The sequence below is a fragment of the Trichomonas vaginalis genome, chromosome IV (assembly GCF_026262505.1).
Source record: "Trichomonas vaginalis G3 chromosome IV, whole genome shotgun sequence".
Taxonomy (NCBI): domain Eukaryota; phylum Parabasalia; order Trichomonadida; family Trichomonadidae; genus Trichomonas; species Trichomonas vaginalis.
The window spans coordinates 30,637,364-30,777,732 of NC_067206.1; the positions used below are offsets into that span (position 1 = coordinate 30,637,364).

Here is a 140,369-nt window from a genome sequence, read left to right on the forward strand (position 1 = left end):
ATCCAAATTTAATTTTTATTCCTCTTCCCAAACCCTTCTAGGTTCTTCTTTCCATCATTACTGCATAACCGCATCTTCTCGGTTTTCGTGGTTTGTTGTTTTTAATTCGTTCTTGCATCATTTTTATCATTTCCTCCCTTGTTATGATTCGTGGTAAATTTTGAGCTTGTGGGGTATCCATCTATATAAAAATAAAATTTTGTTATCAGTTATTTTATCGTTAATGGTTTTTAGGTTATTCAATAATTAATTATTTTTGAAGAACTGAAGGTGTCACTACGTCACCATGTCACCAGGTTAATTAACTTCTCCTAAAAAATGAGACAACATGACATTTTGACAACATAGGTACGAAAGGAGGAAGGCATTTATGAATTATTTTTGAAGAACTGAAGGTGTCACTACGTCACCATGTCACCAGGTTAATTAACTTCTCCTAAAAAATGAGACAACATGACATTTTGACAACATAGGTACGAAAGGAGGAAGGCATTTATGAATTATTTTTGAAGAACTGAAGGTGTCACTACGTCACCATGTCACCAGGTTAATTAACTTCTCTTAAAAAATGAGACAACATGACATTTTGACAACATAGGTACGAAAGGAGGAAGGCATTTATGAATTATTTTTGAAGAACTGAAGGTGTCACTACGTCACCATGTCACCAGGTTAATTAACTTCTCTTAAAAAATGAGACAACATGACATTTTGACAACACAGCTGGATTAATGCAAAAATAAATTCAAATCATACTTTATAAAGCTTCATTTACAGGTATTTCATCGTCAGTAAATGAATCCTCATTATCGTTTGGTTCAACCTGTTTATATAATCCTTTCATTTCTTCTTTCAAAACATAACACCATGTTTGTTTACCATCTATTCTTCTCTGTTTCCTATCACATTTATCCTTAATGCTCATTTGGAAATTCTTGTCTTTCATGTCTGATGGTTTGCAGAATAGAGCATTTTTACACGTCATACCTGCACACAATTCATCATAATGTGTATTTATTCATACATCTAAAAGATTTGTTGATAATTCAATTAAATCTTGTTTGGCTTCAGTCATCGGTATGATTCGTACATTAAATGATGAAAGGTCATATTGCATAAAATACGTCAGTAAATTATCATAAAATTCCTTTGTGCATGAATCCATTAAATTCTTGAAGTAATCAAATTGCCCCTTGAATTTACCATTAACTCTTAAAACTACGTATCTTCTGTCTCCAACTTCAATTTTGACAGGGTAGACGTTATTAGTTACCAAAATGAAATTGGCAACATTCTGAGCAGTTCTTCTGGGTTGATTCTTTTCATTAATTCTAATCTCATTATCCGTAATAATTGATTTCAAAGCGTTGAAGTTTGCGAGTCTATCTTCACCTACATTCTTGAGTTCATTAAGTACAAGAAACATTTTATTCTCAACTACTGAATTGAAATTACCCGTTAGCTCACTTATTTCAGTAATGTTTTTACATGAATAACCAGCGAGGAGTTCAGAAATAATGTCTGTAAATCTGTTTTTACCTGTTCCCTGAAGTCCTTTCAAAATAATTGCTGTTTCATTCTTGATTCCAGGATGTTGAATCATTGATGCAATCCAACCGAGAAGGTATTTATACACTTCATCATTATTATCACAAATGGCTTCTTTAATGAAATTCATAAACATCTCAATTTTTGAGTAATCTGGTTTTTCGAGAACGTTGTATTTATAACCTTGAAACGTTGAGAAAACATCTGGGGAATCAGATTTAAAGCAAACACCCTTAACAGTTAATGAAGATAATTGATTTAGTAGTACATCCCATGCTGTTATGGTTTTACCTTCTTCTTTAAATAATTTAATCATTTTGAGTGACTCTTTCATGTTTGATTGAAGAACGAATGATATTTGATTCATTTTGTCGTGGATATTATAGTCCTTTTGAATGAAATATTTATTTCCACAATCTACAAAACGGATTACACGTGATAAATCCTCAATTACTTCAGAACTGTTTTTATACTGATGATTTTCAGCCTTGCGTCTAATATCTGTTATCAAAAACGAGTCATCAAGTTTGATATCAAATGTTATTTTTGGCTTACGTAATAAAGGTAAAACATATTCATCATAATATTCCTTTTGATAAAGTTTTAGAATCTTCACTAAAACAAATGGAGAAGTCATTAAATGTGCATATCTACTACGTGCTTTTTCAAAATTACTTTTTGCATTTTCAGTTAAATTGCAGAAGTTATAAACGTTATCGTATGCTTCATTAATTAAATGATCCGGTAACGAATTAATAGCTTGAAACAGTGTGAATAATGTTATTTCTTTTTCTAAATTCATGTTTCCACCGTCATTATGTACTTCAAAATCACAGATGCCATCAACTATGCTCTGGCAAGTTTATCGTCAATGTTTACATCTTTGTTTTCATTCATGATAGTCTTTATTTCTTCGTTCTTCTGTTCAACTCTTACCTTAATATTCAAATCATTTAATATATCATTCACTGTTCTAGTTAATGTTGAATCATAACTTCCACGAATGAATGAGTATGTTTTGATTGGTTCTGTTGCATTCTTGCGAACTCTTGAATCAGCCATAACTACTAATGAACGTTTTGAATCATCAATAGAAGTCATTATGTCGATATCATAATCATTGCAAGAATAACATTTAATCATTCTGTTCGAGATTGAATAGAAGAAATTAGTGTTGCAATAAATGTGAAGACCTCCTGAAGCGGTTTTAACGATAACATCTTTATCCGAAAGTTTTGATAAAATATCTTTTCTAACTGTTTCTTTAAGTTCATCATTGTACGATTTATTGATATCAACATCTATAATCGTTAAATTTGAAATTTTATTTGCTAATAAAGCTGTACCTGTTTTCCTTCCTCTTCCTCCATCGTGTTTGAGGTAGTTATGTAAATCAATCTTGTTTTCACCAATTCTTTCGTTGAGGGTTTTAGTTTCTGCCACAACTAATTCCTCAGCTAATGAATCAATAACTTTTTCATCAGAAACGATAAAGTTGCTGTTGTTGTTTGTTGCTGTCATTTATATAGGAATAAATAAATAAAAATAATTTTAAAACTAACTTTATTTTTGGACTGCATCATATTTCCCCGACTGTTGTCAAAATGTCATGTTGTCTCATTTTTTAAGAGAAGTTAATTAACCTGGTGACATGGTGACATAGTGACACCTTCAGTTCTTCAAAAATAATTAATTATTGAATAACCTGAAAACATTAACGTAAACATTAACGTAAACATTTATTTCCCCGACTGTTGTCAAAATGTCATGTTGTCACACTTTTTAAGAGAAGTTAATTAACCTGGTGACATGGTGACATAGTGACACCTTCAGTTCTTCAAAAATAATTAATTATTGAATAACCTGAAAACATTTACTCACAATATTTTTGTACAAAACGACCCCAAGCTTTTAACTTCTTTTCTGCAGCTTCTAATGCTATCTTAGCGAGTTCATATTCTCTAAATTCTCTCTTTAAATTTTCTTGTTCCCATTGGTCTAGTTCGAATGGAGAATCTCTATAACCATAACATATCTCACGTTCATGTTCTAATTGTTTTTCGCACATTTTTCTAACTTCTTGTTCGAACAAAGGTTTAGCATTCTCTACTGTATCTTCGAGTTCTTCTTCATCTAACTTCTCATGAACTTTCTTGTCTATGGAATCCATAATATCTTTGACATAAAATGCATACTTTACAGAGCACCATTCAGCAACAAAATGAACGAGGTCAGGATGTATGTAAATACCTTTGAATTCATTTATAACACCCTTTGTAAGCTCATAAAATGCTTGTTTTGAGGTCGAGCCACTTTTGGCTCCACCGTATTCTTTCAACCAAAACTCAAGAATTTCCTGCATTTTAGCACTATTGAGAAATCTGTTTAAATGGTTTAACTTTCCTACTTCTCTTGCCATCTTTGTTGCATTAATGTAACTATCCTTGTCTCTACGTAAGACTTCAATACCGTTATAAGTGCCTTTTGTGAATGTTTCACCATTAGATTTGTTAGTGAATGTTTTTGCTTCGACCGACATTACTGTTCTTACATACAAAATAAAAAATAAATAAAAATAATTCATAAATGCCTTCCTCCTGAACTGTTGTCAAAATGTCATGTTGTCTCATTTTTTCAGAGAAGTTAATTAACCTGGTGACATGGTGACATAGTGACACCTTCAGTTATTCAAAAATAATTAATTATTGAATAACCTGAAAACATTAACGTAAACATTAACGTAAACATTTATTTCCCCGACTGTTGTCAAAATGTCATGTTGTCACACTTTTTAAGAGAAGTTAATTAACCTGGTGACATGGTGACATAGTGACACCTTCAGTTCTTCAAAAATAATTAATTATTGAATAACCTGAAAACATTAACGTAAACATTAATGTAAACATTTATTTCTGCAGTTCATCCATTACTTCATTACCTAATTAATTACAAACATAAAATATATTTAGTTCATTCGGTAAGCCTGCAAAGTAGGCTCAAGTATGTTTATTGAACGCGGTATCATGCAAATACAGTCACAAATGGTGGCATATAATCTTTACCCGAACCTGTTGGATTTGTTGTGAAAGTATGGACATGATTTCCTCCTGGTTCAGTTGGTCGAAAAGTCTTTTTTGCTGAATGGTTATAATCTGGAGATAAAACATCATAGCCAGCTTCATATTCTGAGTTGTATAATGGGTGGTCTCTTAATGAGTGGCTATGGTCGCCAGAAAAGTTTGTAGTTCCTGTATGAGTGTGCGGGGGTAAGTTTGCTTCTTTAATTTTCTTCGAACCTCCTGTTTGCTTTGAATATCTAGCACAGTATAAGAATTTATCTACAATCTGCTTCAGTTAGTATGGTTATCTTGGATACGGCGGCACTGCGTCCCACCTTACCCAAGATAACGGTTTGACACTTTACAAAACCACTAACGTATATTTTACAACACAAAACAACACTAATTTAACCTTAAATATTTACAAAACCACCAACCACTTCACCTCACTAACGTTTTCACTAACGACTTTACTACTGTAAAAAAATAAACGTTCTCATTTACAAAAGTATTGCAACTCTTCCCATTGCTTTGCTTCACACAACAGTTCATATTCTTCACTATCGCTGCTGTCACTCCAATCGTCAGAGTCAAAGTCACTGTCAAAATAAATGTTAGTAAGTTTTGACAAAGCTAATGAAACACGCTTACCGTTTGTATCTATTGCTTTTATATATCTCCCATTATGTTTGTTGTCGTAAACGCTCAAACTAACTTTACCCTTTCTCCCTCGTATCTGATAGAATGTATTTTCATGAGGAACGAAGAACAAGTTCTTGAACTCATGACCGTTGTAGTTTGTTATCTCAATAGTTTTCGTCATTACATCCAAATAAAAATTTTCAGTAAAAATAAAACTAACGTTAAAAATTTCTCATAACATAAACGTTCTCATTGTTTTATAACTCTCTTCCTTGGTTTCTTTTTAGTTGCTTTCTTCACGTCTGTCTCCAGCTTGACTGTCTTTCTTCTTCGGCCGTAATGATACCAATTACTTCCACCAGTCAATGGGTCAAATGGTCTTTCGTAAGGGTTTCCATACATTCCATAAGGTCCGTATGGATAAACTACTAGTGGAGAAGAAACATTTTCTTTAGTTCCATCGACTCTATTTAAATGCATTATTTCACCTTTCATCTGGTCATTAAAGTCTTTTGCGTGTTTTGCAAACTCATCGTCCTTTCCTAAAGCATTTTCTGACTCAGTCGCAACCAAATTGAATGCTTTATTTATGAGCCCTATTTTATTTAATCTTAACTTCTTTGCAACCCAGCCTCCAATCTTCCCTTTATTTGCATCTAATGTCTTTGAAACCCTTCCTCCACTCATTTTATTTACTGCGTCATAAGCTCCAAGTGCTTTCGTTCCAAATGCTAATGCTTTTGTTCCCATTGCGCCTAAAGCTGCCCAAGCTACCATTTACACCATATTAAAATCATCTCTCTTCAATATTATCTCATAAAAGTTCTCGTTACTGGAGAAAGTCAATGAAACATAAACATTCTCACGGGCTTCGCCCTCACCGCTTTGCGGTCTATCTAACTTCTTTCTTATCTCATCTATTCGCTTCAAAATGTCTGAACAATTGCTAACATCTTCTACAACAGTTATTTCATCATGAATGACTTTCAAGAACAAGCTCATTTAATATGCAATTAAAATCATCTCAATAATGAGTCCATCCTTTCCATCTTTAGGTAGCACAACATCTTTCATTGAAGAAGGTTCGACAAGTCTTATGTTAAACTTACTGACAAAGTTTGTTATACTATAATGCTTCGGTGGCGAATACATGTAGTTTGAAAGACATAATATAGATTCTTCAGCAAATTCACTTATACTGGATTTTATAACAATGTTCTCACGAGACCAAACGCCACCAATTGACAATCTTGTAAGCAATCCTGCTGAACCTTCAACTGTAAACGTCGATGGTAACATTCCACGAAGGTCATCTATTGACATCGTTGAGTCACTGTATTTAAATATTTTCTTAAAACAATCGTCATTATCTAACCATGCAATAGCTTTGAAGTTTTCATTCGAATATACATCTGCTTCATTAAATGTAAATCCTGACTTCTTTGCAGAGATGACTTTAAAATCTATTGTGTTTGTTTCAAAATTATATGCTATGCTAACTTCTGAAGGTAATGGATGTCCTTCCGCAGTCAGTTGTTCTCTCACTACCGTTTGAAGCTTTGTATTAAAATTTCATGTCATCTCCTGTATCTAAGTTCACATACACAGCAACAGGGAAACTATCTTGCTTCTTTGTTTCATCATTATACCTCAAAACATTAAAGTTCTTCAATAATATTGTTCTTCCTGCTGGAATACTTCTAACTTGTCTTATTTCAATAGCTTTCTCACCTCCTACATACTCTACCCAGTGTCTTGGATATTCATAAGTATACTGACTTTCTTGAATTTTGGTAGGTTTCATCATAACGTGTTCATAGTATATCTTTATACTCTTGTCAGTTAGACTCGGTGCTATGTTCTGAATATTTCTGACTTGCATTTTTAATGGAGATAAAATGAAGCATTTAATACATGACGTAGATGAAGACATGAATGAAACTACAGACAAACTTAACTCTTCTCTTATTCTTCCTTTCAGTAAGGATTATGAGTTCTGTTCAAATGGTGTTTATTTCTATTGTGGAAAGATGGGTTCAGGTAAGACATTTAACCTCATTCGTCATATTCTTATAACAGAACGTTTAGGAAATGACTCTTACTATGACCAAATCATTATATCAGCAACTTCAGACTCTATGGACTCAACAGCGAAAACATTTATGTCAAAAGTTCAAGCCTCTGTCATTAAAGTTCCAGACAGTGAACTCATTGAATTTCTTCAACGTTACATTCGACGTAAGAGGAAATATTATGCCATCGTTGAATTTATACAGTCAGGAATGCAAAAGACTTCTGAGGAGATGGAAAGAATTATTGACAAACACCACTTACGTCAGTACTCAGGAGTTTACGATATGAAACGACTTACAAACTACATTCTGTCAAAACTTTCAAAATACCCCTTCAAAAAATATCCTTCAAACACTCTGCTCGTTTGCGACGACTTCGCCGGAAAAGGTTTAGTGTCAAAACCAGACTCACCATTAGCTAACATCATTACTAAAGTCAGACATTACCACTTAACTGTAGCAATACTTATGCAAACATGGAGGTTTTTAGCTTTAAACATAAAACGTCTCATAACTGACTTCGTTATCTTTCAAGGTTTCTCACGCTATGATATTGAACTCATTTGGAAACAGTCAGGTATAACATTACCTTTTGAAGAAATTTGGGAAGCATATAAGTCTCTCATCTCTCCTCGTTCATACCTTGAGATTCATATCATGACTAATACCATTAAAGTCAAAAATATTCCATGGGAACGACCAACATTGTTTTAAAGTTTAACCTTCAATTGACTGATGGTAAACAAATTCCATGCATCTCTGTCGCCATTTCTGTTAATATTTTTGCTGTCATTCATATCATCCACTTCCCCATCCGTTAGCTTTTGAGGATATGCGTTAGAATAGCTGTTCTTAAATGAAGGCTTTTCACCTTTGAGAGCATAAACTCTATAACTTTCTGCATACTTTATGTTTGAACCTCCTGAGCCATCATTGACATAAATTTTTATAGGCTTCCACCCTTTGTTCATGTTCCTGCTTCTTCCCTTAGCTCTTTTGTTCAGTAGTTCTACATCTTTATACACAGCTCCTGTCTCAGTGAATTCAACAATATTTTCATTCGTTAGCTTACATTCAAACCCTTGTCGAGTATATTGTTCATTTCATACATATAAAAGGTTTTTATTCTATATGAAATGAGAAGCAAATCCATCTTAGCTGTGCCGTTAATGTTCCAATTGAACCAACATCAAATGTTGACTCACGAACGACAAACAATATTGTCATAAAGAACTATAGTTCAGAGTGTTTGAAAGAAAAAGAACCAGAACTTAAGTCGGTGAATTTAAACACAGCTTCAAACGCTAACGCTACATCAGATGTTAAGTTAGAGTATCCACCACTGGACCAAATTCTTTCAAGAGAAGCCAACGACAATCCTTACACAAATGTTCAAACAAATCCTTCAGATAACGTAGACCATTACCTTCTTCAGTTATACCAAACAATTTTACTCAAAGACGATAAGAAGCTTTTGACAAATCTTATAAGTAAGAACCAAATAATTCTAACAAAGGAGGACCTTGAAAATGTTATCTCACGAATAACAGGGAAACAATGTGTCATTGACTATCTCGACCCTGAAATCGAATGCTGTGGTCAAACTCCACTATTCATGAAAATAGGTAACATCCGCATCATTGAAACACCAGGAACTGCAGGAGTTGAGTTTAAGTATAAATATTCGAATGAATATACAAAACTTTCAACAGAATATAAACTTTGTTTGAAATATGTTTTAGTAAATTAAAGCAATTTGTAATATCTATCCAAAATTCTTCAACAGTATCGAACTCATCTTCATAATGCAAACCTAATCTTATTGACTTGGTGCGGTTTTCACTAACACAATATTTTTCTGTTCTCTTGACTGACAACTAATAACTCATTTGTTTCATCAAACAGCAACAACCAAAGTTCATGACCTAATACATAACATTCATACTTTATATTTTTAGCTCTGAGTTCTCTTGTAAGCGTTGCATTTAATATTTTCTAAAAAGTCAACTTCAACAGTCATTCGCACTGGTGCCTTCAGTTCTACAGGCTCTCCTTGAAAGTCAACAAGTCTGAATTGCATGTCTTTCAAATTATGAGGACTAATGCGAACCCATTTACCTAAATGAGTTGCTATGACAGGAACGTTTGGAATGAACATTGAATTGACTGCATAAGAAGGATTTATATTCTACTGAACCTTTACTATTAACTCCTGAAATGCCTGTGACATTAGCTATTTTTTTGACTCAATGTATAAACAATTACCATAACATACGTATGGAACAGATTTCATCTCAATCGTTTTGTCAAACACTTTTCAAAGGAAATGTCATATGGTATGCTCCCAGAAGCAATTGAACTCTATGACTCATTCGTGTTATCTTAAACTCCTTCACATAACTGAACTTCAAAACTCCTGCAATAAGTTTAACATTCATTAAGTTTTCTTCGTTATCCTTGTTTATTGTAGTATTTATGAGAGCATTTAACACTCCAGCTAATGTTTCCATCTTATATTCTACATTATTGTGAAATCTTATTTCGTGCTTCTTTCCATCTATTTCAATCTCCATGAAATCTGTTTCATCTGTTATAACGAATGAAGCGATAGTATTGAAGTCAACCATTCTGAATGCAAGCGCCTCATTCTGTAGACCTAAGTTTGTTTGTAGTTTTACTGTTCCGTATTCGTTCGGGTCTGTACTTTGTAAATAGAACAACATTTTATTCTCATTAAAATATGAGTATAGCTGCATATGCGTATGAAGCTGACAGAGCTAAACGTTTATATTTTGGTCAATACTCTCTCACACTTACTGACAAATATATTGTTATTTCTGATGGAAATACTGAGAAATACATAACATGGAAGGACTATGAAAAGTTTGACCCTATTTTAACTCCATGTACTATGCCGTTTATAAAGGATGGTGAAGTTATTGAAAAAGATAATACAACCGTATATGGGTCTGTTTATGAAGCATTAGAATATATATTGAATCATAATCCCGAAAGATTTGACCCAAGCACTACACCATGTGCAATGCCTTTTATTAAGGACGGTGAAATCGTAAGAGTTCCGGATTCAACGGTTTACACAGCTGTTCAAAACAGTTTACAAAACATTTTAGCGAATATCTTTAATTCAGAAACTACAGAAATAAAATTACCGTATAAAACAGATGCTAAAGAAATTAAATCAAAAACGACAACATTATTTGCATCACTTAATGATTTAATGACTTATATCATTAATACTCCCCAGCCGACTACAGCATTTGATCCAAACTCAACGGTTTGCAGTGTACCTTTCATTAACGACAGTTCATTAATTGAATTAAGGGATTCGACAGTAAATGAATCATTAAAGGCGTCATTAATGAAAATCATTGATTTTAATTCATTCATGAATACATATAATTCATTCATTAATGTTTCATACACTTCTAAAGAAGGTAAGCCAAAAACTATAGATAAAGCGGTGTATGAAATAAAAGCACCAATGACGAAATTGAATTCGTTAACTTTTGACGGTGATAGTTTCGTTAATGACATAACATCGGGGAAAACAATTTTAACGAAAGAATACTTAAAATCTCATGTTAGTGAGTTCGTTGAAATTGAAAAAGAAGGTGGAATTAAGTTCGATCCACTGAATTTCATTTTCAGCTTAGCGAATGCGGGTATTAATTTCGCTGAATGGACAACAATACAGAGTGAAATAAACGCAATATGGACGTTTTTGGGGTCAAAAGCTGGAATGGGTGAGCTTGTAAATGCTGCAAGAACATTAGGTGAAACGGGAAATTTTGTAGATGGTTTTAAAAGACTTGTTTCAAATGTTTTGACAAACACAAAGAAATTATTTAGATATACCGTACATAACGGACGGATTTTCGAACAGATAGCAACAAACCCACCGGTTATGACTGCGTTGATGATGGTTAGAGACATAAAACCACGTAACGACGGGAACGAAGAACATGAACAACAGGATACGGGTCGGGTTATTCGAGACATTAAAAACGTGTATCCTGAAGTTATTGATTTATTTAGAGGTGTTAATGATTCGATTTCAAATCATTCTATAACCCTCAATGAAGAGAATAAATTAACAGATTATATATTCGTCATTATTGCAGAATTAATGAAGAGAATAAATGAAAAAGGAATTGGTGATATCATTAATGTCAGCGATGTAATGATGAAAAGAAATTTTGACTCATTATTTACAAAACCGAAAACAGAATATAGTCTTTATGACGTAATTACCGAATTAATGAAAAAGATTAATGATAATAAGAGTTCTGGCGGAAGAGTTGAATTAGAAGTGAATGATGTTAATGAGAAATTAGCCGAAAAAGCAGATAAAAACCATGTTCATTATATAACTTCAGACGAACAGATTATAACGGATTACCATGGATATTTAACACAGGATGAAGAAGTGAAGACGAAAGATGTTAATGAAAGAAGATATAAATTCATTCGTACTAAAGGTTATGACATACACTGTACTGTACAGTATGACACAGGTATAGCACCACAAACATTTGGTTATAACGCTGAAATTTATGCTTCATACTTCTTTGTTAACGGTGTATTAGTTGAACCAAGATTTATGTTAAGAGTTAAGGCAAAAATAACTTTTGAAGATGCTATTAAAAGTAAAGCAGACAAAAATGAACTTGACGCAATGAACAAAGTTTTGAAATCTCATAAACACAATATCTCCGATATAAATGAACTTCAAACTTCTTTAGACAACAAAGCAGACAAAAACCATACACACGAATTCTTCACAACTGTTAGAGCTGATGACATAATACTGAACTTTGACCTTGGTTCAAGTGCGCCTTTAGAGAATCCAAGCACTAGCGTAAAAGACTCGCTTAACAGTTTAGATAACAGTTGCAGGAACATTGAAGGTCATGCCAGAAACTTTGAAGCACATGAACTACCAGCAATGTTAGATAAGAAAGCTGACAAAAATCATACACATGAATTCTTCACAACTGTTGGTATAGAAAGTATTGAAGGAACGGTTGAAGGAACTGATGGGGATGCTTTATATTATAAACCTCCTAACTTTCCACAAGGTTTAACATCGAATGAAAACATAACAACGAAGAAAGACATTAGATGTAAAAATGTTTATGTCATGAATGATGAAAATAACGTTAAATTCACTGCTCAAGATTTATATGACAACAAAGCAGATAAAAACCATACGCATGAAGAATTTCAAACAATCAGGATTAAAGAAATTAATGCATACATTGAAAAAGTAACAAAAACAGGAAGAGACGGTACACCTTTAGTTGAACAAAATATTTATCCTCCTACTTTTCCTAATGGTTTAATAACAAACAATATAAATATTGTAGATGGCGATGGATTTATAAATGTTAAACATGAGCTTCAAACATTAAAGACTGAAATACTTCAAACATTATATCCTGTTGGCTCGATTTATACGTCAATGAACTCAACAAATCCAGCAAGTGTTTTAGGTTTTGGTACGTGGAAGCAGATTGTAGATAAATTCTTATACTGTGCTAGATATTCAAAGCAAACAGGTGGTTCGAAGAAAATTAAAGAAGCAAACCTTCCACCGCACACTCATACAGGAACTACAAACTTTTCTGGCGACCATAGCCACTCATTAAGAGACCACCCATTATACAACTCAGAATATGAAGCTGGCAATGACGTTTTATCTCCATCTTATAACAATGCAGCAAAAAAGATTTTTCGACCAACTGAACCAGGAGGAAATCATTCACACACTTTCACAACAAATCCAACAGGCTCGGGTGCAGATTACATGCCACCATTTGTGACTGTATTCGCATGGTACCGCGTTCAATGAACGCGCTTGAGCCTAGAATAAAATCTTTAACTTTACATAAATGAGCTTGAAAGAAGTATTCGAACAACATCCATGGAGGTCATTTAAGAAGTTCAATGAAGCTGCAAAGAGTTGGGGATTTACTAACAGAGCTGAAGTGAAAAGGTTCTTTGACAAAAATGTTGTACATCAAACAAAAATAAACCCTTACGACTACTTTTTACCAATTTACTCCAACACTCCTGACGCATACCAATTTGACACTCTCATTCAAAGCAGAAAAGGAGGACATAAACCATTCCTCATCTTCATTAATGTTAACACTCGCAAAGCATATGCATATCCAATGAAAAATAAAGGAACTCATGAAGTTTTAAGAGTTTTACAAAAGTTTGTAGCAGAACATAGCCCAAGTACTTTAACATCAGACCAAGACAGTGCATACCTCAGTAATGAAATCACAGAATTTCTCATTAAGCATAACATAACTCACTACACTACTGAAGACCATAACCATAACATACTCGGCATCATAAACCGCTTCATAAGGACTCTCAGAGATTTAAACCAAGAGCGAGACTTTACCGAAGAAACAATGAAACATTTTCTCGAAGTATATAATTCCTTAACACATTCTACAACAGGACATACACCAAATTCAATGACACAACAACAAGAAGAAAAGTATATACAAAAGAAACGAAGTCAAACACAAAATATCAGAAATTCAACACAATTTACTCTCATTCCTGGTACAAAAGTTCGTGTAGTTCTTGACGACAAACCGTTGACAAAGAAACGTTTAAGGTTAAGTAGAAACTATTATATCGTAGACTCTACGCAAGGTAATGGATATCTTATAAAAGCTGCTGACGACTCTATTGCGTTTTATCCTCATCATAAATTAGTTGAAAGTAGTAATGGCAAACTTGCTGAAACCATTGACGAAGCAAAGCGAGGAGTGGTTATTGAAATACTTGGCTACAACATAAACGATGACACTTATAAAGTAAGATATGAAGGAGGTGTTGAAGATGTTATACCATCTAAGAACTTGAGAGAATCTAAACCAACACATCTGGGACCATTAGAGCGGGAGTACTGGAAAGACAAAAATAAGCCAGAAAGAATAAGAAAATTCTTCTAAACTTTTTCATTAGATGTAAATCAGACAAAGCATTTACCAGAAAGAATAAGAAAATTCTTCTAAACTTTTTCATTGGATGTAAATCAGACAAAAATATATTTTAGGTGAAGAGGTGAGATTTCACCTGTTTTCTCACCTGTTTTTTCACCTGTTTTCTCACCCTCACCGCTTAGCGGCTCAGACCCTTTGGGTCTCGTGAATTTTCATGAATTTCCTTAAGATAGAAAAAATAAAGTTAGTTTTATTTTTATTTATTTTTTTATCTTGTATGTAAAGATATGATTTCAACAATAGGTTCTACAACAATTCAAACAACTACAGCACCAAACTCTTTAGTCATGAATCCTACATCTATGTTAGTAGAGATGAAAAGCTTCATTCCTTCTTCATATACTTTTGAGACAGAAATACAAAGAATTAAGCAAGAACTTTTAACAAGTAATTTAGACTGTAGTGCGAAAGATGAAACAAATGAACAGTATCTTTATGACATGCAGGACATTATTGACCATTTACCCAAATTGCCTGAAATCCAACAACCAAAGCTCACTATTCATGAATTCGATGAAATAGAAGTGAAACCAACTGACTCAGTAGAAATAAAGAAGTTCATACGTAAAGTAAACTATGAGTTTCTAGGATATCATTGCAACCATAAAGTTATGGACAAAGATTGCGACATGGTATATAAGAACATCTCTGACATATATAAATCTGGGGAGTTTAAGACATACGACAACTTTGTTTCATTAGTTGCTGAATGTGTATGGCAGATAAGAGATAAAGATAAAAGATGTAAAATATGGAATGGACAAATAAAACCAACAACTTTTGAGTTAAAGAAAACCATTGACGCCTTAGTTGTTCTAGCAGGTCAAATTTCAATGTATAACGCAAAAATGAATCCGCAATGTTCAAAATGTAAAGCAGCAATGAGGAAATATAACTACTCCGTCAAAGAGATAGAACGTATGAGAAACGACTATGCTGACTTAAAGAAAGAAGTAGAGAAACCAGCAGAAGATAAAATGGACATGTTAGCATTTCTGAACAAAAACTATCCAACAGCTGACGATTTCCTATTATCTGATGTCAAGAAGAAGTATAAAGAAACTTTCGGCATTGTTAAAACTTTTGACATACTGACAGAAGAAATAGAAGCTACGAAATTGTTTAGAATTTCAAATATACATCGTACAATTCATGTAAAACGCTTATAAAATAACTGGGGTGAAAAATTAGGTGAGAAAACTGGTGAAATCTCACCTCTTCACCTAAAATATATTTTTATTGAATTCAGCAACAAAAATCATGAATTTTCCTTAAGATAAAAAAATAACGCTAATTTTTTTCTAAGAAAAATTTTTATCTTGTATGTAAGAACAGTAATGTTAAAGGTTGAGTTTGAAACAGTTAGAAAGATTGACAATGACACCAAAGTGGTTAGAATAGGTGATTTAAACGTAAGATACTCAAAGAAATACAACAAATATTCTTTGTCAGACATTATATCTCCATCTGAAAAGAAAACAAACCATTGGGTTAGAAATGCTTCAGCTCAGAAAATTTTGACAAGAAATCCTGAGCTTATGATATCAGTAAGATTCTATGGAACTACAGCATATCTCATTGACAAAAGTCTTATACCAATAGTTTTGTTATGGATTGACCCAGTTGTTGGATATAACTTCATAACTTATGGTTCATTCGATACGGAACGTTGCAGTGAAGGCTTACTTTACATCGTTCAGAAACCGAAGGACTTCAATACAAAGAGATATAAGATAGGAATAACATATAATATAACTCAAAGATATGACAGTACAGTCAATAGAGTCAAGGTTGTGTTCGTTAATGATATGAGAGCTGCAGAAACAGAACTACTTGAAAAGTTTGAGAAAATGTATGGTGCTCCCATGAAAGGTAAAGAAACTTTCGAAGTAGATGAGATAGATAAAGCTATAAAATTATTTGACGAAGTTGCTGAAAAATACATGTAAAGCGTTTATTTTTGGTCTTTTGTGAAAGATAGAAAATAACGTTAGTTTTTTATAAAATATTTTTTTATCCGGAATATAAAGACAGATATGTCAACATCAGAGAACACAACAACTGCTATCGTTCATGAAGCCATTAATGAAGAATATGAATACATACAGTATAACAAACAATTGAGACTCATTCGTTCAGTCAAAGATGACATGTACCAAATGCAGAGTATAATGAACGCTCTTCGTTCTACAAAGCAAGCATATCATTGGTTTGAAAACCAACAGACAAAAGAACTTTTAGAAGAATTTCCTCATATGATTGCTTCCCTCGGAAAACCGAGAGAAGAGATTCCGTACGAAAATCGCAAGAATTTGGCTCCTGGTTTGAAAGGTTATTATGTTCATAGACTTTTAGTAAATGCTGTAGCAATGTGGGCTTCACCTCGTTATGCTTGTTATATTTTCATGATGTTAGATGAACTATATAAAGCAGAACGTGAAGATATGCAAAAGAAACTTCATGCAAAAGATGAAGTCATTGAATCCAAAGACAAAAGCATACAGAAAAGAATACCACGTTCAGTACCAAAAGGAAAGGAAAAGAGTTATAAGTATATGATATATACTGAAGAGTTGGAGAAAGAAGAAGATAAAGATATGGTTATGTTGCATTTAGTCAGAAGAAACAACAAGAGCTTTTATGACCTTGCTAAGATTTACAAATCTGACAGAAATTGGTTCTATCGTGAAAACTTACCGATTTCAATGACACCGAATGAGCAAACAAAGGAAATTGTCAAAAGTACTCTTCCTCAAACACACTATGACATCAAAGGTTGCACAATACTTACATTCAAAGAAGACTTACCATTACTGAAGGAAAAAATAACAGAATATTTCGACAACTTCAAAGAGGAAGAATGAAGTCACGACAACATTAACGAAGAGAGAATGAGGTGAAAAAAGAGGTGAAAAAACGGGTGAGATCTCACCTCTTCACCTAAAATATATTTTTGTGCTATATTTACACTCATTTATGAAGAAGTCATGAATCCTACGTCAATTATGTTCGACACTGTAAGCATTAACGATAACATTAACGATAACATTCATTTTTGCATTAATCCTGCTGTGTTGTCAAAATGTCATGTTGTCATCATTTTTAAGAGAAGTTAATTAACCTGGTGACACATGGTGACGTAGTGACACCATCAGTTCTTCAAAAATAAATTTGCTTAAATAGCTTCAGGGTCTATTTCTTCAACCATTTCACTTCCTTCGTCAATGTCAATAGAAGCTTCTTCAACCTTTGGTAAGAATTTCTGTATAACATCTTTGTTCGTTATTGTCTTCAGAGATGAAGGATAATATTTCACATTTGTTTCACCCTTCTTATATTCTTTCTGTTCGGAAAGATTTAAAGCAATACTGAAGAAGTCAATGTTAGAGTTCTTTATGACAGTATAATGAGTATCTTTGACATTCACGAAGAAACTCTTTTGTTTCAAAACTACTGCTAACTCTTGTGAAGTATAACGTTTGCGGTCAATGACGATAGCTAATGGTCTGACATACTGACCAAACTTAGATTCTTTCACAAACTTCTTGTTAAAGATAACATTAACATTTGAAGCATTATTGAACTCATTCTTGATGGCAGTAGCGAGAACATTGTATGAAAAGAACTTGCAATCTTGCATGTGTTTCATTATAATAAAAAGTTCGAAATATTTTAAAACTAGCCTTAAAAAATCTAAGCTAATTTTTTTCTAAGAAATTTTTTTATTTCCTACTAAAGATGTATCGGAAGTTGTCTAAGTTAGAACACTCGGAAATAAAACAACTTCTTACAGAAGCTAACATAGATGTTGCAAAACATTACGCGACAAACAAAAAAGCACTCGCTGACATCCTCAATGACTACAATGGTGAAATAACTTATGATAGAATTCATGAGTTCATAAATGCAAGAGCATTTCCTTTAAATGACGTTGCTATTGACTTATATCATAGACGTTCAGTACCTCATGAAGTAAGAAGAGAAATGTTTGACATAACAAATGCGAACGTTGGTCATACTCGTAAAGCTCTTTCGCATGATGTTCGTCAAGAAATGTTTGAACTTACGAACTCAAACATTGGTGAAACAAGAAGAAGAGACGACACACTGAAACAACAGAGAAGAGAGATGTTTAAAAGTGCTATAGAACAAGTTCGCAAAGCTAACGATGTCATTCGTTCCATTGACGACAAACCAAAAGAAGGTGAGAGATGGTTAAAGAAAGATGAAGAGAATAGGAAGAGGAATGTGAAGACAGGCAATAGACTCATTGACTTTAACATCGAAGCTTTAGATGAACCAAACAGAGACTACTTACACAAACATTTCGGTAAGGTTTTCATGAGACTCTTAGAGAAGATTAAAATAAACTCCCAACAAAGATGGATGGTATGTTATAAACTTGTTGGAAAGTATGAATGTTCTACGTTAAACCTCAATAATATTGGAACATTACTACATCAGCTCTTGAAGGAGAACTTTATATCAGAGATAGAAGCAAATGCTGCAGGTATTGTTGAAATGCACTATGACTTCTTCTTGACAAACATAAAGAATCTTACTGAAATAAAGATGTATGATTTAACTGAATATGAAGGCTTAACGATGTCAGATGTAAAGAAAGGCAAACCAAAAAAGAGACCATATAGAGATGAAAGCACACTGACAAATGACCAGAAAGCCATTTTGGAAGCTCTTAAGCAAACAGGAAACCCAGCACTTATAGAAAGCTTTTGGAAAGATAATGGTGAAAAGAAGTTTTATAAGAAGAGAAGCGGTCAGTTCTGGAAGTATCTTTGCACATTACCTATAAATCTTGAACGCTACCAAATCTTCAATGAACTGAACAAAAGAACTGCAACACTTATGACAGAAGACAATTGTTTCGTTTATGCTTGCATTCAGGCTGGAGTAAATGAAGAAACTATTGACCACATGAGAGAAGTCATTCGTGTTAGAGACTTTCCTCAAAGTAAAGTACAAGAAATTTCTGACGCAACAGGTATAGCATTTAATGTTACCATTGGTTACTTCAATGACTCAAGACATAATGAAATAAAGAGATACATACCAAAAGAATGTGAAACTGTTCGAACTATTGACTTACTTCTTGTTGAAGACCACTACATGCTAAAAGAAAGACTTCCAATGACAACATATTTCGTCAGAAATTACAAAGAAATCTTGAAGGAGTGTGGTGGAATGAACATTGAGAAACAGATGAAAATATATACAAAGAGAGAGAACAAATATGTAGTTCGTTATGATAGAACTACACCGCTATGGGATGTTATGAAAACATTGTGGGAGTGCAAATATTTCGAACCTATTTCTTATGGAGAACTTTTCACATATACGACTGACTTATATAAACAGAACCTTGCACCATTTAAAGATTTGACATATGCTCCAAAGTATTGTGTACAACTGAAGAAGAAAGCCGAGTCAAAAGAAGTAAATAAAAATAAGTGCAAGTTCATTCCTGAGCATGTTTTCTTTGCTGACTTTGAGTGCAGTACGATGGCTTTCATAAAGCTTTTAACATCTGTTATGACAGTGAAGATGGTTCAGTGAGTGAAAGCATATGGGGTCAAACTGTGCAACAGAATTTTTGGAGCGACTTCCTGACAAGAGTTTAATATATTTCCATAACCTCAGCTATGATATAAACTTCATCTTAAGACACATGACAGAAGTGAAAGGAACTCCCATCATTAAAGGTTCACGAACAATGCAAATAACTGGCTTATATAAAGGACGGGCAATTATTATAAAAGACTCTTACAGTGTTATAAATAAGAAGCTTAAACTATTTCCTGCTATGTTTAACTTACAAACAGGACCGAAAGAAGTATTTCCATACAACTACTACAGTAGTACTTTGTTAGCAAATGACAACAGAACTGGTGTCATTTCTGAAGCATGTAAGTTTGTCAAGGATGCAAATACATTCATGAAGAACATAGATTCCATCAAAGGTTGCAGAATAGATGAAAACCACTTCGACTTAGAAAAATATAGCACGTTTTACTGCAAACAAGATGTAAGAATTTTAAGAGAAGGTTTTGTAAAGTTCCGCAATGACTTATTGAAAGAGTTTGATTTAAACGTTTATGACTACGTTAGTATTTGTTCAATTGCTAACAAATTGTTTGAGAACAGAGTATATTTCCCGAATGGAAATCTTTATGACCTCTCAAATAAACCAAGAGAATTTATTTCGAGATGCATTCAAGGTGGAAGATGTATGTTGTCAGATAACATTAAACAAAAGAGCGAAAAGAAACTCATTGCTGACTTCGACGCTGTTTCATTATATCCATCCGCTATAGCAAGACTTTATACTTTAGAAGGTATTCCAAAGGTTATGAAAGAAATGTTAAGCACAGAGTATCTCATGAGACATTTATTCGATGACGACCAAAAGGAACCCATTGGTGAAAAGTTTATGTCTGGCTTCTTTGTTCTCATTAAGATAACAGAGATTGGAATACATAGACACTTTCCTTTAATAGTTTGTGACCCTGAACTAAATCCAGAACTTAACGTTCCCAGAAGTTCAAACACTTGCTGTTTAATGTATGTTGACCATATAACATTACAAGACCTCATAAAATATCAAGGTGTCAAATGTGAAGTGTTGCAAGGATACTATTACGATGGAAACAGAGATATTAGAATAAGAGATGAAGTAAAGAAGTTGTTTGAGTTAAGGTTAAAGTATAAGAAAGAAGGAAATCCTTTACAAGAAATATAAAAGCTCATTCTGAACAGTATTTATGGCAAAACTATTCTATCTCCTATTGAGTCAAAAATAACCATAGTAATGACAAAGATGCTATAAGATATGCATCAGAAACTACAACCATATAGTGAAGTTCGAAGGTTTGGATGGTTCAGATAAAACTATTTTCAAGCTAACGAAAAGCATTTGCAGACACTTTAACTTCTGTCCACTTGGTGTTAATATTCTGTCAATGTCGAAGAGAATAATGTGTGAAGTATTCTGTACTGCTGAAGATATGGGACTTCAAATCTTCTACCAGGACTGTGATAGCATACATATTTTCAATGAAGACATACCAAAGCTTGCAGCAGAGTTTAAGAAGAGATACGGTAGAGAACTTATTGGTAAAACATTAGGTCAGTTCCATTCTGACTTCGCAGAAATAACACCTGGAAAACAAAGTTAAGCATACAAGTCAATATTTTGTGGAAAGAAGACCTACATAGACTTACTCACTAACGATTTAAATGAGTTGCATTCCATGCACGTTGCTAAAGGTGTAAAACAAGACGTTCTTGCTTTAACAGTAATGAAATGTTTCCTGAAGCTATACAATGTTACAATGAAGATAAGAACATTCACATACCTGTTGGAACATATGACAAAGACTCTGAGTTCAGTTTAATGAAACTTTACAAAGCACTTTATGATGGTCAAGAGATTGGATTTGACTTATGTAAGTCTTCTAGTCCTTGCTTTGCTGAAAAGTTTAACTTCTCAATAACGACTAAAACAAGCTTTATTGTAAGTTGAAGTTTCTGAGGTCATTTATTTTGTCAGCAATGAGGTCATTCGTGATAAAAAATAAAGCTAGCGTAGATTTTACAATACTGCGATGGTAGAGTTTAAGAGTTGTGCTTCAATGTAGAGACAGTCCTTTATCTGGAGGCAAGAACACTGGGCAGTTATGGTCATGAGTGGAGAACATGTCTATCCAAAACTCACGATTGAAGCCAGTTAATTTATAGTATTTAGGGTTAGGAAGTGGTGAAGTTCTTGTATGACCAATGAACTCATTTTCAACCCTTACTAAGTTTGAATATAATATAGCTTGCTTTCTATCCCAAATGCCAGGTGTTACAATCTTTGAAAATTCATTTTTCCTCGGAAGCATTGCATCATAATTGAAAACATTCTTGAAATCATCACTTGGTTCAGAGATTTGAAATCTTATACGTAATGGATTTTCTTTCTTTTTAGCGACTTCATTGAATGGTGAAATACAACAAACTGACAGTCATGAGTTCCATCTTCATTTTCATTAAATTCATAATGAAAGTCTATAAGTTGTGGCTGACTACCTTCTTCTTTCAGTTGTGCAAGAAACTCACGTAAAGGCTGTAAAGTTTGTACTTCAATGTTAAACTTTTTCTCGAACATTCATTAAATGAAATCATACATTGTACAATGTTGTATCGTCTTTAAAGTATTTGTATATGTGAATGTTTTGGGCGCTTAAAGACTGTTCGTCATTTTCTATCTCGACTTGAAGTATAAAGTCAACCTTTCTGAAAGCACGTGTTATATACATAGATGTTATGCCAATGTACTTCTCTTCATTTATGTTCACAATCCAGTCTGTTGGAAACTTAAACGTTACTCTGTTCCCCTTTATTTTGACGTCAGGGTTTTCACTACTGAACGCAACAGATAAAGGTATTTGTCTATACATTTAATTCGGATAAAAATAAACCATTTACTCTTTCTTTGCTTCAGCTTCTTTAGCTTCTTCTCTAGCTTTTTCGCCAGTCTTGGGTTCTTTTGTCTTCCAGCAGCTAATGCAGCAAGTTGTTTTTCACTAAGTTTTCTCTTTGGTCTCTCTGGCTTTTGTTCTTGTTTTTGTTCCTTCAGTTCGGATAAAATTTGCTCACGAATTTCTTTCTTCAATGCTTCAACATCTATGACCCCTTGGGTCTTGTCCGTAGGGCTTGTCTGAGTCATTTGACTGCAGATAAAAAACAAAATTAAAACTTTAACCGATGTAAAATGAGCTTGTCAAAATCAGAGCGAGAGTCTATTATATTAAATGACGCAAGAGGAATACAACATCCTTTCTATTACGTAAGTCAGAGTAAAGATGGTAAAATATACGTAAGAAAAAGAAAGGTTCCATTAGCGAATGCAGAAAGCGACAACATTAAGGTGCATGGCAAGGGTGAAGTCCCAGTATAAAACCTTCTATTCAAACTGAAAAGTCAATAGAACCAGAAGAAAAGAAGCCAGATGTACTTTCAATAACGAACCAAGAGCTTATTGCAAAGTTCGTGAATTTCATTGAAAAACAAACCGAGTCAAAGAATCCTGACCCGCCAGTGAAAGAAGTTGAGACAAAAGAGAATGTACAGTTCATTGAAAATGTCAAGAAACAACTTCCACCACGAATGCCAAGAAGAAGAGTGAGAATAATGAAGTAAATAGATATTTTTATCTGAAGTAAATACATGCAGAACGAACAGTTAAACGAATTTACTCCAGCAGAGCATATTCATCAGATTCGCTCATATTTCGATATCATAGACAATGCAGTTCAAATTGGTGACACTAATAGAAAATATTCTGACGCAAAGATTCCATCACAACCTGGAACTGCTAAAGATAACACATGGGTAACATTCAATCTCTCACCTCCTGGTGAAAATATGTTGGACCTTTACAATACATTCATTACGTATAAAATGGAAGGTCAATTTATTGTAGATAAAGAAATTGGTTCAGGTTCCAATAAAACAAACCCACCAGGATTTTGGATTGGTTTCGATGACGCTTTCTATGCAGTTGCTGGATATCAAATCCTTGCAAATGGTCGTATCGTATATTCTCAAGACAACGCAAGAGAAGAAGCATATATAACTTCAAACTCACAAACTACCGAACAAATAAAGAAAGTAGATGTTTTCTCAAAGACTCGACATGAAGATGTATGGAGTCATTCGGGAACATGCAGAACAGGACAAATTGTTAGTGGTCCAATTACAGCAGGAAAATCATTTGATTTTAAGCTTCGTTTAAGAATTCCTGTTAGAAGATTCCTTCCATTAGAAGCTATTCGATTTATTCCAGCTTTTGCAGGAAACATTCAGCTTAAAGTAAAGTTCAGTAGCGACGCCTTACAATGCACATCTATATCTGTAAATGATATCATTGCTTTCAATCCAACTCTTAAAGTTGCATTTGCTTCAGATTCAAATCCACCGACAAATAAATTTGTTCCATGGAATGAACCATTCACTATGATAACGAAGGCAGTAGAAGCTAGTGGAACAGTTACTATTACAACTGTAACCCAGCAACTATTTCGAACAAAGATGGATTTTAATGAATGTTTCATTCATCCAAAGTCATTCTCTTTAGACCCTAACATTTATACAGAACTTGTAGAACATTATACAAACGAGGCTTTATGTTTTCCTGTTAAAGTTATGGATTGGATTCCTATGGACGGTTCATTCTCAAAGAATACAGATAGTTCAAGTGCAACATTTACAGCAGCTTATACGCCTATTAATGTTAAAAGTATTTGGGCACTATTTAGAAAGAAAGACAACTATTATGTTAATTTTGAGAACCCTAAGTTTAAATATCTTCAGCTTTCCATGGGAGCTTATGGAAATATGCCTGCAGAACCTGAAAAATCATATGGACCTGTATTTTATGAAATGGTTGCGAACGCTTGCAATACAAACAATGATATGATAGGATTTAATGAAGATGTTATGAGGTCATTGGTGGATGATGGTAGTGTGGAACATAAATGGGATAGCTATGACAACACACATTTCTTATGTGGTTTTCCAACAGAAGTGGACTTTTGCTTCCAGCAAGGTCAAACATCTACTGCTCCAATAACATACAAATTGTCTGTTAAAGGACCTATTGAACTAGCAACTGAAAATGTACCAAAGCCACTTATTGGATTTATGAGGGATTGTTGCTTTGCCATTCAGGTGCGTGCTAATGGCATCCCAATAATAAGATTAGATGACTATAACTTAGCTACGGACGACAGTGAGGAATAAAGGATGAACGTTTATTTTTAAAGCTTATAAATGAGTTCTTCATCAAGCTCTCGTGAACCTTCACCATCTATGAAACAAACTTTACCAAACGATTATGGAGCACCTATTGAATATTTCTTACGAGCTGCACAATGGCAAAGAGCAGTCTCACCAAGGTTAGGTGTTCCACCAGCTCCTGTCAAAAATAGCATTTGGTCAAGTCCTTATATAAGATATGGTCTCCCACTAGGTTTGCTAGCTACAGCAGGAGCAGTATATGATGTTGAAAAGAAATAAAGCAAATGTTGTAAATAATACTGAAGTAGCTGAAGTTAAACAAACTCCAACACCTTCGCCAAAACCAACGCCTTCACAAGCAAAACCTTCAATGACTCCTGAACCTATGGAAGTACAAACTCCTGTTCAAAAGTCAACTCCTAAACCGACTCCAACATTTAAACCAGAACCTACTCCTCAAATAAATCGTAAAACTCCTGCGTTTCCTTACTGAAAAAATAACGTTATTTTTATTTAATATTAAAATTTTTATTTGATTGAAATGACAAATAAAGTCACTGAAGCAATGAAACAAAAGTTTTTGGTAGAATACATTAAATCAGGAACTATTCCAGAAGGTTTTTACATTCATACTATGAAGGATGGTAGAGTTCAGTTTAGAAAGATAAAGCAACCATTAGATAGAGAAGGAATTTTGGAAGATTAAACTTCATGAGGACAACATTGCTGAACTTAAGAAGAAGTTAGAAGAGTTGGAGAAAGGAAGAGAGTTATAAAGCAATGAGAACGTTTATGTTATGAGAAATTTTTAACGTTAGTTTTATTTTTACTGAAAATTTTTATTTGGATGTAATGACGAAAACTATTGAGATAACAAACTACAACGGTCATGAGTTCAAGAACTTGTTCTTCGTTCCTCATGAAAATATATTCTATCAGATACGAGGGAGAAAGGGTAAAGTTAGTTTGAGCGTTTACGACAACAAACATAATGGGAGATATATAAAAGCAATAGATACAAACGGTAAGCGTGTTTCATTAGCTTTGTCAAAAACTTACTAACATTTATTTTGACAGTGACTTTGACTCTGACGATTGGAGTGACAGCAGCGATAGTGAAGAATATGAACTGTTGTGTGAAGCAAAGCAATGGGAAGAGTTGCAATACTTTTGTAAATGAGAACGTTTATTTTTTTACAGTAGTAAAGTCGTTAGTGAAAACGTTAGTGAGGTGAAGTGGTTGGTGGTTTTGTAAATATTTAAGGTTAAATTAGTGTTGTTTTGTGTTGTAAAATATACGTTAGCGGTTTTGTAAAGTGTCAAACCGTTATCTTGGGTAAGGTGGAACGCAGTGCCGCCGTACCCAAGATAACCATACTAACTGCTTCCACATACCAAAACCTAAAACTTCTGAAGGATTTGTTGAGTTCATTGACGTATAAATAGAACCAACAGGATATAATGTTTGAAGTATTTCTGTCTTTAATGTTTGAAGCTCTGTTTTGTCAGCTTTCTTCTCTAACTCATCGTTAACATATGTTTTATCTGCTTTAAGGCCTAAACATCCTGAAACCCATCCTGTATCAGCTTTAACTTTAAAAGTCTCAAATGTCCATTCATGATACCATTCAACCTTTTCTTTAATTTCATTATCTTTTTCATCAACATAAACCAAATTTGCCTTCTTCATTATGTTGTTTAGGAAACCTTCTATGAATTCCTCATTTAAATTAAATCTTCCAATCTTCAAAACTTTAGGAAATGCATTTAATGCGTAATATCTCTGTTCTTCTGGTGGAATTGATGTTATATCATCCGTTATTCCTTTAATTTTAGAATTCATAAATAAAATTTCTTTTATATTTGATATCACTGCACCGCCTTTGCAAACGAATTCGAAATGGTTATTTTTCAATACTATCTCCAAATCTCCATATTTCAACCTTTGCGTTTGTTCTGCCGTCTTTGAATTATATGCATATATGGCGTATGTAATGGTCTGAAGGACCTGGGCGCTTTGTGCCTTAAGTTGTTGTGGTTGCTGTTGTTTAATCATTTATTATGATTTAAAAATAAATATTTAATCCGTTATCTCATCAGCTATTTTTTCTATTTGAAATTGCCATAATATTTCATTCATGAATTCTAAATCACAATCAAATAGGTCAGTTATTCTAAATTTAATATTTGATAAATCTTTTGAATGAAGAATAAATGAATTCCCGGATAAATGAAACCGATTTTAAAAATAAATGAAACAGAGGAGGAAGAAATAAATGAAAGTGAAAATGTTCAACAAAAAATAAACGTTGTTAAACCAATTACTGAAATAAAAATTTTTTCATCTGTTGAAGAATTTAATGACTATTATGCTAATAATAAAAAATTATTTGAAGAATTGACAACGTGTAAATTGAATAAAATGTTTAAAGTTGATGGATTCAAAATTTCAAAAATAAAAGGAGTGGTTAGTTTGAAATCTATTCCTCAATCAAGAATCACCTCATTAATGAAAATAGATGATTTAACAAAAAGAATAGAAGAGATTGAAGAAAGAATGAATCAAATAATTGATTTCATAAATTCAAATAATCATTAGTTTCTTAAATAATATATCCTTTATTTCCTCGTTTGTGAATCCTAATGTTTTCACGTCGTTAGTTTTGACGCTCATTTCTTACAAAATAAAAAATAAATTTTCATAAATGTAAGAGATGAATTTTTAAAGTTTTATTTTTATTCATGAAAATAATTATAATCTGATTTCTTTTACTCTCTCATACATACTAGATTTGAAGAATTCGGAACTTTTACCATTAATCTCCTAAAATGTTTTCTTATCCCTAACGTGTGCCAGTTATTATATGAAACTGAATAAACTTTATCTTATCTTTACACCTTTCATCACTTCAATATATTTATATTTCAATTTTGATTTAGCATTTTCATATTCATTAACGTTAATAATTACAGTCTTCCTTTTTAAATTGATGTTTAAGATATTCAGGATTTAATACTCTACGTTTATATGCTCCTAACTTAGTTCTAAAGGTTTTCTACAAAATTTAGGAATTCCATCCTCTTTAATGTCATCAATGATTTCCATTTCATTATTTTCAATTTCTTTCTTCTCGTTTATGAGGTCTTTGATTATGACTCCATTGATTCCATGAAATTAAATATTCTTTATCATTATATTTAATACCTCATTAGCTTATTTTGGCTTTCATATTCATTTAATAATTCACAATCTTCATTTTTTTAAATTGAAGTTTAACCCATTCAGGATTTAAACAATGTTTATTAATCGTGGAATATCTGACATCATCTATATATAGCTTCTTTATAAAAGATAAAAAATAAATTATTTTAAAATTAATGTTAATTTTTTTAATGTGTTTAGTATATAAATATTTTAATGTATCGTCTATATATAGATGCAACAAAAAAAGTCACACAACCCGTCCGCATATACTACTGAAAAAACTCAAAAACGTTGACCGACCTCTTTTTATCAAAACACCGCTACACATCATAGATCATTTTGCAACAGCGCTCCTCCGCGGATTCGACATATTTAATAAATTAGCAAAAAAAGTATAAATTGTACTATTCGAATAGCACATTAGAAAAGAATGATTAACAATTGTGTTTTGATGATTAAGGTTTGAAAAAGATAGTTTGAAAATAAATTTTTTTGTTTTGATTTTTTTTAGGGTTGTACAAACTGGCACGCTGCTGGCACACCTTTTTGGCCAGCTGGCACGATTTTTTAAAAACACATTAAAAAAGTCACTTTTTGCCCATCTAATGAGATTTTTTTTTAACAATTTTTTTCCCCTTATTTTTCAATTTAGATATGATTTTAAGCTCTCCAAATTGAAGTTTACCTGATGTTTCTTAGTTTTTATGATAATAAAATGTTGCAAAGTTGAGTTTGGATTCAATAAATTTAAGAAATTTTATTTTACATGAAATTATAAGAAAGGATGTTTTTATATTATGTCAAAGAGAATACATTTGTAGATCCCGACTTTTGACATGGTTGAAAATTCCAAAAAAAATTCAAAATTTTAAAAAAAAAATTAAAAATATAAATTTTCATGTTAAAAAAATGATTTTTGAAATTTTTTGGAAAAATAGAAGTCATATTTTATGTTTTATTGCTATTTTTTACGAAATCAATAAAATATTTGTTAATTTGGCTGAGATTATAAATAAAATCTTTCTAAATCTTGCAATTGATTGCTAAAATCTGTTTTATGTATTAATTGGCATTGAAATTCGTTATAAAAGAATGCGAATTATTTTGTATGAGTAAACGTATTTTGTAAAATTTCCAAATTCTCTCTTCTCTCATTACTTACCTTAGATTCTCGCTTTTAGCTCTCAGATTTCGCACATAGAACTCAGGTTTTAGTTATGTACTCATAGATGTATCATTATGCCCGCAGATCTCTCATTACTACCTTACTAACCAGATCTTAACTCTCATTACTATCTTACTAACCAGATCTTATCTCTCATTACTACCTTACTAACCAGATCTTAACTCTCATTACTACCTTACTAACCAGATCTTAACTCTCATTACTACCTTACTAACCAGATCTTAACTCTCATTACTACCTTACTAACCAGATCTTAACTCTCATTACTACCTTACTAACCAGATCTTAACTCTCATTACTACCTTACTAACCAGATCTTAACTCTCATTACTACCTTACTAACCAGATCTTAACTCTCATTACTACCTTACTAACCAGATCTTAACTCTCATTACTACCTTACTAACCAGATCTTAACTCTCATTACTACCTTACTAACCAGATCTTAACTCTCATTACTACCTTACTAACCAGATCTTAACTCTCATTACTACCTTACTAACCAGATCTTAACTCTCATTACTACCTTACTAACCAGATCTTAACTCTCATTACTACCTTACTAACCAGATCTTAACTCTCATTACTACCTTACTAACCAGATCTTAACTCTCATTACTACCTTACTAACCAGATCTTAACTCTCATTACTACCTTACTAACCAGATCTTAACTCTCATTACTACCTTACTAACCAGATCTTAACTCTCATTACTACCTTACTAACCAGATCTTAACTCTCATTACTACCTTACTAACCAGATCTTAACTCTCATTACTACCTTACTAACCAGATCTTAACTCTCATTACTACCTTACTAACCAGATCTTAACTCTCATTACTACCTTACTAACCAGATCTTAACTCTCATTACTACCTTACTAACCAGATCTTAACTCTCATTACTACCTTACTAACCAGATCTTAACTCTCATTACTACCTTACTAACCAGATTTAACTCTCATTACTACCTTACTAACCAGATCTTAACTCTCATTACTACCTTACTAACCAGATCTTAACTCTCATTACTACCTTACTAACCAGATCTTAACTCTCATTACTACCTTACTAACCAGATCTTAACTCTCATTACTACCTTACTAACCAGATCTTAACTCTCATTACTACCTTACTAACCAGATCTTAACTCTCATTACTACCTTACTAACCAGATCTTAACTCTCATTACTACCTTACTAACCAGATCTTAACTCTCATTACTACCTTACTAACCAGATCTTAACTCTCATTACTACCTTACTAACCAGATCTTAACTCTCATTACTACCTTACTAACCAGATCTTAACTCTCATTACTACCTTACTAACCAGATCTTAACTCTCATTACTACCTTACTAACCAGATCTTAACTCTCATTACTACCTTACTAACCAGATCTTAACTCTCATTACTACCTTACTAACCAGATCTTAACTCTCATTACTACCTTACTAACCAGATCTTAACTCTCATTACTACCTTACTAACCAGATCTTAACTCTCATTACTACCTTACTAACCAGATCTTAACTCTCATTACTACCTTACTAACCAGATCTTAACTCTCATTACTACCTTACTAACCAGATCTTAACTCTCATTACTACCTTACTAACCAGATCTTAACTCTCATTACTACCTTACTAACCAGATCTTAACTCTCATTACTACCTTACTAACCAGATCTTAACTCTCATTACTACCTTACTAACCAGATCTTAACTCTCATTACTACCTTACTAACCAGATCTTAACTCTCATTACTACCTTACTAACCAGATCTTAACTCTCATTACTACCTTACTAACCAGATCTTAACTCTCATTACTACCTTACTAACCAGATCTTAACTCTCATTACTACCTTACTAACCAGATCTTAACTCTCATTACTACCTTACTAACCAGATCTTAACTCTCATTACTACCTTACTAACCAGATCTTAACTCTCATTACTACCTTACTAACCAGATCTTAACTCTCATTACTACCTTACTAACCAGATCTTAACTCTCATTACTACCTTACTAACCAGATCTTAACTCTCATTACTACCTTACTAACCAGATCTTAACTCTCATTACTACCTTACTAACCAGATCTTAACTCTCATTACTACCTTACTAACCAGATCTTAACTCTCATTACTACCTTACTAACCAGATCTTAACTCTCATTACTACCTTACTAACCAGATCTTAACTCTCATTACTACCTTACTAACCAGATCTTAACTCTCATTACTACCTTACTAACCAGATCTTAACTCTCATTACTACCTTACTAACCAGATCTTAACTCTCATTACTACCTTACTAACCAGATCTTAACTCTCATTACTACCTTACTAACCAGATCTTAACTCTCATTACTACCTTACTAACCAGATCTTAACTCTCATTACTACCTTACTAACCAGATCTTAACTCTCATTACTACCTTACTAACCAGATCTTAACTCTCATTACTACCTTACTAACCAGATCTTAACTCTCATTACTACCTTACTAACCAGATCTTAACTCTCATTACTACCTTACTAACCAGATCTTAACTCTCATTACTACCTTACTAACCAGATCTTAACTCTCATTACTACCTTACTAACCAGATCTTAACTCTCATTACTACCTTACTAACCAGATCTTAACTCTCATTACTACCTTACTAACCAGATCTTAACTCTCATTACTACCTTACTAACCAGATCTTAACTCTCATTACTACCTTACTAACCAGATCTTAACTCTCATTACTACCTTACTAACCAGATCTTAACTCTCATTACTACCTTACTAACCAGATCTTAACTCTCATTACTACCTTACTAACCAGATCTTAACTCTCATTACTACCTTACTAACCAGATCTTAACTCTCATTACTACCTTACTAACCAGATCTTAACTCTCATTACTACCTTACTAACCAGATCTTAACTCTCATTACTACCTTACTAACCAGATCTTAACTCTCATTACTACCTTACTAACCAGATCTTAACTCTCATTACTACCTTACTAACCAGATCTTAACTCTCATTACTACCTTACTAACCAGATCTTAACTCTCATTACTACCTTACTAACCAGATCTTAACTCTCATTACTACCTTACTAACCAGATCTTAACTCTCATTACTACCTTACTAACCAGATCTTAACTCTCATTACTACCTTACTAACCAGATCTTAACTCTCATTACTACCTTACTAACCAGATCTTAACTCTCATTACTACCTTACTAACCAGATCTTAACTCTCATTACTACCTTACTAACCAGATCTTAACTCTCATTACTACCTTACTAACCAGATCTTAACTCTCATTACTACCTTACTAACCAGATCTTAACTCTCATTACTACCTTACTAACCAGATCTTAACTCTCATTACTACCTTACTAACCAGATCTTAACTCTCATTACTACCTTACTAACCAGATCTTAACTCTCATTACTACCTTACTAACCAGATCTTAACTCTCATTACTACCTTACTAACCAGATCTTAACTCTCATTACTACCTTACTAACCAGATCTTAACTCTCATTACTACCTTACTAACCAGATCTTAACTCTCATTACTACCTTACTAACCAGATCTTAACTCTCATTACTACCTTACTAACCAGATCTTAACTCTCATTACTACCTTACTAACCAGATCTTAACTCTCATTACTACCTTACTAACCAGATCTTAACTCTCATTACTACCTTACTAACCAGATCTTAACTCTCATTACTACCTTACTAACCAGATCTTAACTCTCATTACTACCTTACTAACCAGATCTTAACTCTCATTACTACCTTACTAACCAGATCTTAACTCTCATTACTACCTTACTAACCAGATCTTAACTCTCATTACTACCTTACTAACCAGATCTTAACTCTCATTACTACCTTACTAACCAGATCTTAACTCTCATTACTACCTTACTAACCAGATCTTAACTCTCATTACTACCTTACTAACCAGATCTTAACTCTCATTACTACCTTACTAACCAGATCTTAACTCTCATTACTACCTTACTAACCAGATCTTAACTCTCATTACTACCTTACTAACCAGATCTTAACTCTCATTACTACCTTACTAACCAGATCTTAACTCTCATTACTACCTTACTAACCAGATATCTAATTATTTAAATATGATTTCTCACATCTCACTCAAGTCTCATTACTTATCCTATCTTTTTAACCTTTTCTGATAATTACTGAAATAACTAAATCCTTTTTTAGTTTAATTCTGATATTAAATTTTTAAAATCTCTTTAATTTTTTGAACTACGCCTTTAATTTGTAATTGCCGATTTCACAGATTTGAACCATTTAATAAAATAACATTATTCAACTTAATCATATCAAACATGGTAGTTTGATTTTCAGATCTACATTTTAAAAACCTCTTTATTATCTTGAGTTATACTTTTATTATATAATACCTGAGTTCATAACTGAAAACTCTTAATTAGAGTACAATATTCAACTTAATCATAACAAGATTTGTTGAATTTCAAATTTGATTTATATCTTCCATCACTTAAAACTCTCACAGCTTACAATATAAGCTAAAAAGTATATTTTCATAGTAATAAAATTAATTATTAAATTTTTTACTTTTTCCTTTCCAAAACTAGGAAAAAAGGAAGGGAAAAGGGAAAAAGAAAAAAAAGAAGAGAAAAGAAGAAAAAATAATAATGAGCATATTATATAATTGTGGTCATAGGCCGAGTGGCGTGGAAAGGATGTCGCCCTTCGGGCTCCACCCTTTCCACGCCACAAGGCCCGATTTTTGGCCACTTTTTTGATTTTGGCCGCGTGCCAGCTCCTGGCAGACGGCCCGCAAAATTGTGCCAGTTTGTACAACCCTAATTTTTTTCTATAAAAATTTTCTTTATTTTTAAAAAACTCCTCCATTTTGGAATGTTGCTAGAATTACAAACGGCAAAAAGAATTAATTATTGCTGAATATATATTTATTCCGTTCCAAATTGAAGTGTTTTGCAAAATGAGAATAATATCCCAAAGTTTTTTTGTATTAATCTTATAATCAAAATATTGATTCCTAACACCATATATCCATGTGTAACAGATTTTATAGAATAGTAATTCAAGCTGAATTATTCAGATATTGAAATCTGATCAATATCTAATAATACAGATGGTATATTCAAATAGTTGTTTAAAAATGAATAGCTTCTTTGTATAAAAATGAATATTTTGTCACAAACTTTATATCATTCCCATTATATTTATTTCAGTAAAATTTATTGGCACTATATACAATTTTGGAAAATTGAATATCATTTTATTACATATGTACTAATTTAATAAATGATCAAATTGCCAAAATCTTGAAATCGATTTCTAAAGTTGCTCAAAAATCGGAATACGTACAATTAATAATATCTTCATATGATGTTATTTGATTTGGTATACGAATTTTTTTCGCCGACATACCTTCCTGAAAAGATACGAAGGATTTCGTTAATTTTTAAAAATTTGACATTGTTTATCTTAGCAAATGAAGGTTAATTCTATTTTTGTAGAAATTATCATCAAAAAACTGTTTTGTAAAATTCGATTTCAATTGGAAAAAAGTAAAAAAAGAAATATGCATCAGAAATGAACCAAGTTTAGTTGGTGTCTAAATATTTGCTAGCATTGATTTTAACAACTGAGTTATAATATCGAAGCTGATGCGCGAGAATTTCAGATATTTAATGATTCACCATCCAGTTTCCATTCTTTGTATAAAAATAGGAGATTAAAATTTTCATTAATACTCCTAGTAATTTAAAAATAATAAAAATTCTTTTGATTTTTCAACATAATGGAAAAAAATATTAAAAATAATCGAACAAATTAGTAAACAAGACATTTATTTCACAATATTTCTCAATATTTATAACGCTTACTGCGAGAATTCTAGTCAATATATTTCATTCTTGGGAATAAAATAAATAAATTTGGTATTTTAATAGTTTGAAGCAACTACATTTAAAGAGGGTGCACAGGTGTTTTGCAGACAAGAAATAATAATCGCATGGGATTTGTAAATTTTAATTATATGAAATTGATTTAGACAATCGCGGTTAACAATAGAACAGTCTGCAAACAAATAGTATGGAAATCATTAACAATATGCAAACAAATAGTATGGAAATCATTAACAATATGCAAAATCTAGAATGGATTGATGTTTATTGTAAATTTTATTCAATTACGGTAAATTTTGGAATTTTACGTGCTAAAATATATTGCAATCTAGGATTTGTAGTATTTGATACTAAAATAACGAATATTTTTGCTTGTTTTCTCGCATAATTTTAATATGATTGTAAAAAATTATGAGTTACGATCCTGAAAATCAATAATTTAACACCTCTCGACGAACCCTTTTAAATGGACACAAGTCAATTTTTTTGAGTTTTCGAGGGTATTTTACCAAGGCTGAAAATGAAAAATTCGGGAGGATTACGTCCTCTCAATTTAGGTCGGTCAACCCTTAAAAAGACTTATTGTAAAAAGATCAAAGAAGTAAAATCTTTTCAACAGGATTTAGTCTATGAATTGAAACTTTTTGTTTTTTTTAGCCTCATCATTGGTCAGGATATTGAAGAAATAATTGAATACACTATTGAATTTATCAGCCAAATAATTCGTATATAAAGAAGTTTTTGAAACAATATAAAGAAGGTTTATGGTGGAAAAATTGAATTGAATTCAAAATTTCCGAAATTTCTTTTCGGATTATCGTTTACGATGATTTTAAGGGTTAGACTTATCATTCATTTAGGGAATGAAGATTTGTCTTAGAAGGATATGAATTAATGTAATTGATTCTCAAAATTAAAAAAAAAATCTGATAGTATTAGCTATCTCGGGCATTGTCTTATATTTCATGAACAATCTATTTAAATATTTAAAAAGAAAAAATGACTATTTAATTTTTCTAAAAAAATCATTTGAAATATTTCGGCTTTTATCTTAATGAAAGAAAATTCCATAAGAAATTGATTGACAGGCATTATGGAACTATTTTAAAATCAATATTTATGCAAATAAAAAGAAATAAATAAAATAAAAATTATAAAATAGAAAATGGAAATTCATTAATTGCCATTCCTCGAAACATGTCCGATGATACTAACTTCGTCGTCCTCATCTGCTTCTTGGTTGTTAAAGTCTTCAGCATGAGAATCTGAATTTTCAGGTGATCCTATTAATTCAATCTTGTTAATTGCCATGCATGGTGGATCGCCTGGGCAAGCTTGATCTTGGATTACTCTAACATATCTAGCATTATATGTTTGGCTGAATGTATATGTTTTTTCTTTGCAGCGTCTCATTTCGTAGTCTTTTTCAACCTTGTGAATTGTTGTCCATGTTACATTGTCAAATGATATTTGGAATGACCATGAAAATAGACAGCAATCACAGCAGTATGTTCCTTCTTCATAGCAACAGCATCCATCTGTGCAGCATCCTGCTCTGAGGAAGTATCCATCAAGTTTCAAAATACGATTGCGAACTCCAAGAATTATCCATGGGTGATCTTCCATATTGACACCACAATTTGAACACCAATCGTATTTCTTTTCAATCTGATTGAAAGCATATTCTGGTTTTGTCTTTTGTACTGAATTATTGATATATTGAGAAGAGCTTCCGCTGACAAAATATATAATCCTGCTCGGATAGTTATTTTTGATTATCGAATTTGAATCAGAAAGAATATTTTCGCATATAAGAAAGGAAATCATTTGTAATTATTTTGAAAAGGTCTGTTTGATTTCAGTTCCTAATAAAGTATTTTCCAAGAGAATTGTAATCTGTCACTTTTTCAACCTTACTTTTCCCAAATTGTATATAATGACTAGAATCAAAGCATATATTGATGATTTATTTTAGCATATTTACTATATATGCGATCACGATACTATTACTATAGAAATTAATCATAAAGATCTTTTTTTAGAGAAATTTTGAAATTGGAACGAACATTAGCAAAACAGTGAATAGTACGGGCAGATCAAAGTGTCTTTCTTAGTTAATGTATTTCATGCTTAAAAAAATGTGATTTTAGAATAATTTTGCAATACTAGAATATTTAACAAACAAACAATATATTATAAGCGCATTAGAAAATATTTGATTCTAATGGAGTTATAAGAGTACTTCAGTCGAGTCTTCATAAGCTTGACGATCTTTTCTGTTATGAACTTTCCAAACTAATACTACGACAAGAGAAAGTTGTATTGATCCTACTATAGACATTATGTATGCAATTCTTGGTGTGAATACATGTGTAAAGATTGATAAAGCTATTAATACCACTCCGTTTATTACTAAAGAGCAGGTTAGATAGTTAGCTATTGCCTTCATTGATATTTTGCATTTCCTTTCATCCATGTCGTTTTGAAAGCTATCATCATATGTTTGTGCAATCATGGCTGAAAGGATAATGAAATTATTCAAATGACGATAATCTCTCACAATTTGCGATCGAATTTGATTACAATCCAGATTCCCACAATTTGTTCGATCACGACTATGCTTATCTATGCCTTGCATTTATAATTATAAAATTTTATAAGCCGATCATATGACGTATAAATTTTCGATTTTCAATGCAAGTCAATAAGAATTTCAATAATCCAAAAATCGGCATTTGATACGATTATACTATCAGGAGTATACCTGATGTTAGATGCGATAATATAAAATGGACATTTGATCTTAAATTTTTCTTCACATGGAGTAGGGGTAATTTTAGCTAAAAGTGACACACTTGTAAAAAGTGACACACCCGTGAAGGGTGTGATTACCGATCGGTAATTTCGACAGTTTAGAATTTAAAATTTTTTATGGAACTGTTGCGAGTTTCATAAAGAATTTAAGGAATATAAGCAAAGATTTGAATCAAAATCTTAGACCTAAGCCGCTCGATTCGCTCGCGGCTTCCGCGAATTACAGATCAGCAAAGATTTGAAGCAAAATCTTCGAACTAAGCCGATCGCTTCGCTCGCGGCTTTCTTTATTATTTTAAATTTGCATATTTCCATCAAAAGTTCATAAGGTAAAAAATTTCGTTTATATTATTGCAAAATAAAATCTTCATTATCAAAATAATATTAAATGATAATATAATATAATTTATAAACAACTATTATTTAATAAAGTTTAATTGCCAAGGTTCATCTAATTTTTTGATTTTAATGTTTTATGAATTTTATTTATCATGTATATATCTAATGAAGATTATATATGTAGAAGATAAGTACCTTAATATGTACGTAAATTTTAATGAAATTTATACAACATTATAAAAATTTATGAATAAAACTTGATATAAAATAACATTTTTATTTTTACTAAGAAAAAAAAAGGTTTTTGATAATAAATTTATTTTATTTCGAAAAAGTAGCAATAATCGTAAAAGGGTATTGATAGGCTTGCTAAAGTAACTAATTTTAGCTGTCAAATACTTTTGTATTTTGAAGTAAATTAGTATAAATTTGTTTTTACTTTTATTTCGAAAAAGTAGCAATAATCGTAAAAGGGTATTGATAGGCTTGCTAAAGTAACTAATTTTAGCTGTCAAATACTTTTGTATTTTGAAGTAAATTAGTATAAATTTGTTTTTACTTTTATTTCGAAAAAGTAGCAATAATCGTAAAAGGGTATTGATAGGCTTGCTAAAGTAACTAATTTTAGCTGTCAAATACTTTTGTATTTTGAAGTAAATTAGTATAAATTTGTTTTTACTTTTATTTCGAAAAAGTAGCAATAATCGTAAAAGGGTATTGATAGGCTTGCTAAAGTAACTAATTTTAGCTGTCAAATACTTTTGTATTTTGAAGTAAATTAGTATAAATTTGTTTTTACTTTTATTTCGAAAAAGTAGCAATAATCGTAAAAGGGTATTGATAGGCTTGCTAAAGTAACTAATTTTAGCTGTCAAATACTTTTGTATTTTGAAGTAAATTAGTATAAATTTGATATTATTTTAACTCCCTTTGAAAACCTCAATTTTCCATACAGAGGGAACGGGAATAGCATCCAATATTCCCTGAGAATGGTTGCGCATTCTCAGTTCCCTCTATATTTCGAACGAAGCTCTCATCGGTCTTTTTTTTTAATACTAAACGTTTTTTTCCCCTGTCACTTTTAGCTAAAATTTGGGTTTGCCGTTGAAAGATTACAAAATTTCCCGCCTATACTCAGTTCAATTCAAAGATAAGTATATCTATTTACATTTCGCGCACAATAAAAGATTGATAAGATCTAAGGGTACTTGTGAATAGCATGTTGCGACTTCATATGTAAATGCGTTTAATAACTGAATGTCTCTTGCTTTGAATTGGTCAAAATATAGGTGATTCTGAAAATCGTATGAATTATTCACATTATATTATGATCCAAAAGTCATCTGTAAATTTTTCCAATCGCATCATTTTTCTGTTTACACACGAATTTAGATACAAATAAGAGTTATTCTAAAGCACATATTGAATGAATTTACATCTAAATTCGCTGTGGGATTCTTCATATTCTAGAGTAATGCTACCTTTGTCATCATTTTTCCAATCACGTCATATATCTAAATTAGCTTCTAATTTGTATTGCTCTATGTACTCTTTCCTAATAAGTCAGATTATTCCTTCCACGCACTCTATATGTTTGAAGTGAAAAAAGATTTCATATTAATAATTAGAGAAATTGGCATTATAAGTTAAAAATTGAAAAAAAGTCTTATTAGATAAATTCTTAAAGTGCTATATAGATATCTCCGTTCTATCAGAGAATTTCTTGCATTTTAATGCGCAACAGAGAGTGTGGTTTTTCCATAATTATTTTTGCTTCGTTATTAGCTCTATCAGAGATAAGATATTGAACTTCAATACAACCTTCACATGATGCTTCAATGAGTGGAGTATTACCATCAATATCTATTGCTTCTCTATTACCTCCAACACAGATATGAAATTGAACAACTTATGGATTATTTCATTATGATGCCTCAATGAGGGGAGTATCTCCTCAATTATTCTGTAATTCTTGAATGGCTTCGACAGAGATAATATTTTTAGTATCCTTAAATCTATGCCATTTTGATGGATAAATGAATAGTGTATTTCCCTCATCATCCTACGCATCTTTAATTGCTCCAACAAAAATAAGATATAACAATATCAAGAGGCTCATTTCTTGATGCAAAAATTAGCGAAGTCTTCACCTTTATCATTCTTGTTTCTTAATGGAAACTGTATTCAATCATAGATTCACATAATACTTTTTCACGAAAAGTCGTTGATTTCGATATCATTTTTCAATCAATTGATTTCTTGATTGAAGAGTCCTTATAGAATTTGCTGAATATTATGAAACACATGATAGCTTTCAAAGTGGTATGATTGATGTGGATTACGTCTTGTTTCGTTAGCACAATTATCAGAAGGAGATTTCACAATCCAAATTTAATTTTAAAATGTTTTTAATTACCTGTTTGATGGTGAGCTTATACAATTTAGACAAAGTTGTTATATTTGGGATTGTAAAGTCCCTGTTGTCTTCAATAATTTCTTTGAAACAAAAAAAAGTGTGAATTCAATCTAATAACAAGATTATACAACCAAGCTCAATTGTAAATATTTCTTAAATTACCATACTCTTGATATCAAAATAAATTCATCAATACAATAAACATTCAAAATGTATTACATACAACCTATATTTAAAGCACATATGTTGATTAAGTACTGCATGAAGAAAAATCTTTTAAAAATATATGAACAAAAAAATGTATAACGAATTTTCCTAATTTTCATGTATTTTTGGAAGTTCATGGTGGGCATTGATTCGTGCTGCAAGATTTCCTTCACTGCATACTCGAGATCTAATTATAACAGGAGTATTTGCGTGTAATTTAACTTTTTGGATTTGTGCTGATGTATTTGCGCGCTTTACAACGGTTAATCTTGCAACTGGAATTGGGGCAACGGCCGCCGTCTGTTGAGATTTAATAAACTCGAGTAATTGAACAGCTGTTAATCTTTCATCGGGATTAGTTTGTAAGCAAGCCTGGACAAGCCACCCAATGACGCCACCGCAGCGGATGTTAATTGCTAAATTGTTGGATTTGCAATCATGAACAAACTGAGACTCACTCTTAATGACAAAAGGTATATGACGTGTTGCCATGATATGAAGGGTAACACCATACGACCAAATATCGGCTTTAATGCCATCATATGAATGGTTTAAAAGGACCTCTGGAGCCATTAAAAGTTGAGTGCCGCAAATTGTTTTCATAATGTTTGTGTTTTCACGACATAATCCGAAATCGATGAGCTTTGCATGCATCTCTTTGTCAAACATAATATTTGCGGGTTTAATATCACGATGGCTAATGCCTCGTTGGTGAAGATATGCCAATGCTTCCAAAATTTCAAGGGCAATGCGAACTTGATCTTCTATATTGAAGCAATAGTTGTCATCTATAAATCTTTGTAGATCTCCATTAGCCATATATTCCATAACAATGAGAATTGAGTCATCTGTATAAATAATGTCATATACTTTAACAATATTTGGATGGTTTAAGCGGGAGATTATCCTGAGTTCATTTTCAACATAAGACATAGTATCGAGCTCTTTAGCTTGTTCGCGCTTAATAACTTTGATAGCAAATTTCTCGTTACTTTTGGCGCTGGATCCCATAAATACCTTTGCAAAACCACCGGTTCCGATTTCTTTTTCGAGAATGTATTTTCCGGCAGATTTGACTTGTTTAAGGGGAGCGAGTTGTATCTGAGGTTTCATTATTTAATTTTTGAAAAGAGAATTTTTCAAAAGGAAATTGAGAAAAAAATTATAAATGTAAAACGGTTCTATTCAAATAATTGGGTTGAATAAAGTCTAAATTTTTAGTTGGAAACCATCACACATGAAGTTGTTGAATAATTTGTTCGGTTTGTTATTTTGAATTATCATATAATCATATTAGAAATTAAGTGATATATGATAGAGTATGGGATATTTTTCTATTTTCGCAATTGAAAATATACTGATTTTCACAATATCACACAAATTTAATAGATTTAAATGAAAATTAATTGACATTATGTTATGGTTGAACCATTATTTGTAATAATTTTGTGATTTGCGATTTAAATGAAAACTTATTTATGAAACCAATTTTAATATATATTTAAATTAGATAATATTGCATAACATTTTATATATCCTCATACAAAATTTGGATTCAATTTTAAACTTTTGAGGCAAACAGATATGCATTCAAATATTATTCTTCAAATTCAAAATCATTAAATTTAATTATTGATTATCCGTTGAGTAATTCTTTAACTATTATTTTTACAGGCGAGAAAATTAGGGAGATCTGAAACTCAAAAATTATTTTTGAGTTTTAATATAATAAATGTAATTGTGATGATATATACATAACAAATAAAATATTAATTCGGAACAACGATGAGATATGATAAATTTGATTCTTTCAAAAATCGATTTTAGGGTTTTAATATTAATTTATATCTTATATGCATATAGGATATATAATAATTTTAAAACATCAAAAAGTGACAAATTGCGGTTAGAAAAAGTCATCAAAACACTTTATAATAATTTGTTTTAACATAAGCATAGACTGGTTCTTTGATATTTAACTTCAATTTCCCGAAATGAAAAGGATTTGAACAAAAACGATTATTTTACGATTATTTTTTGTAAATTTTTTTAAATTGAGACTGACATCTCTGAAATCTTCTAAAAAATCCAAATATCAAATAAAAAAGTATCATTAAAATTCCTCTTAATTTAAAAAATTTTTATAAATTGAGACTTCAATCTCTAAAATCTTCTAAAAATCCATATATCACAAAAAATCACGATATTATTTTTATTCTCAATTTCAAAAATTTTTTTGTACTGACTTTCTTTTTGCATAACAGCAAAGCAGAAATTTGAAACTTCGTTTCAAATTTCTCAATCTTGCATTCTGGGCACTTACGTGCCCAGAATGCTAAAAGGCGCGTAGCGCCGTCTCTGAATATCAAATTTAATATAATAAATATTTTATTAAATTTCACTATAAATCGATCTGTTATAACACACTGAAGCATGACATCGAGGTTTACATGGATGGGTTCTATATATATACAGCTTGACCGGTAGAAAAGCGGATCGATTTTTATCAATAATTGGACATTCTATTTTTAATAAAATAAACATATATTTATATGGGAAATTAGGGAGATCTGAAACTCAAAAATTATTTTTGAATTTTAATATGATAAATAGAATTCTGATAATATATACATTGCGAATAAAATATTAATTCGGAACAACGATGAGATGTGATAAATTTGATTCTTTCAAAAATCGATTTTGATGTTTTAATATTAATTGATATCTTATATGCATATAGAATATACATTAATTTTGAAACATCAAAAAGTGACAAATTGCGGTTAGAAAAAGTCATCAAAACACTTTATAATAATTTGTTTTAACATAAGCATAAACTGGTTCTTTGATATTTAACTTCAATTTCCCGAAATGAAAAGGATTTGAACAAAAACGATTATTTTACGATTATTTTTTGTAAATTTTTTTAAATTGAGACTGACATCTCTGAAATCTTCTAAAAAATCCAAATATCAAATAAAAAAGTATCATTAAAATTCCTCTTAATTTAAAAAAAATTTTATAAATTGAGACTTCAATCTCTAAAATCTTCTAAAAAATCCATATTTTGTATAAAATTTTTATATAAAATCGTTAGGCAAAAATTTTATTTTAATTTTTTTTTAATTAACATACCCTTTCTCAATAATCAGATGTTGTATCATAAATTTCAATCAGTAAAATTCTTGATTCTTACTTTTTCAAAAGTTTTATTTATTAAAGTCAGTCTCTTTACAATTTTTCAGATACATTTATCTCTGTTAATTCATTTTCAATGAACAAACTTCCGAAATTTTGTGTCTAACCGTTAATTTCCTTCAATTTCCATTCAATTTATTTATTGATTAATTTTTGATCATTTGAAGATTCTTTTTCATTAATTCATGAATTCAAGGCCATCTCCTGTTGGATCTTCAATCATTGATCATATATTGATTACAGAAAATCTAAGAGCTGATGTTATTTATTTTTTTAATAAATATTCTTCCGAATTATCGACTGTCAACTCTTTACTCTTAATAGATGATGAGTATTGGGAATTATTCCGTAGTTTCAAATTTTTAACCAATTCAAATATTGCTGAATTTTATGATCAAATTACAAACAAAAACATATGGAAATATGCAGTTACAGCTTCTGTTTATATTGAAATTACATCGGAACTGGGTTCAAATATTTTTGACAATTTTTTATTATTTTGTGTTGGATCTTTCTCAACCGGATTATCTCAAGATATTCAATTTAAACATAGAATTATAGCTTTAACTGAAACTAAGAAAACCGAACTTCTTAATGATCAATCATTATCAATTGAAATAAAAAATAAATTGGAGTTTAAACCAATGAAGATATTTGATTTTAATTATAATAGAAACTTTCAATTCATTCTCCATTCATCTAAAAACGCATTCAATCTCCCTTTTCCCGATTGTTATCAGTGCACATTAAATACTACTCATAAAGATTATTTTCATTTTGATTTCAATCTTTTTTTAAAATGGCTATGTCCCGGTATTTTAGATCCACATGAAAGATGTCCAATATGCGGTGCTGCATTATTTAATTCACAATTTCCAGAAACATGTTGTTCAAAGCAGGAATTTGTTAAAAAGCATTTAATAACTATGCCAGTGCCTGAAGGAATTGTTAAGAATATACAAGATAATATAGGGTGTCCAAAGGTGTGTTTAGCACAAACCTGAATACTGCGAATAGAAATAAACAAGTTACATATATATAAAGTTTATTTAAATATAATCACCATTGGATTCAATCACGCGTTCGCAGCGATCGATCCAGGCTTGAAAGACACGCTTTAAATCATCATGAGAAAATTGCTCAAATTGCTCTCTTACAAAATTTTCAAGATCATCTGGACTCGCGAATTCGCGTCCTTCAGCTCTCTTTTTTAGCGTGCCGAATAAATAAAAGTCAGAGGGTGCAATATCAGGTGAATAAATTGGGTTTGGAACAACTTTGACATTGTTTTCCACCAAGTAATTCATTACCTTATGACTTTTGTGAACTCTTGAATTATCAAAATGAATTGCAAACTTTTGTTTTTGTTGTTTGGATTTCTCAAACTCATCAGAATTGATAATTTGAGTAAGAACATTGTCAATTAGATACTGAGCATTCATCGTATTAGGTTTTTGAAGAATATCAATTGCGATGATGCCATTCACGCCCCAAAAAACCGACAACATCATCATTGGTGTGTCAATTTTTTTCTTCGGGAATGTTTGCGGATTTTCATGCTTCGGGATCCACATGATTTTGGCTTCTGTTGCATATTGAAACCAAGACTTGTCCCCTGTTACTAAAAAGCGAAACTTCTTGGATTGATACGCACCCAATATAGAGAGGAGCTCTTTCGAAGATTGGACTCTAGATTTTTTTTGAACTGAATTAAGGTTGTGCGGAACCCAACGTGTATACGCTAGTTTGTAGTTCAAATAATTGTGCAGATAATAACTGACTGTTGTACGTGGTATCTTTGTCATCTCCTCTATCCTTCTGAGTGATGCTCTTGGGTCTTCATCTAGCGCTTGAAGAATTGCTTTGATTTTTCTTTGATCCGGCGATTTTTTGTCAATTTTTATGATGGGCGCCTTTTTGTTCATGAAGTGATACATCCTAACATGATACGTTACAGTGGAATAGCTAGGAGCATCCATACCGAAGCATTTTACCAATGTCTCGTAGATTTTTTTACAGTCTTTGCATTTTTTTGCAAGAGCGAGGATGTTTTCTTTATGATTCATTAAAAAAATGAAAAAAATCCCGCCAAAATTTTCCGCGAAACCGCCTCTTGTCTCAAAATTCATTTTATATCCCGGCATGGCGCCAAAATACAACATACTCATCATATACATATATTCATATTTTTTATTATATATTTATAATCAGCATATATCTCCTTTAATAGTCTCATATAGAGCGCTGTGCTAAACGCACCTTTGGACACCCTATATAACCAAACAACCTAATTATGATAGAATTGCAAATCTATTGGCACGACCAGTTACGCAGAATGCTCAAATTTTCTCTCCCAATGGCCCTGCCAGCACAATACATCTTAACGGAGTTCCTTATGCCATTGATTCTCAAAAGCAATTTTTAAGTCCAGCTTACTTAATTTTTAATAACAACATTGATATATCAAAATATGGATTAGCATCTTTAACAAAATATTACAGAGTTGAAATTGATTATTTAATACACTTATTAACTAGTGCAGAGATAAACCCAACACTAAATCAATATATTTTAAATAATTTAACTAAAATTGGAGGGGAACAAACATACGTTGCGTATATGAATAATTCAACTAATGCTACTACAATAGCAGTTGTTGGTCAGGAAAATCCTCCTTTAACAAATACAAATCAGAATTTGACAATTTTTAAAAGAACAAACAATCAAACTAGAAAATACCATAATGAAGAAATTAATCCTATTGAATCAAAATTCGATCATACATGTTATCCTGTTATATTTTGGGACGGCAAAGGAGGGGTTGGAAAACTCCCAGAAGAGCGAAAATATACCATAAATCATATGAAAACTGTCTTAAAATGTTTAATGTTCCAACCTATTACTCACTTTATACATTTAATTCCTCTATTAAGAGAAGAATTTATATGTTCAGTTTTCGGAAGAATTCTCCTTATAATTATATCTCGTGAAACATACTTACAACGTTGGATGTTTATTCAAAAAGAAGTCAAAAAAGGAACTCCACGAGATTCAATAAACTTTCAAATTCGAAATGGAATTACAATGTTTGTTCCTTCATCTTTAATTGGTTCTTCAGCGTATTGGCACAAAGTAAGTGAACAAGCATTCACACTAGCTTCAGTATATGGTGCTCCTCAATTTTTTATAACAATCACTACAAACCCTTACTGGCCCGAGATTGTCTCTATTGACAAAAAAGTTAGTATACAAGTCTTGGGTATGGTGGCACTGCGTTCCACCTTACCCAATACTTGTGAATTTGACACTTTACAAAACCGTTAACGTATATTTTACAACATGAACGTAAAAACTAACTTAACCTTAAATATTTACAAAGCCGCCAACAATTTCACCTCACTATCGTTCTCACTAACAACTTCACTAATGTTCTCATAAATTTTCCTCAATATCTTCATCATCAGTGTTAACCCTATTGTAGTCATACTTGAAGCCATAAACTTTCTCTAACTTCTTAACGTACAATTTACATAACTTACCTTCGTCATCGTATGGTTTAATGATATAACTATTTCTATCTTTATAAACAGTCAATGAAAAGTCAACTGGTCTCGGATGTATTTGAAAGAACATGTTATGCTCAGGAAGGAAGAATAAATGTTTAAATGTATGTTTGTTATATGTTTTGATTTGTATGAGTTGCTTTTGTTCTGTCATTACATCCAAATAAAATAAAAATAATTTTAAAAAATAAAATAAAAAATAAATGATATCACCACCCTCACACGTATGAAAACATAGCACAAAAATAAATTTAGGTGAAGTGGTGAGATCTAACCCGATTTCTAACCCGATTTCTAACCTCATTTCTACCCTGTTGAATTCATTGCTTTATAACTCACTGTCGTCTGCTTTCTCCAACTCTTCTAACTTCTTCTTAAGTTCAGCAATGTTGTCCTCATGAAGTTTAATCTTTCTCAAAATTCCTTCTTTATCTAATGGTTGCTTTATCTTTCTAAACTGAACTCTACCATCCTTCATAGTATGAATGTAAAAACCTTCTGGAATAGTTCCTGATTTAATGTATTCTACCAAAAACTTTTGTTTCATTGCTTCAGTGACTTTAGTCGTCATTTTACTCTAAGGTGAAGCTAGCACAGCGATAATGGATTTCATGACTTTTTAGTATTTCATGCAATCTTAACAGATAGCCTTACAAGTACTTCCAGTGTCCCTAGCTGTCCCTCCTTTTTATATAACTCCATGACATTTATAATCTCGCGAAACTTAACAGGTAGCATAACAGATTAAAATCAGATGAGGTTTTGAACCAAAATTTCTAAGCAACGTTGTCAAGGATTTTGAGGAACTAGGGACAGAGTGTGGCAAAGTCCAAGATTTAATTTATCTTCATCTGTTTCATCAGCTATCTCATCTAATATGCCAATATTTTATTCATAACTCGTGGCAAACTCACTAACTTTCATTATGTTCATCTGCATGCTTCATCTGATAGAAAGTATGACTTTCATTAACTCTGTGAGATAATGAAAACTACTAGGGACAGAGACCATGGCAAAGTTTATGACTTTCATTATTTCCAGAACTTAATGAAAACTACTAGGGACAGAGACCATGGCAAAGTTCATGATTTAATTTATTCTCTCACTAACGACAAAAATAAATGTCCTCACTTCTTAACAAAGTAATATGTGCTTCTTACACCACCATAGCTCAAACGTTTCTTTTCAAACATCGATTGAAACTTATTTTGAGCCATTGGCTTTAGTCTCTTTTTCTTCAAATACGCCAAGAAATCTTCTTCACATCTTTTCACTTCATAGCCTTCTTTAAACTCCTCCTTGTTAAGTTCTATGAAATCCTTTATCTCATTCTTTGTTGCAATGGCTTCTTCACGAACGACATCGTGAACTATTTCATCACTGTTCTCATGTATGACCTCCTCACTGTTCTCATGAACTATTTCATCACTGTTCTCATGTATGACCTCCTCACTGTTCTCATGAACTATTTCATCACTGTTCTCATGTATGACCTCCTCACTGTTCTCATGAACTATTTCATCACTGTTCTCATGAACGACCTCCTTACTGTTCTCATGAACTATTTCATCATTGTTCTCATGTATGACCTCCTCACTGTTCTCATGAACTATTTCATCACTGTTCTCATGTATGACCTCCTCACTGTTCTCATGAACTATTTCAACACTGTTCTCATGTATGACCTCCTCACTGTCTTTCATAAGCGTTTCAAAGTCTCCTTTACTCATTACTTCAATCTCATACTGTTCACAGTAGTACTTAAACTCACTGTATATGTCTTTGTTGTATGTTATATTGCTTCCCATGTACTCCATGAATTTTTCAAGCACTTCCTCATAATTCACTGTTTCTTTCTTTCCACGACCTTCTAATATCATACTTGCTTCGTAAATATAACTTCTTGCAGAACCGTCTCGCTTTCTACTTCTCTTCACAAATTCTCTCATCTTGCCACCAAATACATTTGAACTACATGCAAAGAATTCATTCTCCTTCGCAAATTCTTTATATCTTCTGTAGCACTCTGTACAATTCCATCCGGATACAAACTTTTCATAGAACTCCTCGTAAAACATTTGGTAAGGTGTTTTGTTCATTTCGATGAGTTCTTGTTTAGCCCTGGTGAATGGTATCTTCCTTACATCAAATTCACTTAAATCTTTCCTCATGAAGTACGTCAGTAAGTTTGAATAAAACTCTTCATTAAAGCTTTCAATGAGATTTGAGAAATATTCGTAATTTCCTTTGTATCTGCTGCTTACGTCAATGACAACAAATCTTCTGTCGTCTTTGTCAATCTTTACTGAGTTGAAGTTGTTAGATATCATGATGATATTACAAACATTCTCTATCTTTCTTACTGGCTGACACTTCTGATTTAAGTCCAACTGAGTCTCTGTTACTATTGACTTTAGTGCGTCGTGGTTCATGACCTTAGACGTATCGCATGAGCTTAGTTCATTGCATACGATGAGCTTCATGTTCTCAATAGCAGCATTGAATCTACCAACCACATTCTCTATTGCCGTTATATTATTGTTGGCGTACTTGCTAATGAGCTCGCATAGAACATTACTAAGTACATTCTTACCAGTTCCTTGCTTTCCTATTAACAAAAGTACTGTTCCAGTCTTTCCACAAGGATTTTGAACGATGTAGGCGAACCAGTTCAAAACATACTCATAAAGCTCTTCATCCTCATTACATATGACATCGTGAACATGTTTCAAATATCCTTCAATAACGCTTTCATCTACTTCATTCAGTACCTCATACTCATATCCTCTGAAATAGCTGTAAATGTCATCTCTTTCGTCAAAGAATCTCATGCCTGACTTCATAAGATAGTTCTTGTTCTGACCCGCTTCATAAATCATCAGTGCGTTCACATCCTTCTCCTCAATACGTCCTACATAAACACTCTTCATGAGCTTATTGAATTCCTTGCTATCTACTGACACAAGTGTTGTTGTGTCTCGTATTCCATCATAATCTTTCACTAGATATGTCATACGTGCTCCGTCAATAACGACAACACATCTTCTTAAGTCATTTATAACACTAGCTATGTCAATACCGTCCTCACTCATGTACTTATTTTTCCTCAAGTCCTTTAGTGTGAAAGTGTCTCTAAGTTCTATTTCAAACAATTCATTTACACATCCTTTGCAATACTTCTCTATAAAATATTTCTGTCGTTCTTTACTAAGTTTCTTAACAGCTCTGAAGAACCATGTGTTTTGACTCAAACATCCTTCACAACTTCTCTCATTCATTCCTAGTTCTTTCATGTCATTATCTTCAACCTCTATGGTCTCATTGACTAAGGTCAAAGGGTTCTTAGTCATTGCTGGTCTTATCTGAAACAATGTTTGTGCAACAGGTTTAACTAGTTCAGCAACGTCCTTCCTTAATATGAATAGCTGTTTCCACTCATCTTTGCTAACAGTTCTTTCATAACCACTGACAGTAATGATTTCATTTGCTGACCTTAGACACTTATGTTCTATCATTTGTATTGCTTTTGTGTAAGGCTTTCGTGAGCATAGGTTGTATATGTCATTCCTGCAATGTTCATTCATACCAATAGTACTAAATCCTTTCTTTGCTGTTGAGTGCATAATATCCATTAGTTCCTGTGTTCGTATTGCTGTCTCATAAAATACAACAAGACCTTTGTCATCTATGACGTACTTACCGAAAACATTGCTTATATTCTTTAACCATGAAATAACATCCTCATTCATGCTGTCAAACATGAAGTAAGGTCTTACATACTCTTCACTTATAAGATACTCCACAAAGTACTTGTTAAGCTCTATGTCCTCGTGAGCGATTTCATTAGGTTTGATATTAGTTCCTTTTGTCATTGCTGTCATGTACTTCACTCTCATAGTTCCTTTCAATAGCGTAAAAGTACTTCATTGTTTCATAACTGCTCTAAATTCTGTTCAAAATTCGTACAACATAACTTTTTAACATTAGTGAAAGAACATGAGCGAAACAACAACATCTAACATTACAGAAGAAGTCAATGACAATGCCGATGAAAACATTACAGAAGGAGCTAGTGAAAATATTGACGAGTTCAGTGAGGAAGAAGATATTGAGGACGTCAATGAGAACGTTAGTGGGGAACAAACTCAATGGGAAACATTGAGAAATCATGAAGATTATGAGATTTGTACGACATATCCTTTTACTATTCGTCGAAAGAAAAACAAACATATTAAGAGTGAATGCTTAAATAATCATGGTTATATTGAGCTTAGTTTAAACAACAAAATGTACTTAAAGCATAGAATTATTGCAGAACAGTGGATTGAAAATCCAAACAATTTGAAAGAAATAGACCATATAAATCATGATAGAACGGACAACAGAATCTCAAACCTTCGTTGGTGTTCTAGATCTGAAAACAATAGAAATAAAAGCAAGTATGGCGATATAGTTTATGAGTTCGTTGATGAAATATCTGACGAAGCTGTTGAAATAACAGATTATGGTAAGCATTCGTTTGAGTTCTACTACTATGTTGAGAATGAGGACGCATTCTATTATTATACAGGTCTTAACTATCGAAAACTTCATATAAACTTTACAAAAACAGGTGCTGCTTATGTTTGTATGATAGATACAGAAAACAAGAGTGTAATTTTATTCATAAACAAATTCAAACGCTTGTACGGCTTCATGTAGGACAAACATTATTTTTCAACACTAACGCCAACACTTAGGACAAACATTCATGACTAACATTACTGTATAACATAAATGTTTTGTCATGATTTAATCGTATATGCTTTGTCATGATTTCTTCGTATATGTTTTGTCATGATTTAATCGTATATGTTTTGTCAAGACTTCTTCGTATATGTTTTGTCATGACTTCTTCGTATATGCTTTGTCATGATTTAATCGTATATGCTTTGTCAGGGTTTCTTCGTATATGTTTTGTCAAGACTTCTTCGTATATGCTTTGTCATGACTTCATCGTATATGTTTTGTCAAACATGAACGTATATGTTTTGTCATGACTTCTTCGTATATGTTTTGTCAAACATGAACGTAAATGTTTTGTCATGACTTCATCGTATATGTTTTGTCAAACATGAACGTATATGTTTTGTCATGACTTCTTCGTATATGTTTTGTCATGACTTCTTCGTATATGTTTTGTCAAACATGAACGTAAATGTTTTGTCATGACTTCATCGTAATGAGTGTAAATGATTTCATATAATTGCTTACCTCGGAAAACCGAGAGAAGAGATTCCATATGAAAATCGCAAGAATTTGGCTCCTGGTTTGAAATATTATTATGTTCATAGACTTCTTCGTATATGTTTTGTCAAACATGAACGTATATGTTTTGTCATGATTTCATCGTAAATGTTTTGTCAAGGTTTCTTCGTATATGTTTTGTCAAGACTTCTTCGTATATGTTTTGTCATGATTTCATCGTATATGTTTTGTCATGATTTTATCGTAAATGATTTGTCAAGATTTCATCGTAATGAGTGTAAATGAACCAAAAATAATGTTTACGTTCATGTTTGACAACAACACAGGAGGAAGGCAGTTATGAATTATTTTTGAAGAACTGAAGGTGCTACCATGTTACCATGTGCTACCAGGTTAATGAACTTCTCTGAAAAAATGAGACAACATGACATTTTGACAACACAGCAGGGGAAGGCAGTTATGAATTATTTTTGAAGAACTGAAGGTGTCACTACGTCACCATGTGTCACTCGGTTAATTAACTTCTCTTAAAAAGTGTGACAACATGACATTTTGACAACAACACAGGAAATAAATGTTTACGTAAATGTTTTGTCAAGACTTCTTCGTTTATGTTTTGTCAAACATGAGCGTAAATGTTTTGTCATGACTTCATCGTAATGAGCGTATATGCTTTGTCATGATTTCATCGTAAATGTTTTGTCATGACTTCATCGTATATGTTTTGTCATGACTTCATCGTAATGAGCGTAAATCAGACAAAAATATATTTTAGGTGAAGAGGTGAGATCTCACCTCTTTTCTCACCTCTTTTCTCACCTCATGAATTTTCATGACTTCTTCATCGTATATGCTTTGTCAAACATGAACGTATATGCTTTGTCATGACTTCTTCATCGGAATGAGTGTAAATGTTTTGTCATGATTTCATCGTAATGAGTGTAAATGTTTTGTCATGATTTCATCGTAATGAGTGTAAATGTTTTGTCATGATTTCATCGTAAATGTTTTGTCATGACTTCATCGTAATGAGCATATATGTTTTGTCATGATTTCATCGTACATGTTTTGTCGAAACTTCTTCGTATATGCTTTGTCAAGACTTCTTCATCGGAATGAGCGTAAATCAGACAAAAATATATTTTAGGTGAAGAGGTGAGATCTCACCTCTTTTCTCACCTCTTTTCTCACCTCATGAATTTTCATGACTTCTTCATCGTATATGCTTTGTCAAACATGAGCGTGAATGTTTTGTCATGACTTCTTCATCGTATATGCTTTGTCAAACATGAACGTATATGCTTTGTCAAACATGAGCGTGAATGTTTTGTCATGACTTCTTCATCGTATATGCTTTGTCAAACATGAACGTATATGCTTTGTCATGACTTCTTCATCGGAATGAGCGTAAATGTTTTGTCAAGACTTCTTCATCGTAATGAGTGTAAATGTTTTGTCATGATTTCATCGTATATGCTTTGTCATGACTTCTTCATCGGAATGAGCGTAAATGTTTTGTCAAGACTTCTTCATCGTAATGAGTGTAAATGTTTTGTCATGATTTCATCGTACATGTTTTGTCATGATTTCATCGTACATGTTTTGTCGAAACTTCTTCGTATATGCTTTGTCAAGACTTCTTCATCGGAATGAGCGTAAATCAGACAAAAATATATTTTAGGTGAAGAGGTGAGATCTCACCTCTTTTCTCACCTCTTTTCTCACCTCATGAATTTTCATGACTTCTTCATCGTATATGCTTTGTCAAACATGAACGTATATGCTTTGTCATGACTTCATCGTAATGAGCGTATATGCTTTGTCATGACTTCATCGTAATGAGCGTAAATCAGACAAAAATAATGTTTATGTTAGAATGTTAGATCTAACACCTTTTCTAACATGTTTTCTAACATGGAGGATTTCATTAGATATACACATTCTTCCTTCATTTCATTCTATACACAATTTATATCATAGACGATTTAATAGATATAATACTTTACTGTTTCATTAGATATACACATTCTTCCTTCATTTCATTCTATACACAATTTACATCATAGACGATTTAATAGATATAATACTTTACTGTTTCATCTGATATAAACATTCTTCCCTAAACATTATTTTAGTTAAAGTCCATCAAATATTTTTAGGATACTTTCACCAAATAATATTTATATCTAATGAAATCCTCCATGTTAGAAAACATGTTAGAAAAGGTGTTAGATCTAACATTCTAACATAAACATTATTTTTGTCTGATTTACGCTCATTACGATGAAGTCATGACAAAGCATATACGATGAAGAAGTCATGAAAATTCATGAGGTGAGAAAAGAGGTGAGAAAAGAGGTGAGATCTCACCTCTTCACCTAAAATATATTTTTGTCTGATTTACGCTCATTCCGATGAAGAAGTCTTGACAAAGCATATACGAAGAAGTTTCGACAAAACATGTACGATGAAATCATGACAAAACATGTACGATGAAATCATGACAAAACATTTACACTCATTACGATGAAGAAGTCTTGACAAAACATTTACGCTCATTCCGATGAAGAAGTCATGACAAAGCATATACGATGAAATCATGACAAAACATTTACACTCATTACGATGAAGAAGTCTTGACAAAACATTTACGCTCATTCCGATGAAGAAGTCATGACAAAGCATATACGTTCATGTTTGACAAAGCATATACGATGAAGAAGTCATGAAAATTCATGAGGTGAGAAAAGAGGTGAGAAAAGAGGTGAGATCTCACCTCTTCACCTAAAATATATTTTTGTCTGATTTACGCTCATTCCGATGAAGAAGTCTTGACAAAGCATATACGAAGAAGTTTCGACAAAACATGTACGATGAAATCATGACAAAACATATACGCTCATTACGATGAAGTCATGACAAAACATTTACGATGAAATCATGACAAAACATTTACACTCATTACGATGAAGAAGTCTTGACAAAACATTTACACTCATTCCGATGAAGAAGTCATGACAAAGCATATACGTTCATGTTTGACAAAGCATATACGATGAAGAAGTCATGAAAATTCATGAGGTGAGAAAAGAGGTGAGAAAAGAGGTGAGATCTCACCTCTTCACCTAAAATATATTTTTGTCTGATTTACGCTCATTCCGATGAAGAAGTCTTGACAAAGCATATACGAAGAAGTTTCGACAAAACATGTACGATGAAATCATGACAAAACATGTACGATGAAATCATGACAAAACATTTACACTCATTCCGATGAAGAAGTCATGACAAAGCATTTACGATGAAATCATGACAAAACATTTACGATGAAATCATGACAAAACATGTACGATGAAATCATGACAAAACATTTACGCTCATTCCGATGAAGAAGTCATGACAAAGCATATACGTTCATGTTTGACAAAGCATATACGATGAAGAAGTCATGAAAATTCATGAGGTGAGAAAAGAGGTGAGAAAAGAGGTGAGATCTCACCTCTTCACCTAAAATATATTTTTGTCTGATTTACGCTCATTACGATGAAGTCATGACAAAACATATACGATGAAGTCATGACAAAACATTTACGATGAAATCATGACAAAGCATATACGCTCATTACGATGAAGTCATGACAAAACATTTACGCTCATGTTTGACAAAACATAAACGAAGAAGTCTTGACAAAACATTTACGTAAACATTTATTTCCTGTGTTGTTGTCAAAATGTCATGTTGTCACACTTTTTAAGAGAAGTTAATTAACCGAGTGACACATGGTGACGTAGTGACACCTTCAGTTCTTCAAAAATAATTCATAACTGCCTTCCCCTGCTGTGTTGTCAAAATGTCATGTTGTCTCATTTTTTCAGAGAAGTTCATTAACCTGGTAGCACATGGTAACATGGTAGCACCTTCAGTTCTTCAAAAATAATTCATAACTGCCTTCCTCCTGTGTTGTTGTCAAACATGAACGTAAACATTATTTTTGGTTCATTTACACTCATTACGATGAAATCTTGACAAATCATTTACGATAAAATCATGACAAAACATATACGATGAAATCATGACAAAACATATACGAAGAAACCTTGACAAAACATTTACGATGAAATCATGACAAAACATATACGTTCATGTTTGACAAAACATATACGAAGAAGTCTATGAACATAATAATATTTCAAACCAGGAGCCAAATTCTTGCGATTTTCATATGGAATCTCTTCTCTCGGTTTTCCGAGGTAAGCAATTATATGAAATCATTTACACTCATTACGATGAAGTCATGACAAAACATTTACGTTCATGTTTGACAAAACATTTACGTTCATGTTTGACAAAACATATACGAAGAAGTCATGACAAAACATATACGAAGAAGTCATGATAAAACATATACGAAGAAGTCATGATAAAACATTTACGTTCATGTTTGACAAAACATATACGAAGAAGTCATGACAAAACATATACGAAGAAGTCATGATAAAACATATACGTTCATGTTTGACAAAACATATACGAAGAAGTCTATGAACATAATAATATTTCAAACCAGGAGCCAAATTCTTGCGATTTTCATATGGAATCTCTTCTCTCGGTTTTCCGAGGTAAGCAATTATATGAAATCATTTACACTCATTACGATGAAGTCATGACAAAACATTTACGTTCATGTTTGACAAAACATTTACGTTCATGTTTGACAAAACATATACGAAGAAGTCATGACAAAACATATACGAAGAAGTCATGATAAAACATATACGTTCATGTTTGACAAAACATATACGATGAAGTCATGACAAAGCATATACGAAGAAGTCTTGACAAAACATATACGAAGAAACCTTGACAAAGCATATACGATTAAATCATGACAAAGCATATACGAAGAAGTCATGACAAAACATATACGAAGAAGTCTTGACAAAACATATACGATTAAATCATGACAAAACATATACGAAGAAATCATGACAAAGCATATACGATTAAATCATGACAAAACATTTATGTTATACAGTAATGTTAGTCATGAATGTTTGTCCTAAGTGTTGGCGTTAGTGTTGAAAAATAATGTTTGTCCTACATGAAGCCGTACAAGCGTTTGAATTTGTTTATGAATAAAATTACACTCTTGTTTTCTGTATCTATCATACAAACATAAGCAGCACCTGTTTTTGTAAAGTTTATATGAAGTTTTCGATAGTTAAGACCTGTATAATAATAGAATGCGTCCTCATTCTCAACATAGTAGTAGAACTCAAACGAATGCTTACCATAATCTGTTATTTCAACAGCTTCGTCAGATATTTCATCAACGAACTCATAAACTATATCGCCATACTTGCTTTTATTTCTATTGTTTTCAGATCTAGAACACCAACGAAGGTTTGAGATTCTGTTGTCCGTTCTATCATGATTTATATGGTCTATTTCTTTCAAATTGTTTGGATTTTCAATCCACTGTTCTGCAATAATTCTATGCTTTAAGTACATTTTGTTGTTTAAACTAAGCTCAATATAACCATGATTATTTAAGCATTCACTCTTAATATGTTTGTTTTTCTTTCGACGAATAGTAAAAGGATATGTCGTACAAATCTCATAATCTTCATGATTTCTCAATGTTTCCCATTGAGTTTGTTCCCCACTAACGTTCTCATTGACGTCCTCAATATCTTCTTCCTCACTGAACTCGTCAATATTTTCACTAGCTCCTTCTGTAATGTTTTCATCGGCATTGTCATTGACTTCTTCTGTAATGTTAGATGTTGTTGTTTCGCTCATGTTCTTTCACTAATGTTAAAAAGTTATGTTGTACGAATTTTGAACAGAATTTAGAGCAGTTATGAAACAATGAAGTACTTTTACGCTATTGAAAGGAACTATGAGAGTGAAGTACATGACAGCAATGACAAAAGGAACTAATATCAAACCTAATGAAATCGCTCACGAGGACATAGAGCTTAACAAGTACTTTGTGGAGTATCTTATAAGTGAAGAGTATGTAAGACCTTACTTCATGTTTGACAGCATGAATGAGGATGTTATTTCATGGTTAAAGAATATAAGCAATGTTTTCGGTAAGTACGTCATAGATGACAAAGGTCTTGTTGTATTTTATGAGACAGCAATACGAACACAGGAACTAATGGATATTATGCACTCAACAGCAAAGAAAGGATTTAGTACTATTGGTATGAATGAACATTGCAGGAATGACATATACAACCTATGCTCACGAAAGCCTTACACAAAAGCAATACAAATGATAGAACATAAGTGTCTAAGGTCAGCAAATGAAATCATTACTGTCAGTGGTTATGAAAGAACTGTTAGCAAAGATGAGTGGAAACAGCTATTCATATTAAGGAAGGACGTTGCTGAACTAGTTAAACCTGTTGCACAAACATTGTTTCAGATAAGACCAGCAATGACTAAGAACCCTTTGACCTTAGTCAATGAGACCATAGAGGTTGAAGATAATGACATGAAAGAACTAGGAATGAATGAGAGAAGTTGTGAAGGATGTTTGAGTCAAAACACATGGTTCTTCAGAGCTGTTAAGAAACTTAGTAAAGAACGACAGAAATATTTTTATAGAGAAGTATTGCAAAGGATGTGTAAATGAATTGTTTGAAATAGAACTTAGAGACACTTTCACACTAAAGGACTTGAGGAAAAATAAGTACATGAGTGAGGACGGTATTGACATAGCTAGTGTTATAAATGACTTAAGAAGATGTGTTGTCGTTATTGACGGAGCACGTATGACATATCTAGTGAAAGATTATGATGGAATACGAGACACAACAACACTTGTGTCAGTAGATAGCAAGGAATTCAATAAGCTCATGAAGAGTGTTTATGTAGGACGTATTGAGGAGAAGGATGTGAACGCACTGATGATTTATGAAGCGGGTCAGAACAAGAACTATCTTATGAAGTCAGGCATGAGATTCTTTGACGAAAGAGATGACATTTACAGCTATTTCAGAGGATATGAGTATGAGGTACTGAATGAAGTAGATGAAAGCGTTATTGAAGGATATTTGAAACATGTTCACGATGTCATATGTAATGAGGATGAAGAGCTTTATGAGTATGTTTTGAACTGGTTCGCCTACATCGTTCAAAATCCTTGTGGAAAGACTGGAACAGTACTTTTGTTAATAGGAAAGCAAGGAACTGGTAAGAATGTACTTAGTAATGTTCTATGCGAGCTCATTAGCAAGTACGCCAACAATAATATAACGGCAATAGAGAATGTGGTTGGTAGATTCAATGCTGCTATTGAGAACATGAAGCTCATCGTATGCAATGAACTAAGCTCATGCGATACGTCTAAGGTCATGAACCACGACGCACTAAAGTCAATAGTAACAGAGACTCAGTTGGACTTAAATCAGAAGTGTCAGCCAGTAAGAAAGATAGAGAATGTTTGTAATATCATCATGATATCTAACAACTTCAACTCAGTAAAGATTGACAAAGACGACAGAAGATTTGTTGTCATTGACGTAAGCAGCAGATACAAAGGAAATTACGAATATTTCTCAAATCTCATTGAAAGCTTTAATGAAGAGTTTTATTCAAACTTACTGACGTACTTCATGAGAAAGATTTAAGTGAATTTGATGTAAGGAAGATACCATTCACCAGGGCTAAACAAGAACTCATCGAAATGAACAAAACACCTTACCAAATGTTTTACGAGGAGTTCTATGAAAAGTTTGTATCCGGATGGAATTGTACAGAGTGCTACAGAAGATATAAAGAATTTGCGAAGGAGAATGAATTCTTTGCATGTAGTTCAAATGTATTTGGTGGCAAGATGAGAGAATTTGTGAAGAGAAGTAGAAAGCGAGACGGTTCTGCAAGAAGTTATATTTACGAAGCAAGTATGATATTAGAAGGTCGTGGAAAGAAAGAAACAGTGAATTATGAGGAAGTGCTTGAAAAATTCATGGAGTACATGGGAAGCAATATAACATACAACAAAGACATATACAGTGAGTTTAAGTACTACTGTGAACAGCATGAGATTGAAGTAATGAGTAAAGGAGACTTTGAAACGCTTATGAAAGACAGTGAGGAGGTCGTACATGAGAACAGTGTTGAAATAGTTCATGAGAACAGTGAGGAGGTCATACATGAGAACAGTGATGAAATAGTTCATGAGAACAGTGAGGAGGTCATACATGAGAACAATGATGAAATAGTTCATGAGAACAGTAAGGAGGTCGTTCATGAGAACAGTGATGAAATAGTTCATGAGAACAGTGAGGAGGTCATACATGAGAACAGTGATGAAATAGTTCATGAGAACAGTGAGGAGGTCATACATGAGAACAGTGATGAAATAGTTCATGAGAACAGTGAGGAGGTCATACATGAGAACAGTGATGAAATAGTTCACGATGTCGTTCGTGAAGAAGCCATTGCAACAAAGAATGAGATAAAGGATTTCATAGAACTTAACAAGGAGGAGTTTAAAGAAGGCTATGAAGTGAAAAGATGTGAAGAAGATTTCTTGGCGTATTTGAAGAAAAAGAGACTAAAGCCAATGGCTCAAAATAAGTTTCAATCGATGTTTGAAAAGAAACGTTTGAGCTATGGTGGTGTAAGAAGCACATATTACTTTGTTAAGAAGTGAGGACATTTATTTTTGTCGTTAGTGAGAGAATAAATTAAATCATGAACTTTGCCATGGTCTCTGTCCCTAGTAGTTTTCATTAAGTTCTGGAAATAATGAAAGTCATAAACTTTGCCATGGTCTCTGTCCCTAGTAGTTTTCATTATCTCACAGAGTTAATGAAAGTCATACTTTCTATCAGATGAAGCATGCAGATGAACATAATGAAAGTTAGTGAGTTTGCCACGAGTTATGAATAAAATATTGGCATATTAGATGAGATAGCTGATGAAACAGATGAAGATAAATTAAATCTTGGACTTTGCCACACTCTGTCCCTAGTTCCTCAAAATCCTTGACAACGTTGCTTAGAAATTTTGGTTCAAAACCTCATCTGATTTTAATCTGTTATGCTACCTGTTAAGTTTCGCGAGATTATAAATGTCATGGAGTTATATAAAAAGGAGGGACAGCTAGGGACACTGGAAGTACTTGTAAGGCTATCTGTTAAGATTGCATGAAATACTAAAAAGTCATGAAATCCATTATCGCTGTGCTAGCTTCACCTTAGAGTAAAATGACGACTAAAGTCACTGAAGCAATGAAACAAAAGTTTTTGGTAGAATACATTAAATCAGGAACTATTCCAGAAGGTTTTTACATTCATACTATGAAGGATGGTAGAGTTCAGTTTAGAAAGATAAAGCAACCATTAGATAAAGAAGGAATTTTGAGAAAGATTAAACTTCATGAGGACAACATTGCTGAACTTAAGAAGAAGTTAGAAGAGTTGGAGAAAGCAGACGACAGTGAGTTATAAAGCAATGAATTCAACAGGGTAGAAATGAGGTTAGAAATCGGGTTAGAAATCGGGTTAGATCTCACCACTTCACCTAAATTTATTTTTGTGCTATGTTTTCATACGTGTGAGGGTGGTGATATCATTTATTTTTTATTTTATTTTTTAAAATTATTTTTATTTTATTTGGATGTAATGACAGAACAAAAGCAACTCATACAAATCAAAACATATAACAAACATACATTTAAACATTTATTCTTCCTTCCTGAGCATAACATGTTCTTTCAAATACATCCGAGACCAGTTGACTTTTCATTGACTGTTTATAAAGATAGAAATAGTTATATCATTAAACCATACGATGACGAAGGTAAGTTATGTAAATTGTACGTTAAGAAGTTAGAGAAAGTTTATGGCTTCAAGTATGACTACAATAGGGTTAACACTGATGATGAAGATATTGAGGAAAATTTATGAGAACATTAGTGAAGTTGTTAGTGAGAACGATAGTGAGGTGAAATTGTTGGCGGCTTTGTAAATATTTAAGGTTAAGTTAGTTTTTACGTTCATGTTGTAAAATATACGTTAACGGTTTTGTAAAGTGTCAAATTCACAAGTATTGGGTAAGGTGGAACGCAGTGCCACCATACTCAAGACTTGTATACTAACTAAAAAAAGTTATTTATCAAATTCTTCGCTTATCAGTCGTGTTTTTCATCAACGCAAGACAAAATTTCTCGATTATTTAAGGAAATCTAAAATCTTAGGAAAGATAAAAGCCCTCTTTGTTCGTGATGAATATCAACAAAGAGGGCTGCCGCACGCCAATATACTTATCTGGAGTGATTTTGATACAGATGACATAGAGAAGGTTGATAGCGTTGTTACATGCTGCATTCCTGATGATGACTTTAATTTACAAAATAAAGAGAGGAATGAAGATTTAATTCAATTAATTAAGAAATATGAAACGCATACTTGCACACATCGATGTCGAGATAAGAATGGAAAATGCATATACGGTTATCCAAAACCACCAAGAGAGCAAACTCAATTAATTAAAAAAAGATATGAATTAAAAAGAAATCAATCTGCAGCTAACATTGTTCCTTATAATCCACAATTACTAATGTTCTATCGTGCTCATTTAGAAATTGAAATTGTTAATTCTACAGAACCAATCGGGTATATGGTAAAATACGTTTCTAAAAATAATGAATCATCTGATATAACATTGCAAGAAAAAAAAATATTTTAAAGGAAAAGAAATAAAACCAAATAATTATTTATACCAGTACGCTGCATCATTGTGCGTTCCGGCATGCTATTGTTTTGCAGTAATGGCATCTTATAAACAAAAAATCTTAAATCCTGCAGTTTGTATTCTTAGTTTTCATCTTCCTGGACAAAGAAAAATATTCACAAAGCCGAATGTGGATGATTCATATGTCCAGAAGATTCTGGAATCAACAATGAGCCAGTTAGAGCGATATTTTGCCAGACCTCCGGGACCTAATATGGATGCTTTAACCTTTTGTCAATATAAATCAAATTTTATGTTAGTAGATGAATCACAATCAAATATTTTAGATTCTGGAATACCTGTTAAAGGTGTTAAAGAAAGGAAGAAGAAAAAATTTGTACATTAAAAACAGTGAAAATTGCCAATATTCAAATGTTTGCATTACGTTTAATAATATTAGCTATTGCAGCTAGGTCTTTTGATGATTATCAGACTTATGAAAATATTAGATACAACAATTTTGATGAATGTGCACGTGCAATGGGATTAATTAAAGATGATAATAGATTTGAAATTGCTCTCAGAGATGCAATTGCACATCATCGTCCGCCATCTGATCTTAGATTTTTGTTTGTTCTATTTTGCAAACAAGGTGCTCCTTTTAATATGCTTCTAAATATGTTTAAAGATAATCTAAAGGATGAAGATCATACTGAATTATTGTTTATGGAAATATTAACATCAACATTCATTCACTTAAGGGTTCCTCTGCCAGAAGAGTTACACCAATATATCCATAATATAAACCCATTTAATCATAATACAAAATTTATTTCGCCAGATTTAGAAGAACATCAGGTCGAAATTGCTGATTCTATTGTAGACTTTGTATGAAATGAACCTCAAAATACTAACAAACCAAAACTTTTATTTTTACAAGGCAGGGCTGGCACAGGCAAAACCTTTGTCATGAAGCATGTTATAACGGTGTTTATATTAACAGACCAGTCAATAGGTAGTTTAAAGGTAATTCTATTTCCATTTATTTTAACATTTTCGTCTTCAGAACTGAAAGCAACTGTTAAAGGTACTTGTCTATACATTTATTACAAACAAAAATATATCATTTATTCTTTCTTCTCAACGGATTCAGCCTTTTCCTTCTCCGCCTTTTCTTTAGCCTCACGTTCTCTTTTTGCTTTCATTCGCGGGTTCTTCTCTCTTCCTGCAGCTAATGCGGCTAACTGCTTTTCACTTAATTTCCTTTTTGGTTTTTCTGGTTTTTCTTCTGTTTTTGATGTCTTTAGTTCTGTTAATATCTGCTCACGAATTTCTTTTTTGATGGCTTCAATATCTAATCCCTGACTCATTTGATTACCGATAAAAAATTCAAAATTTAAAAATTTTATTTGAATTAAATATGAGCCTATCAAAATCTGAGAGACGATCGATTATATTAAATGATGCAAGAGGAATTCAGCATCCATTATATTATGTATCAACAAGTAAAGATGGAAAAATTTATGTAAGAAAAAGAAGAGTTCCATTAACGAATTCGGAAACTGATAAAATAGATATTAAACCTCCTCCATCTGAAACGAAATCAGAACCTAAACCAGGACCTTCGGTCTTGGCGCAGAGCGCCGAAATAAAATCAGAACCTAAACCAGAACCTAAACCCGATGTACTTTCGATAACGAATCAAGAATTAATAGCTAAATTTGTAAATTTCATTGAAAAGCAAACGGAATCAAAAAATCCAGACCCACCAGTAAAAGAACAGGAAACCAAAATTAATGAAGAGTTTGTTAAAAACGTAAAACATGAAATTATTGAACAAAAGAAACAAATTCCTCAACTAAGAAGAAGAGTTAGAATATTAAACAAAATAAATATTAGTTAGTATACAAGTCTCGTGTACTGTGGCACTGCGTTCCTCCGTACGCAATACTTGTGAATTTGACACTTTACAAAACCGTTAACATATATTTTACAACACAAACGCAAAAACTAACTTAACATTAAATATTTACAAAACCGCCAACCACTTCACTTCACTAACGAACTCACTAATGTAAAAATAAACGTTCTCACTATCGTTCTCACTAACAACTTCACTAATGTTCTCATAAATTTTCCTCAATATCTTCATCATCAGTGTTAACCCTATTGTAGTCATACTTGAAGCCATAAACTTTCTCTAACTTCTTAACGTACAATTTACATAACTTACCTTCGTCATCATATGGTTTAATGATATAACTATTTCTATCTTTATACACAGTCAATGAAAAGTCAACTGGTCTCGGATGTATTTGAAAGAACATGTTATGCTCAGGAAGGAAGAATAAATGTTTAAATGTATGTTTGTTATACTGTGGAATTCGAATGAGTTGCTTTTGTTCTGTCATTTACATCCAAATAAAAATTTTCAGTAAAAATAAAAAATAAACTTAAAAATTAATGATATCACCACCCTCACATGTATGAAAACATAGCACAAAAATAAATTTAGGTGAAGTGGTGACATCTCACCCGTTTTCTCACCTGTTTTCTCACCCGTTGAATTCATTACTTTATAACTCTCTTCCTTGGTTTCTTTTTAGTTGCTTTCTTCACGTCTGTCTCCAGCTTGACTGTCTTTCTTCTTCGTCCGTAATGATACCAGTTACTTCCACCAGTCAATGGGTCAAATGGTCTTTCGTAAGGATTTCCATACATTCCATAGGGACCATACGGAAGAACTACTGGTGGAGAAGAAACATTTTCTTTAGTTCCATCGAATCTATTTAAATGCATTGTTTCACCTTTCATCTGGTCATTAAAGTCTTTTGCGTGTTTTGCAAACTCATCGTCCTTTCCTAAAGCATTTTCTGACTCAGTCGCAACCAAATTGGATGCTTTATTTATGAGTCCTATTTTATTTAATCTTAACTTCTTTGCAACCCAGCCTCCAATCTTTCCTTTATTTGCATCTAATGTCTTCGAAACTCTTCCTCCACTCATTTTATTTACTGCGTCATAAGCCCCAAGTGCTTTTGCTCCAAATGCTAATGCTTTTGTTCCCATTGCGCCTAAAGCTGCCCAAGCTACCATTTACACCATATTAAAATCATCTCTCTTCAATATTATCTCATAAAAGTTCTCGTTACTGGAGAAAGTCAATGAAACATAAACATTCTCATGGACTTCGTCCTCGCCGCGTTGCGGCTTCATAAACTTCTTTCTTATCTCATCTATACGCTTCAAAATGTCTGAACAATTGCTAACATCTTCTACAACAGTTATTTCATCATGAATGACCTTTAAAAACAAGCTCATTTAATATGCTATTAAAATCATCTCAATAATGAGTCCATCCTTTCCATCTTTAGGTAGCACAACATCTTTCATTGAAGAAGGTTCAACAAGTCTTATGTTAAACTTACTGACAAAGTTTGTTATACTATAATGCTTCGGTGGCGAATACATATAGTTTGAAAGACATAATATAGATTTCAGCAAATTCACTTATACTGGATTTTTAACAATGTTCTCACGAGACCAAAATACCACCAATTGACAATCTTGTAAGCAATCCTGCTGAACCTTCTACTGTAAACGTCGATGGTAACATTCCACGAAGGTCATCTATTGACATCGTTGAGTCACTGAATTTAAATATTTTCTTAAAGCAATCGTCATTAATCCTAACATGGCATAGCTTTGAAGTTTTCATTCGAATATACATCTGCTTCATTAAATGTAAAACCTGACTTCTTTGCAGAGACGACTTTAAAAATCTATTGCATTTGTTTCAAAATTATACGCTATGGTAACTTCTGAAGGTAATGGATGTCCTTCCGCAGTCAGTTGTTCTCTCACTACCGTTTGAAGCTTTGTGTTAAAAAACTTTCATGTCATCTCCTGTGTCTAGGTTCACATACACAGCAACAGGAAAACTATCTTGCTTCTTTGTTTCATCATTATACCTCAAACATTAAAGTTCTTCAATAATATTGTTCTTCCTGCTGGAATACTTCGAACCTGTCTTATTTCAATAGCTTTCTCACCTCCTACATACTCTACCCAGTGTCTTGGATATTCATAAGTATACTGACTTTCTTGAATTTTGGTAGGTTTCATCATAACGTGTTCATAGTATATCTTTATACTCTTGTCAGTTAGACTCGGTGCTATGTTCTGAATATTTCTGACTTGCATTTTTAATGAAGATAAAATGAAGCATTTAATACATGACGTAGATGAAGACATGAATGAAACTACAGACAAACTTAACTCTTCTCTCATTCTTCCTTTCAGTAAGGACTATGAGTTCTGTTCAAATGGTGTGTATTTCTATTGTGGAAAGATGGGTTCAGGTAAGACATTTAACCTCATTCGTCATATACTCATAACAGAACGTTTAGGTCAAGATTCATATTATGACCAAATCATTATATCAGCAACTTCAGACTCTATGGACTCAACAGCGAAAACATTTATGTCAAAAGTTCAAGCCTCTGTCGTTAAAGTTCCAGACAGTGAACTCATTGAATTTCTTCAACGTTACATTCGACGTAAGAGGAAATATTATGCCATCGTTGAATTTATACAGTCAGGAATGCAAAAGACTTCAGAAGAGATGGAAAGAATTATTGACAAACACCACTTACGTCAATACTCAGGAGTTTACGATATGAAACGACTTACAAACTACATTCTGTCAAAACTTTCAAAATACCCCTTCAAAAAATATCCTTCAAACACTCTGCTCGTTTGCGACGACTTCGCTGGTAAAGGTTTAGTGTCAAAGCCTGACTCACCATTAGCTAACATCATTACTAAAGTCAGACATTACCACTTAACTGTAGCAATACTTATGCAAACATGGAGGTTTTTAGCTTTAAACATAAAACGTCTCATAACTGACTTCGTTATCTTTCAAGGTTTCTCACGCTATGATATTGAACTCATTTGGAAACAGTCAGGTATAACATTACCTTTTGAAGAAATTTGGGAAGCATATAAGTCTCTCATCTCTCCTCGTTCATACCTTGAGATTCATATCATGACTAATACCATTAAAGTCAAAAATATTCCATGGGAACGACCAACATTGTTTTAAAGTTTAACCTTCAATTGACTGATGGTAAACAAATTCCATGCATCTCTGTCGCCATTTCTGTTAATATTTTTGCTGTCATTCATATCATCCACTTCCCCATCCGTTAGCTTTTGAGGATATGCGTTAGAATAGCTGTTCTTAAATGAAGGCTTTTCACCTTTGAGAGCATAAACTCTATAACTTTCTGCATACTTTATGTTTGAACCTCCTGAGCCATCATTGACATAAATTTTTATAGGCTTCCACCCTTTGTTCATGTTCCTGCTTCTTCCCTTAGCTCTTTTGTTCAGTAGTTCTACATCTTTATACACAGCACCTGTCTCAGTGAATTCAACAATATTTTCATTCGTTAGCTTTACATTCAAACCCTTGTCGAGTATATTGTTCATTTCATACATATAAAAGGTTTTTATTCTATATGAAATGAGAAGCAAATCCATCTTAGCTGGTGCCGTTAATGTTCCAATTGAACCAACATCAAATGTTGACTCACGAACGACAAACAATATTGTCATAAAGAACTATAGTTCAGAGTGTTTGAAAGAGCCAGAACCAGAACTGAAATCCGTGAATTTAAACTCAGCTTCAAACGCTAACGCTACATCAGATGTTAAGTTAGAGTATCCACCACTGGACCAAATTCTTTCAAGAGAAGCCAACGACAACCCTTACACAAATGTTCAAACAAATCCTTCAGATAACGTAGACCATTACCTTCTTCAGTTATATCAAACTATCTTACTCAAAGACGATAAGAAGCTTTTGGTAAATCTTATAAGCAAGAACCAAATAATTCTAACAAAGGAGGACCTTGAAAATGTTATATCACGAATAACAGGGAAACAATGTGTCATTGACTATCTCGACCCTGAAATCGAATGCTGTGGTCAAACGCCACCATTCATGAAAATAGGTAACATCCGCATCATTGAAACACCAGGAACTACAGGAGTTGAGTTTAAGTATAAATATTCGAATGAATATACAAAACTTTCAACAGAATATAAACTTTGTTTGAAATATGTTTTAGTAAATTAAAGCAATTTGTAATATCTATCCAAAACTTCTTCACACAGTATCGAACTCATCTTCATAATGCAAACCTAATCTTATTGACTTGGTGCAGTTTTCACTAACACAATATAGCGCTTTGCGCTCGGCGCCTTTGACGCCTTTTTCTGTTCTCTTGACTGACATAACTAACTCATTTGTTTCATCAAACAGCAACAACCAAAGTTCATGACCTAATACATAACATTCATACTTTATATTTTTAGCTCTGAGTTCTCTTGTAAGCTGTTGCATTTAATATTTTCTAAAAAGTCAACTTCAACAGTCATTCGCACTGGTGCCTTCAGTTCTACAGGCTCGCCTTGAAAGTCAACAAGTCTGAATTGCATGTCTTTCAAATTATGAGGACTAATGCGAATCCATTTACCTAAATGAGTTGCTATGACAGGAACGTTTGGAATGAACATTGAATTGACTGCATAACAGAAAGACTTATATTCTACTGAACCTTTACTATTAACTCCTGAAATGCCTGTGACATTAGCTATTTTAGACTCAATGTACAAACATTACCATAACATACGTATGGAACAGATTTCATCTCAATCGTTTTGTCAACACTTTTCAAAGGAAATGTCATATGGTATGCTCCCAGAAGCAATTGAACTCTATGACTCATTCGTGTTATCTTAAACTCCTTTGCATAACTGAACTTCAAAACTCCTGCAATAAGTTTAACATTCATTAAGTTTTCTTCGTTATCCTTGTTTATTGTAGTATTTATGAGAGCATTTAACACTCCAGCTAATGTTTCCATCTTATATTCTACATTATTGTGAAATCTTATTTCGTGCTTCTTTCCATCTATTTCAAGCTCCATGAAATCTGTTTCATCTGTTATAACGAATGAAGCGATAGTATTGAAGTCAACCATTCTGAATGCAAGTGGCTCATTCTGTAGACCTAAGTTTGTTTGTAGCTTTACTGTCCCGTATTCGTTTGGGTCTGTACTTTGCAAATAGAACAACATTTTATTCTCATTAAAATATGAGTATAGCTGCATATGCGTATGAAGCTGACAGAGCTAAACGTTTATATTTTGGTCAATACTCTCTCACACTTACTGACAAATATATTGTTATCAGTGATGGAAATACCGAGAAATACATAACATGGAAGGACTATGAAAAGTTTGACCCTATTTTAACTCCATGCACTATGCCATTCATTGTAAATGGTGAAGTTGTCATGAAGAACGACACAACAGTATATAAGTCTGTTCATGAAGCATTAGAATATATGTTGAATCATAACCCAAAAAGATTCGATCCAAGCACTACACCATGTGCAATGCCTTTTATTAAGGACGGTGAAATCGTAAGAGTTCGGATTCAACGGTTTACACAGCTGTTCAAAACAGTTTACAAAACATTTTAGCGAATATCTTTAATTCAGAAACTACAGAAATGAAATTACCATATATAACAGATGCTAAAGAAATTAAATCAAAAACGACAACATTATTTACGTCACTTAATGATTTAATGACTTATATCATTAATATTCCTGCACCAACTACAGGATTTGATCCAAACTCGACGGTTTGCAGTGTACCTTTCATTAACGACAGTTCATTAATTACTTTAAGGGATTCGACAGTAAATGAATCATTAAAGGCGTCATTAATGAAAATCATTGATTTTAACTCATTCATGAATACATATAATTCATTCATTAATGTTTCATATGCTTCTAAAGAAGGTGAGCCAAAAACTATCAATAAAGCGGTGTATGAAATAAAAGCATCAACGACGAAATTGAATTCGTTAACTTTTGACGGTGATAGTTTCGTTAATGACATAACATCAGGGAAAACAATTTTAACGAAAGAATATTTAAAATCTCATGTTAGTGAGTTCGTTGAAATTGAAAAAGAAGGTGGAATTAAGTTCGATCCACTGAATTTCATTTTCAGCTTAGCGAATGCGGGTGTTAGTTTCGCTGAATGGACAACTATACAGAGTGAAATAAATGCAATATGGACGTTTTTGGGGTCAAAAGCGGGAATGGGTGAGCTTGTAAATGCTGCAAGAACATTAGGTGAAACAGGAAATTTTGTAGATGGTTTTAAAAGACTTGTTTCAAATGTTTTAACAAACACAAAGAAATTATTTAGATATACCATACATAACGGACGGATTTTCGAACAGGTAGCAACAAACCCTCCGGTTATGGCTGCGTTGATGATGGTTAGAGATATAAAACCACGTAACGACGGGAACGAAGAACATGAACAACAGAGCCCAACGGGCTCAGAGCCACATAGTGGCGAGGATACTGGTCAGGTTATTCGAGACATTAAAAACGTGTATCCTGAAGTTATTGATTTATTTAGAGGAGTTAATGATTCAATTTCAAAACATTCTATAACCCTCGATGAAGAGAATAAATTAACAGATTATATATTCGTCATTATTGCAGAATTAATGAAGAGAATAAATGAAAAAGGAATTGGTGATATCATTAATGTCAGCGATGTAATGATGAAAAGAAATTTTGACTCATTATTTACAAAACCGAAAACAGAATATAGTCTTTATGACGTAATTACCGAATTAATGAAAAAGATTAATGATAATAAGAGTTCTGGCGGAAGAGTTGAATTAGAAGTGAATGATGTTAATGAGAAATTAGCCGAAAAAGCAGATAAAAACCACGTTCATTATATAACTTCAGACGAACAGATTATAACGGACTACCATGGATATTTAACACGAAGTGATGAAGCGAAGACAAAAAATGTTAATGAAAGAAGATATAAATACATTCGTGCTAAAGGTTATGACATAAGCTGTACTGTACAGTATGATGTAGCTAAAGCACCAGAAGCATTTGGTTATACCGGTGAAATTTATGCCTCTACTTTCAATGTTAACGGTGTATTAGTTGAACCAAGATTTACTTTGAGAGTTAAGTCAAAAATAACGTTTGAAGATGCTATTAAAAGTAAAGCTGACAAAGTGAACTCGACGCAATGAACAAAGTTTTGAAATCTCATAAACACAACATCTCCGATATAAATGAACTTCAAGCTACATTAGACAGTAAAGCCGACAAGAACCATACACATAAATCCTTCACTACTGTTAGAGCAGACGACATAATATTGAACTTTGACCTTGGTTCAAGTGCACCATTAGAAATCCAAGTACAAGCGTAAAAGATACACTAAACTCCTTAAATAAAATGTATGAATATCGAAGGTCATGTCAGAAACTTTGAAACACATGAACTACCAGCAATGTTAGATAAGAAAGCAGATAAGAACCATACACATGATTTCTTCACAACTGTTGGTATAGAAAGTATTGAAGGAACGGTTGAAGAAACTGGTGGGGATGCATTATATTGTAAACCTCCTAACTTTCCACAAGGTTTAACATCGGATGACGACATAACGACGATGAGAAACATTAGATGTAAAGATGTTTATGTCATGAAGGATGAACATAATATTAAATTCACTGCTCAAGATTTATATGATAAGAAAGCTGACAAGAACCATACACATAAATCCTTCACTACTGTTAGAGCAGACGACATAATATTGAACTTTGACCTTGGTTCAAGTGCACCATTAGAAAATCCAAGTACAAGCGTAAAAGATACTCTTAACAATTTAGATAAGAGTTGCAGGAATACCGAAGATCATGCCAGAAACTTTGAAGCATATGAACTACCAGCAATGTTAGATAAGAAAGCAGACAAAACTTATGTGGATGCAGAACTAACAAAGAAATTTTCGAAACCAGATACAATGACATTTACAACAGAAATTATAAATGGTGAACCAGCAACTCCATTTGAATTTGTTAGAGGTCTTCAACCAGATACTTTTGAATTTTTCTTGGATAATTCTATTGAACTAACATTACATTATAAAAGTGGAACAAATGCAACATTTCATCCGGGAGATACATTCCAAATGGTATTTAATGACATAAGTTCTTTAGAATATGTTTATAGAGTTATGAGCATATATGATTTAATATATCCTATAGGAGCTGTTTATACGTCTATGAATCCAATAAATCCAAACACTTTATTTGGTGGTAGATGGTATGAAATAGTTGACAGTTTTCCATTCTACACTAATACGCAGTCAATGAAGATGGGAGGTTCAAAGAAAATAGGTATTGAAAACCTTCCTTCACATATGCATAGGTTCAGTGGAAGAACATCTGTGGAAGGAAACCATTCACATTCAATAACAAAAAGAGGTTATATAAATCTTGCAGCGGGTTCGAATAGACAGGGAATGAACAGATATGATATCACAACTGACCCCAAAGATGTTAGCACAGGTATTTTCTGTGGAACTGCAGGAAATCATACACATGTTGTAGCTGGTATTACAGACCCAGCAGGTAATGGAAAAGATTATATGCCTCCTTATATAACAATGCACGCTTGGATACGAGTTGGTTAAAATCTTTAACTTTACATAAATGAGTTTGAAAGAAGTATTCGAACAACATCCATGGAGGTCTTTTAAGAAGTTCAATGAAGCTGCAAAGAGTTGGGGATTTACTAACAGAGCTGAAGTGAAAAGGTTCTTTGACAAAAATGTTGTACATCAAACAAAAATAAACCCTTACGACTACTTTTTACCAATTTACTCCAACACTCCTGACGCATACCAATTTGACACTCTCATTCAAAGCAGAAAATGTGGTCATAACCCATTCCTCATCTTCATTAATGTTAACACTCGTAAAGCATATGCATATCCAATGAGGAATAAAGGAACTCGTGAAGTGTTAAGAGTTTTACAAAAGTTTGTAGCAGAACATAGCCCAAGTACTTTAACATCAGACCAAGACAGTGCATACCTCAGCAATGAAATCACAGATTTTCTCATTAAGCATAACATAACTCACTACACTACTGAAGACCATAACCATAACATACTCGGTATCATTAATCGCTTCATAAGAACGCTCAGAGATTTAAATCAAGAGCGAGACTTTACCGAAGAAACAATGAAACATTTTCTCGAAGTATATAATTCCTCAACACATTCTACAACAGGACATACACCAAATTCAATGACACAACAACAAGAAGAAAAGTATATACAAAAGAAACGAAGCCAAACACAAAATATCAGAAATTCAACACAATTTACCCTCATTCCTGGTACAAAAGTTCGTGTAGTTCTTGACGACAAACCATTGACAAAGAAACGTTTAAGGTTAAGTAGAAACTATTATATCGTAGACTCTACGCAAGGTAATGGATATCTTATAAAAGCTGCTGACGACTCTATTGCGTTTTACCCTCGACATAAATTAGTTGAAAGTAGTAATGGCGAACTTGCTGAAACCATTGACGAAGCAAAGCGAGGAGTGGTTATTGAAATACTTGACTACAACATAAACGATGACACTTATAAAGTAAGATATGAAGGAGGCGTTGAAGATGTTATACCATCTAAGAACTTGAGAGAATCTAAACCAACTCATCTGGGACCATTAGAGCGGGAGTACTGGAAAGATAAAAACATGCCAGAAAGAATAAGAAAATTCTTCTAAACTTTTTCATTAGATGTAAATCAGACAAAAATAATGTTTAGGGTAGATGGTTAGATCTAACCTCTTTTTTCACCTGTTTTCTCACCCTCGTGAATTTTCATGAATTTCCTTAAGACAGAAAAAATAAAGTTAGTTTTATTTTATTTATTTTTTTATTTTGTATGTAAGAACAGATATGTCAAACATTGAGTTTGAAACAGTTAGAAAGATAGACAATGACACTAAAGTGGTTAGAATAGGTGATTTAAACGTAAGATACTCAAAGAAATACAACAAATATTCTTTGTCAGACATTATATCTCCATCTGAAAAGAAAACAAACCACTGGGTTAGAAATGCTTCAACTCAGAAAATTTTGACAAGAAATCCTGAGCTTATGATATCAGTAAGATTCTATGGAACTACAGCATATCTTATAGACAAAAGTCTTATACCAATAGTTTTGTTATGGATTGACCCGGTTGTTGGATATAACTTCATAACTTATGGTTCATTCGATACGGAACGTTGCAGTGAAGGCTTACTTTACATCGTTCAGAAACCGAAGGACTTCAATACAAAAAGATATAAGATAGGAAGAACATATAATATAACTCAAAGATATGACAGTACAGTCAATAGAGTCAAGGTTGTGTTTGTTAATGATATGAGAGCTGCTGAAACAGAACTACTTGAAAAGTTTGAGAAAATGTATGGTGCTCCCATGAAAGGTAAAGAAACGTTTGAAGTAGATGAGATAGATAAAGCTATAAAATTATTTGACGAAGTTGCTGAAAAATACATGTAAAGCGTTTATTTTTGGTCTTTTGTGAAAGTCAGAAAATAACGCTAATTTTTTTCTAACAAATTTTTTTATCCTGTATGTAAAGACAGATATGTCAACATTAGAGAACACAACAACTGCTATCGTTCATGAAGTCATAAATGAAGAATACGAATACATACAGTATAACAAACAATTGAGACTCATTCGTTCTGTCAAAGACGACATGTACCAAATGCAAAGTATTTTGACGGCTTGTTTTGCTCCAGATACTAAGCTTCCTAAAGACTGGTTTAGGAACCAAAGCACCATAGAACTATTAAGTGAAGCACAGCGAGACGTACTTTTTTCTGAAAACAGCGAAGCACAGCGAGTGGGTAAAAAACCCCAGTCGCCAAAACTCTATGAAAACCGTGAAAAATTGCCAAACGGTTTGAGAGGATATTATGTTCATAGACTTTTAGTAAATGCAGTTGCAATGTGGGCTTCACCACGTTATGCTTGGAATATTTACAAACTTCTTGACGAACTTCACAGACAAGAACGTGGAGAGATGGAAAAGAAACTTCAAGCAAAAGATGAAGTCATTGAATCCAAAGACAAAAGCATACAGAAAAGAATACCACGTTCAGTACCAAAAGGAAAGGAAAAGAGTTATAAGTATATGATTTACGCTGAAGAGTTGGAGAATGAAGAAGATAAAGATATGGTTATGTTGCATTTAGTCAGAAGAAACAACAAAAGCTTTTACGACCTTGCTAAAATATATAAATCTGACAGAAACTGGTTCTATCGTGAAAACTTACCGATTTCAATGACACCGAATGAGCAAATAAAAGAAATTGTCAAAAATACTCTTCCTCAAACACACTATGACATCAAAGGTTGCACAATACTTACCTTCAAAGAAGACTTACCATTACTGAAGGAAAAAATAACAGAATATTTCGATAACTTCAAAGAGGAAGAATGAACAAAAATATATTTTTGGTTAAATAGCTTCAGGGTCAATTTCTTCAACCATTTCACTTCCTTCGTCAATGTCAATTGAAGCTTCTTCAACCTTTGGTAAGAACTTTTGTATAACATCTTTGTTCGTTATTGTCTTCAGAGATGAAGGATAATATTTCACATTTATTTCACCCTTCTTATATTCTTTCTGTTCGGAAAGATTTAAAGCAATACTGAAGAAGTCAATGTTGGAGTTCTTTATAACAGTATAATGAGTATCTTTGACATTCACGAAGAAACCCTTTTGTTTCAAAACTACTGCTAACTCTTGTGAAGTATAACGTTTGCGGTCAATGACAATAGCTAATGGTCTGACATACTGACCGAACTTAGATTCTTTCACAAACTTCTTGTTAAAGATAACATTGACGTTTGAAGCACCATTGAACTCATTCTTGATGGCAGTAGCGAGAGCATTGTATGAAAAGAACTTGCAATCTTGCATGTGTTTCATTAAAATAAAAATATTAAATTATTTTGAAAAATAACTTAAAAAATGTAATCTAATTTTTCAAAAAATATTTTTTATCCGATAGAAAAGATGACAGAAAAATTAACTTTTTACATAGCGCCAGACCCTTCTTGCCCACATCCTTTTAAGCCACAATATATAGACATAGAACTAAATAGAGAAAGCGAAATTCCACAAATAGAAGAAAGCGAAATTCTACAAACAGAAGAAACATATAGAGACCTAGATAACGAAACTGGATATGCACTATTCTGGTTAGATTGTCCTTATGAAATGTATGAAAAAAAGGCTTTATATGAAGAATATAGAAAATATTGTCATGAAAACAATATAAGACCAAGCTCTAGAGAAAAATTCTATGCTGGTATAAAACATCTTTTCGAAGTTCGGAATGGCAAATATAGAAAGAAATAATTTTTCTAAGTTTATTTTTTCAAAAAATATTTTTTTTATTTCCTACTAAAGATGTATCGGAAGTTGTCTAAGTTAGAACACTCGGAAATAAAACAACTTCTTACAGAAGCTAATATAGATGTTGCAAAACATTACACAACAAACAAAAAGGCACTCGCTGACTTCATTAAAGACTACAATGGTGCAATAAGTTATGATAGAATTCATGAGTTCATAAAGCCGCAACGCGGCGAGGACGAAGTCCATGCAAGAGCATTTCCTTTAAATGACATTGCTATTGACTTATATCATAGACGTTCAGTACCTCATGAAGTAAGAAGAGAAATGTTTGACATAACAAATGCAAACGTTGGTGAAACAAGAAGAAGAGACGACACACTGAAACAACAGAGAAGAGAGATGTTTAAAAGTGCTATAGAACAAGTTCGCAAAGCTAACGATGTCATTCGTTCCATTGACGACAAACCAAAAGAAGGTGAGAGATGGTTAAAGAAAGATGAAGAAAATAGGAAGAGGAATGTGAAGTCAGGCAATAGACTCATTGACTTTAACATCGAAGCTTTAGATGAACCAAACAGAGAATATTTACACAAACATTTCGGTAAGGTTTTCATGAGACTCTTAGAGAAGATTAAAATAAACTCGCAACAAAGATGGATGGTATGTTATAAACTTGGTGGAAAGTATGAATGTTCTACGTTAAACCTCAATAATATTGGAACATTACTACATCAGCTCTTGAAGGAGAACTTTATATCAGAGATAGAAGCAAATGCTGCAGGTATTGTTGAAATGCACTATGACTTCTTCTTGACAAACATAAAGAATCTTACTGAAATAAAGATGTATGATTTAACAGAATATGAAGGCTTAACGATGTCAGATGTAAAGAAAGGCAAACCAAAAAAGAGACCATATAGAGATGAAAGCACACTGACAAATGACCAGAAAGCCATTTTGGAAGCTCTTAAGCAAACAGGAAACCCAGCACTTATAGAAAGCTTTTGGAAAGATAATGGTGAAAAGAAGTTTTATAAGAAGAGAAGCGGTCAGTTATGGAAGTATCTTTGCACATTACCTATAAATCTTGAACGCTACCAAATCTTCAATGAACTGAACAAAAGAACTGCAATACTTATGACAGAGGACAATTGTTTCGTTTATGCTTGCATTCAGGCTGGAGTAAATGAAGAAACTATTGACCACATGAGAGAAGTCATTCGTGTTAGAGACTTTCCTCAAAGTAAAGTACAAGAAATTTCTGACGCAACAGGTATAGCATTTAATGTTACCATTGGTTATTTCAATGACTCAAGACATAATGAAATAAAGAGATATATACCAAAAGAATGCGAAACTGTTAGAACTATTGACTTACTTCTTGTTGAAGACCACTACATGCTAAATGAAAGACTTCCAATGACAACATACTTCATTCGAAACTATAAAGAAATTCTCAAAGCTTGTGGTGGAATGAACATTGAGAAACAGATGAAGATTTATACAAAGAGAGAAGATAAATATGTAGTTCGTTATGATAGAACAACACCGTTATGGGATGTTATGAAAACATTGTGGGAGTGCAAATATTTCGAACCTATTTCTTATGGAGAACTTTTCACATATACTACTGACTTATATAAACAGAACCTTGCACCATTTAAAGATTTGACATATGCTCCAAAGTATTGTGTACAACTGAAGAAGAAAGCAGAGTCAAAAGAAGTAAATAAAGCTAAATGTAAATTCATTCCTGAGCACGTTTTCTTTGCTGACTTTGAGTGTAGTACGGATGGCTTTCATAAAGCTTTTAACATCTGTTATGACAGTGAAGATGGTTCAGTGAGTGAAAGCATTTGGGGTCAAAACTGTGCAACAGAATTTTTGGAAAGACTCCCTGACAAGAGTTTAATATATTTTCACAACCTCAGTTATGACATAAACTTCATCTTAAGACACATGACAGAAGTGAAAGGAACTCCCATCATTAAAGGTTCACGAACAATGCAAATAACTGGTTTATATAAAGGACGGGCAATTATTATAAAAGACTCTTACAGTGTTATAAATAAGAAGCTTAAACTATTTCCTGCTATGTTTAACTTACAAACAGGACCGAAAGAAGTATTTCCATATAACTACTACAGCAGTGTTTTGTTAGCAAATGACAACAGAACTGGTGTCATTTCTGAAGCATGTAAGTTTATCCGGGATGCAGATACATTTATGAAAAACATAGATTCCATCAAAGGTTGCAGAATAGATGAGAACCACTTCGACTTAGAAAAATATAGCACGTTTTACTGCAAACAAGATGTAAGAATTTTAAGAGAAGGTTTTGTAAAGTTCCGCAATGACTTATTGAAAGAGTTTGATTTAAACGTTTATGACTACGTTAGTATTTGTTCAATTGCTAACAAATTGTTTGAGAACAGAGTATACTTCCCGAATGGAAATCTTTATGACCTCTCAAATAAACCAAGAGAATTTATTTCGAGATGCATTCAAGGTGGAAGATGTATGTTGTCAGATAACATGAAACAAAAGAGCAAAAAGAAACTCATTGCTGACTTCGACACTGTTTCATTATATCCTTCAGCTATAGCAAGACTTTATACTTTAGAAGGTATTCCAAAAGTATTGAAGGAAGAAATGTTAAGCACAGAGTATCTCATGAGACATTTATTCGATGATGACCAAAAGGAACCCATTGGTGAAAAGTTTATGTCTGGCTTCTTTGTTCTCATTAAGATAACAGAGATTGGTATACCCAGACACTTTCATTTAATAGTTTGCGACCCTGAACTAAATCCAGAACTTAACGTTCCAAGAAGTTCAAACACTTGCTGTCTCATGTATGTTGACCATATAACATTACAAGACCTCATAAAATATCAAGGTGTCAAATGTGAAGTGTTGCAAGGATACTATTACGATGGAAACAGAGATATGAGAATAAGAGATGAAGTAAAGAAGTTGTTTGAGTTAAGGTTAAAGTATAAGAAAGAAGAAAACCCCTTACAAGAAATTATAAAACTCATTCTGAACAGCATTTATGGCAAAACTATTCTATCTCCTATTGAGTCAAAAATAACCATAGTAGATGACAAAGATGCTATAAGATATGCTATAAGAAATTACAACCATATAGTGAAGTTCGAAGGTTTGGATGGTTCAGATAAAACTATTTTCAAGCTAACGAAAAGCATTTGCAGACACTTTAACTTCTGTCCACTTGGTGTTAATATTCTGTCTATGTCAAAACGTATTATGAATGAAGTATTCTGTACTGCAGAGGACATGGGTCTTCAAATATTTTACCAGGATACCGACAGTATGCACTTATATAATGAAGACATCCCAAAGCTTGCAGCAGAGTTTAAGAAGAGATACGGTAGAGAACTTATAGGAAAGAACCTTGGTCAATTTCATAGCGACTTTGCAGAAATAACACCTGGAAAACAAAGTTTAGCTTATAAAAGTATTTTCTGTGGAAAGAAGACCTACATAGACTTACTCACGAATGATTTAAATGAAGTTGCATTTCACTGCAGAATGAAAGGCGTGAAGCAAGATGTTATTGCTTTAACCGCTAATGAAATGTTTCCTGAAGCTATACAATGCTATTACAATGAAGATAAGAACATTCACATACCTGTTGGAACATATGACAAAGACTCTGAGTTCAGTTTAATGAAACTTTACAAAGCACTTTATGATGGTCAAGAGATTGCATTCGACTTATGTAAGTCATGTCAACCTTGCTTTGCTGAAAAGTTCAACTTTTCAATAACGACTAAAACAAGCTTTATTCGTAAGTTGAAGTTCTGAGGTCATTTATTTTTGTCAGCAATGAGGTCAATGAGGTCATTTGTGATAAAAATAAGCCGCTAGCGGCATGGGCGAAGCCTATGTGGTCATTTACAATACAGCTATTGTAGAGTTTAACAATTGTGCTTCAATGTATAAACAATCTTTCCCATCTGGAGGTAAGAACACTGGGCACTTATGGTCATGAGTGGAGAACATGTCTATCCAAAACTCACGATTGAAGCCAGTAATTGTAATACTTAGGATTTGACAGTGGTGAAGTTCTTGTATGACCAATGAACTCATTTTCAACTCCCTTACTTAAGTTTGAATATAATATAGCTTGCTTTCTATCCCAAATGCCAGGTGTTACAATCTTTGAAAATTCATTTTTCCTCGGAAGTATTGCATCATAATTGAAAACATTCTTGAAGTCTTCATTGGGTTCAGAGATTTGAAACCTTATACGTAATGGATTTTCTTTCTTTTTAGCGACTTCATTGAATGGTGAATATATAACAAACTGACAGTCATGAGTTCCATCTTCATTTTCATTAAATTCATAATGAAAGTCTATAAGTTGTGGCTGACTACCTTCTTCTTTCAGTTGTGCAAGAAACTCACGTAAAGGCTGTAAAGTTTGTACTTCAATATTGAACTTTTTCTCGAACATCTCATTAAATGAAATCATACATTGCAACAATGTTGTATCGTCTTTAAAGTATTTGTATATGTGAATGTTTTGGGCGCTTAAAGACTGTTCGTCATTTTCTATCTCGACTTGAAGTATAAAGTCAACCTTTCTGAAAGCACGTGTTATATACATAGATGTTATGCCAATGTACTTCTCTTCATTTATGTTCACAATCCAGTCTGTTGGAAACTTAAACGTTACTCTGTTCCCCTTTATTTTGACGTCAGGGTTTTCACTACTGAACGCAACAGATAAAGGTATTTGTCTATACATTTAGTTTGGATAAAAATAAACCATTTACTCTTTCTTTGCTTCAGCTTCCTTTGCTTTTGCTTTTGCTTCTTCTCTAGCTTTTTTCGCCAGCAAACGTGGGTTCTTCTGTCTTCCAGCAGCTAATGCAGCTAGTTGTTTTTCACTAAGTTTTCTCTTTGGTCTCTCTGGCTTTTGTTCTGGTTTTTGTTCCTTCAGTTCGGATAAAATTTGTTCACGAATTTCTTTCTTCAATGCTTCAACATCTATGACCCCTTGGGTCTTGTCCGTAGGATTTGACTGAGTCATTTGACTGTAGATAAAAAACTAAATTAAAACTTTAACCGATGTAAAATGAGCTTGTCAAAATCAGAACGAGAGTCTATTATATTAAATGACGCCAGAGGAATACAACATCCTTTCTATTATGTAAGTCAGAGTAAAGATGGTAAAATATATGTAAGAAAAAGAAAGGTTCCATTAGCGAATACAGAGAGCGACAACATTAAGGTGCATGGCAAGGGTGAAGTCCACGAAGCCCATATAAAACCTTCTGTACAAACTGAACCAAAGAACAAGAAGAAAAGAAGCCAGATGTACTTTCAATAACGAACCAAGAGCTTATTGCAAAGTTCGTGAATTTCATTGAAAAGCAAACCGAGTCAAAGAACCCTGACCCACCAGTGAAAGAAGTTGAGACAAAAGAGAATGTACAGTTCATTGAAAATGTCAAGAAACAACTTCCACCACGAATACCAAGAAGAAGAGTGAGAATAATGAAGTAAATAGATATTTTTATCTGAAGTAAATACATGCAGAACGAACAGTTAAACGAATTTACTCCAGCAGAGCATATTCATCAGATTCGCTCATATTTCGATATCATAGACAATGCAGTTCAAATTGGTGACACTAATAGAAAATATTCTGACGCAAAGATTCCATCACAACCTGGAACTGCTAAAGATAACACATGGGTAACATTCAATCTCTCACCTCCTGGTGAAAATATGTTGGACCTTTACAATACATTCATTACGTATAAAATGGAAGGTCAATTTATTGTAGATAAAGAAATTGGTTCAGGTTCCAATAAAACAAACCCACCAGGATTTTGGATTGGTTTCGATGACGCTTTCTATGCAGTTGCTGGATATCAAATCCTTGCAAATGGTCGTATCGTATATTCTCAAGACAACGCAAGAGAAGAAGCATATATAACTTCAAACTCACAAACTACCGAACAAATAAAGAAAGTAGATGTTTTCTCAAAGACTCGACATGAAGATGTATGGAGTCATTCGGGAACATGCAGAACAGGACAAATTGTTGGTGGTCCAATTACAGCAGGAAAATCATTTGATTTTAAGCTTCGTTTAAGAATTCCTGTTAGAAGATTCCTTCCATTAGAACCTATTCGATTTATTCCAGCTTTTGCAGGAAACATTCAGCTTAAAGTAAAGTTCAGTAGCGACGCCTTACAATGCACATCTATATCTGTAAATGATATCATTGCTTTTAATCCAACTCTTAAAGTTGCATTTGCTTCAGATTCAAATCCACCGACAAATAAATTTGTTCCATGGAATGAACCATTCACTATGATAACGAAGGCAGTAGAAGCTATGGAACAGTTACTATTACAACTGTAACCCAGCAACTATTTCGAACAAAGATGGATTTTAATGAATGTTTCATTCATCCAAAGTCATTCTCTTTAGACCCTAACATTTATACAGAACTTGTAGAACATTATACAAACGAGGCTTTATGTTTTCCTGTTAAAGTTATGGATTGGATTCCTATGGACGGTTCATTCTCAAAGAATACAGATAGTTCAAGTGCAACATTTACAGCAGCTTATACGCCTATTAATGTTAAAAGTATTTGGGCACTATTTAGAAAGAAAGACAACTATTATGTTAATTTTGAGAACCCTAAGTTTAAATATCTTCAGCTTTCCATGGGAGCTTATGGAAATATGCCTGCAGAACCTGAAAAATCATATGGACCTGTATTTTATGAAATGGTTGCGAACGCTTGCAATACAAACAATGATATGATTGGATTTAATGAAGATGTTATGAGGTCATTGGTGGATGATGGTAGTGTGGAACATAAATGGGATAGCTATGACAACACACATTTCTTATGTGGTTTTCCAACAGAAGTGGACTTTTGCTTCCAACAAGGTCAAACATCTACTGCTCCAATAACATACAAATTGTCTGTTAAAGGACCTATTGAACTAGCAACAGAAAATGTACCAAAGCCACTTATTGGATTTATGAGGGATTGTTGCTTTGCAATACAAGTAAGACAGTCAGGCATACCAATAATAAGACTTGACGACTATAACTTAGCACTGACGACAGTGAGGAATAAAGGATGAACGTTTATTTTTAAAGCTTATAAATGAGTTCTTCATCAAGCTCTCGTGAACCTTCACCATCTATGAAACAAACTTTACCAAACGATTATGGAGCACCTATTGAATATTTCTTACGAGCTGCACAATGGCAAAGAGCAGTCACCAAGGTTAGGTGTTCCACCAGCTCCTGTCAAAAATAGCATTTGGTCAAGTCCTTATATAAGATATGGTCTCCCACTAGGTTTGCTAGCTACAGCAGGAGCAGTTATGATGTTGAAAAGAAATAAAGCAAATGTTATAAATAATACTGAAGTAGCTGAAGTTAAACAAACTCCAACACCATCGCCAAAACCAACGCCTTCACAAACAACACCTTCACAAACAACACCTTCAATGACTCCTGAACCTATGAAAGTACAAACTCCTGTTCAAAAGTCAACTCCAAAACCGACTCCAACATTTAAACCAGAACCTACTCCTCAAATAAATCGTAAAACTCCTGCGTTTCCTTACTGAAAAATAACGTTATTTTTATTTAATATTAAAATTTTTATTTGATTGAAATGACGACTAAAGTCACTGAAGCAATGAAACAAAAATTTTTGGTAGAATACATTAAATCAGGAGCGGTTCCAGAAGGTTTTTACGTTCATACTATGAAGGATGGTAGAGTTCAGTTTAGAAAGATAAAGCAACCATTAGATAGAGAAGGTATATTAAGGAAGATTAAACTTCATGAGGACAACATTGCTGAACTTAAGAAGAAGTTAGAAGAGTTGGAGAAAGGAAGAGAGTTATAAAGTAATGAATTCAACGGGTGAGAAAACAGGTGAGAAAACGGGTGAGATGTCACCACTTCACCTAAATTTATTTTTGTGCTATGTTTTCATACATGTGAGGGTGGTGATATCATTAATTTTAAGTTTATTTTTTATTTTTACTGAAAATTTTTATTTGGATGTAAATGACAGAACAAAAGCAACTCATTCGAATTCCACAGTATAACAAACATACATTTAAACATTTATTCTTCCTTCCTGAGCATAACATGTTCTTTCAAATACATCCGAGACCAGTTGACTTTTCATTGACTGTGTATAAAGATAGAAATAGTTATATCATTAAACCATATGATGACGAAGGTAAGTTATGTAAATTGTACGTTAAGAAGTTAGAGAAAGTTTATGGCTTCAAGTATGACTACAATAGGGTTAACACTGATGATGAAGATATTGAGGAAAATTTATGAGAACATTAGTGAAGTTGTTAGTGAGAACGATAGTGAGAACGTTTATTTTTACATTAGTGAGTTCGTTAGTGAAGTGAAGTGGTTGGCGGTTTTGTAAATATTTAATGTTAAGTTAGTTTTTGCGTTTGTGTTGTAAAATATATGTTAACGGTTTTGTAAAGTGTCAAATTCACAAGTATTGCGTACGGAGGAACGCAGTGCCACAGTACACGAGACTTGTATACTAACTATATTTTTATCTAACATAAAACATGCAAAACGAACAGCTTAACGAATTTACACCAGCTGAACATATCCATCAAATTCGTTCATATTTTGATGTAATCGATAATGCAAAGAGGAAGAATGAAAAAAATCTAAGCTAATTTTATTTTTTTATAAATTTTATCTCATATGAAAGAACATGAATTTAGAATATTCAGAACTCATGACAGAAGAAGAGAATGAACAACATATAAAAGATTATGCAAAATTTCTGAAGACATACAAAGCATATAAACAATATCTAGAAGCTTCTAAAGATTATGCAAAATTTCTAAAGGTATATAAAGCTTCTTATATACGAAAAAAGGAGATTTGACAGAATGTCAAATCTCCTCAAAAAGTGACAGTTTACATGGCAAACAATTGCGAGCAATTTTTAGCCATTTTGGCTGAGAACTAGGGTCTGCCAGGTACATAGATAGAATCAGTACCTCGCAGACTCTAGTTCTCCATATGGCGCCGAGAAATTTTGGTGAAATGCGACGACATTTCACCAAAATTTTCTCGACGCCATAGGATGAATTGGAGGGTGTGAGATACTATTACATATAATAGTACTCACACCCTCCAAAACCTCGAAAATCTCAAAATTTCCTGCAATTATCATCAACTTTGCATAGCACAATCGGCCAAAAATTTATTCAATTGTCCTTCTTCTCAATATTTCTTAACTCTTTCGATTTCTTTCAAAATATCTTTCAATAATCTTTCAATGATAAATATTATACAAAAACGATTAGTATGAAACTTTTTTGCATTTTAAAAATATTTTATATTTCTGTTTTTATTTCAATTTTTATATTTTTATTTTCCTTTTTTTAGATGAAACTTATTTGTTTACCAATATTCCTTATTTTATAAAATTTTTCAATTGAATACTACAATAATTTTATCTCTCCTTTATTAAATTTTCGATTTTTATGTTAATTCTAATTCTTTGCACTATTTCTTGTCTAAATCTTCTAAAATTTTTATTTTAATTTAATTTGACACATAATCATCCTTTTAATTTTCGATTCAAATCCTTATCCTCTTCATTATTTTTCAATAATTTTTTTATCGTAATTTGTAAAATTCGTTCTTTTATAGCTGTTTAAATAATCCAAAACCATGATATTTATTATTGTTAATTATTCCTAATCATGTTTTTTCCATTAATTTTAATTTTTTATTTTCTGAACCATTTAAATTAATTTTGTTAAGAATATTTTTTCAATATAGACTTCTGAAATAATTAAATTATTCTCAAATTCTCACAAATTATTTCATTTCAAATTTGTTTAAAATGAATTTGTACACCTTAGTTGATTCAGCTTGGCTTGAAACAGCTCTAGCACAGATTCAAAGGCGCACACCGTTAGCCATTGTTCTCACAAATGTTCCATTAGTCAACAACACTATTCGTTCATCAATTAACAAGATAACATTTTACAAAGCTCTCTTATGTAATAGACTAATTACTATTGAAGAGTACTTACATCATACATACAAACTTCAAGAGTTTACTACTTTCTACATTAAATATAATAATCGACTCTACGAGTGTTCATCCATTTTGAAACACAGAGATGACACTCTCCTTACCGATTATTTGATATTACAAAGTTCAAACGACTCTCGTATACAGGAAGAACCCTCATCAGCCAGCACTCCTCTACAACGCCAGCTTTCATCAGCCAGCACTACCAACTCTGTTCCACAGCAACAGCTCTCAACAGCCAACGCTCCTCTACAAAGCCCACTTTCTGCCAACACCCCGCCACAACGCCAGCTCTCTGCCAACGCTCCTCTTCAACGCCAGCTTTCATTAGCCAGCAGTACCAACACTCCCCCACAGCCACAACTCTCTGCCAGCACTCCCCCACAACGCCAGCTCTCTGTCAACTCTCTTCCACAGCAACAACTCTCTGCCAACACCCAGACACAACGCCAGCTCTCTGCCAACTCTCTTCCACAGCAACAACTCTCTGCCAACACCTCGGCGCAGCAACAACTCTCTGCCAACACCCAGACACAACGTCAGCTCTCTGCCAACTCTCTTCCACAGCAACAACTCTCTGCCAACACCCAGACACAACGCCAGCTCTCGGCCAACACTCTTCCACAGCAACAACTCTCTGCCAACACCCAGACACAACGCCAGCTCTCTGCCAACACTCTTCCACAGCAACAACTCTCTGCCAACACCCAGACACAACACCAGCTCTCTGCCAACACTCATCTTCAACGCCAGCTCTCTGCCAACACCTCGGCACAGCAACAACTCTCTGCCAACACCCAGACACAACGCCAGCTCTCTGCCAACACTCTTCCACAGCAACAACTCTCTGCCAACACCCAGACACAACGCCAGCTCTCTGCCAACTCTCTTCCACAGCAACAACTCTCTGCCAACACCTCGGCGCAGCAACAACTCTCTGCCAACACCCAGACACAACGCCAGCTCTCTGCCAACACTCTTCCACAGCAACAACTCTCTGCCAACACCCAGACACAACACCAGCTCTCTGCCAACACTCATCTTCAACGCCAGCTCTCTGCCAACACCTCGGCACAGCAACAACTCTCTGCCAACACTCCCCCACAACGCCAGCTCTCTGCCAACACTCAGCCTCAGCCTCACCCATCTGTGTCTATTCCCCTTAAGCGCGGGAGACCCAAAGTTAATGTACCAAAAGATCTTAAGGTAACTATTAGAAACCTAATTGAGCAGCATGGCCATCTTGGAATAATCTCCGCCTATAACCAAATAAATAAAGATATCGAATATGCCAAATCTCATTTTGAGGCATTTTTGGACATGAAGACGGGTATTGTTCCACAGCCAACGCCTACCCAAGCATGGTTCTCCGCTATTGAACGTTTTAAGCCCCTGAATCAAATTTCTTCCACAATTCCTTCCGGACTTATGATTGAAGAGTCTCCATTATCATTTCCATCTGAGCTGAGGAACATTAAATATCTTACAAACCCTCTTCCACATCCCCCCTCAAGACATATGGTAGAAAGAGCTTTTAGAGAGCTAGGCTTGGCACGTCCAAGGGGACCCTATCGGCCAAAAGGAAAGACAAGATACTTAGCTGCCTTTCCTAACCAAATATGGCACGTTGATATCCACTTTCTTGGCAAAAAGAGAAGTCAGATTCTTTATGCTGTGATTGATGACTGCACAAGGCTCATCATAGAATGGCAGCATCTTTCGTCAAAACATGCTAGCCAAACAGTGAAAGTATTTAAGAGAGCAATAGCCCGTTATGGACCACCACATACAATTTGGTCCGATAATGGCGGCGAGAATAAAGGCGAGTTCCTAAAGGCTATGAGGGTTCGGGGGATCAATAATGTATATATTGTCCCCCATTGCCCATACCAAAATGGGAAAATCGAGCGCTTGTGGCCTAACATAGAGAGCAGAGAGTTGTCATGGGCAAAGATTCAACAATGGGTTGAGTACTATAATGCTAAACCTCATCTAGCATTACCAACTCATTATGTGAATGGAAAACAAATTCACTATAGCCCATCTGAAATGTGGAAGAAACTTCCAATTTGGAAGAGGGGAATGCCGGCAAAATGGATTGTGGATGGAGTCTCTCAAGGTTCACTTATGGCCAATGAGATGCCAGAGCTCCAAGGAATCGAAGAAGATGAATGGGAAAAAGAAGGCGAGGAAGTTGAAGAAGAAGAAAATAAGGCGAATCCGGTTGAAATAGAAGAAGATAGTAATGAAGAAGAAGAATACGAAGTAAATTATGAAGAAGAATATCAAGAAGATTATGAAGACCCTTATGAAGAAGATTATGATGATTCATTTTAATATTACGAATAAAATGTCACTTTTTCTATTTTTGACACGTAAAGTTGTCACTTTTCTGTCAAATCGTTTTTATCGTTTTCGTATATAACACTTTTGTATGACAACTTTGTTCGTTATCGTCTTCAGAGATGAAGAATAATATTTCACATTTGTTTCACCTTTCTTATATTCTTTCTGTTCGGAAAGATTTAAAGCAATACTGAAGAAGTCAACGTTAGAGTTCTTTATAACAGTATAATGAGTATCTTTTACATTCACGAAGAAACCCTTCTGTTTCAACACAACTGCTAACTCTTGTGAAGTATAACGTTTGCGGTCAATGACAATGGCTAATGGTCTGACATACTGACCGTATTTAGATTCTTTCACAAACTTCTTGTTAAAGATAACATTAACGTTTGCAGCACCATTGAACTCATTCTTGATGGCAGTAGCGAGAGCATTGTATGAAAAGAACTTGCAATCTTGCATGTGTTTCATTAAAATAAAAATATTAAATTATTTTGAAAAATAACTTAAAAAAAATCTAATCTAATTTTTTCAAAAATATTTTTTATCCGATAGAAAAGATGACAGAAAAATTAACTTTTTACATAGCGCCAGACCCTTCTTGCCCACATCTTTTTAAGCCACAATATATAGACATAGAACTAAATAGAGAAAGCGAAATTCCACAATATATAGACATAGAACTAAATAGTGAAGGCAAAATTCTACAAACAGAAGAAAGCGAAATTCCACAAACAGAAGAAACATATAGAGACCTAGATAACGAAAATGGATATGCGCTATTCTGGTTAGATTGTCCTTATGAAATGTATGAAAAAAAGGCTTTATATGAAGAATATAGAAAATATTGTCATGAAAACGACATAAGACCAAGCTCTAGAGAAAAATTCTATGCTGGTATAAAACATCTTTTCGAAGTTCGGAATGGCAAATATAGAAAGAAATAATTTTTCTAAGTTTATTTTTTCGAAAAATATTTTTTTATTTCCTACTAAAGATGTATCGGAAGTTGTCTAAGTTAGAACACTCGGAAATAAAACAACTTCTAACAGAAGCTAACATAGAAGTAGCAAAACATTACGCGACAAACAAAAAAGCACTCGCTGACATCCTCAATGACTACAATGGTGCTATAAGTTATGATAGAATTCATGAGTTCATAAAGCCGCAACGCGGCGAGGACGAAGTCCATGCAAGAGCATTTCCTTTAAATGACGTTGCTATTGACTTATATCATAGACGTTCAGTACCTCATGAAGTATGACGTGAGATGTTTGACATAACAAATGCAAACGTTGGTCATACTCGTAAAGCTCTTTCGCATGATGTTCGTCAAGAGATGTATGACATAACAAATGCAAATTTTGGTGAAACAAGAAAGAGAGATGACACACTGAAACAACAGAGAAGAGAGATGTTTAAAAGTGCTATAGAACAAGTTCGCAAAGCTAACGATGTCATTCGTTCCATTGACGACAAACCAAAAGAAGGTGAGAGATGGTTAAAGAAAGATGAAGAGAATAGGAAGAGGAATGTGAAGACAGGCAATAGACTCATTGACTTTAACATCGAAGCTTTAGATGAACCAAACAGAGACTACTTACACAAACATTTCGGTAAGGTTTTCATGAGACTCTTAGAGAAGATTAAAATAAACTCACAACAAAGATGGATGGTATGTTATAAACTTGGTGGAAAGTATGAATGTTCTACGTTAAACCTCAATAATATTGGAACATTACTACATCAGCTCTTGAAGGAGAACTTTATATCAGAGATAGAAGCAAATGCTGCAGGTATTGTTGAAATGCACTATGACTTCTTCTTGACAAACATAAAGAATCTTACTGAAATAAAGATGTATGATTTAACTGAATATGAAGGCTTAACGATGTCAGATGTAAAGAAAGGCAAACCAAAAAAGAGACCATATAGAGATGAAAGCACACTGACAGAAAGACAGAAAAGATTATTGAACAGACTTAAACAAACAGGAGATAAACAAGATATAGATGACTTCTGGAATGAAATCCTTGGTGAAAAGAAGTTTTATAAGAAGAGAAGCGGTCAGTTCTGGAAGTATCTTTGCACATTACCTATAAATCTTGAACGCTACCAAATCTTCAATGAACTGAACAAAAGAACTGCAACACTTATGACAGAAGACAATTGTTTCGTTTATGCTTGCATTCAAGCTGGAGTAGATGAAGAAACTATTGACCACATGAGAGAAGTCATTCGTGTTAGAGACTTTCCTCAAAGTAAAGTACAAGAAATTTCTTGTAATGCATGAAAATTCGGTTCAATTCATTTTTGACACTTTACATATCGGATGTATTATCTAAGAATTATATTATAAAATAATAATTTTGTGTTTTATAAGTTTATTTGTATAAATTGATTCAAAAAAAATGGAAAGACAAGAAGTGGATCTGCCAAATGAAAATCAGATTTATATTACGGCATATCTTGAATATTCTATTGGCAAAAAGACAGCAGACCAAGTTGCAAAAGATTTGCACATAGGTAGAAAAAAATTATTATTAAAATGGCAAGAACTTGGTTTAAATCCAAAAAAGCTCGGAAGACCAGAAACTCCTCTTAGAACAGATTTGTTACCAACCATTCACGAAATAAAAGCTAAGTACAATCTAGGTTATAAAAAAGTTTTAGAGAGTTACATACATGATGACACAGTTTCATTTCACGATATGCTTAAATTATACGAAAAAGAGAATCTTTTCAAAATTCGGCGAGATCCAGAAAAAATTGATGAACATCCAAATCAGTATGTTTCCCAATACGTAAATCAGCAATGGCATACTGATTTAAAAAGCTTCAAAGAAGAGACAAATGGTACCAAGCATACTTATCATTTAATTGCCTTTATCGATGACAGATCTCGTTTTTGTATTTATTACGAAATTCTTCCCGATAAAACAATGAAATCAACTTCAAAAGCTTTACAAAATGCTATCGACTCTATCAAAATTATTCCATACGAACTTTTGACAGATAATGGATGCGAATTTACAGGAAAGGACTTCAAAAACGTTCTTCAAGTAAATGGCATTCAACACCATCGGACAGAACCTTACACACCACAGTTAAATGGTAAAATAGAACGTTTTTGGCAAACAATCTTTTCGGCTCGCCCAGATTTTATCGAAATAAGAGAATTTTTACCTCACGCAATAGAAGAATACAACACAGTATGGGTTCATACAGCTCTTAAAGATCTTTTCGGTGGAAAACCTACTCCAAAATCAATTTGGGACCAGGGTCCTAAATGGACAAAGGACTTAAACCCAAATCCTGAGTTCGAAATACAGCCTCGTAACTAAAAATAAAGTAAAAATACGAATAAACATTTTATTATAATTTAAATAATTTTTTTATTCATAAAGTAATACGATATATAGCTAAGCTATGTAAGGATATTCTGATGCTGAGAGTTTAAGAACTTTAAATTACGTATAGAAAAAAAATTCATTTAATATTTTGTAACATTTTTTAAATTGATAGATAGTTAGATTTTGTAGGGGAAGGTAAGATTCTTTGTGGTAATAATGGTCGTTGAAATTAAAATGAATGTAAGATTTGTGGAGAAATTGTATAAATTTGCATAGTGTTAGATTCAGAATAGGAGCATATGAGCCAGTGATTGTGTCTAATGTTTTTAAGGTGCTAATTGGAAGTAGAAAAGAAAAAAATTTGTTGCAATAACATCATATTGCAAAAAAGTTTTTAAAATATGATGTATGAATAAGAGTATGATTGGTATAGATTTGGGTTGTATAAATGTGATTGAACAATTGTTAATGGAAAGTTCAAAATCTTGGGTGCAATCAGTTCTGATTGCACCCAAGTTTTTGAACTTTGTATAAGGAATTGTTGGCTATGATGTACTGATCATGAATCAGTACATCATAGCCAACAATTCCTTCGCAAACAGCGGAAAATTTGTCTGATTCCACACTAATTTTATTAATTTATCTAAACTTTTATCCTCGTCTACAATTTACCCTATAATTTTATGAATATGGCACTTTTCGTCGATTTTCAAAGAATTAAATCGCTTCTATCTCAATAACTAATAAACATATAAGATTTTTGAAAGTATATATATAGTGTACTACATCTCAAGATATTATTAATATGTATTAGAAAGAATAATATATTGGATTTTAATATCACAAAATGACTTTTCAATTTATTGTAGTTCCTCACAGAGTTGAGATTTTACAAAATTCTTTGCAGATAATTTATGAAGGGATGATAGACTAACGAACTATAGATACATGAATTGAAAATAAAAAAATCGATTAAATATGAACCTTCATAAACCGTTTAAGAAACTTAAAAACTATTCTTTATTGTTTATTTTGGACGAAGTTTAATATGATTGTGGTTTTATTGGACAATAATCGAGTAACGGAAAAATATAACATTTATCTATAAAGTGAAAATTTAGAGGTATATTTCGTAAGATATTTCCTCTCTGATTACAAGAACTATTGTGAGCTATCAATCTAATGAAAGAGAGCAGATTTGGCCGTAATGAAAATGCAATACTTCGAAAATCAATGCAAAAAAGATTAATTTGTTAGAAACAATCGACTATGACACTGAATTCTAAGAGCAAACGTTTACATTAGGATATTTTGATCATTTCCAAATATTGCAAAATTGCATTTAAACAAGTTAAGGAGAATACTATATTAACCGTGTTGTAAGGAAATATAACAATTTTAAAGATTTTGCGACAGAATTTGAAAAAATATGAAAATCAGATATATAAAAATTGAATAAAATAACATTATGATGGAATATAAGTAGATGAGCTATTAATGCTGCTATGATTTAAAATTGAGTAGTAATGAAATAGAATTTCGATTAAAAAAATTAATGTAATCGTATGAAAGCTTTGATCCAAATAATTAATATTCGCAAATATTTTAACCTACTAATAAAATTCTGATTATATTAAGATATTTTAAAAATGAGATTCCAAATTGAATGGTGATGGAGATGAAAATTTTTAAAAATATAAATAAGAGGATAAATTGATTGAGATATTAACTAGTAAAATTTGAAAAAGTAAAATATTTGAAATCCTTTAAAAATGTCACGGATAAAGCTATATAAAATAAAATGACTGTGTGGTTGGTTAGCTTAATGTGTAATATCAAAAAGAATTAACGGGTGTTGTGAAGTGAGCAACTTGAGAAGAATCATTTGTGATTCTTGTCAAAGTTGAATCAAAGACAACAATTGATAGACAATTGTTGTCTTTGTGTACAACATTCACTTGAATTATAAACAATAACAAGTGTTTGTTGTTCACTGAGCAACTTTGAGAAGAATCATTTGTGATTCTTGTCAAAGTTGAATCAAAGACAACAATTGATAGACAATTGTTGTCTTTGTGTACAACATTCACTTGAATTATAAACAATAACAAGTGTTTGTTGTTCACTGAGCAACTTTGAGAAGAATCATTTGTGATTCTTGTCAAAGTTGAATCAAAGACAACAATTGATAGACAATTGTTGTCTTTGTGTACAACATTCACTTGAATTATAAACAATAACAAGTGTTTGTTGTTCACTGAGCAACTTTGAGAAGAATCATTTGTGATTCTTGTCAAAGTTGAATCAAAGACAACAATTGATAGACAATTGTTGTCTTTGTGTACAACATTCACTTGAATTATAAACAATAACAAGTGTTTGTTGTTCACTGAGCAACTTTGAGAAGAATCATTTGTGATTCTTGTCAAAGTTGAATCAAAGACAACAATTGATAGACAATTGTTGTCTTTGTGTACAACATTCACTTGAATTATAAACAATAACAAGTGTTTGTTGTTCACTGAGCAACTTTGAGAAGAATCATTTGTGATTCTTGTCAAAGTTGAATCAAAGACAACAATTGATAGACAATTGTTGTCTTTGTGTACAACATTCACTTGAATTATAAACAATAACAAGTGTTTGTTGTTCACTGAGCAACTTTGAGAAGAATCATTTGTGATTCTTGTCAAAGTTGAATCAAAGACAACAATTGATAGACAATTGTTGTCTTTGTGTACAACATTCACTTGAATTATAAACAATAACAAGTGTTTGTTGTTCACTGAGCAACTTTGAGAAGAATCATTTTGTAATACTTTGAAACACAAAACAGCATATTATGCTTTTATTTATCTATATGTGTCATTTTGGGAGACATTGGCTATGCAAGTCTCCCAGAATGACACATTCATACACAATCTTCTTCTGATTGTGTATCTTTTGTCAACAAAGTGCAACAGTGCACTGTTATTGTGTGCTATGTGTCATTGTGGGAGACATTGTCTATGCAAGTCTCCCAGAATGACACATTCATACACAATCTTCTTCTGATTGTGTATCTTTTGTCAACAAAGTGCAACAGTGCACTGTTATTGTGTGCTATGTGTCATTGTGGGAGACATTGTCTATGCAAGTCTCCCAGAATGACACATTCATACACAATCTTCTTCTGATTGTGTATCTTTTGTCAACAAAGTGCAACAGTGCACTGTTATTGTGTGCTATGTGTCATTGTGGGAGACATTGTCTATGCAAGTCTCCCAGAATGACACATTCATACACAATCTTCAATTCTTGTTTTAATTTTGTCTCATATTAACTGAATATCTCTCTTCAACATATTTACTTCTAATACCCGACAATACCTTATCATAAAACCTCCTTTAAATCCACTTTTTCTTCTTTCATTACTTTCAAATTCTAAGATTCAATTTTTTTTTCTATTTCATTCAGTTTTCTTTTATCAAAATCATATAACCATTCATACTGATTCTTAATTTACTATATTACATTGAGATTTCATCTTTTTTCATATTTCGAATTAAATCAGCTATTTAAACCTAATATCCGGACCTGTCAGTATTCAAATATTATTGGCCACATGTATCTGAGCATTTACACGGATTTTACCAAATTTTGCAAAAAATGTGTTATGAGATGGGTGTTTACAAAATGATAGAGTGGGTCATAAGGATCAGTTTTGCTATAGCTTGTACGGATTGAAACTCAATATTCATTCGGGAAAAGACGTTTCAAAATTTTGTAAAGTATTCAAATTTGCAGCTTTGTTCGATTTGAAAATTGAAATTTGAAACGAAATGACTGTATGAATATGTTCTTCATATTGAATCTAAGCATTTCTTGGAATTTGGAGTTTTTCTAAAAAGTTTTATCGGTTGAAAAATTAAAAATAAAACAAAAGAATTTTTTTCCGATTTTTTAAACGCATCTTAATTTTTAACGGACGAAGGAGTATTTGATCAAAGTTCAATAAGGCTATCACACTATATTATAGTTAGCTTGCAAAGTAAGCAATATAATCTGGAATTTAAGAATGATATAAAAATTTGATAATATAATTTTTGTGTGATTAAGTATTTAATATGAAAACATTAAATTTCATTAGGAATATTTAAATGTTGTTATGAAGGTAAAGGATAATAGTTGAGAAAACATAGATTAGAAAAATTTGCGAATGATTGTGAGGAATAAGTGTTTCAGTAGGTTGGATTCGATACGTGTAATAGGAAAAAAATGAGGATAAGATTGAAATTGTATTTATGAATAGTTTTAATAGAGTGTAAGAACATTTGAGAAGAATGTGTCATTCTGGGAGACTTGCATAGACAATGTCTCCCACAATGACACATAGCACACAATAACAGTGCACTGTTGCACTTTGTTGACAAAAGATACACAATCAGAAGAAGATTGTGTATGAATGTGTCATTCTGGGAGACTTGCATAGACAATGTCTCCCACAATGACACATAGCACACAATAACAGTGCACTGTTGCACTTTGTTGACAAAAGATACACAATCAGAAGAAGATTGTGTATGAATGTGTCATTCTGGGAGACTTGCATAGACAATGTCTCCCACAATGACACATAGCACACAATAACAGTGCACTGTTGCACTTTGTTGACAAAAGATACACAATCAGAAGAAGATTGTGTATGAATGTGTCATTCTGGGAGACTTGCATAGACAATGTCTCCCACAATGACACATAGCACACAATAACAGTGCACTGTTGCACTTTGTTGACAAAAGATACACAATCAGAAGAAGATTGTGTATGAATGTGTCATTCTGGGAGACTTGCATAGACAATGTCTCCCACAATGACACATAGCACACAATAACAGTGCACTGTTGCACTTTGTTGACAAAAGATACACAATCAGAAGAAGATTGTGTATGAATGTGTCATTCTGGGAGACTTGCATAGCCAATGTCTCCCAAAATGACACATATAGATAAATAAAAGCATAATATGCTGTTTTGTGTTTCAAAGTATTACAAAATGATTCTTCTCAAAGTTGCTCAGTGAACAACAAACACTTGTTATTGTTTATAATTCAAGTGAATGTTGTACACAAAGACAACAATTGTCTATCAATTGTTGTCTTTGATTCAACTTTGACAAGAATCACAAATGATTCTTCTCAAAGTTGCTCAGTGAACAACAAACACTTGTTATTGTTTATAATTCAAGTGAATGTTGTACACAAAGACAACAATTGTCTATCAATTGTTGTCTTTGATTCAACTTTGACAAGAATCACAAATGATTCTTCTCAAAGTTGCTCAGTGAACAACAAACACTTGTTATTGTTTATAATTCAAGTGAATGTTGTACACAAAGACAACAATTGTCTATCAATTGTTGTCTTTGATTCAACTTTGACAAGAATCACAAATGATTCTTCTCAAGTTGCTCAGTGAACAACAAACACTTGTTATTGTTTATAATTCAAGTGAATGTTGTACACAAAGACAACAATTGTCTATCAATTGTTGTCTTTGATTCAACTTTGACAAGAATCACAAATGATTCTTCTCAAAGTTGCTCAGTGAACAACAAACACTTGTTATTGTTTATAATTCAAGTGAATGTTGTACACAAAGACAACAATTGTCTATCAATTGTTGTCTTTGATTCAACTTTATTAAAATTTTTAATTATATCTTTTAATTTATATTTATTTACGTTCACATTTCTTTTATATCCTTTATATTAATCTTAAATTTTGGTTGATCTTCACTCTTTTTCACATATTTTTTCAATAAGATACCCAATTTTTGTATTTATTCTGATTAATATTTTTCACTGTTAATTTTAATGATATCTCAAACTATTTCAACATTTAGTTTTTTAAAAACTCTATTTTTTGTTCGAGTAGGGATAATTTTAGCTAAAAGTGACACACCCGTGAAGGGTGTGATTACCGATCGGTAATTTCGACAGTTTAGAATTTAAAATTTTTTATGGAACTGTTGCGAGTTTCATAAAGAATTTAAGGAATATAAGCAAAGATTTGAATCAAAATCTTAGACCTAAGCCGCTCGATTCGCTCGCGGCTTCCGCGAATTACAGATCGGCAAAGATTTGAATCAAAATCTTCGAACTAAGCCGATCGCTTCGCTCGCGGCTTTCTTTATTATTTTAAATTTGCATATTTCCATCAAAAGTTCATAAGGTAAAAAATTTCGTTTATTTTTACTAAGAAAAAAAAGGTTTTTGATAATAAATTTATTTTATTTCGAAAAAGTAGCAATAATCGTAAAAGGGTATTGATAGGCTTGCTAATGTAACTAATTTTAGCTGTCAAATACTTTTGTATTTTGAAGTAAATTAGTATAAATTTGTTTTTACTTTTATTTCGAAAAAGTAGCAATAATCGTAAAAGGGTATTGATAGGCTTGCTAAAGTAACTAATTTTAGCTGTCAAATACTTTTGTATTTTGAAGTAAATTAGTATAAATTTGATATTATTTTAACTCCCTTTGAAAACCTCAATTTTCCATACAGAGGGAACGGGAATAGCATCCAATATTCCCTGAGAATGGTTGCGCATTCTCAGTTCCCTCTATATTTCGAACGAAGCTCTCATCGGTCTTTTTTTTTAATACTAAACGTTTTTTTTCCTGTCACTTTTAGCTAAAATTTGGGTTTGCCTTTTTTGTTCTCTCTCTCAATTTTCAAAAGTCATTAATTTTGCATTACTTTATTTAAAATATAATTAACATTGGATAAAAACATTTATTATAATGCCATTTTGGATCAATCTTATGATATTTCAAATCTTTTAAAATACACTCATTCATAACAAATAGTTGCCCTAGACATGTGCGTAACCTCTGTATACGATATTCCAACACCTTACGACCTGTATGCAAGTTTTTAATTATTGAATAAAAAAACAACAACATACCGTACTTCGAGTATAAAACATGTATACCCTAATAAAAACAAAAATTAGGACATATTTGATTTATGATTTCTTTTCACAAATCGAAATTTTGATCTCTCAATTTTAAACATTTTTCAAAAAAAACTTATAAATATATTTCTTATTGTATAATATTGAAAAATAAATCATCATGGATGAATATTACTAGTACTTCAGAATTATTTATTTTTTCGATCTAAATATAGAAATAATATATACTCTATATAAAAATAACAATTATTTAATTTTATTGAAATTTTTATTATTTGATTAATATATTTTATATGATATCTTAAATAGCAATAAAAACTACACCACATAGTTATTCTAGGGTACCTTCATCTACTTCTAGAATTCTAGGCTCTGGATTCGAATCTATGGTGCGCTATTGATAAAGTAAATTTCTCCATAGGCCCCAAAAAAATTGACAACCCAGGAATTATAGGGTAATCATCAATAATTATCTCTTGTTCTATTTCACTATTATATATATATATATTTATATGATTTGATTTAAAAAAAAATAAATAAATAAATTAATAAATCATTTACTCAAATATATCAAAAGTTTTATTTTTATATATAAAGATAACTACTTTTAAAAAAAATACCCTATATATTTATGCCATGTAAACTATTTTTGTCATGTAAACTTATCACCTTCTGTCAGAAGTGAAGTGAATTTTCATGCACAACATTTCCTAGATTTTTTAATTTGAATTTCCCAAAATTTAAACGTGCGTGGATTTGATTTTATACATTTCATGGATAAAGTTCCTCCAATTCAGCCAAAGTCAAAAACCATGCAAGCGCTAGATAATTTTAGTCAGTTATATAAAGGATTGGAACATACATCCAAAGTAATTCAAACTTTTATAAATAAACATTCTGAAAAATATCAGAAAACAGAAATGTTTAAGGTATTATGCTCATTATTCGACTTATTTCAATCAGAAATTACAGCAGGAATGCAGTTGAGAGAAACAGTATTTAAACAAAAACAAGAAATCAAGGCATTAAAGGGAGATTATCAGACTTTCCTGAAATTATTCTCTTCAATGGCAAACACTGAGATAACAACAATGAAAAATGCAAAAGAATTTGTCGAAAATTTTAAATTACCATCCATAAGCTCATTTAATGCATTACAACAAAATCAAACAGAACTTGTTATTGAAAAACAACGAACTACTCAGCTATTAGCTGAAAATGAAGAAATAAAGCAGAAACTAGCGAATATGTCAAGAAATATTCAAAACATAGAAGAAAACTACAAACAGAAGCTCTCCAAGATTACAACAGATAGCAAAAATATCCAATTACAAAATACAAAACTATTACAAGATGAAGAAGTTCTCAGGAAAGAGAACGATCAACTCAAGTCAGATATTACAAAACTTAAACAAGCTTACTTAGACAAAATCAATACAGAAACGTCAAAAAGGGTTCAAACATTGAAACAAGAAAATCTTCAACTAAAAGAAGAAATTGATCAACTCAAACAGAAGAATAAAAGCTTTGTCGATCAATATGCTTCATCTATTGGTAATTCTCCTAGCAAAAAAATTCGTAAAGTTGCTACAAAAAGTTCCCCAGACTCATTTCGGAAACTTATAATTTTAGGTATTTTTTGCGTCAAACTACTAAAAACGCGTAATATATCCGAAGTTGAAATTTTGAAAGAGGAAATACAGAAAACGAAATCAAAACTTGAACAGATGGATAACTGGTGATCTATTATAGCATATTATGACTTTTATACTATTGTTATTTAATTTTGTTGTTATATCATGTTGGGTAAATCGTAAAATTTAAATCGTAATAGTAATTTCTTCCTGCAACATATCCTACCCATAGTGTAGTTTTATTCTATAAAAAAAGAAATTTCGAAATTGAGCACAAGAACTCTAAATTTGAACGAGTGATCTTGATATAAAACACTGTATTTTGCTTGTTTTGAACAATATACGCTGATACCAACCATATCAATTTCATTTTGGTATGAAATCAACACCTTCTAAAAATTATTGAATCCAAAGGTGAAACCCAAATAGAGGATACAAAGCCTAAGCAATCACTTCTTATTTTAACTGCCCATGACTAGAAAGTAAAAGGACAGTTGGAAAAATTTATTTTATAAACGGACATTTTATGCAAATTAGCCAAGACACTAAGTTCAAATAATTTCCATTTGACGGTTGATTTTACTTCTCCGATCTGCATGCGCATTGAACACGAATAGACTGAATCGTGATAAATCAAATCTTTATGACACAAAAAAACCACTCAATTGATAGTGAGTCAATGATTTTCACCCATAAAATACACATGGAAAGTAGTTTTCTTTAAGAAACTGGAAAATGCATCCATAAAAATAATTTTAAATTTTGGTTTTGTTTATGATCCCATTTTATACAAAGTTAAAATTGGGGTCAACACTGATCTCAAAAATTGAGAACTTTTCAGTACCTCTCATTGACCCAGTATAATTTGAGAAATTTACATTTGTAAATAATTTTATTTCATCAGATCTTTTAAATGTCGACAACTTTTGACGTTGATGCGATGATCGAAGAGCTCTGGAAGGCGAAAAACAAGCCTTCTGCAAAGAGAATCCTCAGTAAAAACGAACTCTTATACCTTTGTTCAGAGTCACTTAAAATATTTCAGAAACAGACCATGCTTTTGGAATTAATTCCTCCTCTTACTGTCTGCGGTGATATCCACGGACAATTTAATGATTTACTAAGGACATTCGAAACAGGAGGTTCACCAGAAATTACAAACTATTTATTCCTTGGAGACTACGTTGATCGTGGAAGCCAAGGAGTCAACGTAATTGCACTTCTTTTCTGCTACAAAATTAAATACCCGAATAATTTCTTTTTGCTTCGTGGAAACCACGAATCTCCACTTGTCAACAAAGAATACGGCTTCTACGATGAATGTAAAACACTCTACGATGTCTCCGTTTGGAAGACAATCAATGATGTCTTCGCATGGCTTCCAGTTGCAGCTACAATCGACAGTCGTATTTTATGCGTCCATGCCGGCATTTCTCCAGCTCTACAATCTATCCAGAATATCAAGGCCCTTAAGAGACCCCTTGAGATCCCAGATGAAGGTCTTTTATGCGACTTGGTGTGGTCTGATCCAGATCCAAACGTTGAGACGTGGGGACCTAATGATAGAGGAACCAGCGTCACGTTCGGCCTTGCTCCTCTTAAGGCTTTGTTAAAGAAGATGAATCTCGATTTGATAGTACGTGCACATCAATCGGTTGATACAGGTTACGCATTGCCATTTGCACCAGATCGCTCAATGGTTACAATCTTTGGAGCACCTAATTATATGGGAGAATTCAGAAATCGCGCAGCGCTTTTACATATATCAGATAAAATGGTTTGCACGTTTTCAATTCTCGAGCCGATAATTCAACCGGTGTCAAAATCTCCAACTCGTCGTGCGGCAAATGACGCAAAGTATCGCAATCCGAAAGTGTAATATGTATATTATATTTTTATAGTTATTATATAAACCGAGCCTTTCATTTGATTGATATGGAAAGACATTTATTTAAATTTTCGTTTACCATTGCTACAATTTAATTTTATTTACATTTTTTACAAAAAAAATATTTAGACAATAAGAATTTTCCAAACAATTCATATCAATTTTTAAATAGGTATTAAATAAGAAATTTTAATGGCACAGTTTAAGATAAAATAAATATAAAAACAGATTTTTATTGTTTCTTATGCTTTGATTGGAACTCTTCAAAAACCTTAATGAAGTCATTTGCTTTTGTTAGTTGAGCAATATCCATTAAGTTCATTGAATTCTTCCAAAAAACGCTTGTATCCACGTTTTTCTCTAAAAGTAGTCGTGCAACCCCAGGAGAGTTCATCCAAGCGCACCATTGCAGTGCAGTTCTCCCGGAATGATCTACAGCATCAGTTTTAGCACCATTTTCAATTAAAAATTGCGCAACTTTATAAGAATCATTCAACGCACTCAGCATCAAGGGATTCATTGATGTTTTATCTTTCATGTTGATATCGGCGTTTTTGGAGATCAAAAATGAAGCAATATCTTTGAAATCCAATTCTGCAGCGTAATGCAAAGCAGATTTTTTCTTGGGACCACTCACACCACTGATATTTGCCCCTGAGTTAATCAGATACTCAACAAAATCCTTCACTCCGAAAAACACTGAAAAGGCAATGGCGTTGTCACGTTTTCCGGATATGAAAATTTTATGACAAAACAATTCGAAATTAAAAGCATAAGCTGCTGTTCTAAATGAGTAACTGAGATTATATTTTTCCATTAGATAGTATACCCCTTCGTTGTTATGAGCTTTGACAGCGTTTTCTATGCATCTTTTTGTTGGGTTAACAATTTGCTCGCAAATTTGAATGATTTCGAAGTCTCCTCCGATAAATGCAGACTCTAATGTATTCTGTTGAACCTCAATGCCATTGCAATGGAAGAATTTAAAGCATGCTAGCGATCCGTATAAAGCAGACCAACCTAATAAATTTTTTCCATTAATTTCTTGATGAATATCTATGCTTTTATCATCTACTAGTTTTTGTAAGGATTGGAAGTCATCATGGACTATAAAATTAATGATTTGCTCTTCATGAATATCAAAAACAAATTGAACTCCATCTTGGCTATTTTCTTGATCGTTTTCCATATGAACATACACAATACCATACTTTGAACGAAGGTATTCACATAGTTTTCCAAATTGAAATCGATAAATATTAAAATCAAAATTATAATTTTCATGAAATTGCTCGAGTAATGATACATAACTAATAAAATTAGGATGATGAAGCTCACATGCTTGATCGATCATTCTTGCTATTGTATGAAGAGGTATTTGATACTTATCAACGCAGAATTTTAAGGAATTAAAGGCTGTAGATACAGTATCTGCTGTCAGGTGATACAGTTCATTAATAAATCTTATATAATCAGGAAATGTTTGATTGATGATTTGTGGTGAAAAATTTTCGTCCATTTATATTTTTTATTTTTAAAAGGGAGAGATCATTATAAAAATTGGGGATGGCAAATTTCCCTTTCCCACTTTTTTTATTTATATTTTTTTTTCCTTCTTTATGAGTGACGACAATCAACCAGAAGTCAAACAGCCAAAACCAAAGAAGGCTGCAAAGGGAAAGGAGAAAATAAACGATGATCCACGTACACATGTTTACAAAACACTTGAAGATGGCAGTCAATACTTAGAGCCAGTCAAAAGAGCAACTTACATTAAGAAAATCGAAGTAGAAATTTGCCCTGTATGCGGCTTACCAAAATGCTATTGCCGCTTCTCAGAAAAACATGATGGCGGTGATCCAAAGGCAAAACAAAAAGCTGAGGCAGCAAAGGCAGCAGCAGCTGCTCAGCCACCTCCTAATAAAAAGCAAAAAACACCGAAGAAAATTGAAGTTATCGTTAAGGAGAGAAACAAATACAAATCCATTACTACTGTCACAGGCCTTGAAAAGCGTGGTGTTAATATCAAAGAATTTACAAAAGCTCTTGCAAAGAAGATGTCTTGCTCCGCTGCAAGCAAAGACAAGGGAGGAGAACAGACCATTGTTATACAGGGTGATGCTGGCGATCAGGTCGTCGAAATGATTGAAACCATGTTGAATATTCCAACATCAGAAATCACACTTACCCGTAAGATAGATACTCCTGCTCCAGTAATAGAAGATGAGTGATTTCTTTGATGTATGAAATAAATTATTAATAGGATGATGGCCAATTATTTTTATTTTTTTTAAATTTCTTATCTTTTTTTCGAATGAGAAACTCGTACATAGATGAACAATACTATCTTATGAATAACAATAAGAATTTTACATTGAACTTGCATATTTCTCAGATAATTTTCAATTTCATATCACCAATTTTGCTTTCGAGAAAAATTACTCTTCTCATTGATATTGAAAAATGTATTACCTTCTTTTTTATTTACTATGTTGAGAAAAAAACACAATTTTTTAGATTCCCAAATAAATTGTTCAACATATCCATATGATTTATGCACAAAATGATCCGAGCAAAGGCTGATATATCGTTTGTACATATTGAAATCCCTATCTCTCGAAATTTCACGATAGATTTCATATTTTTGAATTCCAAAAAGTGGCAATAGTTTAGTCGGTTTTTGCATTTTTAAAATGTTAGTCACCTTTCTCCTTCCAAAGTGAAAAAAAATTGTTTAAAATATAAAAAGAATTTTTATTCGCATAGGCGACAAACAAGGATTTATAAATAAATAATGGGGCTTTGAGTATTGATCTGAATTGAATCAGATAATTAGCCGTAAAAAATCTTCTCATAACGATTTCTCATGCATGAAAGATGGCTATGAGTGGCGTTAATGAGGGCGTTTGATAATTGGAGTTGGACATAAAATTTGGAGATCTTAATTTTTGAGAATTTTGGTGCGATCTTACTGGTACAAGCAAGAGTATGGAAGGAGATTGAACTGAGAAAAAAACTAGAGCATGCAAAAGAATCATGCTACAGCTTAGTTGAATGTCATTTATGCAAATAAAAATATCTTTTTCAAATTTCAAACAAATTTTTGCCACTTTTTGAAAGAAGATAAGGTAACAAACATTTTAAAATGCAAAACCTAGACTTAAACTATGCCGAAATGTGAGCTCACCGTTACGTTTTTTTCTTTTTTTGGGGGCTCGCAAGCTCGCCCCCAAAGAAAAAACCGTAACGGTGACTAACATTTAGGAAAAATTTTACATTAGATTAACGTATAAAATTTTTTAGATGAGTGTGAGAGAGAAACCTGTAGCCAATAGATTTCTCGATATGAAAGAGAAGGAATTTAAATACAAAACACATTTACATTTCGTTAAAACTTGCAAACCTAGCATAGATATGACTCAACCAGAAACTCCAAGGAGACTTTTAGTGATGCAAAAGAATCAGGAGGATTATAGAAGGAGAGTTAAAACTTATAATAAAGCACATGATCAAATGATACGTGACATGCAACGACCACACACAGCTTTCGGATATGATGATGATCATTCATCATCTTCAACACGAATGTATGGTGAAAAGAGTCTTGCATCAACTAGCGAGTTTAATACATTTAGAAAAGACTACTCAAGATCATCTTCTCGAACTCAAATGAGCGAACCCAAACATTCAGTTTATAGCTTCGCCATCGATTCTCCGCCAAGCAAATCATCTCCTCCACGACCAACAACCGAATATGTTCCACCAACAATTGACTCAGAGCAAGACCAAATTAATATTGGGAGTGGCATGGATGTTGAAGATACTATCATGAAAGCGGTATTATCATTAGGCGAAAATGCACGCAATATGGATCCAAATCGTAGCAAGCCAACTCCAAAATCAGATTAATATTTATATATGATTTAAATTTACACTTTCTTTTGTTTTGAATATTAAAAACATGTTTTGTTACTATTACATATATACTTTAAAATATTCACATCCTTCAAAGTCCTAATTTGGAAACCCTTGAAATCCAATTTCAAAGATTTTTCCAAAAATAAAGCCAATTCATATTCACCATAGTATTGAGACATCAAATTTAAGCTCTGTTGCTCGGAATGGCAAAAAGGGTGAATGGATGGGAAAAAGACAGTTGGTTTCTATCCATCACAAATTCAACTTATCGGAAATAAAAAGCTCCTAAATATGAATTAAGTGATTTGATCATCGTCTGATATGGTTAATTTCCATAAAAAACGTTTCTTTTAAAAAGTTGTACTTTCAAAAAGTTATTTTTTTGATAAGATATAGCGGTTATAAATTTATATGGATACATCACATTTGCTGGCTACGTACCAGCTATGTCAGCGATTACAATATCGTAATTATAAGATTCATAATATTTTATGCATTATTCAAAATACGTATGACCAACTTATTTGAGTCAACCGCAATGCTTTTAAAATTGAGAGCTGGATAAAAAAATGACACCAATCTAAGGCAAATCTAGGCTCTCTAATCGAAAATGGGATGCCTGGGAGCTAAAAGAAAGTCTCCAATGAAATAAGAAACAAATGGTAAACTTTTAATTTTTTAGTGAACATTAACAAGGTTTGATATCTTGAGAAAATCAAGATAATATGATAAAGATTCTGTTGGTGATTCCTCAACCTCAGTTTGGGATTTAGACGAGGAATTATTTGCCCTTAAATGTTGGAGCCTATTTTTGATGTTATTAACGGCTCTTCCTGGCAAGAACTGTTTTAATTTCACCCAATTACTCCCGATCTCATCAAACTTCTTTAATAGAATTGAATCTTCTTCATCCGTCCATTTCTCATGGGAGAGGAATGGATCTACATAGTTTTTCCATCTCTCTCTGCATTGGCGAGCTGTCCATTTACCTAACTTCTTGGCAATCTCATTCCAGTCTTTGTACCTACTGGATTCAACAGCCCTGATGAGCATTTCATCATCCATCTTTGTGAAAGAGCGCTTAACACGTCCTGTGTGGGCTCTTATGCTTCTCATAGATCGACTTCCTCCCCATAGCAGATTACTTTTACTTAAAAAATAATGAATTACTTTCAAAGACAATTGAATACATTGAAATCAACCGTCAAATTGCAACACTGATGAAATGATTAGATCAATAAAAATATAGTCTTCCTGGAATAAAAAATCACTGAAAGATTTTTTGAATGGTTTATTCATCATTTGTTCTTGAATTAATATATTGTTCAAAATATTACTTACCTAAAGCTTTTTATTTTTTGCCGGAAAAAAGATTATCAATCTACACCATTGAAAATTGATAGTTTTCAATATTAATATCACATTTTTTATCACACAAATCATAATCTATGATTAGTTCTGATTCAAATTGCAAACTATGAACCACTTTTCAAATAATAAAAACGTTTCCCTTATCACTTAATAACAATTACGTAGATTTTAAAAATCTATATAATTCATCAAAAATCAATTGCTAACGTTGTGATATATTTTTGTGAGGCTTTTATAAAACAAATTGTTCATCTTGAGAGTTTCCTTTTTTCCATATTTTAACAATTAACACATTAAACTATTATCGGACATCATATTACCACTTTCAAACCATTTTTCATTTTTGTGCGAACAAACAAATACATAAATTCGGAATTAAAATGGATTTCAAATAATTTTTGGTAGCTAGTATAACAATAACGACAATAAGAATTTTTCAAAATCAAAAAATGGTCCCCCAATAAACTTGTTTCTCAGATAAAATAATACAACATAGTTCAAAATGATGTGCTAACATACAAATAATTGTATTTATGCATGAGTAAAAAAATCTAACCATTATAAATATGAGCTACTCCATAGATTTGATAGCATCGAACAGCTTACCAGTATCAGGGAATAAGATTTTACTTCAACAAAACTCATAATGGCTTCACGTATTTCACCTAAGATATCTGTCATCGTTTATGGATGCATGGTTGTCGTTTTTTATTTAACTGCTTTCCTTGTTAGAGATGAGATATCTCCTATTTTAGTTATGGATGCTCTTGTTGGCTTCTTTTGCTCGATGGGGATGGTATTTACAATCTTCGTGTTCGGCCATATATACCAAATTATGGGTATTAGACGCAAACCAAATTTAATGGCTACTGCAATTTCTTCAATTTTATCATGCATCATTGCATATATCGTCAGTCCATTGTGCTTTCCTTTTACAGTTTGCATTAATATACCAATGCAAATATATTTATATTATGCATCCAATATGAAAACTCCAGACTCTTTTAATCTGTAATTTCAGATCACAATAATCCTTATTGCTCTAATTTACAGTACTTTCTCAATTCATCTGAAATATATCTTATTCACTATATCTCAGATATTTGATATGAAAAATGAAAAAGAAGGCAAATAAACTAAAATGTTACATTTATCCTATCAAAATTGCATGCGATACTACAATTATACCAAAAGAATGAAGAAGGGTATAAGGTAGAGCATCAGGAAAAGCAGAAACAATATAAAGGGCCACTCTAATATTATATAAACACTCAGATTAATTGTAAAATGATCCGAAGCGCATTGCTTTAAACTATAGTAAATGTAAGAAAGCAAATTCTTTCACAGTTAAATCCCTTGATTTTCTCTCAATCATTTTGCTCTTTTTCTTTTTGAACTGTTGAATCACCTGGAGAGATATACTTCTAATGAGTCAATATTTTATTTCTTATTGATTGCAATTTAAATAAACCAAACTTCTATACAATCGTTGAAATTGGCGAACATTTTCATCATGAAAATAAATGAATCCACATATAAATTTAACTAAAAAAGTAGTACAAACCAGTGATGGGTTAAGTTTTCCAATGATCTGATTTTTTCAAATTGTGCTTATCGTGAAAAATAATTAATTCTTCACATTTTGATGCCTGATTTTGCATATGTGGCATCTATATGTGAATGGAGATTACAGCAAATGTAATTTGCTAAATCTAAGACCATTGATTTTTTAATTCCTTCACTTTAGAGTTAATTTTCAATCAAAACATGATTTTTGATATAATATAAATACAATTAATTAGTAATAATGATAACAATTGACGGTAAATAATGCCGAAAATTTGAATACACAGATTTTAATTTACGCAGAAATGAAATATTTTTACATAACATATTAATACTAATACATCTTCTAGAAATATAAATAATTTTTCTATATCAGTTCTCAAAAAATTGAGACACCCATTCATATTCGTAAAATATCAACCTACAATTGAAAGCATCGGAATTAGTATATGATTCTAATGTACATCAACCACTCTATTATTTGCTTTTTTTTTCTTATCTGAAAAAATTCATTTCGACCACCAATAAAATTTCCTATTCAGATATTAGTTAACAATAACATATTAAAATTTGATCTTATTGAATTTTTCAGTTTAGTCTCAAAACTTGTATAGATAATAGATGGATAATCAAGTTGTACAATCAATATTAATTAATTATGGTTATTCAGTGGTTCAAAAAGTTGGAGCTGGAGCTTTCTCCACCTGCTACTTAGTTGTTGATGAAAAGTATAAACGTCAGTTTATTTGCAAAGTTATTGAAGTACCAAATGACAATGATCATGCAATAACCGTCAAGAGATCCTATTATAACGAAGTTAATGCCCTTGTAGAATGCATTCATCCAAACGTAATCAAGATTTATAATAATTTCATTGAGAGAAACATGCTATTTATTATTTTGGAATATTGCAGCGGTGGATCCATTGACAAACTAATCCAAAAGAAAGGGCCTCTGAAGGAAAGCGATCTTTTTAATTACACTTTAGAATTTGCCTATGGTTTATCATACTGCCATTCAATGGGAATTGCTAACCATGATATCAAGCCAGCGAACCTGTTACTTGACGAGTTCAACAAACTCAAAATTGCTGACTTTGGCTTCGCTTCCATCCAAAAATACGTGATGTCTGATTATATGGGCTCCCTCGCCTTCATGGCTCCAGAGAAAATCAGTAAATACAAGTACAATCCATTTTTGAGCGATGTTTGGAGTTTTGGAATCACATTATATTATTTGGCAACAGGAAATTTGCCATTTTATGGTATCAACTCAAAAGACCTTAAGAGGTGCATTCTTGGATGCACATACCAGATTCCAAAAACAGTTACAAAATTTGCTCAAACAATTATCATGAAAACACTACTTTTAAAACCTGCTGATAGATGGATGATGAATGATGTTGTGAAATTCTTGCGATTATGTCAGTCAAAGTACATATCTCCAAACAAATCAACAAGTGATATTGTTTTGAAGACAATTGTAATGAGTCGTTCAACAAAACTCAATAAAAGAAGTAGTGCACCAAGATTGTCATCATCTTCTCTCTTAGTTTCGAGTAATGACAATGAAGAAGCAGTAGATAATGATCAATTTGTTATTTAATTTTGTTTTTAATAAAGGTTAATATGGTTTTACTTAATTAACTCTGATTTCATCTATTTTTTCTTTCCATAACCGGGAACAGGACAAATTTACCACACGGCACTTTTTTTAAAGAAAATTAATGGAGCGGAGTGATACTCTGCTGCAGGAGCCCCAAGGCTCCCAATCATTACGAAAGGGAGCCTCAGGGCTCCTGAGAATCCATCAGCAGAGGCCTTTTCATTTGGCCTCTGCTGATCAAAGATTCGGCGAAGCCATTCTTCGTCTCAGGAGCCCCAAGGCTCCCAATCATTACGAAAGGGAGCCTCAGGGCTCCTGAGAAACCTCTTTGAGAAGGTTTTCTTTAAGAAAACCTTCTCAAAGATGATTGTCAGCATTCACTCAAAATCTACCAAGAGTTTCAAAGTTTCAAATCTATCTGAAATGAAGCTTTGAATCTCTTGTATATCTAATTGTAGAGGTACCTTTTCAAAATGTCTTCTATTGATTAAATTTAATCAGTAAAAGTCATTTTGAAAAGGTACATCTCTATAATTGCTATTGAGCATTCACTCTTGGAACCTTGGAGCTCTTGTGTAGTGCATGAAAACTCCAAGATTCTAGCATAAAACATATATCATAGACATAATTTCTTCAAATATAATTTAAGGTTATTTTTTAAAAAAATGAGAAAAGCGTAATTTAAGGTTATTGAAAAGTGACACTTGGCAAATTTGTCCCGCACTCTCCATAACCTTTTATTATCGAAATAATTTTTATATTTATCTTAATATGATTTTCGGGAACATTAATTTTTCATTCCAAATCATCAAAAGGAGAGAGGGTCAAAGTTGCTATTTGTCACTTTTCCACAAGAATATAATGGGGAAAAAGTTATCATATAGTTGATCTCATTCACTGATATGAGAGATGCAGGTAGTGTAATGTTATAAACAGTGGGATTGCTGCTCTAAGTCCTAGGTTCGAGACACATTGGCTTCATTTTTCTCTTTTTTATTGACGTAAACTATTCAATTTTTGTGTTCTCCATTCAAATTTCAGAATTTTTTTTGCAGATTTCACGCTACATTCGAAGTTACCTTTTGTAACAACCACCACTGCCTACGAAAGACGAAAGTGTGTCACGATTTCACCCGGAAATCCGACGGTTGTTTAAGAGTAAGCACTTTTGGCACCTACTCTCATCAAAAGTTAATTCATCTCATTTTTAAAGTTAAGATCCAATGATTACATAAAAATGCAAAAATAGCATATATAAAAATTGATATCAGCATGTATTATGTTAATCATTATTCAGAAATTCAAATTTCTCTTCACAATAATTCATTTCCTTTGGGCTGAGGTTAATCAATTTCAAATAAGTATTATCACGGTTCAAATAATTAGAATGATTTTTAAAATAGAATCTCACAGTCGATATATATCAACACAATCTAGCAAACACTTCTTTTAAGAGATCTTTATTTATGCTCTTCTACTAGATGAATTTATACGAGAAAAATAAGAAAAGTTCGAAAATTGTTTTCGACACAATTTGACGAAGAAAAATAGCATTAGAATCTTTCCAACGCTGAACAGGTATCGGCAATGCATTTGTCTATGCAATACCTGATTCCCATATAGTTTCCAAGGCTATTCATTGCTTAGAAGTTATCTTTTCCAAAAATGATTTTTTTTCCTTTTTTTTTTATTTTTTTTGGGACATCTTATTCAAGCTTTTTTGTAATGTTTATGCTTGACATATGAACTTAATGGGAAATTGAGATCTTTTCATGTGGAAACTGTTCTATATCCATCAAATACAAGAATACATGAGACAAAATGATATTGTTACATTTTTAATTAATCATTATGAAAACATTTAGAAAGATCAATCAAAAAGTTGTGACAGATAATTTGAAAGAATAATAATTTAAAATTTCATTAATTAATCAATATTTTCTATCTTTTCCTTGTCGTAATTATCAGTTTACTGTAAAATAGATTATAATGGCTCCGGATATTCAAAACTCCTAAAAAATAAATCTGATTAATCAAAAAGAAAAAGTATTGCACTGCCCGGGAATCGAACCCGGATCAAAAGCTTGGAAGGCTCTCATGATAACCACTACACTAGCAGTGCTTTACATTAAATTTGCAAATTGAAGATCTTATGATAGGAATATCATCATTTCAATTCTTATAAAATTTTCATTGGCTCATAATCTCGGCTTTGTAGATTTTCATGATAAAGATATTTTGAAAATTCTAACTCAAATATCCTCTTCAAAAAGCTTAATTCCAATTGTAATTGATGTCATTTGATCGATTCAGTAATAGAACCTTACAGACTCATAATATCACAAACACCTAGACCATATATGACTGGTGTACTATTAATCTCTCTAAATTTTTCAAATATAATATAAATTAAAAATTATTAATAAGATATGACTCATCATGAAGGAAACCATATTCCATCCTGACAAGTTAGTATCTCTTGATGTCGATCGGCGAGAATCGCAAATCTTATTGAATGTCAAATAGTAATAAGTACAAATTAATGCTTGAACCAAAGCACTGCGTACATTATAGACTACCATATAGCCAATCATTGTGCGAGTGAGCCTCTATTGATGATGTTACTAAAGAATTGTAATCACAAATTTTGGAAAAGGTTGTGAGTTTTTGCGATGAGCAATTCTTGGAATGAAAGTTTTTGTTCTAATGATTCATTTTTCGGGGACCGGATCCAAGTTTAACTGGTACGAAAGCCAGACAAGTTGAGTTTAGTCCAAGGTTTAAATTTGTGTGTCGCAACTTCCTGAATGTAACAAGTTTTAGGTGCAGTGATCCTTGTGTGCGTGAGAGCGTGGGAGTGTGCGTGTGTTGCGACTCCAGTTTTTGTTGAGAGCCATTTTTGTCAGAAGAATTACCTTTACACAAGGGAATTGGTTGACAAAGTTATGACAAAGTGTCAGATCTTTAATATCGACACTGAATTTTTATTTATTCCATTATTAACGCATGGAACGCTTAATAATTTTTAGTATAATACATTCCATTATAATAAAAGTATCACTAACAATATCAAAGTTACTGAAACTACAAAATATAAATAAACAACAGAGATCCGAAAGTTACAATTCCTCGAGAACTGTAGTAGCATCACTCTCCTCAACATTTGAAACTGTTGATTGGGTGGAGACTGATAATGAGCTATCAGCCTTTTCATCCAGAGAAGAGTTGTCGAGCTTATTAATTTCTTCTTCTTCCTTCTTCTTAATATCCAACTGCTTATATCTGATTGCATAGTAGATGGCAGAAATAATGTGGATAGAAACACCTGTGAATGCCATGACATAAGCGAAGATCTTGAAGAACTCGAGGTAGTTGAATGTTCCACCGAAGTTCTTCAAGAGAAGCATGATTGCGCTACCAGCGTAACCGCAAGCATCTGTAACATAAACAAGGAAGCCGCAGTTGGACTTGATTCTGAATGTGGCAACCATTCTGTCGAAGATCATAGCATTATATGGAACGTATCCAATGTAGACAGCAATTCCTGCCATGACCATCCAGAAAAATGGATCGAACTTTCCATGGTGGTAGAGGTAAGTTGTGATGCCAAAAGCAACATCAATAATGATGATGGCAACATGATAACCGAGGAAGGCAATGAAGTTGCTCTTGATAAGCATCATAAGACCAATTGGAGTAATGACACAGAAGCCAACAATGATCTCAGTATGAGAGTACTTTGAGAAGTCGTGGATTTCCATTTCCTTGAAGAGTTCTCTGGCAAAATCATCTCTGTAATCTCTGAATGATGTGCATGTGAGGGCAAAGAGTGTCATGCAAATGATACCAGGCCAGAAGAGCTTCAAGAAGGCGATTCTGTCGGCGTTTGTCATTGGGATTCTCTCTGTTCTGTGCTTTTTATCGTCTTCATCTGGTGGAGGAAGTAACTCGATAAGGAAGATAAAGAGGAAAATGATTGGGAGGAAGATTGCACCTGCTGCGGCAGCCATCCAGAATTCTGAAACGCCAAGTTTCACAAGTTGGAGGCCAACTAATTTGACAGCACTTGGAGCAACAATGAAAGCAAAGCACATAGCACATGCTAATGCTTCTGTTGTACGACGGCCTTCGAGATATGAGAAGACAATACCCCAATAGACACCCAATGGAAGGCCATTGAAGAACATGCAAATAACATTGTATGGACGAGGGATTACGGCGAAACCGACGAGGGCGAGTTCAGCAATGAGAATGAATGTGACAAGAATGAATGGACGCTTTCTTGGATCAAGGCCGGAGACAAGGACAATACCGGCAAATTTTGATAACATGTATCCGAATAATTGTAATAAGATTGCAGCAATCTTGAACTCGAGCTTGAAAACCTTTGGAGCATCTGCGTATTCTACTGCAGAGAATACTTTTCTGAAACCATACATGGAGAAGTAAATGCAAAAGCCGCAGATACCTCCGAGTAATGTTGTAGCAATTTTGGACTTAAGGATGAATGCGTGAGCTTTCTTCTTTAAGCAGCTATCCTCTGATGATAATAAGAAGGATGGAATTGCTAAAGGGCACATTCGAAAAATGAATTTTTTGAAGTCTCTCAGAATTCATCCCTGTCAGAAAAACGATGGTATTGATGGCCAGTTTTATATTCAAAATTGAGTGGGCCTTCTGAAATTGAAATTGAAGAACTGACTAAAAGGAATTATCATATGTTGCTTATTAATAGTTATTAAAATTTTAAGTACCGATTTTTTGAATAAAAATTTGAAAGAATTACTACAAAAGAATGTTGAAATTAGCTTATTGGATGCAATAGAACTATTTGTTTTTCGGCGAAGATTGAATCCGCTTAACTTCAATTTTTCAATGAGATTAAATATTGAGTAAAACCAATAGAGTCAGGCTATAATGCAAAATAAAGAGGGAAAATTCTGATAAATTTAAGATTGGAATTTGTGAAAAAGTTATCAAAAATTCAATGTCTTTGAAAATCGTAATCCATTAAATAGGTCAATTGACCAAGCATTACGAATTTAAAATTTAGGCTTACGGACAATGAATGAATTCTTTTTCTTCAATGTTGTAATTAAAAATAGGAGTTCAATTTTTGTGTTAATTTAATTGTGTGAACTTTGCTGGGTTTGAAATTAATCTAATCCAAAATGAATAAAATAAGAATATATCATTAATCCATAAACTCAATTTCAGAATTCTGTGAAAAATTTATCATGCGATCATTTATTGTGTAATTTATGTATGATATTTTACATACAAGCAGGTATATAAAAAATCGAATTTATATTCATAAATTTTTTTTGGCAAAATAACAATACGAATTTTAAAAATTGAATCTAATGCTTTAAGTCGAGTATTTTTAATGCACAAATATATTGAACCGTAGATTTTCTCAAAAGTGTCATTTCAAAATTTCATTCAAATTAATGATCGGAACTAATATTGATACTCTATTTCGACCAGCTTGTATTAATATTCATATTTATTTATCTATTCAAGTGTTATAGACCGAAAATAGATTTTTTCGGTTTTCTGTTCAAATAATTGAAAGAATGATACTATTATAGGTTTATTATATTATATAGCATATAATCATGCTATAGCCGAAAATTATAAGTTTTGAGAAGATTGAATATAACACAAATAAATTTGAATGTAAGTTAAATTGCTTGTTGTTTTTAATAGCTATCTAATGAGAAATCCAATATTGAAAAATTCAAATTGAATGATTGAAAGAACAGAAAAAGTCATTCTTTTCAATTTCGAATATGTTTCATTGTATTTATAATAATATGGCAAATATGATATTTAAACTTGATTTTTGAAGGAAAATTCACAAAATTGAATAAATACAAATAATTTTTATTCAAAAATAAACTAGTTATTTGAGTTTAATACTAATTATCTATTCAAACTACAAAATTTGTAATTTACAATATTTTGTGAGATCAGATTGAATTAATTCAAGGTTCTTTTCAATTAATATTAATGACCATATTACGCATTTTCGAACATTCTAAACCAAATATATAAAAATGGGAGACGAATGTTAAATTTGCTAGACATGGGGAAGTTGTCTGCAAAGTTTTAGCTCTTATCTCTAACAAAAAATTAATTTTTAAAAAAATGACCGAATACGTTTCACAGCGAGAGAAAAATAAAAGGCAAGATAGAATTTTCTAGACATAAAGAAGTTGTTTACCGAGTTTTAGCTCTTATCTCTAACAAAAAATTATTTTTTAAAAAAATGACCGAATACGTTTCACAGCGAGAAAAAAATAAAAGGCAAGATAGAATTTTCTAGACATAAAGAAGTTGTCTACCAAGTGTTAGCTGTTACTTCTTCTCAATACTGATATAAAATAAAAATCTTTATTATTTATTTAACCTTTATTGTTTCATTAAACTTCATTTATTTTATATTATAGTTTTATTCTTTTAGCTACTTGTAAAATAATCTAATTTTATATCATCATTTTACCGGATTATTCTTCAGTATATCGATTGTGTATCTAAAATAATATCATTATCCATATTCTGTTTTTTCCAAAATTCTTTTAAATAGAAACAATAAGAATTACCGAAAAAGTGACAAAACATCAAAAACAGGGAGGGGTCTCAATTTTTATTACTTATATTATTTTACAATATTTATATAAATACTCTTTATAATATATTTTACTATAAAATTATACCTCAAATTCAAATATTTAAAATATTATTTACATAATTATCTCAAAATTATATTTTTATATATTATTTTTCATATGTATAAATCCTATAATCTATATCTATGCAAATCTCATCTAATTTTTTTTTGAAACAAACCGCTACCATTTTATAATGGTCCATCTTAAATTCATCATAAATTCTGGTACATGTTAGTACCAGAGTCTTCAAATCTCAAACACTCTGGTACCAACATGTACCAGACGCGAGTTTCCAATGCCCTCGTACGATTTTCTATTAAGATCTTCTTGAATGAGAAGGTCTTCATAGAAACTCGTACGAGGGCTTCTCTTTAAATACTCTGGTACCTGCTGGTATCGGAGTCGACTTTACAGCCCTTTCCACAATTTTGAAGCTGGGGAAAGTTTTCAAGCAATGAAAGGGAAGCTCTCGCTATGAGGTGAAAATCTAGAATTTTTACCTCATAGCGAGTAATCCTTTGTTAATTACTTGAAAACTTTCTTCAAATTATCAAAATTTCGAGGAAAGTTTCCTTGCTTCAAAGTAGAGATGGAGCCCTTTGAGCCACTGCATATAGGTCAGTGACTCAAAATACTCCATCTCTACTAGAAATCGCCAAAATTTGGGTCACAATCTTTGAAATGCGACGCAAGTTTGGGCAATTTCGCGAGGGACTTGCTCCATTTGGTGCATAGATTCACACTCTATGCACCAGATGGAACAATTCTTTCGCTGACAGCGGGAAACTTTGTCTGAATAGTTTAACATTCAGACAAAGTTTCCCGCTGTCAGAGAGGGAATGGAAGGGTAAGAGGTATATATTCATAATGTATACCTCTTACTCTTCCATTCCCTCAGGAAAGTTCAAAAACTTGGGTGCAATCAGAACTGATTGCACCCAAGTTTTTGAACTTTATATAAGGAATTGTTGGCTATGATGTACTGATCATGAATCAGTACATCATAGCCAACAATTCCTTCGCAAACAGTGGGAAACTTTGTCTGAATAGTTTAACATTCAGACAAAGTTTCCCGCTGTCAGGGAGGGAATTAGAGGGTGGGAGATATATAGATAGACTATAAATCTCTCACCCTTTAATTCCCTCAAGAAAGTTCAAAAACTTGGGTGCAATCAGAACTGATTGCACCCAAGTTTTTGAATTTTGTATAAGGAATTGTTGGCTATGATGTACTGATCATGAATCAGTACATCATAGCCAACAATTCTAACTTTTAACCAAAGATAATTGATTCGTATGTAAAATATTAAGCTAAAATTTCTCTTTCTTTTAGTACACATTCTTCCATTTCGTGTACATGTATCATATATTAAGTACTAGTTATCTATTCTATATCCTTTATCCCAATTTAGATACTCAAAGATAATTCTTTTTCAGAAGAAAAAATATTTTCTATTAAACCGTTATTTTTTCAATGTGAGTTTTCAATTTTATTTTTCCTTTTTGCTGCTCAATGCAACATCCTCCACCCGATCCTCCATGCGAGGTTGATCAAGCCATAGGATATTTAGAATATTCTCGTTTTGTTATAGCTGCAGAGCTGCATGGTAACATAAGATTTGTCAAAGACCCACAAAAACTATCAATTGGAACAGGAGTATTAATCTACCACCGATGCGAATACGAAGGCTGCCCAGCAGGCTTTAAATTTATTAAAAAATTCGACAATTACATTTTTAAATCTGCAAACTTAACTCATATTCACTCAGGACCACCACCACAACATAAAAATACACCTACAAGTGGTACTTACCGTGCTTGGATTAAAAAATTTCTCATGAATCACGGAAGTCCACTTAATGCAACACAAGAAGTCAACAAAACGCTTGAAATACCTAAAGATCATACTTGTATTCACATGACTATGAAACAAACTGCAATCAATCAATTGAAATATTATTTACAACAAAAAGATCTTATGAGATCTTTACCAGACATATCTTTAAATCAATTTCAATCTTACAAAACTATGTTAATCAATGGGAAGATCAACATGATGACCTTATTTATTTTGACATTCAAGGTGAAGATACTGATTTTCCAGACAAATTGGTTTTATTTACTCTGATAATGATATGATCTCTCAAATTCATGAAAAACCGAAACTGCAAGGATCTCCGATTCTCGATATGATAATTTATTTGATTCCGGGGGACACCCCGGTTATCAAATATATTTATTAGAACGGAAAATCTCTCACATTTCGAAAAAACCGAAACTGCAAGGATCTCCGATTCTCGATATGATAATTTATTTGATTCCGGGGACACCCCGGTTATCAAATATATTTATTAGAACGGAAAATCTCTCACATTTCGAAAAAACCGAAACTGCAAGGATCTCCGATTCTCGATATGATAATTTATTTGATTCCGGGGGACACCCCGGTTATCAAATATATTTATTAGAACGGAAAATCTCTCACATTTCGAAAAAACCGAAACTGCAAGGATCTCCGATTCTCGATATGATAATTTATTTGATTCCGGGGGACACCCCGGTTATCAAATATATTTATTAGAACGGAAAATCTCTCACATTTCGAAAAAACCGAAACTGCAAGGATCTCCGATTCTCGATATGATAATTTATTTGATTCCGGGGGACACCCCGGTTATCAAATATATTTATTAGGATGGAAAATATCTCACTTTTCGAAATTTTTTTAACAAAAATATGGCATTCTTAAATTATAGTTACATGTTATTTCACAATCATTATCATTAAAAAATTCAATTATTCAAGTTGTTTTGTCCCGACGGTTTTTACGGTTATAAAAATGGTTGCGAACTCAATCCATCAGCAAAATGTCGGTTGGGGTGCCCTTCTTGGCCTCCTGAGTACTCACCAAGATACCCCAGCTCCCGCAAAACACCTCCCTTAGGTGAGCATTAACTGATGACATGAGTTAACAATTCTACAAAATCATCAAGCATGAAGGTTTATGATTTATAAATCAAAATCTCAGAAACTGCTTGACTTTGCAAGTTGCTGTCTTTACCGGTTACTCTGCTGCAATCTCTTTTCTGATTGCAGGCAGAGTTCTGCATCCTGAGGACTTTGCCTTGCAGATATGCTTGTAATCACTACGTGAGCAACTTAGTGTTGCAAGTTGCTGTCTTTACCGGTTAGCTTTTTTTGAAGTTTCTTCGCATCTTATATAAGCTCTAGATCAATATTTATCATCAGAATTTGCATCTCATAAAGCACGATATTAATCAAATAGGCAAATTTCATTCGGAGTCTCTCATTAAATGAGAAACTCCGAATGAGATTTGCTCTAAGGTAATGTACTTGTTATGCTTGGCCTAGAAGCAAGGAGGAAACATGTATATGGTTTGTTTATACTGAAGTTATCTGGAATTCTCTCAATTGAGGATTCAAATCCAGATAAAATCTCAATTATCTCGTCATGTAGTTCGTATTTTCGCGTTCTGAGAGCGGAAAACGCATTTTTTGAATGCGTAGATTCCGAATCACACGGAAAAAATAGGTTTTAATAAGAAAAATAGACAATTTATGAAGTAACAAAGCACATACTATTATAAAAAAAAAAACATTTTTCTCATATGAAAGAAAATATAACGTATTTTTTACAGAGCGTAGGTATATATCGAGCCAATTCACACCATAAATTCTTTTCTCGTTCTCGGGCCTATAAACAACCTGAGGTGCACAACAATATTAACTTATACTGCTGTTATCTGGATTTGAATCCTCAATTGAGAGAATTCCAGATAACTTCAGTATAAACAAACCATATACATGTTTCCTCCTTGCTTCTAGGCCAAGCATAACAAGTACATTACCTTAGAGCAAATCTCATTCGGAGTTTCTCATTTAATGAGAGACTCCGAATGAAATTTGCCTATTTGATTAATATCGTGCTTTATGAGATGCAAATTCTGATGATAAATATTGATCTAGAGCTTATATAAGATGCGAAGAAACTTCAAAAAAAGCTAACCGGTAAAGACAGCAACTTGCAACACTAAGTTGCTCACGTAGTGATTACAAGCATATCTGCAAGGCAAAGTCCTCAGGATGCAGAACTCTGCCTGCAATCAGAAAAGAGATTGCAGCAGAGTAACCGGTAAAGACAGCAACTTGCAAAGTCAAGCAGTTTCTGAGATTTTGATTTATAAATCATAAACCTTCATGCTTGATGATTTTGTAGAATTGTTAACTCATGTCATCAGTTAATGCTCACCTAAGGGAGGTGTTTTGCGGGAGCTGGGGGTATCTTGGTGAGTACTCAGGAGGCCAAGAAGGGCACCCCAACCGACATTTTGCTGATGGATTGAGTTCGCAACCATTTTTATAACCGTAAAAACCGTCGGGACAAAACAACTTGAATAATTGAATTTTTTAATGATAATGATTGTGAAATAACATGTAACTATAATTTAAGAATGCCATATTTTTGTTAAAAAAATTTCGAAAAGTGAGATATTTTCCATCTAATAAATATATTTGATAACCGGGGTGTCCCCCGGAATCAAATAAATTATCATATCGAGAATCGGAGATCCTTGCAGTTTCGGTTTTTTCGAAATGTGAGAGATTTTCCGTTCTAATAAATATATTTGATAACCGGGGTGTCCCCCGGAATCAAATAAATTATCATATCGAGAATCGGAGATCCTTGCAGTTTCGGTTTTTTCGAAATGTGAGAGATTTTCCGTTCTAATAAATATATTTGATAACCGGGGTGTCCCCCGGAATCAAATAAATTATCATATCGAGAATCGGAGATCCTTGCAGTTTCGGTTTTTTCGAAATGTGAGAGATTTTCCGTTCTAATAAATATATTTGATAACCGGGGTGTCCCCCGGAATCAAATAAATTATCATATCGAGAATCGGAGATCCTTGCAGTTTCGGTTTTTTCGAAATGTGAGAGATTTTCCGTTCTAATAAATATATTTGATAACCGGGGTGTCCCCCGGAATCAAATAAATTATCATATCGAGAATCGGAGATCCTTGCAGTTTCGGTTTTTTCGAAATGTGAGAGATTTTCCGTTCTAATAAATATATTTGATAACCGGGGTGTCCCCCGGAATCAAATAAATTATCATATCGAGAATCGGAGATCCTTGCAGTTTCGGTTTTTTCGAAATGTGAGAGATTTTCCGTTCTAATAAATATATTTGATAACCGGGGTGTCCCCCGGAATCAAATAAATTATCATATCGAGAATCGGAGATCCTTGCAGTTTCGGTTTTTTCGAAATGTGAGAGATTTTCCGTTCTAATAAATATATTTGATAACCGGGGTGTCCCCCGGAATCAAATAAATTATCATATCGAGAATCGGAGATCCTTGCAGTTTCGGTTTTTTCGAAATGTGAGAGATTTTCCGTTCTAATAAATATATTTGATAACCGGGGTGTCCCCCGGAATCAAATAAATTATCATATCGAGAATCGGAGATCCTTGCAGTTTCGGTTTTTTCGAAATGTGAGAGATTTTCCGTTCTAATAAATATATTTGATAACCGGGGTGTCCCCCGGAATCAAATAAATTATCATATCGAGAATCGGAGATCCTTGCAGTTTCGGTTTTTTCGAAATGTGAGAGATTTTCCGTTCTAATAAATATATTTGATAACCGGGGTGTCCCCCGGAATCAAATAAATTATCATATCGAGAATCGGAGATCCTTGCAGTTTCGGTTTTTTCGAAATGTGAGAGATTTTCCGTTCTAATAAATATATTTGATAACCGGGGTGTCCCCCGGAATCAAATAAATTATCATATCGAGATTCGGAGATCCTTGCAGTTTCGGTTTTTTCGAAATGTGAGAGATTTTCCGTTCTAATAAATATATTTGATAACCGGGGTGTCCCCCGGAATCAAATAAATTATCATATCGAGAATCGGAGATCCTTGCAGTTTCGGTTTTTTCGAAATGTGAGAGATTTTCCGTTCTAATAAATATATTTGATAACCGGGGTGTCCCCCGGAATCAAATAAATTATCATATCGAGAATCGGAGATCCTTGCAGTTTCGGTTTTTTCGAAATGTGAGAGATTTTCCGTTCTAATAAATATATTTGATAACCGGGGTGTCCCCCGGAATCAAATAAATTATCATATCGAGAATCGGAGATCCTTGCAGTTTCGGTTTTTTCGAAATGTGAGAGATTTTCCGTTCTAATAAATATATTTGATAACCGGGGTGTCCCCCGGAATCAAATAAATTATCATATCGAGAATCGGAGATCCTTGCAGTTTCGGTTTTTTCGAAATGTGAGAGATTTTCCGTTCTAATAAATATATTTGATAACCGGGGTGTCCCCCGGAATCAAATAAATTATCATATCGAGAATCGGAGATCCTTGCAGTTTCGATTTTTTCGAAATGTGAGAGATTTTCCGTTCTAATAAATATATTTGATAACCGGGGGTCCCCCGGAATCAAATAAATTAGCATTACTAACATTCCTTTTTTATTTAAAATTTTCAATTCTTAAAACAAAGTTTTCTTTAATTTTAATATATTGTTATTTTTGAATAAAAATAAAATAATACTAATGCAACAAAAGCTTCCTAAAATTATATTTGCGCGTTAATTGTAATTCATAATGATTTTGAAATATTCCTCCTGGCCAGAAGAGCCTATTACTTGATTTTTGGCTTGGGATGCAAAAATAAATGCAATACGTATTTAGAAAGATATCTCAAATCCTTTACCACAGATAATGATGTAACTCTCCAGTTTGTTGATACGATCTTTATGGCGTTTCCTTTACAATAAATAAGTATGCGTTAGAAAAGGAATCCAATATTAGTCAGCCATTTCAAAAATTCACTTAAAAACAAGAATATCTTTAAAGAACTGAAGACAGAAGGGCTAAGGCTTTATAAAACAAAGTATATCATTTCTTAGGAACTTAATATGAATAATACCATATACTTTTTATCTATTACGAAAGAATTCAGCAATTTTCACACAGAATGAAGTGACAAGATATCTCTCTTTAAGTTACTATATTATTTGCTGCCTTTTATTCTATAATTAATGAAATTTTACTTTAATTACAATATAAACATATAAATTTTATAATTTCACATGAAAAAGTTCCTAACCACAAAATTGCCTGGTACAACCATGCCACCTGGCATCACCATTCCACCTTGCATCATCATGCCTCCACGGTTGTTCAATTGTTGTTACAATTGAGCGATCATATTTTGGTTTTGCTGAAGTTGATTTTGCATTAATAAAACACCTGCCTGCAATGCAGCAACTTCAACACATTTGGCTTTATAATCATCATCTTTGGAAGAAATAGTATTCTTTAATTTAGAAATTTCATTATTCCTATATGAAATACGTGACTGCAATTCAGATATGTCATCATCCTTGGATGAAATACTTTCTTTCAATGAGTCAATTTCGGAATCTTTGGAAGAAAGACGTTTCCTCAAAGTAGAAATGTCGTCATCTTTGGAAGAAATCTGAGATTTCAATGAATCATATCCACTTTCTAAGGAAGAAACGCGTTTCCTCAATGTAGAAATTTCATTATCTTTGGAAGAAAGACGAGATTCCAATGACTCAATTTCTTCATCTTTGGAAGAAATTCGTCTCTTCAAGTTAGAAATTTCGGAATCTTTAGAAGAAATCTGAGACCTCAACGGAGGAAGTTCCGAATCCTTGGAAGAAAGACGTTTTTGTAACGATGAAATTTCGGAATCTTTGGAAGAAAGTTGAGATCTCAACGACTGGATCTCATTATCTTTGGAAGAAATATGGGATCTCAACGGTGGAAGTTCCGAATCTTTGGAAGCAAGGCGCTTCTGTAACGATGAAATTTCGGAATCTTTGGAAGAAAGTTGAGACTTCAATGTAGAAATATCGTTGTCTTTTGATTTAAGTTGCTTTTGTAAATTTTGTATGTCAGAATCTTTTGAAGAAATTTGTGATTTTAATTCATTAACTTGCTTAATGGAATCTTGTTGCTGGGCAAGTTTTTGCTTAAGTTCCTCGCAGTTCTTTGAGGTTTCCCGAAGTTTGTTATAAAGATCATGGTAATGTTCTGTTAATTTTTGATTTTCTTGAAAAATTTTGTCGAAATGATAGCTGATTTCTTTCATTGATCTGAAATCAAGTTTCTCTTCAAAAAGAGTTATTAAGCACTTCAATTCTTTGTAATCTTTAACGTGGACACGAGCTTTATGAAAACTTCTGAATAAATCATTAGTACTTAATTGTTCTCTTCCGAACTTGAAGAGTAAATCAACTTTCCTCAATCCTAGCTTCGAATATTTCAAAACATTGACTGCAATTTTAATTGAGTCAAAGATATAAAAGAATGTTCCGTCTTCGATATAGCTAATTATATGCTTTGCCGACTCTCTATTATCTATCACGCAATCGCTTAACATTAGCCTTTTATGACCTGCGACTATAAAAAAAAATTTTTTTGAGTCGTCATAAAAATACTCATTAGACTAAGATACACATAAATGACTTTTAATTAAAATTGTTTTGCATTCAAATTTTGACAATGCTTACACTTTTTCTGACTAAAAATTAAATTTCCCAAAGAAAGAAATCTGTTTCATCTAAAGTAATATATGCTGGTACAAGGAACAGATTGGATATAATTATTGCAATATTTGCCCTAAAGCATTTGTAAATTCTTCGAAGCATTATAAGAAGAATCAAGTTCCTTTTACGATAGCTTTGTTTTGAGATTAACATATATACTATGGATCTAAAGGTAACATCCCTTAATCAATCTTTTTAAAAACTTTGTCGAAAAAATAAAAAATAAAAATTATCTAGATATAATTATCTTTGATGATCGTTATATTTGGAAGAGTCTTATTGAGATTACTTTATATCTTGTTAATAAATTTAAGATATTATAATAAAATTAAAATAAAATAAAACTAAAAATATTAGTTAAGTAACGCATTAAGAATAAGTAATTTTCCTAAAACATCAATAGCTCTGTCAGTAGAATCTTCAGAATCGGAATCTGAACTGGATGAAGATGATTTATTATTACTTCTGAGTTCGTCTTTTTCTTTGTCAGTTAATTCGCAACCGTGATCATCTAAATAAGATGCCAAATTAAGATAGATCCTACTCCTATTGATTGCGCACTTGATTGGTGTTCCAGAGTCTGAAACAATATTCTTCTCAACATTAGAATTATTAGCAAGGTACTGAATAACTGCTAATCTGAGGAAGAAAACACCACAATGTAACGCTGTTTCATCAGCCTCATTAACGTCATTGATGCTTAAGAAATTCTCAGCATATTTGAGGCCTTCAAGATTGCCTGAAATGCTGAATGCATGAATGATACTTTCTCCTTCTTTTGTTCTGAATTTCATGTCAACATCGCACTTGTTGAATGCTTTGACAAGAGGAAGATCTCCCTTGTATGCAGCATATATAAGTCCATTCATTCCCAAGAGTCTGTAATTATTCTGTTCAATGTCGCATTTGACATTAATGTATCCATATCTCACTGCATGTTTGATCGTTTCCATGTAGCCTTCTTGAGCTGCGAATGAGAGAATTGTGTAAATTCTGTGAACATTTTCAACTCCATCTGCTTTGCTGCATTTCTGGAGGGAGTTTAATGATTCTGATTCTTCATCTTTTTCGCGGAGTTGGCTTATTGTGCTTTCGTTTGCTGATATTTGTTGCTTCAGTGATTTTACCGTTTTTTCTGAAGAAGAAAGTTGAGATTTCAAAGACTGAAAATCTGAATCTTTGGAAGATAACTGTTCTTTCAAGGTAAAAATATCGTTATCTTTAGACTTAAGTTGTTTTTGTAATTTTTGTATCTCGGATTCTTTTGAAGAAATTTGTGATTTTAATTCACTAATTATCTTACTGTATTCTTGCTGCTGTGAAAGTTTTTGTTGAAGTTCATCACATTTCTTTGAGTATTCGCGTGCTTTGTTGTAAAGGTCATTGTATTGTTCTGTTAATTTTTGATTTTCTTGCATAATTTTATCGAATTGGTGGCTAATTTCTCTCATTGATCTGAAATCAAGTTTCTCTTCAAAAAGAGTGAATATATACTTCAATTCTTCGTAATTATTAACATGGACTCGAGCTTTATGAAAACACCTGAATAAATCGTTACTGTTGTATTGTTCCCTTCCAGATTTGAAGAGTAAATCAACTTCTCTCAGCCCGAGCTTCGAATATTTCAAAATATCAGCTGTAATTTTTATTGAGTCGAAGATTTGAAAGAATGTTCCGTCTTCGATATAGCTAGCTATATGCTTTGCTGACTCCTTACTATCGATCTCATAATTGCTTAACATCAACTTTTATTCACTGACGACTTTCTAAATGTAAAAAGTCAAAAATGCTTTAAAAATTCTTATTACTTAAATCTACGTATGAACGACTTTTTTTTCAAAATCATGATTTGAGAGAAATCAAGATTTGTGAAGTTTATTTTTTACATCAACCTGAATTTATTAAGGGTGCACATGAGAGGATCATGTAATGTAATAAACAGAAATTCATCAAAAGTGACAGCTCTCAATTTTTTTGACATTTGTAAATTCTAAATTGAATGAGAAAAATGAAATAATACTAAGCATAATACAATATTCTAGATTTAATTATAATTAGGAAAAAGTTTGTTTTGAGAGTACTTTTCATAGGCATATAGAATGAAATCTTCTGAAAAATAATATCACATAAACTCATATTATTTTCTAATATATAACTATTTTATATAAAAATCAAATTCAATGATCTTAAAAGCGAATGATAAACATCAAAATTTACGAATATAATGAGTGGGAATATAATGCTTATCTATCATAAAACCATATGAAATATCAATTTTTGCTTTACGCCTAATTTTTGATTTTCCATTTCGAAAAAACCGAAACTGCAAGGATCTCCGATTCTCGATATGATAATTTATTTGATTCCGGGGGACACCCCGGTTATCAAATATATTTATTAGAACGGAAAATCTCTCACATTTCGAAAAAACCGAAACTGCAAGGATCTCCGATTCTCGATATGATAATTTATTTGATTCCGGGGGACACCCCGGTTATCAAATATATTTATTAGAACGGAAAATCTCTCACATTTCGAAAAAACCGAAACTGCAAGGATCTCCGATTCTCGATATGATAATTTATTTGATTCCGGGGGACACCCCGGTTATCAAATATATTTATTAGAACGGAAAATCTCTCACATTTCGAAAAAACCGAAACTGCAAGGATCTCCGATTCTCGATATGATAATTTATTTGATTCCGGGGGACACCCCGGTTATCAAATATATTTATTAGAACGGAAAATCTCTCACATTTCGAAAAAACCGAAACTGCAAGGATCTCCGATTCTCGATATGATAATTTATTTGATTCCGGGGGACACCCCGGTTATCAAATATATTTATTAGAACGGAAAATCTCTCACATTTCGAAAAAACCGAAACTGCAAGGATCTCCGATTCTCGATATGATAATTTATTTGATTCCGGGGGACACCCCGGTTATCAAATATATTTATTAGAACGGAAAATCTCTCACATTTCGAAAAAACCGAAACTGCAAGGATCTCCGATTCTCGATATGATAATTTATTTGATTCCGGGGGACACCCCGGTTATCAAATATATTTATTAGAACGGAAAATCTCTCACATTTCGAAAAAACCGAAACTGCAAGGATCTCCGATTCTCGATATGATAATTTATTTGATTCCGGGGGACACCCCGGTTATCAAATATATTTATTAGAACGGAAAATCTCTCACATTTCGAAAAAACCGAAACTGCAAGGATCTCCGATTCTCGATATGATAATTTATTTGATTCCGGGGGACACCCCGGTTATCAAATATATTTATTAGAACGGAAAATCTCTCACATTTCGAAAAAACCGAAACTGCAAGGATCTCCGATTCTCGATATGATAATTTATTTGATTCCGGGGGACACCCCGGTTATCAAATATATTTATTAGAACGGAAAATCTCTCACATTTCGAAAAAACCGAAACTGCAAGGATCTCCGATTCTCGATATGATAATTTATTTGATTCCGGGGGACACCCCGGTTATCAAATATATTTATTAGAACGGAAAATCTCTCACATTTCGAAAAAACCGAAACTGCAAGGATCTCCGATTCTCGATATGATAATTTATTTGATTCCGGGGGACACCCCGGTTATCAAATATATTTATTAGAACGGAAAATCTCTCACATTTCGAAAAAACCGAAACTGCAAGGATCTCCGATTCTCGATATGATAATTTATTTGATTCCGGGGGACACCCCGGTTATCAAATATATTTATTAGAACGGAAAATCTCTCACATTTCGAAAAAACCGAAACTGCAAGGATCTCCGATTCTCGATATGATAATTTATTTGATTCCGGGGGACACCCCGGTTATCAAATATATTTATTAGAACGGAAAATCTCTCACATTTCGAAAAAACCGAAACTGCAAGGATCTCCGATTCTCGATATGATAATTTATTTGATTCCGGGGGACACCCCGGTTATCAAATATATTTATTAGAACGGAAAATCTCTCACATTTCGAAAAAACCGAAACTGCAAGGATCTCCGATTCTCGATATGATAATTTATTTGATTCCGGGGGACACCCCGGTTATCAAATATATTTATTAGAACGGAAAATCTCTCACATTTCGAAAAAACCGAAACTGCAAGGATCTCCGATTCTCGATATGATAATTTATTTGATTCCGGGGGACACCCCGGTTATCAAATATATTTATTAGAACGGAAAATCTCTCACATTTCGAAAAAACCGAAACTGCAAGGATCTCCGATTCTCGATATGATAATTTATTTGATTCCGGGGGACACCCCGGTTATCAAATATATTTATTAGAACGGAAAATCTCTCACATTTCGAAAAAACCGAAACTGCAAGGATCTCCGATTCTCGATATGATAATTTATTTGATTCCGGGGGACACCCCGGTTATCAAATATATTTATTAGAACGGAAAATCTCTCACATTTCGAAAAAACCGAAACTGCAAGGATCTCCGATTCTCGATATGATAATTTATTTGATTCCGGGGGACACCCCGGTTATCAAATATATTTATTAGAACGGAAAATCTCTCACATTTCGAAAAAACCGAAACTGCAAGGATCTCCGATTCTCGATATGATAATTTATTTGATTCCGGGGGACACCCCGGTTATCAAATATATTTATTAGAACGGAAAATCTCTCACATTTCGAAAAAACCGAAACTGCAAGGATCTCCGATTCTCGATATGATAATTTATTTGATTCCGGGGGACACCCCGGTTATCAAATATATTTATTAGAACGGAAAATCTCTCACATTTCGAAAAAACCGAAACTGCAAGGATCTCCGATTCTCGATATGATAATTTATTTGATTCCGGGGGACACCCCGGTTATCAAATATATTTATTAGAACGGAAAATCTCTCACATTTCGAAAAAACCGAAACTGCAAGGATCTCCGATTCTCGATATGATAATTTATTTGATTCCGGGGGACACCCCGGTTATCAAATATATTTATTAGAACGGAAAATCTCTCACATTTCGAAAAAACCGAAACTGCAAGGATCTCCGATTCTCGATATGATAATTTATTTGATTCCGGGGGACACCCCGGTTATCAAATATATTTATTAGAACGGAAAATCTCTCACATTTCGAAAAAACCGAAACTGCAAGGATCTCCGATTCTCGATATGATAATTTATTTGATTCCGGGGGACACCCCGGTTATCAAATATATTTATTAGAACGGAAAATCTCTCACATTTCGAAAAAACCGAAACTGCAAGGATCTCCGATTCTCGATATGATAATTTATTTGATTCCGGGGGACACCCCGGTTATCAAATATATTTATTAGAACGGAAAATCTCTCACATTTCGAAAAAACCGAAACTGCAAGGATCTCCGATTCTCGATATGATAATTTATTTGATTCCGGGGGACACCCCGGTTATCATATATTTTAAATAATAGAACGGAAAATCTCTCACATTTCGAAAAAACCGAAACTGCAAGGATCTCCGATTCTCGATATGATAATTTATTTGATTCCGGGGGACACCCCGGTTATCAAATATATTTATTAGAACGGAAAATCTCTCACATTTCGAAAAAACCGAAACTGCAAGGATCTCCGATTCTCGATATGATAATTTATTTGATTCCGGGGGACACCCCGGTTATCAAATATATTTATTAGAACGGAAAATCTCTCACATTTCGAAAAAACCGAAACTGCAAGGATCTCCGATTCTCGATATGATAATTTATTTGATTCCGGGGGACACCCCGGTTATCAAATATATTTATTAGAACGGAAAATCTCTCACATTTCGAAAAAACCGAAACTGCAAGGATCTCCGATTCTCGATATGATAATTTATTTGATTCCGGGGACACCCCGGTTATCAAATATATTTATTAGAACGGAAAATCTCTCACATTTCGAAAAAACCGAAACTGCAAGGATCTCCGATTCTCGATATGATAATTATTTGATTCCGGGGACACCCCGGTTATCAAATATATTTATTAGAACGGAAAATATCTCACTTTTCGAAATTTTTTTAACAAAAATATGGCATTCTTAAATTATAGTTACATGTTATTTCACAATCATTATCATTAAAAAATTCAATTATTCAAGTTGTTTTGTCCCGACGGTTTTTACGGTTATAAAAATGGTTGCGAACTCAATCCATCAGCAAAATGTCGGTTGGGGTGCCCTTCTTGGCCTCCTGAGTACTCACCAAGATACCCCCAGCTCCCGCAAAACACCTCCCTTAGGTGAGCATTAACTGATGACATGAGTTAACAATTCTACAAAATCATCAAGCATGAAGGTTTATGATTTATAAATCAAAATCTCAGAAACTGCTTGACTTTGCAAGTTGCTGTCTTTACCGGTTACTCTGCTGCAATCTCTTTTCTGATTGCAGGCAGAGTTCTGCATCCTGAGGACTTTGCCTTGCAGATATGCTTGTAATCACTACGTGAGCAACTTAGTGTTGCAAGTTGCTGTCTTTACCGGTTAGCTTTTTTTGAAGTTTCTTCGCATCTTATATAAGCTCTAGATCAATATTTATCATCAGAATTTGCATCTCATAAAGCACGATATTAATCAAATAGGCAAATTTCATTCGGAGTCTCTCATTAAATGAGAAACTCCGAATGAGATTTGCTCTAAGGTAATGTACTTGTTATGCTTGGCCTAGAAGCAAGGAGGAAACATGTATATGGTTTGTTTATACTGAAGTTATCTGGAATTCTCTCAATTGAGGATTCAAATCCAGATAACAGCAGTATAAGTTAATATTGTTGTGCACCTCAGGTTGTTTATAGGCCCGAGAACGAGAAAAGAATTTATGGTGTGAATTGGCTCGATATATACCTACGCTCTGTAAAAAATACGTTATATTTTCTTTCATATGAGAAAAATGTTTTTCTTTTTTATAATAGTATGTGCTTTGTTACTTCATAAATTGTCTATTTTTCTTATTAAAACCTATTTTTTCCGTGTGATTCGGAATCTACGCATTCAAAAAATGCGTTTTCCGCTCTCAGAACGCGAAAATACGAACTACATGACGAGATAATTGAGATTTTATCTGGATTTGAATCCTCAATTGAGAGAATTCCAGATAACTTCAGTATAAACAAACCATATACATGTTTCCTCCTTGCTTCTAGGCCAAGCATAACAAGTACATTACCTTAGAGCAAATCTCATTCGGAGTTTCTCATTTAATGAGAGACTCCGAATGAAATTTGCCTATTTGATTAATATCGTGCTTTATGAGATGCAAATTCTGATGATAAATATTGATCTAGAGCTTATATAAGATGCGAAGAAACTTCAAAAAAAGCTAACCGGTAAAGACAGCAACTTGCAACACTAAGTTGCTCACGTAGTGATTACAAGCATATCTGCAAGGCAAAGTCCTCAGGATGCAGAACTCTGCCTGCAATCAGAAAAGAGATTGCAGCAGAGTAACCGGTAAAGACAGCAACTTGCAAAGTCAAGCAGTTTCTGAGATTTTGATTTATAAATCATAAACCTTCATGCTTGATGATTTTGTAGAATTGTTAACTCATGTCATCAGTTAATGCTCACCTAAGGGAGGTGTTTTGCGGGAGCTGGGGGTATCTTGGTGAGTACTCAGGAGGCCAAGAAGGGCACCCCAACCGACATTTTGCTGATGGATTGAGTTCGCAACCATTTTTATAACCGTAAAAACCGTCGGGACAAAACAACTTGAATAATTGAATTTTTTAATGATAATGATTGTGAAATAACATGTAACTATAATTTAAGAATGCCATATTTTTGTTAAAAAAATTTCGAAAAGTGAGATATTTTCCGTTCTAATAAATATATTTGATAACCGGGGTGTCCCCCGGAATCAAATAAATTATCATATCGAGAATCGGAGATCCTTGCAGTTTCGGTTTTTTCGAAATGTGAGAGATTTTCCGTTCTAATAAATATATTTGATAACCGGGGTGTCCCCCGGAATCAAATAAATTATCATATCGAGAATCGGAGATCCTTGCAGTTTCGGTTTTTTCGAAATGTGAGAGATTTTCCGTTCTAATAAATATATTTGATAACCGGGTGTCCCCCGGAATCAAATAAATTAGCATTACTAACATTCCTTTTTTATTTAAAATTTTCAATTCTTAAAACAAAGTTTTCTTTAATTTTAATATATTGTTATTTTTGAATAAAAATACAATAATACTAATGCAACAAAAGCTTCCTAAAATTATATTTGCGCGTTAATTGTAATTCATAATGATTTTGAAATATTCCTCCTGGCCAGAAGAGCCTATTACTTGATTTTTGGCTTGGGATGCAAAAATAAATGCAATACGTATTTAGAAAGATATCTCAAATCCTTTACCACAGATAATGATGTAACTCTCCAGTTTGTTGATACGATCTTTATGGCGTTTCCTTTACAATAAATAAGTATGCGTTAGAAAAGGAATCCAATATTAGTCAGCCATTTCAAAAATTCACTTAAAAACAAGAATATCTTTAAAGAACTGAAGACAGAAGGGCTAAGGCTTTATAAAACAAAGTATATCATTTCTTAGGAACTTAATATGAATAATACCATATACTTTTTATCTATTACGAAAGAATTCAGCAATTTTCACACAGAATGAAGTGACAAGATATCTCTCTTTAAGTTACTATATTATTTGCTGCCTTTTATTCTATAATTAATGAAATTTTACTTTAATTACAATATAAACATATAAATTTTATAATTTCACATGAAAAAGTTCCTAACCACAAAATTGCCTGGTACAACCATGCCACCTGGCATCACCATTCCACCTTGCATCATCATGCCTCCACGGTTGTTCAATTGTTGTTACAATTGAGCGATCATATTTTGGTTTTGCTGAAGTTGATTTTGCATTAATAAAACACCTGCCTGCAATGCAGCAACTTCAACACATTTGGCTTTATAATCATCATCTTTGGAAGAAATAGTATTCTTTAATTTAGAAATTTCATTATTCCTATATGAAATACGTGACTGCAATTCAGATATGTCATCATCCTTGGATGAAATACTTTCTTTCAATGAGTCAATTTCGGAATCTTTGGAAGAAAGACGTTTCCTCAAAGTAGAAATGTCGTCATCTTTGGAAGAAATCTGAGATTTCAATGAATCATATCCACTTTCTAAGGAAGAAACGCGTTTCCTCAATGTAGAAATTTCATTATCTTTGGAAGAAAGACGAGATTCCAATGACTCAATTTCTTCATCTTTGGAAGAAATTCGTCTCTTCAAGTTAGAAATTTCGGAATCTTTAGAAGAAATCTGAGACCTCAACGGAGGAAGTTCCGAATCCTTGGAAGAAAGACGTTTTTGTAACGATGAAATTTCGGAATCTTTGGAAGAAAGTTGAGATCTCAACGACTGGATCTCATTATCTTTGGAAGAAATATGGGATCTCAACGGTGGAAGTTCCGAATCTTTGGAAGCAAGGCGCTTCTGTAACGATGAAATTTCGGAATCTTTGGAAGAAAGTTGAGACTTCAATGTAGAAATATCGTTGTCTTTTGATTTAAGTTGCTTTTGTAAATTTTGTATGTCAGAATCTTTTGAAGAAATTTGTGATTTTAATTCATTAACTTGCTTAATGGAATCTTGTTGCTGGGCAAGTTTTTGCTTAAGTTCCTCGCAGTTCTTTGAGGTTTCCCGAAGTTTGTTATAAAGATCATGGTAATGTTCTGTTAATTTTTGATTTTCTTGAAAAATTTTGTCGAAATGATAGCTGATTTCTTTCATTGATCTGAAATCAAGTTTCTCTTCAAAAAGAGTTATTAAGCACTTCAATTCTTTGTAATCTTTAACGTGGACACGAGCTTTATGAAAACTTCTGAATAAATCATTAGTACTTAATTGTTCTCTTCCGAACTTGAAGAGTAAATCAACTTTCCTCAATCCTAGCTTCGAATATTTCAAAACATTGACTGCAATTTTAATTGAGTCAAAGATATAAAAGAATGTTCCGTCTTCGATATAGCTAATTATATGCTTTGCCGACTCTCTATTATCTATCACGCAATCGCTTAACATTAGCCTTTTATGACCTGCGACTATAAAAAAAATTTTTTTGAGTCGTCATAAAAATACTCATTAGACTAAGATACACATAAATGACTTTTAATTAAAATTGTTTTGCATTCAAATTTTGACAATGCTTACACTTTTTCTGACTAAAAATTAAATTTCCCAAAGAAAGAAATCTGTTTCATCTAAAGTAATATATGCTGGTACAAGGAACAGATTGGATATAATTATTGCAATATTTGCCCTAAAGCATTTGTAAATTCTTCGAAGCATTATAAGAAGAATCAAGTTCCTTTTACGATAGCTTTGTTTTGAGATTAACATATATACTATGGATCTAAAGGTAACATCCCTTAATCAATCTTTTTAAAAACTTTGTCGAAAAAATAAAAAATAAAAATTATCTAGATATAATTATCTTTGATGATCGTTATATTTGGAAGAGTCTTATTGAGATTACTTTATATCTTGTTAATAAATTTAAGATATTATAATAAAATTTAAAATAAAAACTAAAAATTTAGTTAAGTAACGCATTAAGAATAAGTAATTTTCCTAAAACATCAATAGCTCTGTCAGTAGAATCTTCAGAATCGGAATCTGAACTGGATGAAGATGATTTATTATTACTTCTGAGTTCGTCTTTTTCTTTGTCAGTTAATTCGCAACCGTGATCATCTAAATAAGATGCCAAATTAAGATAGATCCTACTCCTATTGATTGCGCACTTGATTGGTGTTCCAGAGTCTGAAACAATATTCTTCTCAACATTAGAATTATTAGCAAGGTACTGAATAACTGCTAATCTGAGGAAGAAAACACCACAATGTAACGCTGTTTCATCAGCCTCATTAACGTCATTGATGCTTAAGAAATTCTCAGCATATTTGAGGCCTTCAAGATTGCCTGAAATGCTGAATGCATGAATGATACTTTCTCCTTCTTTTGTTCTGAATTTCATGTCAACATCGCACTTGTTGAATGCTTTGACAAGAGGAAGATCTCCCTTGTATGCAGCATATATAAGTCCATTCATTCCCAAGAGTCTGTAATTATTCTGTTCAATGTCGCATTTGACATTAATGTATCCATATCTCACTGCATGTTTGATCGTTTCCATGTAGCCTTCTTGAGCTGCGAATGAGAGAATTGTGTAAATTCTGTGAACATTTTCAACTCCATCTGCTTTGCTGCATTTCTGGAGGGAGTTTAATGATTCTGATTCTTCATCTTTTTCGCGGAGTTGGCTTATTGTGCTTTCGTTTGCTGATATTTGTTGCTTCAGTGATTTTACCGTTTTTTCTGAAGAAGAAAGTTGAGATTTCAAAGACTGAAAATCTGAATCTTTGGAAGATAACTGTTCTTTCAAGGTAAAAATATCGTTATCTTTAGACTTAAGTTGTTTTTGTAATTTTTGTATCTCGGATTCTTTTGAAGAAATTTGTGATTTTAATTCACTAATTATCTTACTGTATTCTTGCTGCTGTGAAAGTTTTTGTTGAAGTTCATCACATTTCTTTGAGTATTCGCGTGCTTTGTTGTAAAGGTCATTGTATTGTTCTGTTAATTTTTGATTTTCTTGCATAATTTTATCGAATTGGTGGCTAATTTCTCTCATTGATCTGAAATCAAGTTTCTCTTCAAAAAGAGTGAATATATACTTCAATTCTTCGTAATTATTAACATGGACTCGAGCTTTATGAAAACACCTGAATAAATCGTTACTGTTGTATTGTTCCCTTCCAGATTTGAAGAGTAAATCAACTTCTCTCAGCCCGAGCTTCGAATATTTCAAAATATCAGCTGTAATTTTTATTGAGTCGAAGATTTGAAAGAATGTTCCGTCTTCGATATAGCTAGCTATATGCTTTG

At 32.8% G+C, this 140,369-nt stretch overlaps 48 protein-coding genes, 1 non-coding gene and 9 pseudogenes across 58 annotated transcripts in view, besides 43 other annotated features; 36 read left to right on the plus strand and 22 right to left on the minus strand.

Annotated features, from left to right (window-relative positions):
- Positions 1–12, plus strand: part of TVAGG3_0197420 (uncharacterized protein) — a gene marked incomplete at both ends in the record, with an annotated part of 273 nt that extends 261 nt beyond the window's left edge. The window contains one exon of the mRNA XM_051226213.1: positions 1–12. This exon is cut by the window's left edge and continues 261 nt beyond it. Coding sequence (XP_051111199.1) covers positions 1–12 — 12 coding nt within the window.
- A 201-nt stretch (positions 13–213) lies between these two features.
- Positions 214–26,644: a mobile genetic element.
- Positions 758–985, minus strand: TVAGG3_0197440 (uncharacterized protein; the record flags this gene model as incomplete). Its single annotated transcript, XM_051226214.1, has 1 exon — positions 758–985. One exon carries the CDS (start codon positions 983–985, stop codon positions 758–760), a length of 228 nt encoding a protein of 75 aa, XP_051111200.1.
- TVAGG3_0197450 lies at positions 1,019–3,069 on the minus strand (annotated as a pseudogene). The gene has a single exon. A coding segment is annotated over exon 1 (2,051 nt).
- On the minus strand, positions 3,422–3,718 carry TVAGG3_0197460 (uncharacterized protein; the record flags this gene model as incomplete). Its single annotated transcript, XM_051226215.1, has 1 exon — positions 3,422–3,718. One exon carries the CDS (start codon positions 3,716–3,718, stop codon positions 3,422–3,424), a length of 297 nt encoding a protein of 98 aa, XP_051111201.1.
- TVAGG3_0197470 (protein of unknown function, DUF4107 family) lies at positions 5,499–6,026 on the minus strand (the record flags this gene model as incomplete). Its single annotated transcript, XM_001314332.1, has 1 exon — positions 5,499–6,026. One exon carries the CDS (start codon positions 6,024–6,026, stop codon positions 5,499–5,501), a length of 528 nt encoding a protein of 175 aa, XP_001314351.1.
- On the minus strand, positions 6,255–7,131 carry TVAGG3_0197480 (annotated as a pseudogene). The gene has a single exon. A coding segment is annotated over exon 1 (877 nt).
- On the plus strand, positions 7,181–8,035 carry TVAGG3_0197490 (protein of unknown function, DUF4106 family; the record flags this gene model as incomplete). The annotated part of the gene is made up of 1 exon (XM_051226216.1): positions 7,181–8,035. One exon carries the CDS (start codon positions 7,181–7,183, stop codon positions 8,033–8,035), a length of 855 nt encoding a protein of 284 aa, XP_051111202.1.
- On the plus strand, positions 8,458–9,071 carry TVAGG3_0197500 (annotated as a pseudogene). Its single transcript has one exon. A coding segment is annotated over exon 1 (614 nt).
- TVAGG3_0197510 lies at positions 9,268–9,831 on the minus strand (annotated as a pseudogene). Its single transcript has one exon. A coding segment is annotated over exon 1 (564 nt).
- On the plus strand, positions 10,560–13,193 carry TVAGG3_0197520 (phage tail repeat-like family; the record flags this gene model as incomplete). The annotated part of the gene is made up of 1 exon (XM_051226217.1): positions 10,560–13,193. One exon carries the CDS (start codon positions 10,560–10,562, stop codon positions 13,191–13,193), a length of 2,634 nt encoding a protein of 877 aa, XP_051111203.1.
- Positions 13,234–13,856, plus strand: TVAGG3_0197530 (integrase core domain containing protein family; the record flags this gene model as incomplete). Its single annotated transcript, XM_051226218.1, has 1 exon — positions 13,234–13,856. A coding segment is annotated over one exon (623 nt), but the record flags the coding sequence as incomplete, so codon positions are not given.
- On the plus strand, positions 14,811–15,539 carry TVAGG3_0197540 (organellar and viral DNA polymerase type B; the record flags this gene model as incomplete). Its single annotated transcript, XM_051226219.1, has 1 exon — positions 14,811–15,539. One exon carries the CDS (start codon positions 14,811–14,813, stop codon positions 15,537–15,539), a length of 729 nt encoding a protein of 242 aa, XP_051111205.1.
- Positions 15,936–16,319, plus strand: TVAGG3_0197550 (organellar and viral DNA polymerase type B; the record flags this gene model as incomplete). The annotated part of the gene is made up of 1 exon (XM_051226220.1): positions 15,936–16,319. A coding segment is annotated over one exon (384 nt), but the record flags the coding sequence as incomplete, so codon positions are not given.
- TVAGG3_0197560 (KilA, N-terminal/APSES-type HTH, DNA-binding family) lies at positions 16,521–17,234 on the plus strand (the record flags this gene model as incomplete). Its single annotated transcript, XM_051226221.1, has 1 exon — positions 16,521–17,234. The coding sequence occupies one exon, from the start codon at positions 16,521–16,523 to the stop codon at positions 17,232–17,234; it is 714 nt and encodes a 237-aa protein (XP_051111207.1).
- On the minus strand, positions 17,546–18,019 carry TVAGG3_0197570 (uncharacterized protein; the record flags this gene model as incomplete). The annotated part of the gene is made up of 1 exon (XM_051226222.1): positions 17,546–18,019. One exon carries the CDS (start codon positions 18,017–18,019, stop codon positions 17,546–17,548), a length of 474 nt encoding a protein of 157 aa, XP_051111208.1.
- TVAGG3_0197580 lies at positions 18,109–21,563 on the plus strand (annotated as a pseudogene). Its single transcript has one exon. A coding segment is annotated over exon 1 (3,455 nt).
- On the plus strand, positions 23,599–25,173 carry TVAGG3_0197590 (uncharacterized protein; the record flags this gene model as incomplete). The annotated part of the gene is made up of 1 exon (XM_051226223.1): positions 23,599–25,173. One exon carries the CDS (start codon positions 23,599–23,601, stop codon positions 25,171–25,173), a length of 1,575 nt encoding a protein of 524 aa, XP_051111209.1.
- On the plus strand, positions 25,204–25,660 carry TVAGG3_0197600 (annotated as a pseudogene). Its single transcript has one exon. A coding segment is annotated over exon 1 (457 nt).
- Positions 26,645–36,699: 10,055 nt separating the features above from the next.
- Positions 36,700–37,350, minus strand: TVAGG3_0197610 (galactose-binding domain-like family; the record flags this gene model as incomplete). The annotated part of the gene is made up of 1 exon (XM_001293464.1): positions 36,700–37,350. The coding sequence occupies one exon, from the start codon at positions 37,348–37,350 to the stop codon at positions 36,700–36,702; it is 651 nt and encodes a 216-aa protein (XP_001293465.1).
- Positions 37,351–38,345: 995 nt separating this feature from the next.
- Positions 38,346–38,375: a terminal%2Cinverted (terminal inverted repeat of MuDR-3_TvMULE3 transposon ID:TVAGG3_0197620).
- Positions 38,346–39,779: a mobile genetic element.
- Positions 39,750–39,779: a terminal%2Cinverted (terminal inverted repeat of MuDR-3_TvMULE3 transposon ID:TVAGG3_0197620).
- Positions 39,780–41,352: 1,573 nt separating this feature from the next.
- On the minus strand, positions 41,353–42,412 carry TVAGG3_0197630 (protein serine/threonine kinase protein; the record flags this gene model as incomplete). The annotated part of the gene is made up of 1 exon (XM_001297841.1): positions 41,408–42,412. The coding sequence occupies one exon, from the start codon at positions 42,410–42,412 to the stop codon at positions 41,408–41,410; it is 1,005 nt and encodes a 334-aa protein (XP_001297842.1).
- A 3,054-nt stretch (positions 42,413–45,466) lies between these two features.
- Positions 45,467–45,494: a terminal%2Cinverted (terminal inverted repeat of Mariner transposon ID:TVAGG3_0197640).
- Positions 45,467–46,770: a mobile genetic element.
- TVAGG3_0197650 (Mariner transposase) lies at positions 45,547–46,674 on the minus strand (the record flags this gene model as incomplete). Its single annotated transcript, XM_051226224.1, has 1 exon — positions 45,547–46,674. One exon carries the CDS (start codon positions 46,672–46,674, stop codon positions 45,547–45,549), a length of 1,128 nt encoding a protein of 375 aa, XP_051111210.1.
- Positions 46,743–46,770: a terminal%2Cinverted (terminal inverted repeat of Mariner transposon ID:TVAGG3_0197640).
- Positions 46,771–48,388: 1,618 nt separating this feature from the next.
- TVAGG3_0197660 (uncharacterized protein) lies at positions 48,389–48,631 on the minus strand (the record flags this gene model as incomplete). Its single annotated transcript, XM_051226225.1, has 1 exon — positions 48,389–48,631. One exon carries the CDS (start codon positions 48,629–48,631, stop codon positions 48,389–48,391), a length of 243 nt encoding a protein of 80 aa, XP_051111211.1.
- A 556-nt stretch (positions 48,632–49,187) lies between these two features.
- Positions 49,188–49,913: a mobile genetic element.
- Positions 49,914–51,434: a mobile genetic element.
- Positions 51,435–52,056: 622 nt separating this feature from the next.
- Positions 52,057–52,761, plus strand: TVAGG3_0197690 (His-Me finger endonucleases family; the record flags this gene model as incomplete). Its single annotated transcript, XM_051226226.1, has 1 exon — positions 52,057–52,761. One exon carries the CDS (start codon positions 52,057–52,059, stop codon positions 52,759–52,761), a length of 705 nt encoding a protein of 234 aa, XP_051111212.1.
- Positions 52,762–58,405: 5,644 nt separating this feature from the next.
- Positions 58,406–59,110, minus strand: TVAGG3_0197700 (HNH endonuclease family; the record flags this gene model as incomplete). The annotated part of the gene is made up of 1 exon (XM_051226227.1): positions 58,406–59,110. One exon carries the CDS (start codon positions 59,108–59,110, stop codon positions 58,406–58,408), a length of 705 nt encoding a protein of 234 aa, XP_051111213.1.
- Positions 59,111–59,732: 622 nt separating this feature from the next.
- Positions 59,733–63,430: a mobile genetic element.
- Positions 59,757–61,449, plus strand: TVAGG3_0197720 (annotated as a pseudogene). Its single transcript has one exon. A coding segment is annotated over exon 1 (1,693 nt).
- On the plus strand, positions 61,621–61,979 carry TVAGG3_0197730 (annotated as a pseudogene). Its single transcript has one exon. A coding segment is annotated over exon 1 (359 nt).
- TVAGG3_0197740 (uncharacterized protein) lies at positions 62,536–62,778 on the plus strand (the record flags this gene model as incomplete). The annotated part of the gene is made up of 1 exon (XM_051226228.1): positions 62,536–62,778. One exon carries the CDS (start codon positions 62,536–62,538, stop codon positions 62,776–62,778), a length of 243 nt encoding a protein of 80 aa, XP_051111214.1.
- Positions 62,779–63,430: a terminal%2Cinverted (terminal inverted repeat of Maverick-1C transposon ID:TVAGG3_0197710).
- A 1,562-nt stretch (positions 63,431–64,992) lies between these two features.
- Positions 64,993–87,104: a mobile genetic element.
- Positions 65,131–65,367, minus strand: TVAGG3_0197760 (uncharacterized protein; the record flags this gene model as incomplete). The annotated part of the gene is made up of 1 exon (XM_001307373.2): positions 65,131–65,367. A coding segment is annotated over one exon (237 nt), but the record flags the coding sequence as incomplete, so codon positions are not given.
- Positions 65,424–65,891, plus strand: TVAGG3_0197770 (uncharacterized protein; the record flags this gene model as incomplete). Its single annotated transcript, XM_051226229.1, has 1 exon — positions 65,424–65,891. A coding segment is annotated over one exon (468 nt), but the record flags the coding sequence as incomplete, so codon positions are not given.
- Positions 65,901–66,592: a terminal%2Cinverted (terminal inverted repeat of Maverick-1C transposon ID:TVAGG3_0197780).
- Positions 65,901–86,977: a mobile genetic element.
- TVAGG3_0197790 (uncharacterized protein) lies at positions 68,223–68,707 on the plus strand (the record flags this gene model as incomplete). The annotated part of the gene is made up of 1 exon (XM_051226230.1): positions 68,223–68,707. A coding segment is annotated over one exon (485 nt), but the record flags the coding sequence as incomplete, so codon positions are not given.
- On the plus strand, positions 71,666–72,713 carry TVAGG3_0197800 (uncharacterized protein; the record flags this gene model as incomplete). Its single annotated transcript, XM_051226231.1, has 1 exon — positions 71,666–72,713. A coding segment is annotated over one exon (1,048 nt), but the record flags the coding sequence as incomplete, so codon positions are not given.
- TVAGG3_0197810 (ATP binding) lies at positions 73,423–74,610 on the plus strand (the record flags this gene model as incomplete). Its single annotated transcript, XM_051226232.1, has 1 exon — positions 73,423–74,610. The coding sequence occupies one exon, from the start codon at positions 73,423–73,425 to the stop codon at positions 74,608–74,610; it is 1,188 nt and encodes a 395-aa protein (XP_051111218.1).
- Positions 74,630–75,715, plus strand: TVAGG3_0197820 (integrase core domain containing protein family; the record flags this gene model as incomplete). Its single annotated transcript, XM_051226233.1, has 1 exon — positions 74,630–75,715. The coding sequence occupies one exon, from the start codon at positions 74,630–74,632 to the stop codon at positions 75,713–75,715; it is 1,086 nt and encodes a 361-aa protein (XP_051111219.1).
- TVAGG3_0197830 (organellar and viral DNA polymerase type B) lies at positions 75,891–76,502 on the plus strand (the record flags this gene model as incomplete). The annotated part of the gene is made up of 1 exon (XM_051226234.1): positions 75,891–76,502. One exon carries the CDS (start codon positions 75,891–75,893, stop codon positions 76,500–76,502), a length of 612 nt encoding a protein of 203 aa, XP_051111220.1.
- On the plus strand, positions 76,591–77,451 carry TVAGG3_0197840 (KilA, N-terminal/APSES-type HTH, DNA-binding family; the record flags this gene model as incomplete). Its single annotated transcript, XM_051226235.1, has 1 exon — positions 76,591–77,451. One exon carries the CDS (start codon positions 76,591–76,593, stop codon positions 77,449–77,451), a length of 861 nt encoding a protein of 286 aa, XP_051111221.1.
- On the minus strand, positions 77,470–77,943 carry TVAGG3_0197850 (uncharacterized protein; the record flags this gene model as incomplete). Its single annotated transcript, XM_051226236.1, has 1 exon — positions 77,470–77,943. One exon carries the CDS (start codon positions 77,941–77,943, stop codon positions 77,470–77,472), a length of 474 nt encoding a protein of 157 aa, XP_051111222.1.
- Positions 78,031–78,375, plus strand: TVAGG3_0197860 (uncharacterized protein; the record flags this gene model as incomplete). The annotated part of the gene is made up of 1 exon (XM_051226237.1): positions 78,031–78,375. One exon carries the CDS (start codon positions 78,031–78,033, stop codon positions 78,373–78,375), a length of 345 nt encoding a protein of 114 aa, XP_051111223.1.
- TVAGG3_0197870 (organellar and viral DNA polymerase type B) lies at positions 78,385–80,273 on the plus strand (the record flags this gene model as incomplete). Its single annotated transcript, XM_051226238.1, has 1 exon — positions 78,385–80,273. A coding segment is annotated over one exon (1,889 nt), but the record flags the coding sequence as incomplete, so codon positions are not given.
- TVAGG3_0197880 (organellar and viral DNA polymerase type B) lies at positions 80,470–81,475 on the plus strand (the record flags this gene model as incomplete). Its single annotated transcript, XM_051226239.1, has 1 exon — positions 80,470–81,475. A coding segment is annotated over one exon (1,006 nt), but the record flags the coding sequence as incomplete, so codon positions are not given.
- On the plus strand, positions 85,155–85,513 carry TVAGG3_0197890 (uncharacterized protein; the record flags this gene model as incomplete). The annotated part of the gene is made up of 1 exon (XM_051226240.1): positions 85,155–85,513. A coding segment is annotated over one exon (359 nt), but the record flags the coding sequence as incomplete, so codon positions are not given.
- On the plus strand, positions 85,544–86,012 carry TVAGG3_0197900 (annotated as a pseudogene). Its single transcript has one exon. A coding segment is annotated over exon 1 (469 nt).
- Positions 86,287–86,977: a terminal%2Cinverted (terminal inverted repeat of Maverick-1C transposon ID:TVAGG3_0197780).
- Positions 87,105–88,297: 1,193 nt separating the features above from the next.
- On the plus strand, positions 88,298–88,888 carry TVAGG3_0197910 (LP04239P family; the record flags this gene model as incomplete). The annotated part of the gene is made up of 1 exon (XM_051226241.1): positions 88,298–88,888. A coding segment is annotated over one exon (591 nt), but the record flags the coding sequence as incomplete, so codon positions are not given.
- Positions 88,889–89,812: 924 nt separating this feature from the next.
- Positions 89,813–90,829, plus strand: TVAGG3_0197930 (ribonuclease H-like family; the record flags this gene model as incomplete). Its single annotated transcript, XM_051226242.1, has 1 exon — positions 89,813–90,829. One exon carries the CDS (start codon positions 89,813–89,815, stop codon positions 90,827–90,829), a length of 1,017 nt encoding a protein of 338 aa, XP_051111228.1.
- Positions 89,813–90,829: a mobile genetic element.
- Positions 90,830–90,853: 24 nt separating this feature from the next.
- Positions 90,854–90,919: a mobile genetic element.
- Positions 90,920–93,119: a mobile genetic element.
- Positions 91,399–91,785, plus strand: TVAGG3_0197960 (uncharacterized protein; the record flags this gene model as incomplete). Its single annotated transcript, XM_001307364.1, has 1 exon — positions 91,399–91,785. One exon carries the CDS (start codon positions 91,399–91,401, stop codon positions 91,783–91,785), a length of 387 nt encoding a protein of 128 aa, XP_001307365.1.
- Positions 91,836–92,102, plus strand: TVAGG3_0197970 (organellar and viral DNA polymerase type B; the record flags this gene model as incomplete). The annotated part of the gene is made up of 1 exon (XM_051226243.1): positions 91,836–92,102. The coding sequence occupies one exon, from the start codon at positions 91,836–91,838 to the stop codon at positions 92,100–92,102; it is 267 nt and encodes an 88-aa protein (XP_051111229.1).
- Positions 93,120–93,186: 67 nt separating the features above from the next.
- Positions 93,187–93,231: a mobile genetic element.
- Positions 93,187–93,231: a terminal%2Cinverted (terminal inverted repeat of LTR141 transposon ID:TVAGG3_0197980).
- An 18-nt stretch (positions 93,232–93,249) lies between these two features.
- Positions 93,250–94,178: a mobile genetic element.
- Position 94,179: 1 nt separating this feature from the next.
- Positions 94,180–94,224: a mobile genetic element.
- Positions 94,180–94,224: a terminal%2Cinverted (terminal inverted repeat of LTR141 transposon ID:TVAGG3_0198000).
- A 424-nt stretch (positions 94,225–94,648) lies between these two features.
- Positions 94,649–94,809: a mobile genetic element.
- Positions 94,810–100,099: 5,290 nt separating this feature from the next.
- Positions 100,100–100,129: a terminal%2Cinverted (terminal inverted repeat of MuDR-3_TvMULE3 transposon ID:TVAGG3_0198020).
- Positions 100,100–100,881: a mobile genetic element.
- Positions 100,852–100,881: a terminal%2Cinverted (terminal inverted repeat of MuDR-3_TvMULE3 transposon ID:TVAGG3_0198020).
- A 1,038-nt stretch (positions 100,882–101,919) lies between these two features.
- On the plus strand, positions 101,920–103,251 carry TVAGG3_0198030 (uncharacterized protein; the record flags this gene model as incomplete). The annotated part of the gene is made up of 1 exon (XM_001307363.2): positions 101,920–102,888. The coding sequence occupies one exon, from the start codon at positions 101,920–101,922 to the stop codon at positions 102,886–102,888; it is 969 nt and encodes a 322-aa protein (XP_001307364.1).
- A 442-nt stretch (positions 103,252–103,693) lies between these two features.
- Positions 103,694–104,659, plus strand: TVAGG3_0198040 (phosphoprotein phosphatase protein; the record flags this gene model as incomplete). Its single annotated transcript, XM_001307362.2, has 1 exon — positions 103,694–104,659. The coding sequence occupies one exon, from the start codon at positions 103,694–103,696 to the stop codon at positions 104,657–104,659; it is 966 nt and encodes a 321-aa protein (XP_001307363.1).
- Positions 104,660–104,900: 241 nt separating this feature from the next.
- On the minus strand, positions 104,901–106,187 carry TVAGG3_0198050 (proteasome regulatory particle assembly; the record flags this gene model as incomplete). Its single annotated transcript, XM_001307361.2, has 1 exon — positions 104,901–106,187. One exon carries the CDS (start codon positions 106,185–106,187, stop codon positions 104,901–104,903), a length of 1,287 nt encoding a protein of 428 aa, XP_001307362.1.
- Positions 106,188–106,283: 96 nt separating this feature from the next.
- TVAGG3_0198060 (density-regulated (DENR) protein domain-containing protein) lies at positions 106,284–106,994 on the plus strand (the record flags this gene model as incomplete). Its single annotated transcript, XM_001307360.2, has 1 exon — positions 106,288–106,899. One exon carries the CDS (start codon positions 106,288–106,290, stop codon positions 106,897–106,899), a length of 612 nt encoding a protein of 203 aa, XP_001307361.1.
- Positions 106,995–107,971: 977 nt separating this feature from the next.
- Positions 107,972–108,636, plus strand: TVAGG3_0198070 (uncharacterized protein; the record flags this gene model as incomplete). Its single annotated transcript, XM_001307359.2, has 1 exon — positions 107,972–108,577. The coding sequence occupies one exon, from the start codon at positions 107,972–107,974 to the stop codon at positions 108,575–108,577; it is 606 nt and encodes a 201-aa protein (XP_001307360.1).
- Positions 108,637–109,264: 628 nt separating this feature from the next.
- Positions 109,265–109,702, minus strand: TVAGG3_0198080 (RNA polymerase II transcription regulator recruiting protein; the record flags this gene model as incomplete). Its single annotated transcript, XM_001307358.1, has 1 exon — positions 109,265–109,702. The coding sequence occupies one exon, from the start codon at positions 109,700–109,702 to the stop codon at positions 109,265–109,267; it is 438 nt and encodes a 145-aa protein (XP_001307359.1).
- Positions 109,703–112,144: 2,442 nt separating this feature from the next.
- On the plus strand, positions 112,145–113,128 carry TVAGG3_0198090 (protein serine/threonine kinase protein; the record flags this gene model as incomplete). The annotated part of the gene is made up of 1 exon (XM_001307357.1): positions 112,145–113,128. One exon carries the CDS (start codon positions 112,145–112,147, stop codon positions 113,126–113,128), a length of 984 nt encoding a protein of 327 aa, XP_001307358.1.
- Positions 113,129–113,202: 74 nt separating this feature from the next.
- Positions 113,203–113,236: a terminal%2Cinverted (terminal inverted repeat of MuDR-4N1_TV transposon ID:TVAGG3_0198100).
- Positions 113,203–113,854: a mobile genetic element.
- Positions 113,826–113,854: a terminal%2Cinverted (terminal inverted repeat of MuDR-4N1_TV transposon ID:TVAGG3_0198100).
- A 1,324-nt stretch (positions 113,855–115,178) lies between these two features.
- On the minus strand, positions 115,179–115,250 carry TVAGG3_0198110. Its single transcript has one exon. It is a non-coding gene; the product is annotated as a tRNA-Gly (tRNA).
- Positions 115,251–115,884: 634 nt separating this feature from the next.
- Positions 115,885–117,836, minus strand: TVAGG3_0198120 (Family of unknown function (DUF5690) family; the record flags this gene model as incomplete). The annotated part of the gene is made up of 1 exon (XM_001307356.1): positions 116,248–117,708. One exon carries the CDS (start codon positions 117,706–117,708, stop codon positions 116,248–116,250), a length of 1,461 nt encoding a protein of 486 aa, XP_001307357.1.
- Positions 117,837–118,653: 817 nt separating this feature from the next.
- Positions 118,654–119,492: a mobile genetic element.
- Positions 118,654–119,492: a terminal%2Cinverted (terminal inverted repeat of Banshee-A1 transposon ID:TVAGG3_0198130).
- A 105-nt stretch (positions 119,493–119,597) lies between these two features.
- Positions 119,598–119,626: a mobile genetic element.
- Positions 119,598–119,626: a terminal%2Cinverted (terminal inverted repeat of ISTv1 transposon ID:TVAGG3_0198140).
- A 90-nt stretch (positions 119,627–119,716) lies between these two features.
- Positions 119,717–119,744: a terminal%2Cinverted (terminal inverted repeat of MuDR-2_TvMULE3 transposon ID:TVAGG3_0198150).
- Positions 119,717–121,963: a mobile genetic element.
- A 1,113-nt stretch (positions 121,964–123,076) lies between these two features.
- Positions 123,077–123,256: a mobile genetic element.
- A 13-nt stretch (positions 123,257–123,269) lies between these two features.
- Positions 123,270–123,742: a mobile genetic element.
- A 3,294-nt stretch (positions 123,743–127,036) lies between these two features.
- Positions 127,037–128,254, minus strand: TVAGG3_0198180 (Golgi vesicle docking protein family; the record flags this gene model as incomplete). Its single annotated transcript, XM_001297037.1, has 1 exon — positions 127,037–128,254. The coding sequence occupies one exon, from the start codon at positions 128,252–128,254 to the stop codon at positions 127,037–127,039; it is 1,218 nt and encodes a 405-aa protein (XP_001297038.1).
- Positions 128,255–128,773: 519 nt separating this feature from the next.
- On the minus strand, positions 128,774–130,162 carry TVAGG3_0198190 (RelA-associated inhibitor family; the record flags this gene model as incomplete). Its single annotated transcript, XM_051226244.1, has 1 exon — positions 128,774–130,162. The coding sequence occupies one exon, from the start codon at positions 130,160–130,162 to the stop codon at positions 128,774–128,776; it is 1,389 nt and encodes a 462-aa protein (XP_051111230.1).
- Positions 130,163–130,317: 155 nt separating this feature from the next.
- Positions 130,318–130,350: a mobile genetic element.
- Positions 130,351–130,352: 2 nt separating this feature from the next.
- Positions 130,353–130,389: a mobile genetic element.
- Positions 130,353–130,389: a terminal%2Cinverted (terminal inverted repeat of Banshee-A3 transposon ID:TVAGG3_0198210).
- Positions 130,390–135,018: 4,629 nt separating this feature from the next.
- Positions 135,019–135,492: a mobile genetic element.
- Positions 135,493–135,505: 13 nt separating this feature from the next.
- Positions 135,506–135,685: a mobile genetic element.
- A 1,600-nt stretch (positions 135,686–137,285) lies between these two features.
- TVAGG3_0198240 (Golgi vesicle docking protein family) lies at positions 137,286–138,503 on the minus strand (the record flags this gene model as incomplete). Its single annotated transcript, XM_051226245.1, has 1 exon — positions 137,286–138,503. One exon carries the CDS (start codon positions 138,501–138,503, stop codon positions 137,286–137,288), a length of 1,218 nt encoding a protein of 405 aa, XP_051111231.1.
- Positions 138,504–139,017: 514 nt separating this feature from the next.
- Positions 139,018–140,369, minus strand: part of TVAGG3_0198250 (RelA-associated inhibitor family) — a gene marked incomplete at both ends in the record, with an annotated part of 1,389 nt that continues 37 nt past the window's right edge. Inside the window, one exon of the mRNA XM_051226246.1 lies at positions 139,018–140,369. This exon is cut by the window's right edge and continues 37 nt beyond it. Within this exon, the coding sequence (XP_051111232.1) occupies positions 139,018–140,369 (1,352 nt within the window).